Here is a 144,179-nt window from a genome sequence, read left to right as displayed (position 1 = left end):
CGTGTTGCGGTAACTTTTACCGCTCGCTCCAGACAAGACAGCCGCGGGTTACTGAGCGATCCACCCCGTGGAACTGTACTGTAGGGCGGGAGAAGTGAGCTACATTACCAACACTGACATGGTAGTTATTGACAATCCTCAGCATCGCTTATCTGTCAAGTAGAATTAGCTTATTTTTAACCGACTTCAAAAAAAGGAGGAGGTTCTCAATTCGTCGGGATCTTTTTTTTTTATATTTTTTTTTATGTATGTTCACCGATTACTCCGCCGTTTATGGACCGATTTTGAAAATTCTTTTTTTGTTGTATTGCATTGAGCTCCCAGGTGGTCCCATTTTTTTTTCAGAATTTTAGTTCACCCCCAAGGTTGGGTAAAGGGGTAAAAACAGGGTATGAATTTCCATTTTGGGCACCTAGTAACCGATTCTAATGAAATTTAGAACGTAAATATAGTTCTTATAACAAAAAAATATGATGGTGACCTTGAGCTGATCTGATGATGGAAACGGAAGGCAGTCAGGGGAACTCCTCAACGGTATATAGCAACTACTTCGTGTTTAGGCTTGAATGATTCGTATTGATTAGTAGGACTTTTTGGTATCATTTGCACCTTACTTTTGATTGAAAATTATTGCAAATAAACTAAAAACTATAAAATAAAATAATAATTAAAAAATTAAAAAACCGACTTCAAAAAACCACTAAAATGTAAGAAATAATTTAAGGTTTACACAAATTCTACTCGTATGTGACAGTACAAATATACCTAAGCAGGAACTGTTCTTTTTTGAAGTTGGTGCCATATTTCTTTAGATTACTTTGTCACCGCACCAACATCAAAAAAGAACAGTTCCTGCTTAGGTATATTTGTACTGTCACATACGAGTAGAATTTGTGTAAACCTTAAATTATTTCTTACACGGGTGATTCTCAAAAAATGACTCCAAAAGCATAATTTCTTTGGCGCATTTTTTTTTTCATGTTGTTTGAATATTATACCCCACATATTGTAGAGGCTTTAGACCTCTTTAGTTATCTCTTATTGGCCCTGAAATCTATCGAGCCGATTCAAAGTTACAGCGATTTTAAACAATTTTGGGCCAATGAAATTAGATTGGCACCAATGAAATTAGAAAACACACCAAAGAAATTATTAAAGGTCCCAAAGAAGTTAGTTTTAAGAACAAAGAAATTAGAAATTGTTTTAAAGAAATTAGTTTTATACGTAGATTGCAAATAATACACAACAAAACTTAAAATCACGCATATCTTTATTTGTTTTTAACATAATTACCTGATCACGTAAGGGTGCAAGGGTTCTAAACATCCGAATGAACCAATTGCCAACCTCACCTGCCCATGGTGCACTCTGCTAAATAACAGACGAGGCTCTGGCGACCGGATGATGGCGGTATAACCATCCAAAAACAGCTACTCTAAATCCCATAGGCGGGCGATGGGCAGCAGCGTCACCGGTATAAAAAAGTGTAAAGAGGACGAGGACACGAATTGACACGATGTCCCTGGAGTTCGGCCACATGTTCTACCATCAGGAGGGCGACCAACTGTCCCAAGGTGGCGTAGGATTCCTCGTCAACAAGACACTTGTCAACAACGTAGTGGAGATCAGCAGTGTGTCAAATCGGGTAGCGTACCTAGTACTTAAACTAACCGAGAGGTATTCCTTGAAGGTCGTACAGTTATATGCACCAACCTCGGCACACTCTGACACAGAAGTCGAAACAGTTTACGAGGATATCTCTAGGGCATCACGTGTACTGCTAGGACCCAATACACCGTTGTGATGGGGGACTTCAACGCCAAAGTGGGAGTACAAGAATGCGACGAATCGAGGGTAGGACATCATTGCTTCGGTAGCAGAAACCAGAGAGGGCAAATGCTTGTAGACTTCCTCGAAAGGGAGGAGCTATCTTTCTGATGAATTCTTTCTTTGAGAATCTGCCCCAGAGGAAGTGGACATGGGCAAGCCCCGATGGTAGGTCGAAAAACGAAAAAGACTTCATTATGACTAACAAGCTGCACATTTTCAGATCCCAATATGATCAATAGGTTTGAAACTGGGAGTGATCACCGACTTCTCCGAGGCACTCTGAATATCAACTTCAAGCTGGAAAGGAGATGTCTGGTGAAGTCGACCCTTCGTCCCACACTGCACCAAATTGGAGCTGTCAACACCAGCTTCTAGAGAGGACTACAGTTCTTCAGAAGGGTGACCAAACCCTTCTGAAGAACTATAGACCGATCTCGCTTTTAAGCCATGTAAGCTGTTCTCAAGGGTTATCACGAATGGTCTTGCCCAAAAGTTAGACGAGTTTCAGCACCCGGAGCAGGCTAAGTTTCAAAAAGGCTTTAGTACAATAGACCACATCCACACAGTAAGGTTGATTATACAGAAGACCGAAGAGTATAATCAGCCTCTATATCTAGCCTTTGTGGACTATGAAAAAGCCTTCGACTACATAGAGACCTAAGCAGTTTTGGAATCCTTGCAGAGATGCCAAATTGACTGGCGCTATATCGAGGTGTTGAGGTGTCTGTACGATGCCGCTACTATGACTGTCCAAGTACAGGACCACAAGACAAGACCTATCCAACTGAAACGTGGAGTGAGACAGGGGGATGTGATATCTCCGAAACTGTTCACCAATTCACTGGATGTCTTTAAGACGTTGGACTGGAAAGGACATGGCATATGTATAAATGGCGAGTACATGTCACACCTCCGCTTCGCGGACGACATCGTTATTATGGCAGAATCTCTGCAGCAACTTAGCTGGATGCTAAGTGGCCTAAATGCTGCTTCCCGACGTGTAGGCCTCGGTATGAACTAGGACAAGACGAAAGTCATGTACAATGCTCACATGAAACCGGAGCCGGTCGTCGTTGGTGAGGCAACAATCGAAGTTGTGCATGAATACGTCTACCTCGGGCAGACTATTCGGCTAGGCAGAAGCAACTTGGACAAGGAGGCTGCAAGGCGCATTCAACTGGGTTGGGCTGCATTCGGGAAACTTCGTCACATATTCTCGTCGTCCATTCCTCAGAGCCCGAAGACAAAAGTCTTCAACCAGTGCGTCCTGCCAGTGATGACGTATGGTGCTGAGACGTGGACACTGACGGTAGGACTGGTCCACCGATTTAAAGTCGCTCAGCGTGCTATGGCTCTCCATAGAAACCCCAAGCATAACTCTCTAGTTATGCTTGGGGTTTCTCTGATGGATCGTATCAGAAATGAGGTTATCCGTCAGAGGACTAAGGTTACCAACATAGCTGTCAAAATATGCAACCAGAAGTGGCAGTGGGCTGGTCAAATCTGCCGAAGAACCGATAACCGTTGGGGTAGACGAGTTCTCGAGTGGAGACCACGAACAGGCAACCGCAGCGTGGGACGCCCTCCTGCCCGCTGGATGAAGTAGTTGGATGAGTAAGGCCGAGAACCGAGTGTTGTGGCACTTATTGGGTGAGGCCTATGTCCAGTGGATGATTATTGGCTGATGATGATGATGAGAGAATTAACCATAATAGACATTGAATGCATAAAGTTAGCGTTATTAATGGTGTTTCATACTCAATACTAATTTCTTTGTATCAAAACTAATTTCGTTGGCGCAGAATGCCAAAGAAATCCAAAGAAATTATTGCCAACGAAATTAGAAATCATCACTAAAAATTTATTTTTACAGAAAGCTGATGTACAATTGGAACCTCTTATTGACACGTGCATACTGTTTGAATAGACATACGTGGACAAAAATATGTATGCAACAAAAACAAATAATAGCATGAAAGTAACAATCGAAGAAATTAGGCACTTACCTGACCAAAACCCGTTATGGCGCAGAAAAAAAAAATTTTCGTCATACTCCGTAAACTTACGCTCCTCTGCTCCTGGTCGAAGACAGTGGGGGACTGAAGGGTGAGGGACGCATGGTGATTATGTCCGGTGATCGTTTAAACGCAGAGTAGGAAGACGGTATCGTTACGCCAAAGAAGTTAGTTTTTTTTCTCGGACAAAATTGAATGCGTTATATTTTTGAAAACTAAACCTAAGAGTGAATAGAAACCTAATTTACAATTACCATAAGTATCTGTTATAATGATAACATATAAATCATAAGCTTATTTTACTTTAAAAAGTGAGTTTTTCTTGACCTAAAAATAAAATCAAGTAAAGGACGCGCCAAAGAACTTATGATATTGAGTTTTAAAAAATCATTGTCGCTTTCTTTATAAATTTATGCATTACATTACTAATGTATAAAAAGGGTCACAAGATACATTATTTAAAAAAAAATACATCCTGGTATAAAACTATCAATTTCATGTATTTTATGGCTTGGACATACCTAAATCGCGTCATTTGAGAATCACCCACACTTTAGTGGTTTTTTGAAGTCGGTTTTTTATCTTTCTACAATATTCAGTTACAAACAAAAACAGAGACAAAACCTCATTTGTAAGTTAAAAGAAACCTGAGCCATACCAAAGCCAAAAAAACCTGTAAGATGCTGTAAATTTATCCTTTTTGTTTAGAGATGCTTGTAAAGACTGCTTAGTGCTCATTAGCAAATTCGGTGGTTGAACATAGGTACGGTATCCCAACATTAAAGAGTTGGCCCATTGTTCTAAATTTCCGCTACGACATCGATTACCTAGAGTCCGACAGCGCTAACTTTGCAACAGAAACAAGTGCCAACATCACAAAAGTCTATTCTATTCTTCATTAATTTAGTAAAACAAGGCGTAAGTATTTACTCAAATGCCACATCTCACTATCCCCGTGTCCACGGTCACAAACTCATGAAGGCATGAACTCGAGTACTCGTTTCTGAACCGAGGGTTTATCTTTCATTTCGGAACGTGTGCTTGCTTTGTGAACGAGTGTCGAGAATATAGCCGGTTTTTTTGTACGACTTTGGATTTTAACGTTATAACGTAACGTTGCGAAAGTAACCTTCTCAAACTCATGTTTGTTCTCGAACTGGTGATAAGATAAAAGTAATTCAAACATCAATAGTAATTGTTCCTTTTTATATTGTTTATTTAAAAAGTGTATTTTATTGTGTTGTCTTATTCATGTCGGGTTTCACAATGATCAAAGGTAATTCGGTAATTCGGAGCTGACGTAATAAAGGTTAAACCAATCAAATTTTAAGTATTAAATGGACGTAGTTACGCAGAAAGGCCTCAATCCACAACTTTGTCAAAATTGAGTTATATACTAGAACATGCTATTCAATGTAGGGTCTACCTGTCAAGAAAACAAACACAATAAAAAACCAACTACAACATACTTTTTTGATGTGGGGGACCAACCCACATTGTATGAAACACACATTTTTTAGTTTCACATAAAGGACTCAAACTGTTTGAGTCCTTTTACAGAAACGCATTTCCTATGAAACCATGAAAAATTTAGTTTTACATAAAAGACTCAAGCGCTCTGAGTCGTTTTAGAGAAATACGTATTCATTAAAAAAAGACAATTTGTATTTAGCAGAAAGGACTCAACCCGTCTGAGTCGTTTTAGAGGAATACTTATTCATTGAAAAAAGACAATTTGTATTTAGCAGAAAGGACTCAAACCGTCTTGAGTCGTTTTAGCGAAATACTTATTGATTGAAAGAAGTCAATTTTTATTTAGCAGAAAGGACTCAAACTGTCTGAGATGTTTCATATAATATAAGTTTTTAATAAAACAGTTCAAATTTTATTTGGCAGAAAGGATTCAAACTGTTTTTGTTCCGTCTCTTGGCCACTATTCTGTCACCGCATTTTTCCACCTTCCGTCCCCCCACGAGCCAAGTATCCTGCCACTCCCATTTCAGTTCGGCGACCCGCATACCGACGTTGAACACTTTCCTCTTTTGACGGATCACCACGTTGGGAATACGTCTAAGCGAAATACTTAAAATGGCTCGCTCTATAGCTCTTTGTGGAACTCTGATTCAGTGCACAGTTTCGTTGGTCATCGTCCATGTATCGGCACCGTGTGGGCAAGTCACATTAGCAATTAACAATCCATAAGCAGCGTCGCTCGACTCTCAAAAATCTATCAGATTCATACAAGATACGCCCGATTTGATTAGCGAGCGACGATGCCTAAGGATTGTTAATGGCTAATTTTCGGTGGTAGTAACTCCAAGGAATGTCACAAGGTGACTTGGTTCTCACACGACTGTCGGACCGGGAACCAAATCGACCACATTTTGATTATATTGAAGACATTCACTTCTAGATGTTAGAAATGCTTAAGAAGGGTTGCTAAAGTCAAGAGTGATCACCACTTAGTGGTTGGAAAAATCTGTTTGACGATAGCGGGAGCTCAGAAGCAGGCCACAAGATCTGCCAAAGATGTCGCTGTAAATAAGCTGCAGGACCCAGAAGTCAGAAGATAACTTAGTATCCAGATCCACAACAAATACCATCGACCTACTAAGTGTGGGCGACGCGCCTCAATCAAAGATAACTGCACTGGAATTAAAGACATGTTTTAAAAAAGTTGCGAAGAAATAATAAGGCACAAGGAACACTTAAAGAAAGAATGGATGTCTAAAGGAACATGGCATATGATCAACTCTCCAAGGAAGACTTAACATCGAACTAGACCACCATTCTAAAGAAGCACGAGTTGCGTACGAGTATTTTCTTTGTGAACAAAATATCAAACGTAATTTAAAAAAGGACCGACGCTGTTAGTCTGATTCTATATCTTGGAGAAAACAAACAGCGGCTGCCATGAAGGATCTATAGAAAGAATCAAATAAACTTTGCAACAAACCCCAGGATATCTCCTTGTTACTATGGAAGACCGACTTGTAAGATGGTATGACCACATTGCCGAAGTTTTTAAAGATCTAAACCAGTCTGCATCTGAGGAGTTGGATGCAGATTCAATAAACCAGGAGCATCTTGTATATCCAGATCTTGATATATGTCAAGAAGCATAATCGTAATCATTATGATTATAATAAAATCGATAGCAGTCGTTAAGCCTACTCAGAGACCTTCGGGCGGCTTGAAAACATCTGACAGTCGGGTTGCCCAATTACCCGTCAACTCTGTCAGCACAAGCTTGCTTGTGTTGGGGTCCACTAACCCACACTGGGACAGAGTAGTGGACTTGGCCTAATCCCTTCCTTCATTGGAAGGAGACCCATGCCCCGGCAGTGGAGATGTGACGGGTCGTGATGATGGTTAATGATTATGAGATTTATAATTATTCTGCATCTTGACATAAATTTTAATATCCAACCGCAAAGTAAAGTCGAAGTGATACGGACCATACGATCGCTGAAATCCCACTTTTCAGCGATCGTATGGTAAGCACAGGGAACGACTTTATCCTACGGAGGCATAAAAAGGAGGATAGTTGCAATATACCGAGGATGATGAAGTGAAGTTAGAGTAAAAGAGAATTTTATTTATGTCCAACTTTATCCTTTGAGATTTGCTTATGTTCATATTGCTTTATCCTGAAAGTTATGGGATAATATGGGATGGGACACTTACTAAAAAAGTGGGCTTCTATTTCGTAAAAAAATATATCAAAATCGGTTAAGTTGATCCGGAGTTTTGCTCTTGGGAACACATTTCCGGTTAGAATTTTATTCATGTCCAACTTTTTTCTATGAGGTTTGCTTTCCGTCAAAATGCCTTATCCTGAAAATTATGGGATACAAACGGGTCGTAGATACTCACGAAAAAGGTAGGCTTCTATTTTGTAAAAAAAATATCAAAATCGGTTAAGTTGATCCAGAGTTTTGCGCTTGGGAATACAGTTCCGGTTAGATTTTTATATAGATGTGAAATGTTGTTTCCGATTACATTTCAATATAAATTATTTAATAATAGGTTTACTTTTGATATATAATTTTTATTTTGTGTAAAAAAGTAATGTCTTGTGTCTACAATATAAATATTTTACTTTAAAAACCGTATTGTTATTTAAAAAAATATTTTATAAAAATAAATATTTGGTTGGATCCTTTCTGCGAAATGTTGAATTTCCCTGCTTGCATAGAAAAAGCAATTTAGGAGAAAGGATCCAAGTGCATATTTTCATTAATAACTCAATAAATATTCGTTATAGCTACACCATGATTTGCAATAGTAAAATAACAATAAATATGCATAATTTAAGATAATTTCCACATATAAGATGCTTTTCATTGCTGAAGAATACCGATTAGAACTTAAAACGTCTATATCTCAGAACTAGGTTTGTGTGGGTTGAGTCCTTTCTGCGTAACTACGTCCAAATTTGGGCCCATAACCTATTGGGTTTAGGTACCTAAGTATAAGCAAACAGCGGAATTACTTTTCCATTGATTACCGATTACCTAGCTGAAACATTTTCCACATCTTGAAGTCGAAATTGAGTGACAATAAAGGCGGACTTATGCACCGTAGTATTACAAGAGTTTTACTCCGTAGTAGGTATTACAAGATTTTTATTTGATTCTATTACGATCTGTTTGTGGACAAAGTTTTATCCATTATTCATCCATGGCAATCCTTACTCTGATTTAGGCCGCAAGATTGTACAACATCTGTGTAGAAATTTAATTTAATATTACATTCATTTTGCTTCCCTTTAATTTTGTATCATTCGACGTCGCCCATCTATGTTTTATCTCTCCGGTTCAGGTCCTGTGTGAATTTCATTTTACATTTGCGAAGATGTATTTCAAAATTATAGTAAAGGATAATTTTGTTGCTAGAAATGTATTTTATTACACACAAACAGTATTCTATTTAGTATTAATATATTAGAATATGTGAAGTTGGTAAATTTAATATAAGTGCATGAACGAAAATGAAGTATAGAGCTTAATAACAATAATGACAATAACTACACTGTTTACTATACAGGCTGTCTGAAAAAGGGTACTTATTGAAATCAATGCACTTTTGTCCTATACTAAAAGCTGCTTAAAAAAAATATTGGCTATTCGAATGTACGGTCAGCTGCATAAGTAGCTATACACTTCTGTACCTTGTCAAGCTGACGAAACGTCAATGATTCAATGAATGGATATAGGCGGTTTAGTGTGACAAGGAACAAAAGTGTATAGCTACTTATGCAGCTGACTGTATCAATATAGGTTGAAACTCAATGCAACCTGTATGCCTTTATACCATTTTCTTTATAACAATTTTAATATATTTTATTAATAATCTACCTTCATGTATTTCATCGATATCCTTCGTATAATTATTTAAGTAAAGTTTAATTTATGGTTTTATTATCCTATTGTTGTTGGAGGTGTAAGGGTTCTAAACATCCGAAATGAACCAATTGCCAACCTCACCTGCCCGTGGTGCACCCTGCTAAATAACAGACGAGGCTCTGGCGACCGGATGATGGCGGTATAACCATCCAAAAACAGCTACACTAAATCCCATAGGCCGGCGATGGGCAGCAGCGTCACCGGTACGAAAAGTGTAGCCCTGCGATCACCAACCCGCATTGCCAAGCGTGGTGATTATGGCAAAATCCTCCATGAAGTCACACCCAAAGCCCCGGCCCCCAGTTCCCGGCAGCCCTACTATTCCTGACTACGGCAGCGGTCTAGGTAACGGTAGGGCAGGGGGTGCGAAGAATCCCCGGGTTACGAATGTCTGCCATCAACGACTACAACTGGCGACATACAACGCACGGACACTGAGAGAGGACGAGAAGATGGTAGAACTCGAGGTAGAGCTTAGCAAAATAAAATGGGACATCTTAGGGCTATCAGAAGTCCGTAGAGAGGGCGAGGACACGATGACCCTGGAGTCCGGCCATATGCTCTACCATCGCGAGGGCGACCAACTGTCCCAAGGTGGCGTAGGATTCCTCGTCAACAAGACCCTTGTCAACAACGTAGTGGAGATCAGCAGTGTGTCGAATCGGGTAGCGTACCTAGTACTAAAACTAACCGAGAGGTATTCCTTGAAGGTCGTACAGGTATATGCACCAACCTCGGCATACTCTGACACAGAAGTCGAAGCAGTATACGAAGATATCTCTAGAGCTATCAAGTGTACTGCTAAGACCCAATACACCGTTGTGATGGGGGACTTCAACGCCAAAGTGGGAGTACAAGAATGCGACGAATCGAGGGTAGGACCTCATGGCTTTGGCAGCAGAAACCAGAGAGGGCAAATGCTTGTTGACTTCCTCGAAATGGAGGGGCTGTACTTGATGAATTCTATCTTTGAGAAACAGCCCCAGAGGAAGTGGACATGGGCAAGCCCCGATGGTAGGACGAAAAACGAAATCGACTTCATTATGACTGACAAGCGGCACATATTCAGAGATGTCTCAGTGATCAATAGGTTTAAAACTGGGAGTGATCACCGACTTCTCCGAGGTACTCTGACTATTAACTTCAAGCTGGAGAGGAGACGTCTGGTGAAGTCGACCCTTCGTCCCACACTGCACCAAATTAGAGCTGGCAACACCAGCTTCCAGAGAACTGATTCGAATCGCTGGAAACAGCTGGAAACCACTACGGATATTGACGCGGATACAATCCAAATAGTGAAGGCTCTTCGTGAGGTGGGCCACAGACATTTTAGCATGAGAAGCAAAAGCAAGGAGTCTAAACTTTCAAGCGAGACACTCGAGCTTATGAGGCAGAGACGCGAATTTCCGTCGGCAGGTGACACTTCGTCAGAACTACGGGTACTCATCAAGCGTATAAAGAAGCTGATACGAAGAGATCTCCGTCGCTCCAACACACGCGCCATAGAAGCAGCAATTGAGCAAAATCGGGGGTCAAAAGTCTTCGTTCAGCAACTTGGGAGAAGCCACTTGACGAAGTTGAAGTCTGCAGATGTTAATATCGTTGCCTCTAAGCCGGAGGTTCTTGCCGAAATCGAAGGTTTTTACGGACAACTTTATGCTTCACACCGGCAGAAGTCTGTGGCTCAGCTCACCGATTCCAGAGCGCCACTAATACGCCACTACACTGACGACATCCCTGACGTCGACATAGGCGAGATTAGGATAGCCCTTGAGCAGCTTAAAAACAACAAGGCTCCGGGTGAAGACGGAATTACTACAGAGCTTCTGAAAGCTGGAGGTATTGCAATCCTCGAACAGCTCCAGAGGCTCTTCAATTCGGTTCTTCACAATGGCATTACACCGGAGGCATGGTCTGAGAGCGTCGTGGTATTGTTCTTTAAGAAGGGTGACAAAACCCTTCTGAAGAACTATAGACCGATCTCGCTTTTAAGCCATGTATACAAGCTGTTCTCAAGGGTTATCACGAACCGTCTTGCCCAAAAGTTAGACGAGTTCCAGCCCCCAGAGCAGGCTGGGTTTCGAAAAGGCTTTAGTACAATAGACCACATCCACACAGTAAGGCAGATTATACAGAAGACCGAAGAGTATAATCAGCCTCTGTGTCTAGCCTTTGTTGACTATGAAAAAGCCTTCGACTCCATCGAGACCTGGGCAGTTTTGGAATCCTTGCAGAGATGCCAAATCGATTGGCGCTATATCGAGGTGTTGAGATGTCTATACAATGCCGCTACTATGACTGTCCAAGTACAGGACCACAAGACAAGACCTATCCAACTGCAACGTGGAGTGAGACAGGGGAATGTGATATCTCCGAAACTGTTCACCAATGCATTGGAAGATGTCTTTAAGACGTTGGACTGGAAAGGACATGGCATATTTATAAATGGCGAGTACATGTCACACCTCCGCTTCGCGGACGACATCGTTATAATGGCAGAATCTCTGCAGGAACTCAGCTGGATGCTAAGTGGCCTAAATGCTGCTTCCCGACGTGTTGGCCTCGGTATGAACTTGGACAAGACGAAAGTCATGTACAATGCTCACATCAAACCGGAGCCGGTCGCCGTTGGTGAGGCAACAATCGAAGTTGTGCAAGAATATGTCTACCTCGGGCAGACTATTCGGCTAGGCAGAAGCAACTTCGACAAGGAGGCTGCAAGGCGCATCCAACTGGGTTGGGCTGCATTCGGGAAACTTCGTCACATATTCTCCTCGGCCATTCCTCAGAGCCTGAAGACAAAAGTCTTCAACCAGTGCGTCCTGCCAGTGATGACGTATGGTGCAGAGACGTGGACACTGACGGTAGGACTGGTCCACCGATTTAAAGTCGCTCAGCGTGCTATGGAGAGAGCTATGCTTGGGGTTTCTCTGATGGATCGTATCAGAAATGAGGTTATCCGTCAGAGGACTAAGGTTACCGACATAGCTGTCAAAATATGCAAGCTGAAGTGGCAGTGGGCTGGTCATATCTGCCGAAGAACCGATAACCGTTGGGGTAGACGAGTTCTCGAGTGGAGACCACGAACAGGCAAACGCAGCGTGGGACGCCCTCCTGCCCGCTGGACTGACGACCTTAGGCGGGTGGCGGGTAGTGGTTGGATGAGGAAGGCCGAGGACCGAGTGTTGTGGCACTCCTTGGGAGAGGCCTATGTCCAGCAGTGGATGATTATTGGCTGATGATGATGTTGGAAAATTACGGTCTGTTTTTTGTCATTTTGTTTGTTATTTTTGTCAAAATGCCAAGAACGGCTGTTTTAAACTCGGAATGTCGTGAGTTTGTAATTCATTTGAGTTTGGTTGATACAACAAAAACAATTATATTACAGGACTGTGACTATTTGGCTCGGATAGTTTGTTTGCAAGATGAACTGATCATCAATGTCGGTGTTTAATATGACACATACAAATTGACCCGTACACATATCGATAGGTACAAGTCGATAGAATTTTACTCTCGGACATCTCTAAAACTGCCAAACTCAAAACGTCATGAAAACGTCCCCCATATCATTGGTTCTGGAAAATGGTATAGACACTGAATATAATATGTCCCTGTTTCACAATGTCTTGATTAGTGGCTACCTGTGCGATAAAATACATGCTGTCACGATTCACATAACAATTTTACATGGTGTACGATACTTTAAGATTTCACCAAGGGTAAACAATACAATAAACTTTATTTGCACCAAGAGCAAAAACTAATTAAAAAACTAAAGAGAGAGTTTAGAAACGATTGTAAGGTAGTAGGTAAACTAAGAAATAAGCTGCAAAAGTAAATGTCCATTGCAATAAACGCTTACGTAGCGACCACAAACAAAATAATACATACTGTGTCAACAGCGGTGGAAGAGGACGGCAAATATTTGTGTTTCTGAGTCTTACTTATTACTCTCTACTGTGTCTATCTAGAATAATATTGTGCTAAAGTGAGTCAGACCATCATCTGCTACCATACAACCGCCGACACATTAGCAATTAACAATCAAATTACGTCAGATTTGTCAAGTAATCGTCAATATGCAGCGTCACAACGCTGTGCCCTCGGCATTCACTAGCAGTGCAGCGATCACAGGATTCGATACTATTTTCGAATCTACACAAACATATTATGGAAAAATCTCTTTTGGAACTGACAAATTTGCCTTACATTTTGTCAGTGGCAGTTGACGATACTGTTCTTTGTCCTTATGTTTGTGTAGTTCGAAAATCGTATCGAATCCTGTGATCGGCGCTCAGCTCCTGTCTAGGATTAGTTTCTATTGGGTTTTTATTTTGAGGATTATAGCTGGAGGCATAATGAATTCCCATGGTCTCCATTCAGTCTCCATCAGCTAGCCTAGCAGCACAAATGTTTTCCGTTCGCTCGCTCTCGAGGCCGCGCGATGCAAAACTTTTGTCATTTGCACGTCTTGCACCCCGTGCTAACCCTCCAGAATCCGTTATCTCACCAACGTATGCCCTCGATCAGCCTCGCGACGCCTAGAACTGTCAAAGTTCAGCAGATAAAGAAATAATATCAAAATGGCGGGCGGGCAATGGGCAATTGGGCATGTGATATCCGACCCATCTCCGTGGAGTAACCACTTAGGTACATACACTTTGAAATGTATGTATGTCAATCTGTATATTTGTAAATTCTTAGTTAAGTACCTTCATTACATAATTCAACAAAGCGACTATGTGCCAATTTTTCCATAGTCGTTTATCTAACGGACAGGGATTGATTTATAAATTAAAACGTCATCTCCATATAAAATTGATGACAGATATTTCAAAAGTCAACCACTACTCCCTGGTTATGCTCTAACCGACTATGGAGAAATTGGCACTTAATATGTTCAGCTACAAGTAGTACTACTGATCAAAGTTCACCCTATGTACATACATAAAGAGGTGAAGGTGATCTATCAATGAGGTGGGCTGTTAAACATTAAGATGGCTCGTTAGTAGTCCGCAAGCAACACTACGTGATCCGAATGAAGGCCGAATACTCGGAACCCTTTGCCCATTCGAATCGCCTTCGAGACCGCAATTTACTTGACCTTTACACATTAATAAAGGGGAAGTACCTGAAGAACTTTAAGCTATGAGCTACGCACGTAAGCATTTGTAAGTGTGCAGGATGACGTCTTGTAGAAGCGCTTTGATTGGTCGTGTAAAATTTAACCAATCACAGGTTGTGCTGGTAAAAATGGTACAGCTTTTGGTTACTGTTAACTACCTAACTTAGTTTTGGGGGTAGACTAGAAACGCTTCGGCGAATTTTGAGCGTTGCAAATACAAAATTGTGGACACGGATTCATAACACTTAACTAGCAGTATTACTACAAACTTTTATAAATATATTATTTTACTTTTTATAGCCATTTAAAGCTTCCCCTCTCCCTTGTGTTCGAGGTGCTTGGACCTCACACAGCAAATTGTGAAAAATTACGTTAACCTACATCAAAGAAACTGTTACCTTTTCAAGTATTTTATCCCCGTACAGTTTGATGTTTGGACGTTGGCAGTCCTGATGGCGCCTACTTTTAGGAACTGAAACTTGTTTATGTTGTTAGATAAGTATTAAGAATCAGGCAAAGCTAACTTAGCAACGGGTAAAATATAGGACATTATTTTTGTATTTAACTAGTGGCCCTTAATTAATGAAAAACAGTTCGTCACTATCAATCTCTTATGACAAAAAATAATTGCCCCAATAAACTTTTTTTTTGTTGGCACCTGTATCTATATAGTATTATTTAGTTATTTTCTTAGATTTCTCACAGTTATATTAGTTCAGTTATACTAAGGCTCTGTTTCACAATGCCAGGTTAGTGGCTACCTGTGAGATAAAGTACATGCTGTCATTCTCTGTTGTTATTTTTTTCACAGTGACAGCATGTAGTAATTTTATCTCACAGGTAGCCACTAAACAGACATAATGAAACAAGGCCTAAGTAGGGGCGAAATTACAAGGCATGTGTTGCGTTGCGCGGTAAGTATGTATAAATAATAGTACAAAGTACTTACGGTTTGCCAATATCAATTATTGTACTGAGATGGATCAGATGGACTTTAAATTCTACAATAAAAAAAAAATCATGGAAACTTCCTTTCTTATAATTTGCTCAGTAAATTATTTTTTTTACAAATTTTCTAAAGTCCACCACTTTTTCAACACCTTATATACAAACAGAACTAATTACTTAGTTACTCTAAATGTAGGTACGAATATATTCCAGTTACATTTTGCTACGTAGGTGAGTCAGGTTTCCAGAGTAAAAATGTCAGGTGGAGAGCCCCACCCTTTAATTAACGTTAAAAGTGTTTTATTTTTCAGCAGCAACCCGACTAGCAAAAAAAATATTATGTTTTGATTGAAATTGTAGCCGTGGACCAACGACACTACAACAGTGACAGTATTTTTTTGCATATTTGTTATGCTTCTAAAATGTATTTTATTTTATTATTTTTAAGGAAACATACAGATCAGATGGATGTTTTTTTTATCTACTCTAATTACCCTAGAATCGGTATTTATGTACTTTATTCATTTATAGTTATTTATGTAATTTACTACCTGTATAAGTACGTGTAATTAATAAAGAATCCTCCGAAGTTAGATGATAATAAACTGCCTTAACCGAATAAGTTCCAAGGATTTCGATCAAGTAGTAATATGGATTTAGCCCACTGAGAATTATTGTAAGACTTCTCCAACAATGGAACCGGATACTCGGTTTATATTTGGCTAAATTCGATATATCTCCCCGAATCCTTAATGGACGTATCATTTTAAGACATAAGGATAATAATATGTATATTGTTTCATGTCGTATCTATAACTTATTCAGTATATTTATGTGTACTCTTCGCCAAAGTAAAGTTTATACTTATATTTTTTTTATCGTATTTCTGTTGAAATCAGTTTTAAGTTGTCTCTGTCTGCCGTGAATCGGTCATGATGTTATAGTCGTAGTACGGTTCACCATAAGATTTTCAGAGGACATATTAAGGTAAACGTGTACTTTTTACCAAAAGACAAATGAATCTCATTAGAATGTGTTTACCTAAATCTCTACCTTCAGGATTTAACACTCAAAAACGAATTTCACAATCAAGTAAAGTTAATTTCGTTGTTGCCTGCTCCAGTTTCCGGCTATTTCAGACGTCCCACGTGTCTTGAACAGTACTTGATCTCCTTTTAATTTACTCAAAGGTTTCCTTGATTTGTTTGCCAGCTAAGAACTTTTCTTTGTGTTTGTAGGTTTCCTCCTGTCCAGTAACTGTGTGGGTGTGTGTACTGGTCTGGTGATGAAGGTCGAACTAGCATTGGCTTTTAGCGATTATCTGCCCCCGTATTATGTAACTCCGAGTGGGGTTGGTTGGTATAAAATGGCTGACAACTTAGAGCATTATTAATTAATAACTTTTTACTGACTTATCTGATTTCACAAACGTTTATGTTGAATGTAAGGATATATTGGTAGGCTTCTTGCATATTTTTTTCACTAAGATTTTTGGTGTTTTCGTTTAATAAGTCTCTAAGTTGATACCAATTATCACCGGTTGCTAACTCTCAAAAAGTTACAAAATACGGGGGCTGGTAGCGTAGGCGGTAAATAAAAGTTTCGGTGTCATAGTTATACCTCCACGTACCTATGTATAACTTTAGCCGCAACATGTTACTGTTAAACGGCAGGGAATGAGTATTAGCATTAACTTTGCCTTTGCACGAGTTTTATAATGTAGCAGCTTTTCCGGTTTGGTATTCTGAAAAAAAAACATGAATGGTTCAGTAGTTTTTGAGTTTATTCGTAATAAAGACAAATATGTAAATAGATAAGTACACATAGTTCTTCTTAATTATTATTATTTATCGGTATAATACCTTTAGAATGTAGGTAATACCTAAGTATATTATAGTAAATACCTTTTAGGTATTTTTGCATCGCCTCCTTTACGTACCTAAGGATGCACAAATACGGACAACGTCAATAAGGTGTTGGACCTAGGTGACCGAGTAGAGAATCGAACCCGGGACCATTGCTCTTGACTTATCGCGTCCACTGGCTAGCAGTGGGCCGCAGTGGGCCACAGTGGGCCGCAGTGGGCCGCCCCGGGGTCGGGACAGGGCATAGTCAAATTACCAAGAACCCGAGATTCCTTTATAATGACTCGGGGGTCGCCATTTTGAAGGTCTTTAGTTTTTTTTGTCATTCCTTTTTCATTAATTACGCAACCATGCCAGCTTTAAGTATTTTTTCCTGGAATATTTAATAAACAAAATACGCATTTTGTATTTTGTTGATATTGCAGCTTACTTGTTTAGTAGTTGTTAAAATGATTTCAGATGTATTCCTACCTACTTAATTAATTTGCACCGGTACTTAAACTTTATATGCATTTTTACGATTTTGCACTAGATTGTTACAGTAGTTGAGATAGTTCTTATTTAACCTTAAACCTTGTTATAATCTTTTCGCTGTTTTTTTTTCTTATAATCCAAAGACAGGAATCAGTATCATCAGCCAACAACACAACGTTCACAAAGCATACAACGCTCTTTCTCCTAACCATTTAAAAAGTTAGGTACTTACGTAGTTTTATGTAAACTACAGGTTAGATCTGTTATAACAAGGAGGCTATCCAAGGCCGCACATCAAAGCTATCTGTGCATCGCTCCCGCAGAGTACAAAGCTTCATTACTTGTGGCCGGCGCTTGTGGCACACACTCGGTCGCGCAATCGCAAATCAGGAGCATTGTGTCTTACGGCCGAATGCTATCGGCGAAGGAGTAAACTACGGTTCACCGCCATATTTGAATGACAAAGCGCTTGCGGTGCAGCGCTGCGGTTTCAGCGATGGCAGAAGTGACCATTTATACATATAGTACTATATCTACAGGTGCTATAATAATAATTAGCAACCACCGACGGGAAAATTGTCAATATCTTTTATGCCGATCATCGTTCGCAGCAAGAAAATCAACAAAATTTGCTCTGAAAGTAGGTATGAATTCCCTGAAAACAGGCATGAAAGTAGCTCTTGTCTAAGGATTGTGTCTAGTCAAAAATTGCCGAGTGTATATGGCGCTAAAATTCCAAATGCTGCGCGTGGCCTACTCCTCAACCTTGCTATGTTTATCTCGTCAGTAAAAATCCAATTTAGTGTTGAAGAGGATGCAAATTGGTGAAAATTAACAGCACCTCGTTAGTGCATGGTCGTGGCTGAAAAATATTTTTAATTTTCCTTCCTGCCGGCAGCTGTCGCCATTGTGCCTTTTTAGGACTTTTGGTTACTGGCACACCGAATTTTCTAGAACATCCAGGAAAAACGAAAAAAGGCGATAGCGTGCAATGAACGGAAAATTCCAAAGTACTAGAAAGGAGTTTTTTATTGTCTTCACCATGGGTTTTATTGAACTACTAGCTGTACCCGCGAGCTTTGCTTCGCCTTAAAAAAAATCCCGAGGGAATTCCGGGATAAAAAGTAGCCTATGTTCTTTCCCAGGGTCTATACCATATGTATGTATACTAAATTTCATTCAAATCCGTTCAGTAGTTTTGGCGTAAAAGAGTAACAGACAGACAGACAGACACAGTTACTTTCCCATATACATGTATAATATTAATTAGGATGTCTTGCATTTATGCTAAATGTACATTTGAAAAAGACTTTTCATTTTTCAAAGTTATAGTAGCACTGTGTCTGCCTCGCCAGGTGTCACTGACACACTGGCGATTGACTGTAGGGACTCCAGTGGATGGACTGACTGACAGAAATGCATTTTTCTCTGGTTGAGAGGTGTCTTGACCCGTCATATAAGAGGCCGCGATTCAGTCGCGACGATACGCTGGCGGAATTATCGCTTGTCCGTGTAGACTATCCTTCTGTTTTATGCCTGTTTTCAGGTAATTCATACCTACTTTCAGAGCATAAATGATTAAAAAAACTAATTTACTACACGTACGACACCTATTACCTATGCAAACTTACCGCGTAACATGCGCCGATCACAGTGTGTAACAACACGTGTATCACTGCATCGATTAGCCCCATATTAGAGCGGGGACAATAGCCGTGATTTGTGCGCCGCAGTGCGCCGCCCGACCGCAGCCATCCGTTTTTGTAATAAAATAGCCTGATAAATAAGTACCATGATAATACTTTTTGTGCGAGAACGGCTAACACTTGCGGACTGAACCGGTGTGAGTAATTATTTTTAAACATAGGCTTACAAGAAGGGTGTTATAAGTTTAACGTATCTGAGGGTCCGTGTTTGTTTATCTATCTGTGGTATCATAGCTCGCAAACTGGCTGAAGCCATTAAAAAGTTATTCCAATTTTAGTGATGAATGTCAGAGTTTTTAAAGTTAGTTACTTTATTATTGCTGTTTATTTTTTAGGATTATATTCTTTATGTGTAATAGTTAAGTATTTTATTATTTTCCTCATTCACAAAAATCTAAATGTAAAATATTAGTAGCTAATAACGTCTGAGTGCGTTGCAATCGTAAAATCCACGATAAAATTCCATCATTTCAGATGCCAACTGAAGAGGCGCTTACAAAACTAATCTTCTGAATACCACTTATTCATTTCACGCGCGAGATGGCATAGCTCTTCTTCAAAATTAACCGCCATCTAGAAAATTGTGACAAAAAAAAACTGTAATCCCGATGTAAAAAGAAACAATAAGTATCTTTTGTGACATAAATGCTAATGACTCACTTTGCTCGAACACGGTAAAAATGAGAAAAAAACTGTTTTACAGCGTCCATTCTGTGCTTTTTAAAAGCACTTTTCGCCGTACTATCGGACTGGTCGCCATTAGTTGAGGTATCTTGAACTGCTGCGTAAATCCACTACGATGTGATATAAAACCAATAATAGCAGAATAGTCGCCAGGAGCGAACATGAAAGAGTTATAGCTTAAAAACGAAAAAGAAAATTTATTGAGCTGGTAAAATATAGCTGTATTCACCAGGTATATGGGTCACTTAAAGCTTTACTGAAAAAATAGTCCATTTCCTGAAGCAACTGCACTGAAATTATGTACTTATTTTCACTTTATTTTCCAAGTTATTAATTATATTATTTTTATATGCATGATGATTTTAATTTAAAGCATTATCAATATAATTTAGCATTATAATTTAAAGACACCAAATAAAGCTGAAGCAGCTATTGCAGTGGACGTCTTATGGCTGAGATGATGATGATGATAGTCTACAGCTGAAGTTATAAAAATCACTAATAAATTTCGTAGTCAGGAGCAAGACTATGTACCCATGAAAAATTCTGAGGTCAGATCACACGCTGGTTTTGGACCCTGCTTTCCTGCGCTGAATTATCCTGTTTATTATTGTTTAAAATAAATCCCACACGTCTGAAAGGATATTAGAACTCAACATCAGCGTTTGTTTATTGTTTTATTTTATTTCTCTCTTTTAGGATCTTCAATAAATCCCTAAAACACTTTTCCAACAGGGAAGGAATGGAAGCTTTTATTTTGCGTGTACAAAACAAATAAAACTGCTTCGTATTGGAGTAACAGCGTAATTTGTTCAAATGAAAAACACTCAATGGTATAACGCTTTTATTGACATTAGCAAGGTTTATTTCATCATGTTATTTTTTTGTCAATGATGGAAAAATTTATTATGCCGTCATTTGAAAAAAAATACAATATATTCCTCCCACGTGTTCTATAATTATCTCTCACCACAATCAGGTCACACCACTAAATTAATATTCTTGAATAACCCCGCCCACGCAAGACATCCTTACACATACACATTGTACCTAGACAGGTACAAATTTAATGTTAGTAAAGTAACAATGTATATTTGTAAACACTAAGTAAGTATATGTATAAAGAACATTATTTTCGAGGGCATTATTTTTGTCTAATTGACCAGAACCGTAGAGTAACATAATTATAAATAAGACAAAAACAAGTTACTTTTTAACAGATTTCTAAAAAGGGAGAATTTCATTCGTCTCTATGTATTTTATGAAGGTATATGGCACCGATAACTTCGCCATAATTACCATTTGGGCACCTATTAATCGATTCTATTGAAATTAACAACCTAAATATAGCTCTTATAACAAAACAGTATGATATGAAAACAAAAGGCAGTCAAGGGAACTCCAAAACAGTGTACAGCAACTACCTCGTGTTAAAGCCTTAATGATTCGTAAATACAAGTAGAACTTACCTCTATCGATATGATATGCAGCTTCTGATTAAAATTTTACGGTTTTGTATTGCAATAAACTAAAAACAGTAGGTAATACAAAAGTATAAAACCCGTAATAACATAAATCATTAAAAAGTAAGAAATCTGATACGACGAAATTCTAACACAAAATAGACTATCCTTTTAAATAAGACAAAAATATTGTGATTGCTAGACAGAATGAAACATTTTCACAATACAGACTATTCCTGTTTGGCCCACACAGTACTGGTTCCACATTTCACGGCGCTCGGTAACAATCCCCCGACCTAGTTTCAGGGTTCCCGCGGGATTCAACTGGTATTTATTTAATTGGACTGTACCGCATCCTAGCGAATGAGCATGGTGATGCTGAAATGGGAATATTTTTGAGAGCTCAGAAAAAGGTGCGTTCTACAAAAAGGGAAGAACGGAAACCTCATAGGATTAATTTGTTGTCCGTCTGTCTGCCTGTTTCTGTATGTCTGTTTATCAAGTTCCTTTATATCGAGAACGCGGAGAGATCATCATCATCATCAACATCATCTCAGCCATAGGACGTCCACTGCTGAACACAGGGCTCCCCCAATGATTTCCACCTTGCCCGATCGGAGGCGGCCCGCATCCAGTGCTTCCCCGTGGACTTGACTATATCGTCCGTCCATCTCGCGGGGGGCCGCCCTGAGAGAGAGTACGCGGTGAGATAGAGTTGAAATTTAAGACGATGGAATCCCTTGAATCTGCGAAAAAAATTACTTGAAAATCCCCGAGTACACCATCATCCACTCAAAAAGTCGCATAACTTTTGAACGGCTAAGCCGATTTTGGTCAAATATATCTAAGAACACTCGTCCTAACTATATAAGTATACAGGGTGTTGCAAAAAGGGTATACTAAGCCGAAACATACAAGTGCAGCATGCCCTTTTTGCAACCCCCTGTATAACCGATGACTGTAAATAAAGAAAACGAAAATTTGTTCAGTTTATTTCGAAGTCGGTTAAAAATAGCGTCTAGTTTTTTTTTCACTTTTTCGGCCATACTTAGTACTTTGCTAGAGCTGAAATAAACGAATGAATTATTAAAATACTGTGTGAGATTACGCAGCCGGATACGCATATATTAACCAAAAGGCTTTGGAGGGTTACTCTACAAAAAACAAGCGCACGAGAGCTGTCATGCAATCCGTACGCTTACTACAGCGAGATAGAGTGAGCGAGACGGCTGAATGGTGTAGTGGTTAGTGACCCTGAATGCTATGCCGATGGTCCCGGGTTCGATTCCCGGCTGGGGCAGATATTTGTTTAAAAGACAGATATTTGTACTTGGGACTTGGTTGTTGATATTTATATTAAGTATGTACCTATCTATCTATGTATTTGTGTAGATATATCAGCTGTCCGACACCCATAACACAGATTCTGCCTAGCTTGGGGTCGGATGGCCGTGTGTGAGATTTCGCTACATATTTATATTTATTTATTTATTTAGAGCCGCGCTCCGAATCTTCGTTTTTCGTAAGCTAGAGCGAGCTAGGTCCTGTTAGGGCCGGGAGGCGGATGCTCATATTTCACATGATTTCATAAGGGCTCGTCCTATGCATGGAAATATAGGATTTTCCGGACTTGCTTCGGGACAAACATGTATAAGCGTAACTAACTAATCTAAATCGTAGGGCTGCTTACATAAATTTATTATATTAAACTCTACATAGCAATTTAGAATTGGATTCAACACACTGGCAGGTTTGAATCAGTTGTTTGTAGCGGCTCATCAACATTCAATTAACCAATGGACCGTTTCAGGGCTAACATGGTGGGTGGATTGACTGTGAAAGTGAATATAGGTACCGTTACAGACTCCACACTGACATTAGGAACCAAAAACAAAAAATATAGGTAAGTATTGTATGTTTGAAGAAATATCTTACGCGGCTTATTTTCACTATAGCCAGTCTACTTGATCTATGATAAAAACCACCCTTTATACCGGGTGATTGGAAAGTCGATGTATTCCTTTAAATGGGTTATAGACGAAGGCATTTCCAGTCGATTGAACCCCATAATACATTATCCGAAAGTCAACCATTTCTTAGTTATTTAAGTTTCAAGTTTTTTTAGGTTTTTGCCAAAATGTATGTTTTAAAACAATTTTTTTAAAATAATAACCATTTTTTTTAATACTTTTTTGATTGTTTGGGATTAGTGACACCTTAGCCAACTAATTATAATCATTAAATGCGCAAAATTTAACTTAATTTAGACACAGTGCTTCAAAATAGATGAAACATTAAGAAAATGTTACGAAAGGTGAAAACAAAAATGCTGAATTAAAAAAGAATTTTACCTGAAAAAATTTAAGGCACTACAGCTTAAAAACATAGTCAATTTATAAGCTTTAGAATGACATATGCCAATCTAAAATCGATTAAGGTATGACCAAGATATAGCCAAAACAACCACATAGGCGGACAAATCTCAGTAGGGAAACGAACAAGATTTGTTCCAATTTTAAGGTAAAAGCTCTTATAACTGAACTTTGTAGAGCTCTGAACCGTTTACTAATTATTGTTCTCCGATAGCACGGTTCCTCAGAAGTGTCCGTAGTCGAGCTGGCTTCAGTGATCGTAACTGATCACCGAGGTTAAGCTACAACTGGCATGGTCAGCCATTGGATGGGTGACCGATTTCAAGTGTTTTTTCTGGACGCTTCCTTGCTTCGGACGGCACGTTAGGCCGTGGGACCCGGTTGCTGCTTCAGCAGCAGTCGTTAAGTCTAGTCAGAGGCCTTCAGGCGGCTCGAAAACATCTGATAGTCGGGTTGCTTGTGTTGGGGTCCACAAACCCGCACTAGGCCAGCGTGGTGGACTAGGCCTAAACGCTTCCTTCATTGGAAGGAGACCCGTGCCCCAGCAGTGGGTGGTGGGTCGATGATGATGATGATGATGACGGTTCCTTAAAAGCACAGATCGACGATAAGGTTGCTTCACCGAAATAATGCTTGTCCGATAACACGGTTAGCCTAAAGTACTTTTCAGTAGGTTCAGAGCTCTACAAAGTCTAGTTACAGGAGTTTTTACCTTAAAATTGGAACAAATCTTGTTCGTTTCCATACTGAGATTTGTCCGCTTATGTGGTTGTTTTGGCTATATCTTGGTCATACCTTAATCGATTTTAGATTGGTATACGTCATTTTAAAGCTTATAAATTGACAATTTTTTTAAGCTGTAGTGCCTGAAATTTTTTCAGATAAAATTCTTTTTTAATTTAGCATTTTTGTTTTCACCTTTCGTAACATTTTCTTAATGTTTCACCTATTTTGAAGCACTGTGTCTAAATTAAGTTAAATTTTGCACATTTAATGATTATAATTAGTAAGCTAAGGTGTTACTAATCCAAAACAATCAAAAAAGTATAAAAAAAATGGTTATTATTTTAAAAAAATTGTTTTAAAACATAAATTTTGGCAAAAACCAAAAAAAACTTAAAACTTAAATAACTCAGAAATGGTTGACTTTCGGATAATGCATTATGGGGTTCAATCGACTGGAAATGCCTTCGTCTATAACCCATTTAAAGGAATACATCGACTTACCAATCACCCTGTATATTTACTTACACTACAAAAATAAAAAGCTAAAATGCGCTTTACAGCACATATTATCATAGAGACAGCACACGCCAGGTTCGTTCTAAACACTGTATTATTGATGGCCCTTGTTAATTACTCAGTTCAGTCGTTTCTGCACGAGACAGCTACATTATAGCTACTAATGTGGGCGGTCTATCATTCCCGTGACATCACTGTGACTTGCATCGGCAAAGGGCCACAATTCCAACTGAATTGCTGTTCTATCACCAAATGTACCTGAAAATTAGCGTACGTGAGTATAATTTAAAACGATACTTATCTATGACTTTTCCACCGTTACGGAAATGGTTTTATTATGAAACAGACACCTTAACTGGGCTAACCACGATCGAGAATGTGTGGCATTGAGCATGACTACGGCTATATTCTATCAAGATCATCAAGATAATAGCTACTAACTAATGACAGAAAGATGTTTCCAATAGGGGACAGTTCGCATCTAAAATCAATAAATATGATGAATGAATGATACGGAGTACTACAAAAATTAAATTAAAAGCTATCAATTTCACAGCATCTCGAAAATTTAAAGTCCCTTATAGAGTTTTAGCCGCATAAACCTCCGAGAAATATATTTGTGGCGGCAACTATTTGGCGCCTTTAAAAAGAGCTCGCATGCGCCAGACGTGAAAAGTTTGGCCATTTCTCAAGAGCCGCCGCGGCAAATAAAACTCGGAATTTTACTCGGGACGAGAGAAAATTTCCAAAATGGCATCTTGCTTTTACTCATCCAGGCTATTATAGTACAGGAGCCTGGTGGGGACAGGGCCGGATCTGGCTCTCCGATGTTGCTAATGTAAAGGTGGGTACAGACTACTGTAACGTCACATGACAATGAAAGAATTCCCTTCGTGATGACGATGCACCGTGCTCGCTGCGCATATGAACAGAGCATTGGAATTACAGGTATGGGAATTCTTCCATTGCATGTTACGTTACAGCAGTCTGTACCCGGCTTAACTGCAGATGTATCACGAACTTATATTTTTTACGAAAATAATATTTGTACTGATTCGTGAACTTTACAAGTATTTTGACTTTTTTAAAAGGTCAGCTAAAATTTAGTGTGAATTTTCACTATTTGCCTCACATTCGGTACGGCCCTGTCTCTTGTCCTGTATTTTTACTTAATCTACAACCCGATGAAAGTGTTTCGTGAGAGCAAAGGATTTTAGAACCCCAATGTACTTCCTTACATCTAGGTTACTATTGCTCACTTACTTAGGTTAATGCATATATTATGTGTAGGTATATATTTGTGACTGTACCATTTACATTGCACATGTAATGTTCAATGTTACCCTGTACCCCTACTCTTGAATGGCAATGTATTGCGTCTGTTTTGCGTTCCCAACATTTAAAAAAACCATAACTTCTCTTCAGAGGCGTTTTTCCAAAAAGTAAAAATACTGATATGATCAGTTTGAAAACCTAGAAACAATAATATACTTAATGCCTTCAATTTAGAAGTTTCTTTGCAAAAAGGGCAAAAAAGGCTTTTTCGGCCCAAATCCTAACTATCCTAACTAATATTATAAATGCGAAAGTAACTGTGTCTGTCCGTCTGTCTGTCTGTCTGTCTGTTACTCTTTCACGCCAAAACTACTGAACGGATTTGAATGAAATTTGGTATACATACGGTCTAGACCCTGGGAAAGAACATAGGCTACTTTTTATCCCGGAATTCCCACGGGATAACTTTTTATGGCGAAGCGAAGCGCGCGGGAACAGCTATATATAATATTATAAATGCGAAAGTAACTGTGTCTGTCTGTCTGTTACTCTTTCACGCCAAAATTACTGAACGAATTTGAATGAAATTTGGTATACATATGGTATAGACCCTGAGAAAGAACATAGGCTACTTTTTATCCCGGAATTCCCACGGGAAAACTTTTTAAGGCGAAGCGAAGCTCGCGGGTACAGCTAGTATACAATAAATTCTACATTCTGGGTACTTGGTTCTAAAAAAAGGCGTTACCTTGATGAACATTTATGTATTTTTTACTTTTTGTAAAATCGATTTTGATGAGAAGTTATGATTTTTTTAATGTTGAGAACGCAAGACAGAAGCTATACATTGCCTTTCAAGAGTAGGGGGGCTGATCTGTTTAGTAATTGATCTGATCTTCTCACAAATACGTAGCTTTAGCTACCCAGGTAAGTACATGTAGATACGTAACATGTCGTTCCGTTCGTATGCAAATTCCGTAATCACCAAAATAGCTTTCAGTTGTAACTTAAACGGTTTCATCTTACATTAGTATACCGTAGCTTACGTTAGTCTAATTTCGCTGACACAAAGACTAGAACGACCGATTCTACTAATTTAAAATCAGACTTTTAGTGTCGCCGCACACGGGCCACCGGCCACAGCCACAAACGCCGCCACAAGAAGCTTTTGTATGGAAACGATTTAAAGCGTGTGGCCGCCACCGGCGTCATCCGTGTGCGGCGAGTCCATATAAATTTGTACGAAAATTACAGGAAATATGCCAGTGACGGCGTTTTGTGTTTGTGGCCGGTGGCCCGTGTGCGGAAGCCCTTAAAGCTGCCACTGCCACCCCGCCTCATCACAAATGGAATGAAGTGGTCTGCAAGAAATGAATCCCGCTGAATATTTTTAGGATGAATAGGTATAGATCTATAATATAATAAACCTTCTCATCGGCACAAAAAATTGCAACACTGAAAGCGGCTTAGTTTATATTTTTCGATTATTCATAGTATAACTAAATACGACAAACTGCAGTAATGGATAATCTCCCACAAAATACTGTTAGTTACTAGAATCGGTATCTTCTTCGTGACAACATGAATAACGCCAGTTCTCAAAATGTCGGCAGGTGAAGCTCCGACACAGCTGTAATTACGCTACTTACCTGTGTTTTACTTCGTGTTTATGAGAGTTCACATAATATACTACCTACGTAGGGAGCATTTTTAATGGTTTATGTAATGAATGTAAGCTATTCACACTAAATAAATTAAGTACCTACCTATATTTTGAGTATTAGGCTTAGGTTAGTAGGCACTTATGCAGAAGGCTGTATATAACAAACTCACTGGAGTAACATAACTCACATACTCATTCATAAAAATCAAAATAAAAAAAATATTTTTTTTCCAAAAATATACTTAAATGCTAGTTGCTGAAGCCTCCTTGTAGGTACGAGTATTAGAAACACCTGTGCGGAGAATCAGAATAGTTTTTTCATGAATCATTCAACTGAAAATGGGTGACAAGTCGTAAGAATACTAGACCATGGAGTACTAGGATAACTACCACCCATAAAAAAAAACTTTGTTGAGGTCTAAAACACATTTATACGGGTGTTGCAAAATTGGTATACTAAGCCGAAACCTACATGTGCAGAATGGTATATCTAAGCCCGAAACTGAAATCAGAATTTGGAAATTCGCGAAAAAAATAATTCATTTTTCATAGTAAAAAGTCACGTGACCAACAAAGTTTCTATGGAAAATTAATATTTTTTTTCGCGATTTTTTAAATTCTGATTTCAGTTTTGGGCTTAGATATAACATGCTGCACATGTAGGTTTCGGCTTAGTATACCCATTTTGCAACACCAGAAAGTAACAAAGAGTGTACGAAATAAAAGGAACACTCGCACATATCGGTGGTTACAAATCCACCTGCGTATCACAAGCGGCAACGTGTGCAGCAATGAAATGCAAATTCAGGTTTGCATCGCTTACTATAGTATATGTATATCGGATACACGGAATATTTTAGCGAAGCATGGTAGCCGGTCGCTGGCAGCAATGTTAGTGTTATGTCGCAGTAATCGATTACCGACCGTTTGCTAACACCTGACTCTTGATTAGCCCCGATACAGAAACATGGCCGTTAGTTAAGTGGTTTCTGTAATTCGCAATCGCATAGGGAAATTAGCCGAATAATGAAGTGAATATGGTGTAATGAATCGATGTTGTGTTAAAAAAATTAAGGCCTGTGCCGTATGTGAAAAGTAGTAAAGACCAATAAATAATTATAAGTATTAATTTCTTGCCTCTCGCATACCTAATTATTTGGGAGGTCGACTGTTTGCTATTATACAACTAGACAGCCGTAAATTATTGAGAAACCTCATCAAAGGCCTCATCAGCAATACGCTGATAATATGTAATAGTTATGTTTACTTATCTTCAAAAAAGTAGGTATATCAAGGTAGATTCACCTTATAATAGAACGATGCTACACTTTATGATATAAGTTTACCATAATAATTGAACCCTCGCATAGGAAACGAGGCTTCACAATGGGAGATTTGCAACCATAAACAACAACCATAGGCAAAAACCGATTATAGATAGCGCTAGTGAAACTTCATACTCAACAGCACTGCATTTTTTTTATGTCGGCATGGATTCCAGTCCTTTCAGACAATACAAAAACCCAATGGATGTGAATTCAACCATATGCGATAACTAGCTGTTATATTATGCAAAATATTAAGTGTTAACTAGTTTAAGACAGCTTTGTACCATTTATGACATCTTCCAATCCCTCTGAAAAATGCAGCTCATAAAAAACGACAGGCCGGATGCCATCTATCGGACGATTTTGGAACTTTGAAACTGTCAAAGAAAATCTCCTATAGGATGCGCAGATTAGTGCAAGGCGGTTGTCGAACGAAGATGTATCGAACAGGCAGGTGGTCGCTTCCCACACGGTGATTGATTGTTCCGAGCTCTGTGACTTGCATCAGTTATGTTGCACACGGATCCTTCCTTATTCTGGGGAATCCAGTGATAGTTTCACCGGTGGCGGGCATGACGATTGGGGTTTTAGCGGCATTGTGTCATTATCGAAAATAACATACTTATACCTACCTAGTTTCACCATAGTCTGTTAGATTATTGACACCCCTGTTACATTATTTAATTATACGCCATTTCCATCTTAAATTCTTGACAGATGTGTAAAAAGCCATCTAACAGAGTATGGTGAAACTAGGCCGCTTACTTTACTTTCTTATAATTATATGAACGCATGGCAATTAAAATATAATAACTACTCATGTTTATAATAAACTCCAGCAAAGATTCCCAGCTGACGTTGGCGTGAAGCTTGGTTAGAGAGAGAGTATATTTGCAATTAGCATGAGTAGATCCAGAAATCTCTGTCACGCAAAAACCACCACACTCTCGCGACAGCGGCACAATTTCTAATTAACTTCAACATTAATTAAATTAAAACCGCCCACACAAATAACTCAACAATTTTCCCAACTAACAAACTAAAGGGCCTTACATGAGCTCCATAACTTTGTACGCTATTAGAAGTGTCAACATCTATTTAAACCGGAATCCCAGTAGGCTATACCCTTAAGTTGGATGTCCCTTGCTTTACCGATGTGTCACGTTTAAAGCAACTTACTCCCAACTTGGCCGAGTACCCTCGATCTCATAAGTAATGAGGTTACTGCTCTGACGGACTCCCTCAAGGCCTATTCCGATGACGATGGAATAAACTTATAAAATTTTGGTCTGTTTCACGGTCGACTGCCAGATATTACTCTAGATGTACCTATACTGTACTACCACAAAAAAAACTGTTAAACAAAGTGTTTAAAACGAAATTTGACAGATTTCGTAGGAGTTTGACAGCGCTAAAAATCTGTTAAATGCTGTCTAAGTTTTAGTGGTAAGGCCCATGATATTTTTATGTGTAAGTACAAAAAAAATCTAAATATCTTTCATTCGGATACCTGGTACGAATATATATACCTATGTATGTTTGTGATAATTGATAGTCGATTAAATAAGCTATGGGAAAGTAAAAAGTATCTCTCCTTCATACATTCGGATACGTCATTTGTGGCCAGTGGGTTTTGTTATGTGGTTATGACATTGCTCTTGTACTGTACCTGCACTGTAACCAACTTATGTGTACTGACTGCACAATTGGCTATTGGCTGATCACAATGAAATCGGTCGATTGGTTAGTACCTAATCTGCCAGGGGACCATTATTTAATGGTGATTTACTTATTTGGTACTGTTGCCATAGGTGTTGATGGTACCACCTATGTGGAGCATAAAGTTTGAACTTGTGTGACTAAATATTAGTACTCTAGATAAAATAAAGTGGTAATAGCATAAAGCTCAGAAATTTGGGAGTTTTTTTCAATAGTATTTTGCTTAGCTTAAACCCCGCATAATTTACTGAAAGTAAGTATCAAATAGCATATCCGTGAAGCAATCACCTAAAACAAAAGACTAGCTGACAAAGTACTAGGTGCTTTTACAGCCCCAGATATCCGCCAGCTCAATGGCTACATGGCTCCAACACAAAACGGATTACAAATATCCTCACAGAAAGGAGGCTTTGAGGGTTACCAGGATAAATTTTACCAATGTTATAGACCTTTTTCAGCGTGTCCATGACAAACACAAGTATAGATTGGTGTAAGTATTGTCACTATGATGAAGTACGTACGCCCTGGTAGCTTTTTGGTAATTTCTAGAAACTTCGTGCGAATACAAAATTATAAGTGACTGCACAATGCACATTAACGGTTTGACAGTTTTATTAAGTCATCTGACAACGTTACACATCCTGTTTAGAGTAAACTCCATCTACACTCACGGGCAATGAAAAGGTTCCACTGAGAAAAGCACCAAGTTACTTCTAAACGGAAAGGGCTAGCTTAATGCCCTCTTCTGCAACATTGAAGTATATTTAACAGAGCATCAGGATATTACCAACTAAATTAATTAAAATTGGAACTAAATATTACCAATCTTTGTAAAAATTGAGGTCGTTTGTTGTCGGCATTTTGTGAGTGGAACTTTTTCATTGCCCGGCAGTGTATGTTTTTGTAGCAAGGACCTTAATCATTTCAAGGCTTTATTTCGGCAACCCGACTATTTCGCCTGGCAACACTATCTGCCCGCACAATAACATAACCATCCATCGGTTTTGTAATCAATTGAGTACACTCTCGTGGGATGTGATCCCTTTTACACGGACCAAAGGACTCATTACGTACGCTTATTATTGTAGTGCTTTCATTAATTAATCGATGTGTTTTGTTACTGAATGTTAGTTTAGTTGTCGATGAGTTGGTATAGATTAGGTATGTAGGTATTATCTCTGTATTATCTACTACTAGGGAACTATAGGTACAGTTAGAAACATGTACCTACCTACCTCCCCTAGCTGTTTATCATGCTGATTTTTCTATTATTTAATGGCTCATTAGCAAATATAATTTATAATAAACGTTATCGATTGATAGGCCTAATCTTTTTTAAACAAACCCTGGACTTGAACTTTCTCTAAACACAGAGGGTCGTGATGATGTGACAAGTTAATCTGAATACATAGTATCCACTATCATATCTAGTTCAACCTCGATCAAACTAAACTTGATTAGGTTAACCAGAGTTCTCAGACAAGGAATTAATTCTGATTAGCTTGCATACCCAATTGACAGACAATATTGATACAGTGTAAGTACATCTTTACGTATAATGGAATACCTATGAATGACCTTTATGCGAATGATGATGGATTTGGAGCGATGCCACGGGCGATGTGTGTGTTGCGTTAACGCTGCGTTGAATACACACGTTGGTTCCACTCGAGAGAGCCAGGTGCAGGTACTTACACCCCCACAGAGAATAGAATAGAATAGAAACGCTGCGATGAAGTGTCCGTCGATTAAAATCACGGATGGCTACGCATCGTGTGGTCTAGCTCTCAAACTTGTTAAAAAAAAGTTTCAATTGCAAGTCAACGCTTTTAATTTTCGATGTTGATAATTGATTAGACAATCAGGATTTTGTATTAAAGCATCGTTTTGCATCGTAAAAATGTGCGACGGTTTTGACAGTTTTTTAGGGCAACTGCTTGATTACTGTCGCAGTTGTGTTGTGTACAAGCCCTTACTCCGCCATTTATGGATCGATTTTAATGATTCTTTTCAAAATTAAAGTCTAATCATACTCGTATCCATACCATACCCTAATAATACATGGCTAACAAATACTAATAAAACTTTAAAACGGCGGGCGCGCGGGACGCTAAGTATTCATATTTTTCCATTAGGCCAGGAGCTGGTGGCTCCTAATGGGTGTTTCATTGAAATCGCCACGTGTGCGGAATGGAACAAGCCTCTTTTACTATAATGTGCTGCTTGCAAGCCGAGCAGGTAACTGAAACCGAACTTATTTATAGTTTCTATCTTCCAATAGATATTATTGGTAGCAATTAAGTACCTACCTTTGTTAGTTTTTCTACCTCGACGGAGAAGTAGGTTGATATAAGTTTAACGTTTCTGTGTATATGTTTATGTAAATGTATCTGTTTGAGTTAGCGTGGATTACGCATGACAGAACTGATTATCATCATCACGTATATTAGAGGTATCGGTATTCTATTCTATATCTTCTGAAAACTGCATCACAGTAATACAAAACAAAGTACCTTTCAATAATACTGCATTATTGGACACACACACATGTATACGTATTAATACACTGGTACACAAACCTAAGCACCTGTACACCTAAACTACTGCTATTATAAGTAGTCTACAGACAACAGTGCCTCAGTGTGTTCATATCTGAATAATGGCTCTATCAGTGTCTGTAATTCAGCCTGTAGATGAGTTGTATGCAATTAAATTAGATTAGCTCTGCATTCAGATCTGACAAATGAGCTGCATTATTGTGCTTGAGTGAGACATGCCGGAGATACAGGCCGCCGTATTCTGTGCTACTCGGCGTTTGCGAAGAGATAATTATGTATAGGTAGGTAGATCCAGGCCATATTCTTTAGAATACCTTAGGGTCTAGACAGACGGAGCGCATTTCAACTGCAATCCAACTGCAAATTGCAGTGCAGGTGCAGTTTGAATGCAGTTGACACGACTGCAATAGAACTGCAAACCAAACGCGAAGTCCGATTGCAGTTCAATTGCAGTCGGCGTGCAGTCGTGTGAACTAGTACTTAGTAATTGGTCGTGTCAACTGCATTCAAACTGCACCTGAACTGCAATTTGCAGTTGGATTGCAGTTGAAATGCAGTCCGTCTGTCTAGACCCTTAGTACTCTTCTACCGTACCACCACAGACACATTGGCAATTGTCTTTCGCCTGTCAGACATCTGTCAGATCCATAAGTTACAACGTCAGATTGCTGATGTTCAGTGGTGATAGCCCCCCCCACTAGTCACTGAACATACAGATTTGTGATTCTACCTCAATGATCGTAGCAGCTGCCTGAAGCGTCCGTAGTCGTGCGGGCCTCAGTGATCGTAACTGATCGCTGAGGTTAAGCAACAACTGACACGGTCAGCCATTGGATGGGTGACCAATTTCAAGTGGTGCTTTTCTGGACGCTTCCGTGCTTCGGACGGCACGTTAAGCCGTGGGTCCCGGTTGCTGCTTCGGTAGCAGTCGTTAAGCCTAGTCAGAGGCCTTCGGGCGGCTTGAAAACATCTGACAGTCGGGTTGCCCACTTACCCGACAACTCTCTCAGCACAAGCTTGCTTGTGTTGGGGTCCACCAACCCGCACTTGGCCAGCGTGGTGGACTAGGCCTAAACCCTTCCTTCATTGGAAGGAGACCCGTGCCCCAGCAGTGGGGACGTAATGGGTCGTGATGATGATGAATATGGATTCGAAAAAGTCAGACGTCGTCGTAGAGAAGCCGAATTGTTTACTTTTGCGATAAAGAAAATAAATTATACTTACAAAATTTGTAATGATCAAAATATCTTTAAATTCGCCTCTAATACCTAGTTGCACCACTTATTTCAACAGTACCTACTGAAAAAATATAATGTGGATTTGTTCACATTAGGTACTAGACGATACATAAAGTTAAGGTGCGCAACAAACACGTATCTTATTGGCAGTGGAGGTGGAAAATCTAATAATATCTCGTGACAGCATAAGACCTGGTTTCTCATGATTCTGTTAGTTACAGTCTCAATAACGGATTTGCTGACGACGCGGTTAAGGATTATTACCCTTGTTAACTGGATGAGTCCCACGACGAAAATCTAACAGACCATTCATAAATCCAGCATTATGTGTATCATTCACTCATTTCCCTCACACTTCACTCAATATTCTGTCATATTCATTGAAATTTGTTGTCTATGTCTCTGTGATTTCAAACAACCTCAAACAACCAAACTTTTTGGTTTTGAGGTTGCCATGGTTACTATTTCTACCGAGGTTGTTTTTTGACATCCGTCATTGAAAATAATATTATTTTGAAAAACAATACAACGAACAAGATGGAGTGTCAGTGCAAAAGAAACTTCTCGGGAAATAACATATCAATTTCTAAGTAAGGTCTTATTTTAAAATATTTTGTTAGAAGATTTTTCACTTAATTCAATAGTTCTCATTAAGTCATTAGGTTTAACTTTTTGAATCTACCTCTGTGGTCTAGTGGTAGAAGCTCAGCTTCATCACCCAGGGATCCCGGGTTCGATTTCCAGGTAGGGCCATCAATTTGTGTTTCTATATTGCGGTTCCAAGTTAGGTTAGGATATTAAACTTAAACTTTTATCTCGGTTTGACATTATATAAAACCCAGACAGTATTTCGCTTCATTTTTTATGTCACACAACATCTAGTTCGTATATTGTTTATCAAAGGCTCTGTTCATTTTTCCATCTTGAATCTTGACAGAATGAGTGACAAGTAAACAACCCGTTGCCTGGTTACCGGTCTTAACCAAGTCTTAGCGGAACCCCACAGCAGCAATCAAGTTTATCACCCGATCAAGGGTGTTAACCCCGTGATTTAGCATGGTGGGACACTCACTAACCTTAACGGACCAACATGTAACCAAACCGAGGTATTTTTAACCTAACCGAATGGTGTGAAATTAGGCCTAAATATTACAAAGATAGGTTTGTCGCCGGGCGCTAGTGAATAAAATTGCCAAGATCACAAATTCAAATAAGGACCCTTTTCTTGTTGGCAAGAAAAAGTTAGTGCGTCAGATATTTATTCGTACAGTAAGATAGCGATGAGAGAGTTACAATGTTGTAATAAAATAGACCGCGGAGATAATACAATTCTATGTAGTTTTTACACGCACATTTTCTTTTCACATTTACAAAAAAAAACACGTTTCAGTAGCGGCCGTCTCCAAAGGCGAGAGATCGCGACGAGTCCGCTCTTCTATCAGAAGGGCTAACACGGGGCGCATTTAAGACGTGACAAAAGTTTTGCATCGCGCTCACTCACCTCGCGCAGCCTAAAGAGCGAGCGCGACGGAGAACTTTTGCCACGTCTTAATAAAATTGCGCCCCGTGCTAGCCCTACAGAATAGTTTAAGTTCAAGGTCCTCAGTAAATGATTCCTCCGCATTAGCCTCAGATGTTTCATCAAGCGCGTTGTTTGTCCGACACAATGACAAGAAAGGGCTGTTCCGTCGGAATTGTATATTCTTTGTACGGTAATAAAGGAGAGGCGTTTCTATTATTCACAGTGTTGACGCAATAGCGGGTCACTCCCAAGTTACGAATACCTGCAACATAGGAAAGCGTTGCTATGCCACTCTGACCCCTGAGGGGTCACTTTATACGACGAAAACGAAGCGGAGCGTTTCTGCGCGAGCCACGACTCTATCTAGTTGTAGTATACGTGCCGATTGCACGACAGCTCTCGTTCGATCGTTTATCGACAGTATCTAGAGTAACCCTTCCGTAGTCGCAAGGTGGGAGTGCGGGCCCCGCAGCGGTGCTCTAAGGCATGTTACGTGGAGGTTCTTTGTGTAATTGTGTTACAGGTTTCCATTGTGTTTCTTATGTTGAATGCGTATTTGTGACGTTTTTGTGCAAGGAAAACTGCCGTGCGGAAATCTGCATGTTCACAATATCATGTATGATGAAAATGGAAATACATACCCTATTTTTACCTCTTCTCCCGACCTTGGGGGTGAAATTTATTTTTGAAATTAAAATTAGACCAAAATATGCTCAAAATTGGTCCATAACTGGCCTAGAAATCAGTGGACATACTTACATTAAAAAAACATACATACAGGTGAATCGAGAACCTCCTCCTTTTTTCCTCGAAGTCAGTTAAAAATAGCACAAGTCGAATAAGGTGTCACAAAAATACGTGTATCCTTCTTTATGACAATCGGAATGAAATATCGTCTGGTGTCAGAGGTACGCAGGGCAACGGTGTAGTGTGGTGTACTGCGTCAGTGGTTCAACTCCTGAAACGGCCTTCATCAGCTTCCAGTGCATAAAGGGAAAGCTTCCGAGTGACGTATCAACTGTACCTTGTATACGTCTGATGCTCTCTGGTCAGCATACTCTCACCAGGAGACCCTAGTTCAGTCCTAATGTTTGTCAACAACACGGTAGGAAGAGAAGCTGTCTGGAGTAAGGAAATTAGATAATTGCCTTTTGAATGCAGGTGCAGATCCCTTGAATCCGACCTTATGCGTATGGGCGTTGTAATACTTTCATTGCAAGCGGGAAGCGGTAGACTTATCGTAGTGCCTGGATAAATCTAGACACGCGGTAGCGTGTCAAGCCAAGTTCGAAAAACAGAACTGGCGACCCGCACCGTGTGTAATATTACACGAACCATTTTGTGCCACTTTTGACCCCCTCATAAATAAAAAACTATTTAATATAAATAAATGTATGAAATTTGGCTCATATATTGAGACTTGCGAGATACATATGTGTTCAAAATTTCATAAGCGTACCTATCTCAAACGGTTATTTAGATATGAATGTCCAAAAAACCTAATTTTTATCATTGACTGACTCACCTATAGACTAAAACTCTTATGGTACCTACTCATAATATTCAAAAACGAAATGGCTTTGAGATGCATCATTTATTAATTACATCTTAGACTAGTCTAAGATAGCTGTAAATAGAATGGAATGGAATGGGATCGTATCGAATCGGATCAATCGGATGTGATCGAATTAAATCGGATCGGATCGGATCAAATCGGATAGGATAGGATCGGATCGTTTCACATCGGATAAAATCTAATCGGATCGGATCTAATCGGATCTGATCGGACAAAATCGGATCGCATGGGATCAGCTTGGACCAAATCTGATCAAATGGGATCAAATCGGATCAAATCAGGTTAAATATATACAAATCGGGTGAAATCGAATCAAATCGGGTCAAATTGGATCAAATCGGATCTAATCAGATCAAATTAAATTAAATCGTATCAAATCGGAGCGGATTGGACCAAATCGGATCGGATTGGATCAGATCGGATCAAATCGTATCAAATCAGATCAAATCGGTACAAATAAGATAAGATAGGATCAAATCGGGTAAAATTGGATCAAATCGGATCATATCGGATCAAATCGGATGGGATGGAATCGGCTCGGACCAAATCGGATCAAATCGGATCAAATTGGATCAAATCGGATCAAATCGCAAAATTTCAGGACTGACCATTGAACTTGGCACCCATTTAGATCTCACTTCTTTTGTCGTTGAAGTCAACAACCAAGGCATTTATAATAATATCGAACTTGGCTCTCATTTCACATTTATGTTTTTGATATCTAGTTTATCTATAGGATCTCTTTACAGTTAAGTATTCACATAGGTAACTAATATCCCAGCATCGTTAAGCAGGCTGTTGATTCGTTACTCTAAGCTGACTATACCCTTTTTGAAAACCCATTTTAAGATGTAAACTCTTTATTTCTGTTAATTTAATGCATAGGTTTGCTGTTGAAAGGTACTTAAACTTAAAACTGATCATTAGCGCTATCAAATATCTGCCTTATGCGACGGTCAAATACCGAACCACGATTAGCCAGTCACAATAGCGTAAGTACCCCTTTCGAGCACTTTAAGGCCCCGTACATGGTGACGTGCCGCGCCAATTTTGGGTTTTCAATGCTCTTCACACAGCACACGCAGTGACACGCACACATGTAAGTTTGCACAGTGGGTCGATAAACTTTTACTCGCCAACTTTATTGACAATTATGTTCAAGTACATTTTGGGTGATTTTAGGGTAAGTAAGTATAATTCTTACTTACACTGGTAAGCACCAGGAAAGAGTAGAAATTAATAGGGGTCGGAACCCGATTAGATTTCTAAACAAATGTGGTATTTACTTGTAGAAAGGTAACTACAGGTATTAAAGTGTAGATAATAAGTTATACTAAGGGTATACTAAGCCGAAAGGGGATGACTCAAGGGGTCATTCTGAACAACTTTAGTTCTACGAGTTTTGCAAAAACGCGAAAAAAAAAATCGTTTTCCATGGTAAAAAGTCACGTGTCAACAAAGTTTCTATGATAAAGGTTTTTTTGGTTAATTTTTAAAACTCGTAGAACAAAAGTTCAGAATCAGTCTCACTTGTTTTAACCCGACTGCCGAAGGAGGAGAGTAATGTTTTTTGATTGTTGTATGTATGTATGTTTGTAAGTATATTTTTTGGTGGCAGAATAATATTATTTCATATTTTTAGAGTTTCGTACCTCAAAAGGAAAAAAGCAACCGTAATAAGATCTCTTTGTTGTCCGTCTGTCTGACTGACTGTCTGTCACTGCCCTTTTTCTCAGAAACGGGTAAAGATATCAAGCTGATATTTCGCATAGATACGAGTATGAGGAGTACCCAAAAAAAATTGGGGTACTCCCTCTCCCATACAAGTAAATTGGGGCTGATATTTTTTCCGGTTATTTTGATGGTGTAGGTAGGGTATCGTTGAATAGGTCTTTTAATATAATAGGTATAAAAAAAGGTTAAAATATAATTATTTGGCTTTTACCCTTAAATTTGGGGACCACACCATAGACAAATCCTAATTTAAAAAATGATTTCAATAGATGGCGTAATTTTATGTTGGGTAACTCAGAATAAGAAGTGATGATATCTCAGAATAATAATGGTTAATGGTGCTATTCCGCTGAGCATCGAAACCGGTGCGACGCTAATGAAAAGTGGTCATGGAAATGCACCAGGGTAGACCCTGCTCCTAGAACAAGGCATGAGTTTGTGATTTGTGTGCGTGAAAAGCGAGGATGGAAACTTTGAATATTTTCTTGATTTTTTTATTATTGATGCAATAACATATAATTAGTATTATTCTGAGTTACCCACCGAAGTCACCCCGTGGCAGGTTGACTAGATAGGTACTTTTGCAAATCACGCCATATATCGTTGTTTTTATTAGTGGCTACTGTCTATAGAAGAAATTCCGTCATTGACAATTTTACGTTACGAATGAATTTAGTAAACCCAGTAAACCTAACTAATCCAGAGGAAACCTAAAATATCTTTCTCTCTCTCTTTGAAAAACATACTTAATAGCCCAAACTCGATTCTATTCTATTCTCTGTGGGGGTGTAAGTACCTGCACCTGGCTCTCTCGAGTGGAACCTTTGTGCATATCCCCAAGATCTAAACTGCCTTCCTAAGCTTGAACCATTTCCCACCACGCTGGTCCACTGCGGGTTGGTGGGTTCACATATCTAGATGTGCTAAATCTAGATATGCAGGTTTCCTCACGATGCTTTCCTTCACCGTTAGAGCGATGGTATACATTGTACTTAAGTTAAAAGAACTCATTGGTACATGTCAGCGCCGTGATTCGAACCCGCATCTCTTGCGTGAGAAGCGGGCGCTTACCCGACTGAGCTACCACCGCGCCCAAACTCGATGCTTTTAGCTATTAAATCTTTATAATAAAAATCAGTCACCTCCGTGTTACTGACCTCATCAGATCCTCACGAGACCATGCCTCAACCAGCACCATGAGACTGTGTTTTTGAATCCTAACCTAATCTTCCTTCGTATTGTCATCACTTAGATCCATTCACTATATTCCTGCTCCTCATCCCAGGGCCGTGGGGACCGGAGGCACGTCAGCTTTTTAAAGACATCAGCAGCAGACTAATAGAAGTCTCAAGGGACCCTAGGGCTGGCACTTACCTATCACAAAGGCTAAGCATCGCTATATAGCGGGGTAAGGCGGCCAGCGTCTTGGGTACCCTACCCGACAGTGGCAGCGATCTGGCCAGCATCTTCTTTTTGGTTTAATTTTAATTTTATATTAGTTAGTTTTAGTTAGGCATTAATAATTATAATTTAATCAAGAAGTACCATGGACTTAACTAATAAAAAACATTATCATTTAATTTATTGAATATATTATAAGAATTATGCTTCCTCAATTTCAAATCAAATTATGTTGGTGTCATAAAAGTTGAAAAAGTGCAATGACAACCAATGTGCAGTGATTTTGTGTCTGTACACAATTAGATCGCGAGCTGTCAGTGCCGCCTAAACCGACGTGACCCTTCTTTGGAGGCCAGCGGCCGACTGAGTCAAAAGTCGCTTGTGTTTATGATTTTATAACACAGAAAGCCGCCATAGATATTTGTATGAAGATTTGAGGGAAAAAAATTGCTCAAGTTTGGGATTAATTTACACAAAATAGGTGTGTGTTTATTAAAAAACAAGGTATTTAGCGCCTAGTCCAAGCATTTATCTTTATAATTTGATAAGAATCATATGAAAATTCTTGATAATTACGACACAGTTGTTACAATACGGGAGTGTGATTTACTGGTTTTTCGTAATTAATTTACAGTTATCCATAAGCATTTACTTAAATTCGAATGATTCAGCACCTAGCTAGACTCTTCGGCTACCTGTGTGATTTTTTTCAAGGCTGTAGAGCATCATTTACTACATAATTCTATGACAATGCCAACCCTCGATTGCCTATTGCCGACCCTTAAAACTGTTTTGTGACAATACAGAACATCATCTGTCTTTTGTTTTTCATGGCCTAACTTTCAGCAGTACAATAGTTACATCACTGCAACAAACTTCACATGTGCGGGTGACGCTGTCGACGGCAGTTCACACAGGGCGCCGCTGAATTGGGCGCGCCTTTACATCCACTGCGAAAACTTTTTGTGAAAAAAAAACGCATGTTCTGTGTAGTCCCGCTACACCAATATTAGATTTTCTCCGCCTTTGATTGTTGCAGCTAGCCGTGGCAGGGTAAGAGTGCATGGCTTTCGAGTTAAAAGAAAGGTTTTGGGATGAAAAATAAAAAAGGAATACGTGTTTGAATAAAGGATTGTAGATAATGTAGTAGGTATATAGTTTCTCCTTCTGATAGGAGACATTAACTATTTAGGTAATATTACCTACATAAGTAAGCAATGGTAATGACTGAAAACTGTAGTAAATGACTACAACGACATACATTTATATACTTACTTACTTACTCCGCTGGCTCAGCGACCCGAAGTGGATCTTGGCCTCCGACATTAAAGTGCGCCAATCTTCTCTTTTAGTGCATTTATATACCTATGTAAGTTTTTTATAACATGGAAATGAAATCATGCTATCCAAATAGCTTTCTTCAAATTCCATGATCAATTTACAGTAACATTAAATTTCCATTCGGGCTGAAAGGAATTTCTCATAGCTCCGCAGATAAATTGTCTGTATCACTCACAGCACCCAACTAATATACGAATATACGGGTGCGATTAATTACTGAAATCTAGTAAATTAATATGATTACACGGCGTGGCCTCCCAAGATAAGCCTTCATATATTATTGCCGAAGTGTGCAGCTTAGAAAATATATAAATCTGGGAACGGGTAGGTAAATGGTATGAGTATAGTAGCAATTTCTCAAGGTTTCTTTGCTCGTTCGGTGCAGGTGATTTTCTTCTAATAACTGATAATTTGACGATGTCATGTAGGTAATGCAAACTCATAGGACACTCAGGTAAACAAAATAACATAAAAAAATTGTCCTAACAAAAATAAATAAGTAGCTATACTTAAAACAAAATATTTCAAAATCGGTCTATAAATGGCGGAGATATCGGTTATACATATCGAAATATACATTAGAAATAGGAGGTCTTAATGACAAACTGATCTACCCCGTTTTTTAACCGTCGACGAAAAAGACAGGTGTCATAAGTTTAGCGTGTGTGTGTCTCTATAGTTAATCGGTGTCAGATGCACAGTTGGCTGCCATGTCGAATATGAAATTGAATATTTATGTGTGAATGCCTAACAAATCGACCGATTGATATGTAAATTACAATTCCGACCAAATGAACAATTGTTCGAATGTAAGTAGCTATTGATATTTTGTTTTGGTATGTGCAAACAATATTCCGAATCAGAATAGTTTTTTTATAATTAATCACCCAGTAATAATACTATGAAATAAAGGCCGGTAAGGAAATAAGGTACTTACTTATAATGTCTGCCTGTGTGACTGAAAACGTTAATAAGAATATGAAACATTTTCACGATTAAATATCTACATTATATTAGTCCACATCAAGGCTAAAGTCTCTGAAAGTCTCAATAATTTCATTACATTTTGTTCAGCTGTAATAAAGCGTTTGTAGCACATTAAAGATGATCTAAACAACTTCGATAAGGCTCAATGGCTTGTCTGACCTTTTATACGACGAAAAGGTGAAAATAGACGAACTTTAAAAATGATTTTACTTGTATTTACGTGTAAGGTATTACAGAATATATTTTGTTAATGGGAGTATTTATTTATACTTTATTTACACTTACCTAGGTCCCTTGCATGGTGCATTGCAGCACTATTTTGATTCTCATATTAGAAACACACATTTTGGATCGGATTTAGGATCCATTTGATAAGATGCGTTCTATACTTACAATGCCTAAAGCTGAACAGCAGTCAGCAGTGCACTATATTACCTAAATACCTACGAGTATATCCTCTACATCGTTCGCTAGTTATACACATGTATGTAGGTACCTACGAGAATTTACGTTGTGTTCTAAGTAAACAATAGTGTAACGTACTGCGAACGCAGTCGATTAGGGTTATCAGTGGACAGATGTCTACCCTGCAGTCAGGCTTGGGAGGGGAGGGGAGGAGTGAATGTCAAAGATCTCTATCAAATTATCCGGTTCCTAGGAACACGTGTAGTCCAAGAGTGTACAGCTATTTATATTACCTTGGATAGCTTGATATTTCCGGACAGTATGACGGAGGAAAACAAATTATTTCGTTACCGAATTCCTGAAACACAAACAGCACTGCTCTGTTTCCGCTAACACGACATTAAACCTCCTTAAATCTATTGTTTCAACATAATTTCGCTAAGAGCACTTCATCACTTTAAGCCGTCGGTATTTTGTTGTTCCCGTCTCGCCTGCATAATTGACGTGGGATTTAAATATTTTAATATTTATAAGAACTTCATTTTGTTATTGAAGCTGATGCTTCCTCGTGTCAGCGGATTTTGGCCCTCGCCGGAGTTTCTAAAGATGTTATTTGACAGACTTGATCCGTATTTTTTCATCGGGAAAGTTTGTTCATCAATAAATCATGGATGTCACGTTTTGTGGACTTAAATTGAGATTTTTAAGATTGTTACATTACATAACTACCTATGCAAAGTGGAATCAGTCAACGACCCGAGGCCAAACCATTTGCTGGATGCTCCATGTTTGACAAACCAGAGTTTAAATGCAATCAAAACTAAATGAAGAGTAATTGTCAGCAGCACAATAAACATCATCTCGGCAACAGTGGAGACATCAGGGTACAAAATATCTTCACAAACCAGTCCTGCAGCAGCTAGGGCCGCGTAGACTCCGCACTCTGAAGGCAGGAAATTAAAAATGTAATTTCCGCTGCTTGTCCCCAGTAACAGGGACCGTATTCTGCTAATCCAGTTTTTTTCAACCTTTTTCATGATGCGACCCGCCTGGTATAAAAAAATCTTCCGCGACCCCCCTGACCCTTCGTTTTTTTATCATGTCTGTATGTGTATGTTACAATATTATTATTTATGGTCTCCAACTAAGATACCCAGTTTTTTCGACCTGTGGCAACGAATGGCTCTGGCTAATCTAACGAGTTGAAGAACCTTGAATTAGGTAGCTTAGCGACAAGTAGGCTATAAGAGATTGTGCTTAGCGAATATTTAGGCATTGTTTCAGTTCATCAATCAGCCAGGTTAATAGTAACAATGAATTGTTACCCTTGATGTCCCTAACACTTATCTTCAATCAAAAAATATACTTAGGGAAGTATGAACATTGATAATACATACTTACATTGCTATGAATGGTTGAAGCGATTTAACTACTTACCACAAGACTGAGAATACGATGGAACTAGCACACCATAGGTCATTCTACACAGTGATTTTCGTGGTGGACATATCAACCCGTCTTACCTTTATTTATTACCTAGTCCGTGTTGTTCTATGTTCCCATCTTACACAAATCAATAAAAAAAAAACTAGACAGCCGCTGTAAAATACAAAATGTTATTTGAAATTGCAAACAGAATAAATTTGAGGCATGCATATTGCACGAGAATGTTCATGCAGGAAAACCGTTTTTAGCAGAATATGAAGGGTAGAATGGGTAGAATATTCAACTAAGGTCGCGCATTTTTAGTAGAATTAGGCCGCCGAGCTTAGCTCTGCCGCGTGATGGATTAGCTCCAACCTTCCTGCCTCGCCGACTACTGGAGACAAGAACATATAAATTACACATATATACGTATGTACTTTTTAAAAAGATATGTAAGGAACTCAAATACTGAAGCGAGTTGTACATTACAACTTTACTTTGGAATTTATGAATTAACACACACACACACTCACGCCATGTACTAATGTACTCCCTTGCGTGCATTGCTGCACCCACTTTTCGCCAGAGTGTTATGTTAGTCCCAATGTAATAGGGGTTGGGCCTATTGCCATTTTACGGGCACATCCAAGACCCGAGAACAAATATCTGTGTTTAAACAAATATCTGTCCCAGCCGGGAATCGAACCCGGGACCTTCGGCTCAGTAGTCAGGGTCACTAACCACTACGCCATTCGGTCGTCTATTAATTTAGGAATTAATCTTCAACAAACTTTTGATTTCACTGAATCGAATTGAAAACACGGCAATAACCAACCCAGTCCATCAGCATCATCGTTATCGTCAACCAGCATTATCGTCCGAGACCTCTCCTAAAACACCTGTAATATGAAAACTACCAGCTACTTGTGTAAGGACTGTGTATGAATGTCTTCTTAACATTTATAAATTTTGTAGAATTTCAATCAATGATTTTTACGTGCCTTCAACATGGCTATTATTTTACCCTCACAACCGCTACCGCATACCGCTGTCATGTCAATTAAATGTGGCAAGGTGGACCTCTATATACAATGTTTTCATAGATATTTTGAAGACCCTGGACCTTGTACGATAATCGTAGGTAGGTAGGTATGTGTTTTATGCCCCGAAGCCTTTTAATCATGTTGTACTTATGTATACGACCTCCACAGTTCGCTCCTAATCCGAACTTGCTGTACAATTTTGCCGCGAAGGCCAATTTCCCAAAAGCCGGTCTATAAATTCTGCCCAACGACATACAAACAAAAGAGAAGTTTTCCCTATCTCCTTTACATGTGAAGATATAGGGATGTACTTATAAATGCGGATGTCGCGCTATCGGTAAAAAGTACTTATTAACTATGTGTTGTCTTTGATAGATTAAAAGTTTTTTTTTAAAGTCCCGAGTTCAACCCCTTGCAGAGGCTGATATATTTGTTAAAATATATTTGTACTCGGGTCTAGGGTGTTAATAAATGAAGTACTACTACTACTTATATAAATTTGTATCTATCTAGGTACCTCTGTCTGGCTTGGGGTTGGATGGCCGTGTGTGAGATGTCCCCATATATTATTATGATACTCGCGAGCTATTAAAAAGTTCAAGTGACATAAATGTAACGACAATGGCAGGTGGAACTTTACAATAAAATAAGAAATTACAAAAACATATTTCCTAGAGCACCTACTTATACACTGACGGGCAATGAAAACGTTCCAGTAAGAAAATCACAAAATTACTCCTAAGCAGAAAAGACTACCTAGCTTAATGACGCCTTATCTGCAATATATTGAACTAACTAAAAACGTTAACATTTCGTTCAAATTTCTTATTAAATGTTTTAGACATTTAGGACATTTAGTGTCGGAATTTTTTGAGTGGAACTGTTTTTTGCCCGTGAGTGTATTTTCAACTGGTAGACGGATTTATTTACCAGACTTTATCGGTAGTTCCGGAGCTTCGTATTCGTATCTGTATCTCAGTGACGCCACACGGCCACGGCCATGCCTATACTAAGCATGAGGAATATTTTTGGCAGCCCCCAGCTTGTGTTATCTTATTACTGACGCGGTGTGAATACAATCCCTGTCCGTCATACTTCTGAGATATACATCTGTTTTAGGTCAATCTGAATTTAGGTCAGAGTTAAAAGATCTACTGAAATTAACATAGTACACTATAGTATGGGATTTATCACAATGACTTATCTCTGAAACGGATATTCAAAAGGTCGTTTTGAGTTTTATACAAAGCAGTTACTATATGTAATAAGGTGCCTGTATCAGCGAGTCTGTTTGTGTTTATTACGAATTTCAATAGAATTCATTAAGCTCTTTACAATGTTTAGTTATTCCTACGCTGAAAGAAAATTGGTAAGGGGATTAAGGTCTCTGGTAAATTAAGGCTTTATTTGGGTAGTGTAACATTTTATTTATCTTCACCAGAGTTCTTAATGTGAGAGGATTGATTCATATGAGGAACATCTAGATTTAAGTGAGTTTATACTGAAAAAATATGATGGAATTCTTTTCGTTCAACCAAAAACGATGATTTTGGCTTCCAAAAACTGTATTTTTCTGTAGAAAATACAAGAAACAATAAGGTCGACAAGCAATGTGACAGCAACTGGATATGGTCCGTAAAAATGCTATTTTACCTTCCAGGAAATAAATATTAACACAATGCCAGGAGTTCGCGGAAAAAAAGAAAATTAACTTCGCGAGTGCCATATACTTCAGCACATTTTTCTGAATTCCAAAAGTATTTCATATACTTACCTACTGAAAATTGTCGGCTTAATTAAAAAAGGAGAACTTTATCCAAGTAGTGGAGAGTTTCGGAGCGTTGAAGACTCGCTTCGTCAAGAAATTCAAATTTCCGCCGTCACGGATTCATTTTATTTCACTTTTACGTGCAGATGTTGCTCAAATTTTTGTGACACTTTATGAATGTTTAACCGTCTTCGTAAAAAGAGGAGGCTCCCAATTCGTATGTACCTAGTGCTTTTTAGGGTTCCGTAGCCAAAATGGCAAAAACGGAACCCTTATAGTTTCGTCATGTCCGTCTGTCCGTCTGTCCGTCTGTCACAGCCGATTTACTCGGAAACTATAAGTACTACAGTGATGAAATTTGATGGGAATATGTGTTGTATGAACCGCTACAAAAATATGACACTAAATAGTAAAAAAAAGAATTGGGGGTGGGGCCCCCCATACATGTAACTGAGGGATGAAATTTTTTTTTTCGATGTACATACCCGTGTGGGGTATCAATGGAAAGGTCTTTTAAAATGATATAAAGTTTTCTAAAAAACATTTTTCTTAAAGTGAACGGTTTTTGAGATATCAGCTCTCAAAGTCGTAAAAAGTATGTCCCCCCCCCTCTATTTTTATAACTACGGGGTATAAAATTCTAAAAAAAATAGAGGTGATGCATGCTAATTAATTCTTTCAACGATTTTTGGTTTGATCAAAGTATCTCTTATAGTTTTTGAGATAGGTTGATTTAAGCTACGGAACCCTTTGTGCGCGAGCCCGACTCGCACTTGGCCGGTTTTTTTTTGTATACTGTATGTTCTCCAATATCTCCGCCATTTATAGACCGATTTTTTTTAAATATATAATGGGTTTAACCTCCCCGTTTTAATTTCAAAATATCATATTTTATCCAATTTTATTCTATTTTAAGTTTGGAATATCGGTGGATTTAACGTTGGTCAGGTCAATAAAATTAAATTTATTGTGCGTACATATAATATCCTGTTAAATAGGTTAGAGTGTAGCATTCGCGTGCAGGTGCTGGCCGCTCTTGGGGAAAACTATTAATTTCATGCAGGCGGCAAGTTGGCTTCACCTGCTCACTGCAGCTTCGCTACATGGGGGTCACTCTACAGGTTGTTGCAAAATTGGTATACCAAGCCGAAACCTACATGTGCAGCATGTTATATCTAAGCCCGAAACTGAAATAAGAATTTGGAAATTCGCGAAAAAAAAAATTCATTTTCCATAGTAAAAAGTCACGTGACCAACAAAGTTTCTATGGAAAATGAATATTTTTTTTCGCGAATTTTTAAATTCTGATTTCAGTTTCGGGCTTAGATATAACATGCTGCACATGTAGGTTTCGGCTTAGTATACCCTTTTTGCAACATCCTGTATATCAGTGTTTTTCCACCTTTTTCATGATGCGACCCCCTGGTATAAAACAAATAGTCCGCGACCCCCTTGACCTTTCGTTTTTTTTATCATATATGTATGTGTATGTTACAGTATTATTATTTACGGTCTCCAACTAAAGTACCCAGTTTTTCCGGCCATTGGCGACCTCCCTACAGAAGCTTACCCCCCTAGGGGGTCGTGACCCACAGGTTAAAAACACTGCTCTACATAGGTATATGACGAACTTACTTACTTACATACCTATTCTCCTAAAATATTTATTTGAACGTAAGACGCTGTTTTAATTTAGTTTTGTTGTGTCCTACTTATTCATACTAAGGTGAAGTGCGGTAATTGCAACTATCCGGTAATTGCAACAAACTTCAATAACTCCCTCTAGAGTTACTTCATTGTAAAACGACAGACTAAAATCAATTTTACATCATAAAAGTTCTACCCAAAAATGTGGATGGCGCTGATAGCTCAAGAATTGTGGGAGTTATAAAGCTTTTTGTCATCGGCCATTTTGAGTCTGCTGGAGTCGGATGGACATGGCGTGCATTTTTATTTTATAAAATAGTTATTAGTGGTTCCTCGCAAGGTTTTTCCAAAAAAAAGTAAAGACTAATAACGGTAAGTCATTTTGTATGTATTTGTTTTATTCTAACACGATTGTTTTCCGAGTTTTCTGTGTAGTTACATTTACCAGACAAAAAATGCAAAGCAAGTCTGGTAAATGCAACTATTTTGCAGTTTTTAGGGTGGTTACAATTAGCTGCCAATTTTTGTATGAAATTGGAAAAAGCCAGTGATGGGGCAGTGAACATGAATATATCGATACAATCACTAATAATATAACACACAAATAAGAATAAAAGGCTGAATACCAAATTTTAAACATATCTGTTAAGCATACATTTTTTTAGAAAACCTGCAAAATTCCACCCGGCATCCTGACTGCGGTAAATTCCGAAAACTTTCCAAAAAAAATGTAAAAAGGCTGTTTGATTAAACATAAGTAAAATGTTTAATGTTGATTAATAAAAATATAGCTATTAATTTTTATCCCCGAGTTTTATTCTGCTACCATGGTCTTCTTGGCTTGTCGATGGCAGACACTACATGACTGTCGATAAAATTACGATAAAGTTCCCATCACTATTTTTGAGAAATTAGTTGCAATTACCAGACCCACGGCTAAACAGTAGTTTCATGCGAAATTGGTCGTAGTTACAAGGAGATAAGTGTCACAATCCTATGAATATTCTCTTACCCCCTTATTCATAGAGAAGTTACAAAACGTTTTAACTAATAAACTGTTTTGTCCCTCTCCAACAAAGAACAATTTGTTCTTTGACAGAGAGGGACAAAACAGTTTATTAGTTAAAACGTATTGTAACTTTTCTATGAATAAGGGGGTTAGTCTTTGTGTTTCAAATACACAATATACACCACACATAGAAAAATATGGAGATAAAACGATTAGTTGCAATTACCCGCCAGGAGGAGTAATTGCAACTATTTCTGCCTTTGCCGGAACTTTTGGCAATAGCTCTTTATTCTTCAGAGTTTTTCTTTGTCATGATAGTAGAATAAAATCTACATAAAATTTTGACTTTGGCATGATTTTAAAGTAATACTATTTCCTTATATATAAAGAATTATCAGATGATGAAGTTACGACTTCAATATTTTTAGTTGCAATTATCGCACTTCACCTTATCTGGTACAGTTTATCTGGTTGACATCACACATACTTACGTAGCAACTGCTAAGTACACTCGTCCAAAATTAATAATGCACATGCAGATCTTCACACCCGAATCATAAAATCGTAAGAGCCTTAAAAAAACACTTGCATTTTGCACCTTGTTCGAAAGATATAGGAGTCAATATCATGTGTCACATAATCGAAAACCACCGATCTGTCAAAGATTTCTATGCGCATTATCAATTTTGGAGCACTGTATCTATTTTGAGTTGTGGTCGAAAATCGAATCCTCTTGCTACGTCTGGGTCAATAAATCATGCACTATACTTATACGTAAGTTATACTTACTTAGGAACTTATTTACATTAATCACCACGATATAGTGTATGTACAGTAGAACAAATCGTCGCAGTCGTAGAACAATGACGGATCTGCAAAACAGCAACTTTACAGGAGAGCCAGTTAAAGTTTTTAAACAACGTTTTGTTCGATAAAATGAAAACGGCTGAAGCAATTCATTTGAAATTTGGTCACATTATTATATGAATGGACTTTTGCAATATAGGCTGTATAATGAGTCTGTAATAAGTTTAGGTTTCCTGAAAAATCAGATATGTCATTTTTCTATGGATCCTACTATGTCGCATTATATGATACGTCGTTTTTTTACGGACTATCTTTGCGTATCTAATGGCGTATTATACTTTTCGTCGTTGTTTTGGGGAATATATGGAAAAATTAAAAGGCGGATCTTGAAATAACCTATTTAGGAGGGTGCTGATTGCGCTATATTATTTTTTGTTTAGGTCCTAAAGATTAAAATTATTTTATAAAATGTTTTTTAAGACCCTATTGTGTCCCATCATCAGCCAATAATCATCCAATACTGAATATAGGCCTCTCCCAAGGAGCGCCACAACACTCTGTCCTCGACCTTCCTCATCCAGCTACTACCGGGTACCTGCCTAAGGTTGTCCTTGTTTGTGGCCCAAGAATTCGTCCACTCCAACGGTTATCGGTTCTTCGGCAGATATGGCCAGCCCACTACCACTTCAGCTTGCACATTTTGAGAGCCATGTCGGTAACCTAAGTCCTCAGACGGATACCCTCATTTTTTTATGATCCATCAGAGAAACCCAGCATTGCCCTCTCCATAGCACGCTGAGCGACTTTATGTCGGTGGACCAGTACTACCGTGTCCACATAGTCTGCTCCATACGTCATCACTGGCAAGATGCACAGGTTGAAGAAGACTTTTGTCTTCAGGCTCTGAGGTGTGGCCGAGGAGAATATGTGACGGAGTTTCCCAACTCAATTTTGACCCACTGCTGGGCAAGAGTCTCTCCCTGGGTCTTCCAGCTATCCCTGTCCATGGCCTCCTCATTCTAGTTCCTACTAAAAATCTCTAGGTCATCCCGCCATCTTCTTTTAGGTCTGCCCTTGTGCCGACGGCCGTTATCGGCTATCCATTCGGTGGCATTTTTTCCCCACCTATCCAGCTGCATACGACAGACGTGCGCCGCCCAGTCCCACTTCATTTTGGCGTCAACCACGTCGAAGGACACTTATCTCGCCCAAGTAAATTACTCATTGACATATTGTAATTCCTGCCCATCTACCTCAACCCTACGTTTCGTGCTGTTGGTCATGACTTTTGTCTTCGACCGGTTCATCTTTAGTCCAACTTCAAGGCTTGCGTGGAAAGCTCTCGCAAAATTTGTTGAAGCTCGGGCGCTGAGTGGGGGAATAGGACAATATTGTCAGCAAAACGGAGGTTTGACAATTTTTTACTTCCAACATTGATGTCCTTGTCTTCCCAGGACTGTGTCAACTTCTTGAAGACCTCTTCGAGGCAACTTGTAAAGCGGTACAGGGGGTCGCCTTGCATGTCGCACTTTTCAACGGAAACGTCGGACCAGGTTGATCCACTCTCACGTTGGCTGAGCTGTTTATGTAGATAGTAGCAACGAGTTCGATTTAGGTTAGATGAATTTTGTGGTTTAAGGGCGGAAAGTATTGCTTGGTGGTGGATACTGTCGAAACCTTTGGTATAGTCAATAAATGCAAGGTAAAGTGGTGTGTTAAACTCATTGAACTTTTCAATAATCTGGTTCGTGGTTGAATAACTAGGTCGGAAACCGGCTTGTTCTGGTAGTTGATGTTAGTCCAGCAGAAAACGGATGCGATTGTGAATTAATTTTATGGATTATTTATACATGTGTGATGTCAAGCTAACGGGTCTATAGTTTCCGAGGTCTGATTTCTCACCCTTTTTATGGAGAATTAAGTATTAGAATTACAGAATTTACGGGGAAATTTTCCTGAAACTAATCCACTAAGTGGGCTCACCTATTTTAAGAGGGAAAGCCGCAGTATCAATCGAATGCTGGTTATTGTGAAACAGCTAAGTAAAATTATCATCGCCAAGCAGTTTGAGATGATCTTTACATAGCTACGCATAAGATGATACCAATTTCCTTAATTATTTACTGCCCGCAATAAGTAAATTCACTGCTGTCCCCGGCAATGACATTCACCCCTAGAAACAGAGAATTTACTGATTGTAAGCAGTCAATGAACGAAATTGCTGTCATCTTATCCGTAGCCATATAAGGATCCTCTCAAACTGCTTCGCGATGATCATTATCCTCAGCTGTTTGACAATTACCAGCATCTGGTTGATGCTAGGACTTTCCCTTTGCAGTTGATTTAACGGTAGCTGGCTGTTATTACATAAATGTAATGTTTGATGTAAATTCTGAGACTGACTGGTTTGGTAACTCATGAAACTCGCTGAAAAAACATAATTCCAAACATCTCACATGATACCGTGCTCCCATAATTCATCACCTGCCTCTGACGGTAGAAGTGATGAACATGGCTCCACAAAAAATTTAGTTACATAATTTTACATTGTTTTTCAGACATAGTTTTAGAAACATAATAAATTAGCAAAAATGTACTCAAAAATCATAAATTTATTTATTTTCCATTGAAAATACGCAACATTATTAAAGAACAACGACGTATCTAAAAATAATCCCAAAGAATAACGACGGTTATCTACACACGTCTACCACTTATCCATAGAACAATGTCGGTTTATACAAAACACCACTGGTCCTAACCAGTTAGGACATAGAACATCGTCGCATTTTAAATACCGTCACTAAATATAACAAACAAACAATATTACTTTTTTTAAACACCGTACGTAATTATAACTAACTTCTCAATGATTTTAGCCAAAACCAGGGCTTTCATTTTATTAAAACACAGTCCCAAGAATAACGACGGATTTGAGAGACCGTCTTTCTTCCATGGGAGAGGTATGAAAAAAAAATACTTAGAAAACAGAACTTTTTAAATAATAAATATAGCGAAAAAAACATTTTATGTACTCATTACGTGTTCCATGTGCTTCTACATAGAACACTGACAGAACAAACAAACCGTCGCGCGGGAGCGGGTCGCGGGGGGTGAGGTTCATCGCGGAACATCGACGGAATATCACAAGCGCCCATGTACTACGCGAAAAAATCAAAACCGTCAGTGTTCGACTCTGTATTTCACTTATTATAAAAGATTTTTGAAAAAACTTTTGTTGTATTGGTAGACAATGCAATTTTAAAGAAGAATCTGCAATAATCCGAAAATCGAAAAAAATCAGATCCGTCACTGTTCTACGACTGCGACGAAATACCTGGTACTGCTACAATAACTCTATCAGCTAAACCACATACCTAACTTACGCTGAGATGCATCTAGAATGCACAAGCAGCAACTTACAATTCACCGAACTAAACAAATGCCTTAGCAGCCAATAATATACACAACTCACTACTAAGTAAAACCAGCCCTTATTCCGTAAGCCAACAGTTTGTAACTGAATAAAAACTTGCGTAACACAAGTGGGTGTATTAGGCTCATGCATGATACACACAACTTTCGGGCTAGTGCAGTCGACACCTATCAAAAGTTCGGGCGTTCGCTTCCCTAGGGTTGTCATGGCAATGTGTAATGTATGCTGAATATGAAATGTTTTGCAGAATGGTGTGTTCCAGCTCAGAGATGCGGAACTTCGCAGCTTGGCCGCTTCGCGTACAGCTTTGTCGTTTGTTGTAGATTTATGCGGTTGTAGGTTGCAGTGGCAATTTGACTTTTTACCGATTGTAAATAGGTTAATTACAACAATAGGTACAATGGTTGACTTCTCTACGCATTCTTCATTAAATGAAGCTGGTGATGATGTACAGTAGGTTCGGTATTCGGCCGAATAGTGCGTACTATTCGGGCCGAATACCGAATAGTAAATCATGTAAAAAATGACTTGTTATTTTAATAAAAAATGTGTATTTATTTCCAAATCACAACATTTTAGTACTTAAAATTAATCAGTAGTAAGTTGTGCTGGATAAAAACGAGCATTTCAGCATTTTTACCCGACTGCCGAAGGAGGAGGGTAATGTTTTTCGATTGTATGTTTGTATGTATGTATGTTTGTCTGTTTCTTTGTTCCCTCCTGTAGATTAAACGGCTTGATAGATTTTAATGTATGAGCGCGTATATCGTTAGAAGCGTCTTAATTGCGCGATGGTTATAGGCTATGTGACGTTACATTAAAATGTATATAGCGCCCTCTAGAGGACATAAAGTGATGATCGAAAAAATAATACTTTTCCAACAATGCTGTGTGGGGTATCAAATGAAAGCGCTTGATTAGCACATTACAAAAATATGCATATTGTAGGTAAGTATTTAAATCACAACACCGAAATTATTGAAATAAAAAATGTTCATAAACTAAAACCCGACTGACATAATATTTCATAAAATATGAAACAACGAAAAAGTTACAAATAAAAAAATATAATTATAAACAAACAAAAAACCCGACTGCGCGCTAAAAAGATGAAAACAAGCCTCAATGTTAATGGAAAGTATCGCAGGCGGGGACCAACTTGACCGCCACACAAGGTCTACCTATCTAAGTAACATTCAACTAAATGGTGAACCCTCTGCTGGCCCCCGCCCGCGATACTTAAACTTAAACGCTACTTCCAGGTGAAGAAAGATAAGTTTTTCCAAATTTCAAAAGGTTCGGGTATTGTTTTTTGTTTGCTGACCACCACTTGTAAGGATCGGCCATCCGATCTAGGCGAACTATTACTAAATAAAAATTCAACTCGTTTGCCACAGCATTCTGCCTCCTAATAATTAGCATTTCTCATATAACCTGTAGCGACTTCTTCAAAGCAGTTCCAGGAACAAAAAAAACAGGTTGTAGCGCCGAATATTCGGCGGCCGAATATTCGGCGCTTCGGCCGGCAGCGTCGCCGAATATTCGGTATTCGGTATTCGGCCAATTCACTATTCGTAGCAACACTAGTAGATACTAGTTAAGTACCTGAATATTCCAACAACATCCACTAAACATTTCGGAAGCTACGCTAATTTAATGTGACATTAACATTAACATCCCTTGTCATTAAGTTCGATATGAGAAGGTTACCAAACTGTTTACTCATAATACCCGCTGTATAACAAAGTAGGTGATTCTAGTTACATACAGGGTGTTGTAAGTTAGTGCTGGAAGTTTGAAACGCTAAGCTTAGTCGAAGTTGGAAGTTTGATAGGTAAGTGAGCAGCGATCGATAAACTGAGCGTACGCGAGCATATGGGAACGAAAACATTTGCAGAGTTTCAGCTAATCGATTGTATGCGAAACTATGTTGACTTTTAAAACACACCAAAATAGAGGAATTTTATGGTAAGATATTTCTTCTTGTACTATACCTAAGATTTACCTCGTTGTCACACTTAAAAAAATAAAAGCGCGGGACATTAAATAATAATTAAAGGAGTGATGAAAAAGGCAGTTAAAATAATCAGGTAGTTAACGAGTTCATCTACGTCGGTATAGATAGTCGTGCAACGCGATCTGTGACTCTTTCACCATCCTGTAACTGTAACCTACCTACCATCTATTCTATTCTATTCTCTGTGGGGGTGTCAGTACCTGCACCTGGCTCTCTCGAATGGAACCTTTGTGCATATCCCCAAGGTCTAAACTGCCTTCCTAAGCTTGGACCATTTCCCACCACGCTGGTCCACTGCGGGTTGGTGGGTTCACATATCTAGATGTGCTAAATCTAGATATGCAGGTTTCCTCACGATGTTTTCGTTCACCGTAAGAGCGATGGTATACATTGTATACTTAAATTCAGAAAAGAACTCATTGGTACATGTCAGCGCCGGGATTCTACCTACCATCAGCTTCATACTAAAAATCACATTAGTTATTCTTTGAATTTATTTTAATCATAGCAATGGCAAATTATAGAATTGGAGCAGAATCCGTGGTTGTAGCCGAGAGCCTCACAGACGGTGTCGCAGGCGTCGCCGGAGCAGGCCACTCGGCTGAATGGAACTATGGTGGGCACGGGTACCGCTGGAGGAGGGATATATGGGGAGCCTGAAAAAGTTTAGTGTTTCTTAGTGGCCAGTGAGGTATTATAGAGGTTGCAAACTTTTTGGGGTGGTAGTTTGTGGCAGTTTATGGTATAAAAGTTTATGGTTTATGTAAATTAATAGGGATTCTAATTTAACTCCAATCATAAAAGATCTAAATGTTGTTGCAAACATAGTGTTCATTGCAAAAAAAGTATCTGATCGCTCACTGCGTTCCTGATAGGTAGGTACGAGGCGATGCATAGTTCAGATGCAGTAACATAACTATTTATAAAAAATACTTATTGGTCCGATTGTTCGATATTTAGTGTGTTGTCAGTTCCTATCCAGTTATGTGGTAGCAAGAAGGAAAATGAACTTTAACCCACTAAAATTCCATTGAGATAAGTAATTTATTAACTAACAAATAAACTATTTAACGACAAACACTTTTTACGTTAGTATTTTATATTTTAGTTACTATGTCTCTGAAACTTGTTATCCAAATATGGATCACAGGAAACAAAAAAAGTTAGTCAGTATATTTATAGGCACAATGTACCTAATATACTTACTGTGTACCTATATACACTATAAGTAGATCTATCTCATATATATTTGAAGCATGCAGTTAATTCAATAAGTACTTACCAATATCAGTAGACTCCCACTTATTAATCGGAGTAAACAAATAGGCGGCATTGGCCCCCACCGCAACCACCAACAACAAAAAGAGAAGCAATTTCATTTTATTTTAATGAAATGAGGTCGCACTTCGGAGTTCAAATTAATTAATGAGATAGGACTAGGACCTCTTTACTTGGCGCCCGCAATCGATATGACTGGCTGGCTAAATAGTAAACACAGATTTATTTGTTGTTTGTTTTTATAAGCGAGATAAAACTTAGGACGGATAGTAAAATTAATAAATTTGTGTCGGTTACGCATATAGGCTAAGGGTTCCGTGCATAACGGAGCTAAGCTTCACTGTTTCATTTTATATGGCTTCCATCCTCGTGTAAAATCATCTTCATCTTTTATTGTAACTAAGTATGTATTTTGTATACAATAAAGTGTTAAATAAATAAAATGTATGTGTGGGTACCTACTATGCCATACACCTGTATCCTCACACATAAGTACATATATGTATAGGTATATTTTATGAAAGGTTCTTGGAGCACATCAGCATATTCCAGATTTCCTCGCAGCGGAAGAGTATATAGCACATATGTGGGTAGAAATTCACAAATCATACACAAGAAAATAGCGAGATACTGGATATTGTGGGATCTGCGGAGCTAGTTTCGTATTCAACTCGTGAATATCTGTAGATTTGGCACATGGCAAAAGCCCAACACTGTCGCTTCAAATCGTAGGTCTGTATCGTATTTCGATAGCTATAAAAATATTATTTTGGTATGTACCGAAATAAATGTTAAAATAGTTAGATAAGTACCAGTTGTAAGATGCAGTCACAATCACAAATTCGCAAAATAGTCTCATAAATCTTAGTTAGTAGATATTAGCTTAGAATGTGCTCTCCTTTTGATGTTCGTTCGCATTATCACCGACAAAATATAGCCACAAATAGATTCTATATGTAACATAGAACTTACATAACTATTATGTAAGAGTCGGATTTTAAAATTGTTTTTCTAGGAAAAAAAATCACTTCGCGCAAAAAATATTTTGAGGTCGTCAATTCCCGCTGGGCTTCAACCAAGCCGTAAATCAGAGCCCAACATTTCCATCATAGTTTACTTTGTCACATAAAAACCTGCCTCTCGGATGTCCCTTGCTAATTCGCCAGCGAAAAAAATAATGGCCATCTCTGAATATTCTTTTTAGTGCCCTAGGCTAGGCTACTAAGATGTCTGCGTGATAGTCGCTTCTTACACGTATAAATGTTGTTCCTGAGTGGTTGGTTGCTCTTGGACTGAAGCTGAAAGGATTGGCCAGTTGGATTAGCCCAGGGATAATTGTGTCGATTAGCCTCAGTCGTAGTCGTCATCATAGTGTGCGCTGGACGGACGGACCTATATTATGAGTTATGAGGACGAGATGATTCACTCGCAGATACTCATTTAGTGCATCCGGTGCATCCCCCAATAATGGTGGAGTGGAATGTGGAATACATCATAATTATCTAGGTATATATAGCAATCACTATCAAACACCTCCCGATAATATTTTTAGGTATCAAATACCAAATTCGTGAAATTTCACTCTCTTGTTTCCTCGCGACACAGAATGAAATCGATCGATGGTTTTGAATATCACAATAAGTTCGCTAATTAGATCTGAATATTAACTTGGGAAGTTTTGTACGGCGCGTCGGGACGGCAACAATCGCGAATAAATCTGAATAATAAAATGTCCTAATTTTATTCTAATTTAATTTGCTTTAACTTTTTCATCGGAAATTCGAAGACACTGGCTAATTAAACGGATAATATTATAGATATTTGTAGTTATTGTTCTGCCAATATAGATTGATCTATATCTATCTACGACCTAACTACTTGTTCTAAAATGGCGTGATTGGTTGGATTGTGGTTGAGTAGGTAATTAAGATTCATGCTTTCTAGAGAAGTTTTTACGTTTCGGGACCTATCAGTTCTTTGTTGTTCGCCTATAATATAATAACTAATAACTCAAGGTTTGTCATACAAACAAATGAAACAAACATAATACAGTATAAGTCAATAGCATTAATTTTTAATCTTCTTCTTACTAACAGTAGGTTCGGTTTCGTATTCAATTTCAACGCGGGGCTTCTTGCTGACGACCTTCTCTGCGATATCCTGAAATAATTATTTTAAAACATATAAATATTGTTGATACATAAGGTACGTAATAGTTATAATGCTGATTGATGTTTTTTTTTAATTCGTATTCATTAAGAATAATTACGGTTTAATTATAACAATATTACAGACGGCTTAAGCATACGAGTTTCATTTCAATTCGTGGCCCAATAACTATACGGATGCTGTAATATTTACATGAAATGTGTAAACTACCCGCACTAGGCTAACATGTTGGACTAGGCCGAAAACCCTTCCTTCATTGGAAGGAGACCCGTACCCCAGCAGTGGGGACGTGATGGGTCGTCGGTCGTGATGTGATGATGTTTAAACAACGATAGCCAATCAGCGGATAGCAATATCGAATCAAGCTCTATTTTCATACGAGGGATCGGACGGAGCCTACTCTTATCCTGATATTATGTAAAGAAAGGATTGTGTTTTGATAATTAAGTACCTCAATATCAGATGTCTCAGATTCGAAGTCGCTACCAACGTCGGCGTCTTCTTTCTTTCCTGAATCACTTTCCTGTAAATAACACATAGGAGTTATAATAATTTAAGTAACAAATTACCAAAACTACCTAATATAAAAATTGTTAAAGTTTTCGGTTTGTTATATTGCACGGAAAAAATCTGAACGGATATTGTTTGTTTCTTGGACGCCTTCACAAATAGGCTTTAATCCCAGAATTCCCACGGGTTTTTTAAGCACAGGCGAAGATCGCGTGCAAAAAAAACTGCAGCGCTAACCACGTCTCTCTTTCATTTAGGGTGAGGCCACACGAGCGTAATTTTGTGAGTTGTTCGCGGGGACGAGGGGAGCGAGTAACTTCCCCGCCCCCCTCGTTTCCGTGCAACTTTTCTGCCGCGCACAACTCACAAAATTACGCTCATGTGGCCTCACCCGGGAGTGACGGGAAGTCAGATACGCCAATCCTCGAAATGCGCTGTCGTTCTTCGAGCGTATATAGCTACAAGTATAGATCAATGGTATAAAATAAAACGACAATCAAAAGCTAATTAAATAAATACTGGGTGAAGGCGCCTCATCAGCCCTATCAATTAGGTAAAGTTCAAGTTGTATAAGTCGCTTATGGCCGATTTCAACAAATTTAGAAGACAGTATTATGTATGTATGGACCACATTTGACGCAAATAAATGTCTTTGAGAAAAAAATATATAAATTACCTCATCCGACTCCATTTCACTATCGGCCTCCACAAACTCATCAACTGTGTCCACGGTCCGCTCCAGCTCTCTCTCGAGCTCGGGCTCCATCTCTCTGTCCCTCTCTGTCTCGTCGTCCTCCTCGTCTTCCCTCTCGCTCTCGTCGGACACCTCCTCGGCCTTGAGGGCGGCGTCGAACGCCATTTGCGGGAAGTTGTAGATGTCGTTGTACTGCGAATTGGAGGGGAATTTATAATAGTTAGTCAGATAAAAGTATGATCTAGGAAAAAAATCTGTATAATTATTTTTTAGAAGCAAGAAAATCTTATTTAAATAGGTATATAGTTGCAGAAAGAACATTCACCTAATGTCGGCATAAATCTATGTCTGTTTCTTTCTGTCCGTATACTGTCATACCCGATTTACACTCGCGCCTCGCGGCTCGTCTCGTGGCTCGGCTCCGGGCTCACGCGAGTCGGCCATTTGACGAGCTTGTGTTTACACATTGACATTGCTTAGAGCCCTTTGATTCGTGCCCAAAAAACCGCTCCGGACGCGAGCGCCGCGAGGGACGAGGCAAGGGCCGAGGCGAGCCGCGAGGCGAAATATAAACACCCAAGATGAGTACAAATATCTGTCTGTAAACAAATATCTACCCCATCTGTCAGGGCCACTAACCACTACTTCATTCGACCGTCAAAGGGAATGCCAGCATTAATTTAATTAGATAAATACATTTTATTTATGAGATTGAGCCTTGTCACATAGTTAACAGTGAAGAATAAATAAAGCTTTCTGCATCTTTTAACTTTGAGTAGCCATTTCACATTATTTCAAGCTTAGTTATGTAATGTACTTTCTGATGAATGTTAAAATACGTAATACATACAGTTCCCTTCTTCAGTCTATCCAGCAGTTGCTTCTCAATGGCGTTGTCTATCCGGGCTGCCACTAAAGCCTTCTCCTCTCGTCTCCTCTCACGCCTTTCTATTTTGCGTTGTATGGGAACAAGCTCTTTCCTGAAATCAAAATAATGATGGCATTAAATAATTAGAGCCAATGAACTGCTTATTAGAAGCTTAGAAAAAATATATTATGGGAAACAATGGTGCTTTTCTGCTGAATGTTAGCACAAATACAATGTGGCATTTGACACTGCAACTTGCATGACCAGAAGGGCTAGCACGGGGCGCATTTAAGACGTGACACAGAGTTCTTCGTCGCGCTCGCTCTTGAGGCTGGGGTGCTGTGAGTGAGCGCAATGCAAAACTTTGCTGGGATCCAACTTATGCTTTACTACCTACATAGTATTAAACAAAGTCACTTTCTCCTGTCCCTTTGTTTAAATCTTTAAAACTACAAAATTGCTAGTAAAGCATAAGCCAAGTTAGAGACATGGTGGTGATGTCCTATCATAAATTTTAGATGTTCAGACACTAACAACCTTACAGACAGAAGAATAGAATAGCTATACTTACACTCTTCTAAGTTTCAGTTTTCTCATTCGTATCAGATATTGGGTAATTTTTACAAATCTTTGTTTGCATTTTGCTTTGATAAACCCGGGCCAGTATAGTAGGTTCTCATTTATCTGGTGTATGGCCTTTTCAAAATTCCTTGAGAGCTTCACCTTTTCCCATTGTTTTGAAGGGAACATAACCCTGTAAGAAAAAAAATGATTATGAATGCAGGCATACATTATTATTATTATGTTGTTGTATTACCATCACGGGACCATGGGGTCCATGGGGGCATTTGAAAGGCGTGCATGGGGCCGAAGCCAACATGTAGAGGCCCCTTTCACAACATTAATCTAAATGAAATGTGACACCAACCAACAATTTTCCCTGTGTAAACTATAGAAGTAAACCCAAGGAAAACCCCCGGTTAGTGCAGGACTATTGTAGGATATGGAGAAAACTAATACAGGGTTATGGAAGGGGGTGGGTAACTGGGACTATGGAAGGACTATGGCCCCTGCCAGACCTATATGTTTCACACACGGTTCTCCTCGCCACAAGCTGCCCTGCCGCATTATTATTATTATTATTATGGAGGTCTTTAAGCCCCATTTATTAACAATGGAATTCACTTTAAATGACTTGAACCCTACTTTAACGCTTACCCTTGTTACACTTACCAAGTTAAGTGGCGAGGCAGTATCCTCAGCTGAGTACTCAGTCATTTGCTAACTGTTCATTAGTTGAAGATTCTGTCTCGCCGTTCTACTCAGTAGGTGTATAAAGGTAGGTGCCATCTTAAAAAGACGAGTCATCTCTTTAGGTCTGCTTAGTATCTTAATAAACTACTAGTGTACCCAACATCTTACATTATTCTCCCTGAACTGATATTTTATAAAATAATAAGCATTCTACAAACCTTTCAGCTGTCTTCATAAACAAGTAGATAATACCATTCTCTTCTCTAACCGTCGCATACTTGCTGTTGGCGAGCGGGCACGAAGCGCGGCTACACAAACCAGTAAGGTTAAACTCATTTCGACAAAATTGTTGCGTTTTTGTGCTGAAAGTATAAGATAGACATTTAAGCTTACTCTATGTATTACATATCAACTGTATTTGAGTCAAAATATGCGATAATACTTACGAAACTTTGTGTGAGCAATGAGTTTTGTTGATGATCGCCCAAACAACCTAAAAACAAGTAATAGAAATGTAAATGGATATTAATGTTAAGTGGAAATACTACTTTATTATTTACATAGCTAAACTTACGTCGTCGTGCTGCATTGTAGGTAATTATATTTATTTCATTTACTAAATAAATAACGCTAAATTAAAATACACGTGAACTTTGTTGGTTATATTTTTAGCACACAACATAAGTAAAGAATGATATTGACGGCAAGGATTAAAGACTGTCAGTGTCACAACATAGAGTAGCAACGGTGCGTTTCCATTACACTACCCTTTTCATAGGCTCATCATAAGTACTTCTCTAACGAGAAGATTTTACCTTTACAAGATTTATGGCTATTATTATTATTTTTGGAACTCATATAACGCACTGAGTCCACCCTCCAAGTGTTCCTACTTTATTACTATTTTTTATCAATCAAGCAAGTCCTCCTTATTCCCGATTCGTCAAACTTGCGTAGTGTAGGGGCTGCTAAAATTCACAGAACAAATATTTTTTTATACATGGCAACTTTTATTCTCTTTTTGTTTGAATTTTTCCTTGAGTTGTGTCGGTTATTTTCGTGCCATTCCCGTTGTATTTTATTATTTTAAAGTAAATTTCCACTCCTAAAATCCAATAATACAGATCCTTATTTGAATATCAATATGGTGTGGTTTGAAATCTGATAAATATAATGCTTAAACATGAGTGACAATATAAAAGTTGTTGTCAAAGTTAGACCGCTAATATCTCGCGAAATAGAAGACAAACTTTCTTACCAATGGCGCGTTAAAAACAATACGTTATACCAACTAGATCAGAGCGGCAGAGAGTACGGATCCTCATTCACATTTGGTAAGTAATTTAGGTTATGTTTCATTTTTCTTGGCATCAGCAAAAAAATCTAAACATACCTTCCTGTCAGCTTATAAACGTCATAACAAGAATATTACTGATGCATTTACTTTTCAGATAAAGTGTATGATGAGAAAACAAGAACTAATGATGTTTACAATGACATTGCAAAGCCGATTGTGGAGGCTGCCACAGCCGGGATCAACGGTACCATATTTGCCTATGGACAGACGTCTTCTGGCAAGACTTACACCATGAGCGGCACTGAGCGGGCTCCTGGAATCATCCCTCTTGCTGTACTGAATTTATTTGATATAATTAAGAATAAAGAAGACCGGGACTTCTTGTTGAGGTAAATACTTGTTTAAAGAGAGTGTGCGACCTCCTTTTCTGTTTGCGCTTAGTCTGACCTGCTTTTGATTCTACACTTGTGTAGTGTGAAATTGGCATTGTTGAAGCAAGTGCACAATACAACAGAATCAACAGCAACAACAGATTATTATTGGTGGAGTCTAGTTTGGTTTTGAGAAGTAAGTATTTCAATTTTGTAATAATATATTTTCATGTAATAGGTGGTATATGGTTTATATGGTGGTATATGCCAGTATCCTAATGATTTTTACTGTGTCTTATGTTGTGTCACCTATTGTTTATTATATTTAGTATTCAATGATGAGTATGATGACACTGCATCTTTATTCATTAGCTCTCTGTACATGCAACAAATAATGGATAGGGGACATAATTCCAGTTAGTCAGAGTTAAATGCAAATTAAAATTTGATTGGCTTGCAAATCAAATTTTAATTTGCATGTAGGTATTTCATGAATGAAAAAAGAATTCTAGATTTACTGCTCAATCTGAAATATAAACAGATTTGGTTGAAAGATGGCACATATTTTTTCATAGTCCATGGTGTAAATAACCATACAGAATTCCATTAACCCCTTGAAAACTAATTTTAGTACAGCATTTTCTTTAATCACCTCATCACTCCTCATTCCAGAGTGTCCTACATAGAGATCTACAATGAGACTATCAAAGACCTCTTGGATGTGGACAATAAGGAGAAGATCAAGATCCACGAGACATACCAGGGAGGGGTGAAGGTGGATGCCACCGAGAAGGTCACATCCAGCCCTGAAGAAGTACTGGAAGTTATGAGACAGGTAATGTTAATGTTTATATGAAATGTAATTACTTTTGTGCTTGGACAAACTAACAAACTGCCTATTAATTATTTCAAAGATTGCCAGTTGGTTAGGTTAGCACAAAAGTGTAATCGCAGCCAACAACAGGAATATTCAAGATGTTTGGACTGAATTGAGTACAGTATAAAATATTAATTCTCCTTGTTAAAGTAGGCTCTAACTTAATAAAGATTGAGTTTGCAATTAATTTTGATACCTACCTATGGATATTTGGGAAGTCGTTATCTGAGTAGTAATGCAATAATGGGTATGTTATAAAATGTGAAAGTTATTGTGTGATCCCATTTGTTTTTGTATTTCTGTGTCTTTCAGTCATGTTCATTTCCCAGCACACAATTTCTAGTAGGCCAGTGTAATTAAATATTTATATATTTTTTGTTATAGGGAGAGGCAAACCGACAGATAGGCACCACCAACATGAACGAAAAAAGCAGCAGATCACATTCAATATTTCAAATTGTAAGTACATTATGTGCAATGATGGGTGTTAGTATGTATCTATCAATGTATATGTGTAGATATATCAGCTGTCTGAAACCTATATTACTCTATTAATCTGAGGATATACGAAGTTTTACAGATAAGCTATGCTGTTTAATATTATGTGTTGACATAAACTTTCTCACCCCACCCTCCTCACCCCACAGACCATAGAATCCCGCGAACACACATCCGGCAGCGGCGAGGGCGGCTGCGTGAACGTGTCCACCCTCAATCTCGTGGACCTGGCGGGGTCCGAGCGCGCGGGGCAGACCGGAGCCACAGGGCTGAGGTTCAAGGAGGGCACGCATATCAATAAGAGTCTGTCGGCCCTCGCGCTGGTGATTAAGCAGCTGTCTGAGGATCCTAATAAGTGAGTTGGTGCTTTGTTTGTTGGGTTTAGCGGGGTGTTCTACTACAGGTATACGATACATCAAGCATGCAACTTCTTCGCAACGAAAATGTCAAAATTATACCTATTTGCAGTAGTTCCAAAATATATACCTAAGTTAGAAAATCGGTATGCTAATAAAAAATGATCAGTAGAGCGATCCGGAAAAAACGCAGCACATTCTATTCGATAGTCTATTCGAAAGTGCTGTCAACCTGTCAACAACAAAATGGCGGTGTATCATTGACAAAAGAATAAAGAGGACTTGGCATAAAAATCGGTACTTAAAAATATATCGTCGTCTCTTTTTAACTTATTGGTGTTATCGTACGTAAAAAAGGACAACAGTAGTTTTGTCTTTGCCTAAAATTACAACATTGCGATCGGTCGCCATGTTGATTGACCAAGATTGACATCCAAACACAAGGTACTTCAGCTGTCAAACAATTTGTTTGTTTACATTTTTCAAGAAAAAAGCCGCCATTTTAATTGCGAACCAAAGTTTAGGTAAGCGCATTTTTTTCGTTGATATGGCATGTCCTCTCTTTATTCTTTTGTCAATGCGGTGTATAGATTTGCGAAAGTTTGACAGCTATCATTCCATAGGTCATTGTCAGAATAATATTATGTACTCTGTGGTCATTCTTTTCGAAACTCATTCGAAAGGTAAAAAGTGTTCGAAAGTGCTGTCAAGTTGACAATAGTCGCACTCGCATTCGATTCTATTCGTTAGCTCGAATTTTCGTGATACGGGTACAGAGTCGTGAGCACAGGATTCGAAACCTCCGTTTACGTTGCGTATTGCTTGCGTATCGTCAAATGTCACTGTCAAAATGTAAGGTAAATTTGTTATTTCCAAAAGTGGCATTTGTTTTTTCCATGTTAGGTGGAATTTCACCAAACGCTAAACGTATTTAGTAGCCTGTCATACGTCTGTCAGTTAGTACAAAATGTATTTAAAATTTGATTTAAATACGTTTATCGTTTGGTAAAAGTGACCCTTCGTGTAGATTCGAAAATAGTATCGAATCCTATGCTCGCTACACTGGAAACAAGTTTATTCTGACACTGATCTATACGATATTGCCTTTAATGTCCATTGCATTTTCTGAGATGCATTTTTAAGAATAGAAACCGTTTCTTTTATTCTATATAAGTATAGTACACATACTACATAGTACCTTTGTCTGTATAAATATAAAACAATGTTATTAGTAGTTCAAATAAATGTTTTTCTCCATATTAATCCAACATTTGTTTCGCTATCGTTTCCAGATTCGCCAACTACCGGGACAGCAAGCTAACGCGCATCCTGCAGAACTCGCTCGGGGGGAACGCCAAGACGAGCATCATCTGCGCCGTCACGCCCGCCGCCATCGAGGAGACCATCTCCACTTTACAGTACGTCTGCGTTTAATAATAATAATATCATTCACTTGCTTTTCAAGCCAGCTTCGCTTCGCCCTGTTGCCGCGGCACGGGTCTGTTATCGACAAAAGCGACTTTTGCTAACGTTTGTCTACGTCTATAACGAACCCGTATAGCGGCACCTGTGTAGTGACTCATTTTTCAATAACTCACATTTGACGGCACCGTAGCTAAGGCGGTAGTGGAACTGCTTCCGAAGGTGGGGGCCGCGGGTTCAAATCCCGCCAAGGGCCAACATTTGTGTGATGAGCATTTGTGTTTGCCTTGTGTCTAGTTTTATTATATATATTCAATATGTATCTATCTATGTATTTCAGTAGATATATCAGCTGTCCCATAGCACAGGTTCTGCCTAGCTTGGGATCGGATGGTCGTGTGTGAGATGTCCCCACATATTTATATTTATTAAATTGCAGGTTCGCGAACCGCGCCAAGGCCATAAAGAACAAGCCGGAGGTGAACGCCGTCACCACCAACGCCACCATGATCCAGCGCCTCACCAAGAAGCTGTCCAAGCTGCAGTACCAGCTCGAGTCTAAGAAGAGCTTGGAGGTTAGTAGTATTTACAATATCAGGGTGAGTCCGCATTGGTGCGTTGCGTTGCGTTTCGCTCTAAACATAGTCATAAAAAATATACCTATGGCTGCGGAGACGTAACTTATTAATGGAGGCTCGCCCTTACTATAGCAAAACAACGCATTGCAAAATTGCAATTAAGTTTTTATATGTAGAATCTTCTCTGAAACACTGGAAAACGCTATTATATCCCAGTTCAGAGCAGTATTTCACCTATCTTTTAGAAAGAAAATACATTTATTTCACACACACACGGAAACAACACAAAAATAAATAAGTAATAAAACAAAATAATAAAGAGGTTTAAAAGTAAACGAAAATGAGCAAGGGTGTTTCTTCTAGCTCAGCTTGGTGCTATGATAAACCATAGCGCTGGTTTTCAGCTAGAACCCTGGGTGAAGTCACGGACTGACTTGACATAAAATATTTTATTATATTTATTTTATTTTTATTAGCATTAAAAGTTGACTTATTGTTAAAATACTAGCTATATTTTTCTGAATTATAATAATTAATTTACTTAAACCGTCCCACAGCAAGACAACAGACTACTGCAGCAAAAGATCGAGTCCCTCCAACGCCAGATCCTCAACGGGTTCGGCGCGGGTATAAGCGTGGACGTATCGCGCTCCGACCGTCGCAAGACGTGGTGCGCTCCAAGACGCGCCACCATCGACACGCTGCCGTCTATAGAGGAGGATATCGCCCCCACTGTACACCGGTTCGCTACGCCCGCGCTCAAGTATAAGTGAGTTTTTGTTTGATCCTTTTTATACTTATATTGGGAATACTGGGATGCTAGATACCCTAACCAAAGTCAGAAACCTCTTACATTCAACACTGCTGCGCCACCATCGACACTCAACACACTGCCCTCCATAGAGGAGGATATACGCCCGCGCTCAAATATAAGTGAGTTTTTGTCGCCCGTATTCGGATGCTAGATGACCTATTGTGTGTGTGTTTTTACCTGTATTGGGAACTCGATGGTATGGTATAACCTAACCAACATTGGAAACCGCCTACATTCGTCGTCGATTCGTCGTCGACTGTCTAAAATTTTAGCCAGAAGTACTAGGTTCGAAGTTCTGGTTACACTATTGCTTTTCATCATAATATCACGCTATATTACACCTACAGAGAGAGCCTCAATACTGATAAACCGATTGCGCCCGCTTTCCCAGCTGAAAACCAGCGTTGTAGCCTTATTGTCCACAGCACATGATAAGCTGGTGCTGGAAGAAGAGGTTCTCAATTCGTCTTCATGATTTTTTTATTTTTATATAATGTTTGCTGATTATTTTGCCATTTATGGTCCGATTTAGATAATTTTTTTTTTTGATGTAGTTGGTTATTCTCATGTTGTTGCTTGGTATCATTTTCCGTATTATTTTTAACCCCAATTTTAAAACTGAGCATTACCCACAGCCCAGCCATGCTGTCAGACTTCCGCCCAGTACAGGCGACGAGCCAGCTGCCGCTGCCGCGAGTCTCCGAGGAAGGCCACATCACGCCGCCGCCCAGAGAGAAGAAATCCGTCAACTTTAGCGATGAGATTATTGAACTGGGTATGTTGGGTTGTGCGGGAGGGTTGCGAAACTTATGTTTTCCGATTTAGCGCTTTATGTTATAGGATAGGTAAATTGACTTTGAAACACAAAAGTTTCAACTCTTTAGGAATTGGGTCAAAAAATGAGAAAAACAACCTCACGTGATTAATGGATGGCCCCTTACGTCATTCAAAAGTTGAAATTCGTATCACAACGTAAATTTTACAGTGTCAAAAATTCTATGAATTTGGGGGTCTGTCTTTTTAAAAATCATGAAATGTGTTGTTCAATGCTTTCAACGCGCTAGCCCAGCCCGTGATCAGATTACTTCATGATCAAACTACTTTTTTATGATGCTTGTTTGTTCTACATGCCATTGCAGATGTGTGTTACTAACTCCAGGGAAACTTTGGAAATGTCAATGGTGCATGTTCTTTTCAGAAAATACATTACTAAATTCTTCACACCATTCATTGCACTATCCGCTTACTCATCATGAAACTAACCCACTGTCACCGCTTCACAGATAGCGACGACGATGAGTCTTCGAGAGCGCATTGCTCTCCCTATCACAAATGCTATGGTGAGTCGCTTAGCCCACTTCACTTCTTCTGTCCTTGGTTTGGTTTATGTTGTATTGGTGGTCTAAAGTCATAGTTTCAAAATTATTATTTTTTCCCATTCATTTCATTTTGTAGGATCAAAAACAGTTTAAAGATAACTCACAATAACATAATATCTATACGTTACAGTTGTAATATATGTGTGTAGATTATATTCAGAAAAAACGCATTGTTATTATACTATGTATTTGACCATATACCATTGTTATTTATTAAAACATTGCAGAATCCTCGAAGACGCCGCCCTGTGTGCTTCGTGAAAAGGCGAAGGAAGCGGAAAAGAACTTGCAAGACATTGTAGAACTGACAGAAAGGGAAAGGATTTATACACCTTCTGTGGTAAGTTAGATGCCATCCAAAACAGAACTGTAAACTTGTATGTAACATGTTTTTAATGTTCATATTAGCGGTTAGTGACCCTGACTGCTAAGCCGAAGGTCCCGGGTTCGATTCCCGGCTGGAGCATATATTTTTTTTTAAACAGATTTTTGTAGGTATACTGCGGTCTTACGTGTTGATATTTATTATTAATATGTATCTATCTATGTATTTGTGTAATACTAACTAAAAAACTGGATAAATCACACAAATGTCTAACGATTTTTCTCGATTTGGCTAAGGCCTTTGATACGGTCTCTGTCCCACTACTCATAAAGAAACTTGAAGCAATCGGTATAAGAGGCACCCAACTAGATCTCCTCACAGATTACTTGACTGATCGATACCAACATGTGCGAATTGGCTCCCACATTAGTGATGATCGTATAGTGACACACGGAGTTCCACAAGGAAGTATTTTAGGACCTACCCTATTTCTCGTTTATATAAATGACCTTCTCTGTCTTGAAAACTTCCAAGGTAAAATAGTATCTTACGCAGATGATACTGCTATGCTATTCTCTGCTAAAACGTGGAATGAGGTCTTTAATATGGCACAGATGGGATATAATAGGGTAAGGCAGTGGTTACGTTCAAACATACTGACCTTAAATGAAGATAAAACTAAATACATAGCTTTTGGTATCCGCAACGTTAATATTGGTAACAACTATAAACTAGTCTCACACGAATGTTTCAACCACGCAGATTGCACTTGTCAGACACTACAACGTGTTCACACTATAAAATATTTAGGGATCATCATAGACTCGAATCTAAGTTTCAAACAGCAAATTGATGCAGTATGTAGCAAAACCCGTAAGTTAATATACTTTTTTAAACACGTTAGACATATAGTAGAACCTAAAATACTTAAGCAAATATATTTGGCAATTTGCCAATCCATTATAGTATACTGTATTTTATCATGGGGAGGTGCACCTAAAACTACACTGAAAAGCCTTGAGGTAGCACAAAGGGCTGTACTAAAGGTTTGCACCTTTCGACCATATTATTTTCCCACAAATGAACTGTACAAATCATGTGAGGTGCTTACCGTACGGCAGCTATTTCTTGTACGTATCCTAACTAAACAACATAGTAGTCTAATCTTTGACGAAACCATATTAGCTAACAGAAGAAATTATATGGTCTGTAAGAAAACACAAAGATGCTTAACTTCCTTTGCGCAAAGATTCTTTGGCTTTTTAGGTCCATATATATATAATAAAGTAAATAAAATAATACATATTTATTCCTTAGATTTAGTAAGATGCAAAAAAGAAGTAATAACTTGGCTACAAAGTCTAAATTATGAGGAAACGGAGGAGCTACTTGTTATACCTACATAAGTAACCACATATAAATTATTTATGCACAACACACCCTCTCACACACACACCCATACACTTTTTCACACCACTCACAGAGAGGACACTTTTACTCACCCACCAAAATATTAATTTTACTATTTAATAAGAAATATCACTACTGTTATTGTTAAAATTACTCAAACGAGATAAGAACAATACTTTTATTAGAAGCTAGATATATTTTTATACCACTATTCTAAGGGGGCGCTGTATGCTGAAATACAGGTTATTTGACCTAGTTCAGCAACAGATGAACCTGTAAGTTTTTGCTGTTATATAACTAGCGTAACTTAGTCATAAGGAACAATTGTAAACTGTTTTTTGAAATAAATTATTATTATTATATTATTATTATTATTATCAGCTGTCCGATACCCATATTACAGGCTCTGCCTAGTTTGGGGTCGGATGGCCGTGTGTGAGATGTCCCCACATATTTATTATTATATTTTTTATGTTGGGGGTTTTTTATGAAAAAAAAAATATATATAAAAAAAATAGCTTTATTTCATCTGCTATCTCTGATTAAAAGGGGAAGTCATAAGTTTGAGTCGCTTCAATAGTGCTCATGGTTTATGGTATCATCGAAATTCATGAAACTATTGAAACTTATTATTGTCATTGTAGGCCGTTTCTTAGTTTGGCAATGACGAGTATAAAATTTAAAGGTACTTGTTTCTTAAAAAGCAAATATTCATGTGAAATTTTTATTCAGGTCGAGGTCATGGAGAAGTTAGAAGCAAACACGCTTGTGATAGTGAAGCTACAGGAAGAAGTGAACTCTTTGAACACAAAATGCCAGGACCGAGACACGGAAATCAAACATTTGAAAGACAAAATCATAAAAGCGGAAGATGACATCAAGACTGTCAATGCACAAAAGGTATTTATATAGTTTTTTCTTGCTATACTTTACCACTGAACCTATCACAAACGAAAACAGAGCGGGTTTCACGACATCTTCATCGACATAGAGAAACCTACTTCCCTTTTCACCTATCATCTTGTTGCGAATTGCGAGTGACGTTTATCTTCTTTCTCGATAAAGGTGCTGTGCAGCTGGGACAGCAAGAATCAATAAATAATTGCTATGTATTGATTAACTTATGTCTAATTAGGTAAAAGATAACACTTATGTTATCACTTCCTTATTATTAGTTGATAACATAATCATATTTATAAATTATGTGTTTTTGACCATATGGAACCACTATAAACTTGATTTAGTAGTTAATCTACATTAATTATATGTTTTAAAAACTTGCAGGAAGACTTAGAAAAAATCTATAAAGAGGCCGAGACAAAGCTGACGGATATAGAGTTTAGCTTTGAAACCCTCAGACAGAAGGCGAAGTGCAGGGAGGAAGAACTGTTGTCACTCCTCGAAGAGAAAAGGAATGATGTACCCAAGAACAATAATAGTGAGTAATGATAAGTACATTACAGATTTAGTGTGCACGATAAGTGTCTGCGAATGACGTATCCACAGTCCAGCTACCGTGGATACGTCAGCCGGGCGCTGTCTGTTTTCTATTGTTTTTGAGAAGGCATGCTATGGAGATTATGTTAAAAACCTTGAAGTCTTGGAGAAGGTCCATGTCATACAGTGGTCAACAACAGGCTGTGTGTGTTGCCTGCAAGGCTCTTGTAAGTAAAAAGCTATCACTAACCACCAAGTAGGCTTCATACTGGGTACTTCATTACGGGTGGATTTTGGAATGCTCTTTCTCCATTTGAACGTGCTTGTACATAATCTGGGTGGCCTTAAGCCACGCAAGTTCTGTCAAAATTATCACCCAACATCACCTCATAGTAAAATACTTGTTTCTCCTCACAGGTAAACAACTGAAAGCAGCAGATAAAGAGATAAACTTTATGGACTTATCCAAAGACATATCCTTAGTGAATAGTGATAATGAAAACAGTATTATTAATCCCAATTGTGATGAAACCTCACATTTACATGAATTAGTAGGTGAACTTCAAAATCAATTATCGACCAAATCCAATTTGGCCATCGAACTAGAGAATAAAATATGTGCCCAAGATCGAAAAATCAAACAATTAGAAAGTGAAACCACTAAAATACAGGAAATGTTTGATAATATTAAGCAGAAACTGTCTGCTGTCGAATCTGAGAATACTTCTCTGAAAACCACAATCGACCATTTAAACTCAACTATCAAAAACCAGAAAGATAATTTTGATGCTGTGAATAAAGATATAGAATCCTACACAACCTTAATCCAAGAGCTACAATCAAAACTAAATAATGTAAATTCCGTTCCGCTTAATCTGGATGACCATATCATTGAGAACATGATACTCAGTGAAGAGAATATAATTGCTAATAATGACAACTTGAGAAATATTATTCACTCACTGAAAAGTGCTATAGATGCTCGGGACCAAGAAATATCCAGCTTGAAATCTGAAAGTAGGGGGAATGAATGTGATAATTCTGAAGGTTTAGAAAAAGAAACCCAACTTAAAGAATTGCTTAAGGAAGTTGAAGATCTAAAACAAAAGATAGATGAAGATAGCAAGAAAATAGTCATTCTTACAGAAGAAATTTGCAATTTAACTGAGAATAAAACGACTATTTCTCAAGAGCTTACAGATTTAAAGGCAGAATATAACAAACTAGAACAAAAATACCAAGATAGTCTCAATGAAGTTAGTGAATTCAATAGTTATAAACAGCAACAATCAAAATCACTAGAAATTCTTCAAAAAGAAACAGCACAAAAAACTGAACAACTTGAATGTTTGTCAGAAACAATCAACACGCTGAATAATGATTTACTCAAGAAGGACAATCTACTTTCAAGTATTGAACAAGATAAAGCTCAATTTGAAAACAACGTTTCTAAACTCCAATTAGTTATTGAAAAACTATACAATATTTTAACATCGTTGAACGGACAAACTATCAGTGCAAGTGTACCCAGTGAATTAGGATCACTAGCCACGCAGTTGATTGACGGTGTTAGCAGTTTAGAAGTATGTGTATTAGAATTAAATACGGCAAAAGAATCAGCAATAGCCAATACTTCCGATCTTAACATCAAAATGGAGGAGAAAGAAAATAAAATATTGGAATACAAAACTAAGATTGAATCTCTTTTATTGGACATCAAAAACATTACTGAATCGCACCAAGAACTTGATGCACAAAACCAAAAATTGATTAATGAAAATACAAATATTCAGAAAAAAATACAAGAGAAAGAAGGACAAATCAATGAATTAGAAGAGTATAAATCAGAAATTGAAACCCTAAAAACAAAAAATCAGGCTTTGAGTGAAACAATATGTGATATAAGAGGGGAATTGAGTAATAAACAAATTGAAATGGATACCCTCCAAGCAGAATATACTGCAAGGTTTGAAACCATAAAACAAGATATTGACATCGTTCGTGATTCATACGAGAAATTAGAAGAAAAAAATATAGGACTGACTACTAATATGGAAACTTTAACATTTGAATTAGAAAATAAACAAAAAGAATGCGAAGATTTGCAGGAAAAGGTACTTAAATATTCTAGTCAGTTAGATATGTTCAACCAAAATCTTGCAGAAAAAGACAGTGGATTCGTGTCATTGCAACAAAAAGAATCAATGTTAGTTGCGGAAGTGGAAAGACTAAATGCACTTTTGAACGAAAGTGAACACTCTTTTGAATCTTTAAAAAAAGAGCTTGAATCCCAGAACGCTTTGTACGTTAGTAACACTGAAAAAATCCATAAGATCCTAGCTAATAAAAATAAGGAAATAGGTGATCAACTTTTGTTCAATAGTGAGATGACTCTCCAAGAAAAATATACAGAAATTATCCGACATGCTGTTATTGTGGCTGAAAACTATGTCCGAAATGAAGAAATGCTTCGAATAATTCTAGATAAAGCCACAAAACTCACTGATTCATTCGGTATCGATAGCAGCTTCATAGATGAAGAAGAAGAACACTTTGAAAGCTTTAATGATATTCCACATCTACTGGACAAAATAGCCGTTCATTTTGACGTATTAACTCAAAAATTATCGGAAAGTGTCGACATCCAAAATAAACAACTGGAAGATGCTTTGGCCGAAGCCAAAACTCAAATACAAGATCTGACGACCAATAACCTCAAACTTACTACTGATTTATCTCAACTGCAAGTAAAATCCGAGCTAGAAATAGTCGAAATTAATGAGTTCAAAAATGAAAACAGTTCTTTGAAGAAAAACCTGTACGAGTGTAATGCTTTGTTAAAAACCCTTCAGCAAGAAGTAGCCCAAAAAGCAGGTGAAATAAATGAAATGGAAATAAATATGCGGAAGTTCAAAGAAGAATTTATAAACCTGGACAAAGAACTTAGGCAACGTATTATTAAATTAGAATCGGAAAATTCGGATCTAAATAGACAAATACTAGAATTCAAAGAAGGAAATGGAATCACAGTCAATGACTCGGTGCCAAGCTTTACAGAATTGCAAAACATTACTAGTTCTATTCGCAAATCTATTTCAAATGTACTAGAGGAGCCAGCTAAAAACAAACCACCAAGTTTAATAACTTTATGTTGTAGCCAAATCATAGATGTTCTAACGTTAAACCAAAAGGAAAATGGTTTAACGCCAATTACTAGTTCTGAAAGTCTAATGAATTCTTCAAAAGAAGCACTCGTTTTTACTGACAAAGAATTCAAGATAGTACAAGACGAAAATAATAAGCTAAAGCACAATCTAGAAGTTTTAAAACACGCTAATCTAAGACTTATTCAAGAACAAGAAGAGATCCGCCGTGAAATTAAATTGCTTATTGAGCCGTCAATAAATTTGCAAAAAAAAATAGCTAAACACAAAACTAATTTGTCAACACTAACAGCTACAACTTATGCCGAAAACAAAGCTTTGCAATCTCAAGTAAAAGTTCTCCAGCATCACCATACAAGATTCCATAATGTGTGCCAAAAAGACATCCCGCAGTTTAAAAAACAGCTCATGGAACTTTATAGTGTACTCAAAAATGAATCTCAATTCAAAAGATACTCTTTACCAGACGTCCTTGACAAAAACACCACGACTTCTACGTTCAAGAATGATTCGACTTTAGATGGAGACTTGTTGATGTTGGATACGAACGTTACTTTAGCAACTTGTAATGATAATACTCTAGTCGGCCATGATCAAACATGCTTCGAAATGACACAAATTGATCTAAGTACAAACAATGTAACTGTGATGGACATAGAACCCAGCGTACAAAATCATATTGACATTCTTGTTCGAGATAATCAAAAAATGAATGATAATATTGCTATATTGGAAGAAGAAAATGAAAAACTAAAGGAAATCATTGATCAATTGAAAATTGAATCAGCTTATAGTATTCCGAAACATGTTAATGAAAATTTGGTGCAGGAGTCCAAATCAGAAAGTGAAAGTTCACATGAAATGATGAGAAAAATAGACAAATTAGCAGAAGAATTATCTACAATTAAGAAGCAGAAAGAGGAAATCGTAGAAAAATACAATAATCTTTTACTCGAAATCCCCTCAGCCGAAACGCTTGTGCGGAAGCTTAGTACTTTAGAAAAAGAACATAACACAAAATTAGCTGAAATAACTAACTTAACCAACGTGATCAGTAAGAAAAATCGAGATCTTAAGCAGTTGCAAGAAGAAAACGATACACTTTCTACACAAGTTATGGAAAATATATCTGAAGCTGACGACTTGAAAAAAGAACTTGACGTATTGAAAGAAAAGCTAGCAGATAAGTGCCATCAATTAGAACAGGAAAGTGAGGTGAAAATAAACGCTGAATCTTGTCCACAGTGCTTAGCTAAAGAGAAACTTTTGAATAAACTAGTCACCGAAACAGAAACTGCAAATACTCAAAATGATTCGGATACATCGGTAAGATATAATAAGATTTGCACGCTTCAAAATGAGCTTCTCGCTAGTAAGGAACAATGTAAGAAAATTACAGAAGAATTTGCCACCATCAAAAACCATTTAGAACGTAGCAACCTATCAATCACCCATGACATGGACGATAGTATGGGTGAATCAAACATATTCACCTTCACCAAAGACTTTGAAGTTGTCAACACATCGACAAGTAACTACGGAACAAATATGCCAAAAATTCTTGAAGAAAAGTCGTCGGATATTTATGCTTTAGACAAAGCGGACTGCTTAAATTATTACGTCGAATTAACTGGTGCTGAAAAAGAGAATCTTAATCATGACATTAAGATCATAGATGTTATGAAAAAACTGTATCATGATCTCATAGTCAAGCATGGAAATGAAGTAGATAACTTGCTAAACAAGTTAAAAGATTACGAAGAGTTACAACAAAATTTGCACTCACAGATCCACCAAATATCCACTGAGTATAATGATAAAAGAAGAGAAATTGAGACAGTTACGAATACAATATCCACGATAAAACATAGCATAAGTACTATCAATGATTCTCTAAATAGCAATTTAGAACCAGACAGTAACACTGAATTTGTTGTAAAATTCAAAGAAGACATACTCAAAGTTTTAGATGATCAATTCGATCTTAAATCTATGAATGTTTTTGAGACACTCATAGAGAATATGGTTTCAAAACATCAGAATGATCTCGACAAAAGTATGGACCAATATAACGAATTAAAAAAGCACATGGAAAGCCTAATGTCTGAGCTGGCTACTTTGAATGAAAGCCTCAAAGAAATGAAGACTCACTTGACAGTAACAGAAAATGATTACAACTTGCTAAAAGCACAGAAAGAAAGAGTTCACGAAATAAGTAACGCTGTAACACTAGATATTATAAAGAAGGAAAAGGAACTGAATGATACAATCTCTAAAGGATGTCAGTTGCTTCTCGAAAATAACATAATGGAACACAACGACATTGATTTGACTGAACCTGCTATTAAAAATATCACTATTCTTTTCGAAAAACTTGTACCGCAACATAAGGCACAAAGCAGCACCCAGACTGCAGAATTAAACAAGGAAATTGAGAATCTCACCTTGGAAATTAAAAACAGCAAAGTGTTATTAGACGACAAAGAACTAGAACTTAATATGACGAAACAAAAGTATGAAAATGAACATAAAATTAACGAAAGTGTTACTCTTGATCTGATACACAAAGACAAGGAGCTGAAGAAGCTAGAATCCGTTAACGATGAACAGAATAAGGCATTGGAAAAGCTGAGGAACGATCATGACAATAATATAGTCCTAATGAATAATTTGAAACAAGAAATAGAAATATTAAAAGAAGTCATTGCCAAAAAAGAAATCGCTACGAAGAATTTAGAAAACGAGCTATCTAGTATTAAATCATCGAAAAGTCCAGTTGATGCGTTGTCCGAAAAAGCTCATAATCTAGAAATAGAAGTGAAATCTCTAAAAGCCGCCAATGATATAATTCTTAAAGAAAAGCATGATTTGGATACTAACCTTAAAACCGCAGCTGAAACTATTCTGGTCAACAATTTGGAGTTAGATAACCTAAAACAGGAAGTGCATGAACTTAAAAACTCCATTAAAGAAAGTAAATTTATATTTGACGACATGAAATCCGAAATGGATGAAATGACAAAACGATTGAAAGGCACAGAAGGGAAACAAAATATGGAAATTATTGACAAATACAAGGATTTAGAAAAGAAGTATGAAGACAAATGCAAAGATTGTTCTAGACTAGAAATGAATATAAAGACTCATGAGAAAACTGTTGAGATTCAAAGTAGTATGGTCAAAAGGTAATTATAATAATAGCACAGGTTTATTTACTTTATATTTATTTTTACATAATAGAATGTTGTCATTTAATTTTCTCTAATTTATAGGTTACAAAAACAAAAAGAAGAAGATTGCAAGAAAATTGAAGAGCTATCAAATAAATGCACTACCTTGCTACAAGGCTATGATACTCTTCAAGCAACTTTGATATCTACTAAAGAAGAACTGACCAGTTTACAGCAAATTAAAGATACTTTGGAGGTAAGAACATGTTTATAGTATATGCAAGTATCAAACGGCTTTATAAATTCGTGGGTAAAAATATTAAGTGAATTACAAGAAATATTTTATTCAGTTAAATATGAGAGTAATTTTCAACATACCAGGTTCGCATAAGTATACTGGAGGGCGAGCCAGAGGCAGACAAGGGCCGGGGGTCGCTGGAGAAGGGGCAGTTAGCACGGAGACGAAGGCAGAGCTTGCACGACTCACAACGGACCTTCAGTGAGGATAGAGGCGATGGTAAGTGTACAATCCATGACTATACTTGCCAAGTATTACTTGGTAACAACACGCATTGAAACAATTCCTATAGTGTTAACGCCTCGCGCGCACTTACCATGCATAGTACAGGCATGAACAAAGTACTTCAACTATGGGAATTCCTTTCATTACGTGTTACATTCCATGCTACGTTACAGCGGAGTGTATCCTTAAGGTGGGTACTGACCAACGTTACGAGGTGTAATGTAATAAGTTACACAGCGAGCTTTCGTGCAGTCAGTACGTATTGTTACGGGGAAACCAGCGAGCAATGAGCAGCCCGTCATTGCTCCACCCGGCTGTCACATGCTCGCTGGGAATGTTACAGTACAGTCCGTAACGTTGGTCGGTACCCACCTTAACACCCTAGCTCTCCCACTCATCCCTGTCTGTAACTAAAAGCGTCTACAAACATTTCAGAACACACTAAGCTGGAACAGCTGTTCGCGGCGCGCGCTGCGCCAGACGATCTGTTCATGGAGGTGGACAGCGCGGGCAGCACGCCGGCGCGGAACAGCAGCGCGAGTAGCCGGAAGTACGTACAGTATGGGGCAAAAACCTGACCCCTCTCAGAAGCATTGTTACTATGGCAGGGGGGTCAGGTTTATCTGCACCTGACCGTATTACAATGTTTCCGCCACCGGAAACTGGAATACCAGCGCTGTGATTATTTTATAATAATGACGGCTTTATGCTGAGTCAGAACCATTTTGCTAATATAATAAATACACATTTTGCTTGTGTATATCTCAACGTGTTTCTGTCTGTCTGCTATAATTATTATAGTGGACTATTTGATAATTTATCTAACTGCCTTAGATAATCTAGTAGCTTTATACACGGTGTGTTTTGTTGTATATTTCATTACGTAATATTTTTAAAGCCCCATTCTGATACCGTGCTGAAGTCTACATAATAGCGTTTCGCAGTTCTGCTTATCAAAATATCGGTTATAATACCACATTTTCTTTTTTCACAGACACGACAGTTTCGGCACTCGGTTAGAACACGTAAGTAAACCAAATTATTTTACTGAATTTCTGAACCCGGGACTCTAGGCACAGCAGTCAGAGTTCGCTTTGTAAGACGACAGGACGCGTTACCATGCAATCGTCCAAGCACTACCTTGACTGTGTTTGACGGTATTTTACCTTAGCATCATAGCGCGGCGTCAAGTTATTGATTTGTTTAACGCGTCCTGTTTGACAAAGCCTTTAGTATGAGGTCCATTTGGTATACGTTACGCAACGCAACGTAGCGCAGCTGTTGTATATTTTTAACAGACTGCGAATAATCACGATTCTATATTCGTCAGTATATATATTTTTCTGTATCTTCACCGCTTACTCCACCATTCATAGACCGCTTTGTCCCACAGAGTGACAAGGAGGACGAGGGCCGGCCCAGCAGCGTGCTGGCGGCGCGGCGGCGGCGGCAGAGCGCGCACGACCTGCGCCGCAGCGTGCTGCCCACTCCGACAGGTCAGTTGAACACAGAGTGACACTCCGACAGGTCAGTTGAACACAGAGTGACACTCCGACAGGTCAGTTGAACACAGAGTGACACTCCGACAGGTCAGTTGAACACAGAGTGACACTCCGACAGGTCAGTTGAACACAGAGTGACACTCCGACAGGTCAGTTGAACGAAACCATAGACATAATATACAGGGTGCTTGTTTATTACTCAATCAGGATGTATAGAGCATGGAGCTGTTTTATTTTTCCACAATTCAGAGTTGGTCCCATAATGAGAGTTATACAGTATGACGAGTATATTTACCTAACGGGATAGCCAGTAATTAACAAGCACTCTTTATATCACAAGATGCCACAAATGCACAAATTTCTATGAGTACCGGGCGTTCCAATTTTGTATAGTACGCAGTGTTGCCGGAAGGAACTTAATATATTTTATGAACTAAAAGTTGATCATATGATCATCCTTTTGACACGCCAGTATGTACACTTGGGGAATCTAGAGTCAAATATTGTGAAAGAAAAACACTTTTATGTGACACTCAGACAACAACAACAAACCCATAAATCCAAATTGTTTCTTCCAGGTTCTCCTTCTGCTAGACAACTGCTTGACGAACTGAACAGCTCACCGCAAGGGGATCACCTCGATGTAAAGTAAGCATAAATGAAGCATAGGAACTTTAGTCCATATTTACCTAATATTTTTTGTTAGTAAGTTATGGAAAAAATGCATAAATGTCGGTTTTTATATACCTAATTGGTATATGATCCTTCAGAATGATCAACCACGGCATCTTTCAGTAAATGAAATATACATTCGAGTATCTGATCTCTAATCGTTAGTTATCCACTAAAAGTTATCCATGTTATTATTACGGGCCTTTAAAAACTTCCGTTTCAAACCATTTTCTTGTATTTACAGTGAAATGTCCAAGCTGAAATCGACTCTACAGTCCTGCCAACAAGAGCTAGAAGAGCTTAAAGAGCGCTACAAGGAGCTAGATGAGGAATGCGAGACGTGCGCAGAGTATTTGCAAGAAAGAGACAAACAATGCACACAGTTGATGAAAGAGAAGAGGGCACTTGAGGTGAGAGGGAGATAGATATAAATTTAATATGTTAAACGCCCTTTTCGGTATTCAATAGTTTTCTTCGGTCCTATGTGTATTTGTTACCAATAATTTATAGGGTTTTCGTGTGTATGTATTCTCTGACGCAGCTATGGAGCTATGGCATGATTTGGATGTTAACTAATATATAGCCATTTTCTCCCATCACATTGGGACTAACCTAACTGGTGAAAAGTGTGTAGAGAAATCCACCTCTGTATATTCACATCCATATAGCATCAGCAGGGCGATCACGTAAAACAGAGCTAACGTATAGAATCGAATGCGAGTGCGACAACTGTAAATTCGATAGGTAAAAAGAGTTCGACAGTGTTGTCAAGTTGACAATAGTCGCTCTCGCATTCGATTCTATATTTTTCGTGATCGCCCTGCTGTATGCATGCATATGTTTCAGTTTCCACAGTAACTTTGAGAAATTGTTCACAGACTACAGTTAAAGAGCTGACGAAATCTCTAGAGAAGTTTGATCCTAACGCGACTCGCAACGCGCGGACGTACGCCAGCGTCGCGGTGAACACAGATGAAGGTAAATACTTACATACATAAATATGCTCACGGCTGTAATCCCCGACAGGGTAGTAGGAGTTGACTCGCACTCTGGAAAGCCAAATCCAGAGTATTGTGTGGCTCTTTTATCAAAGCAGTTGATGATTCTTGGCATGGATAATAACTAATAACTGACATAATGTTGAATCACGAAGTTATACACATCTCACACACGGCCATTTGACCCCATACTAGACAGAGCCTGTAATATTATTATGTGTATTGGACAGCTGATATTATCTACACAGATAGATACAATATTATGCTTATACACACCCAAGACCCGAGAGCAAATATCTGTCTTTAAACAAATATCTACCTCGGCCGTGAGTCAAACGCGGGACCTTCGGCATAGCAGGCAGGGTCACTAAACACAACACCATTCTGTAAACTCCATGTCTCCTTCCCAGACTGGACAAACCTCCACTCCGTAGTGGTAGACCGCATGTCCTTCGACGCCGAAGTAGAGAAGAACAAGCGTCTGACGCGAGCCATCGAGGAGTTACGGCTCAAGAACCGCGAGCTGAAGGCTGCCCTAGCCTCCGCGCAGCGGGCAATGGATAAACGAGCCAACAGGGATGAGGATAGTGTTGCCAGGTAAATGTCACAGCGCACAGTTTTTCAAAAACTGCTTTAAAATACCGGTTTTCAGGCTCAAATGAGGGAAACCGGTTTTGGTAAAAAAACCGTTGAAATCCAGTTTTCAGTTTCCAATTTTGGGGTCTCAAAGCCGGTTTTGGAAAACCGTGAAATATCGTCCGGATAACCGGTTTTCCAGCTCCAATAGCATCACGCCATTTATTAGCTCGCAACCGGTAAATATCTTAGCGAGTCAGTAATAAACACTAGAGACAAGAACAAGCGACTGGAGGGGTTCCGGCTCAAGAACCGCGAGCTGAAGGCCGCGGTCGCCGCCGCGCAGCGGGCAATGGAGAAACGAGCCAATAGGGATGAGGATAGTGTTGCCAGGTAAATGAACTATTCACCGACACCCAGGCTTGCTGATCCAGTTTACTCGGGAGATAGGCTGGCTGAGCTGAAATCAAGGGGATATGTATAAAGGTTCCACCGCGCAGCGGGCGCTGGAGAAACTAGCCCATAGGGACGACGACGGTGTTGCTAGGTAAGGAAGAACTTTTGGGTTTTTAATTCGCCAGTGATAATAAAAATATGAGGAATGCTGCCTCTGACATTTGGTATTGGCAAAAGACTACTATGTCAGTAGTGAAAATGTCATATTACCAGCGCCATCGAGGAGTTACGGCTCAAGAACCGCGAGCTGAAGGCTACACTCGCCGCCGCGCAGCGGGCAATGGAGAAACGAGCCAACAGGGACGAGGATAGTGTTGCCAGGTAAATGAAGAACTATTCACCGACACCCAGGCTTGCTGCTCTAGTTTACTGGGGAACTAGGCTGGCTGAGCTGAAATCAGGGGATATGTACAAAGGTTCCACTCGAGAGAGCCACGCACAGGAACACTAGAGAGAAGAACAAGCGACTTATGCGCGCCATCGAGGAGCTCCGGCTCAAGAACCGCGTTGCCAGGTAAATTAAGAACTATTCACCGACGCCTCCATCGTCACTCCATTAGCTCCATTACCTTGCAGCCGGTAAATGTCTTAGCGAGTCAGTGATAAACACTAGAGAGAAAAATAAGCGACTGGAGGAGTTCCGGCTCAAGAACCGCGAGCTGAAGGCCACGCTCGCCGCCGCGCAGCGGGCAATGGAGAAACGAGCCAATAGGGATGAGGATAGCGTTGCCAGGTAAATGAAGAACTATTCACCAACACCCAGGCTTGCAAGGGGATATGTATAAAGGTTCCACTCGAGAGAGCCACGTACAGGAACTTCGCCCCCTCTTAGAATAGAATAGCCCTCATCGTCGCTCATAGAATAGAATAGAATAGCCCCCATCGTCACTCTCGTCATCAGACAGCGATCGCTGTGTGTAAATATATTATTAGCGAGTCAGTGATAAACACTATAGTCGTCGAAATATAATAGGCGCGGTTGGACAGCTACACAAATTTGCTATTTACTCTTGATTTACTTGATGTAATACATAAAAATACACATAAATAAACACGAAAAACAAGTGACTCGAGGAGCTCCGGCTCAAGAACCGCGAGCTGAAGGCCACACTCGCCGCCGCGCAGCGGGCAATGGAGAAACGAGCCAATAGGGACGAGGATAGTGTTGCCAGGTAAATGAAGAACTATTCACCGACACCCAGGCTGGCTGCTCCAGTTTACTCGGGTGCTAGGCTGGCAGTTGCCAGGTAAAGAAGAACAGACGCTCCATCGACCCCGCGGCCCCCACGCCCGCCCCCGCGCGGCGCCACCACCTGTACCTCCAGGCAGCCCATCAACACGCCGCTTATTAGATCGAAAAACAAAGTCCGACACCAAACGACCCCAATTTTTCAAGAATTTCATTTAAAATTTGAGCAATAAGTTACCGTTTTTAGTTGGTAATATCTTGTTTGGGTTAATTCGCCAGTAGATTCCTATTGTCATCTATGACACCGGTGTTGTCAGGTAGAGCATAACTTTTGGGATAAATTCACCAGCAGATCCCTATTATTATCTACGTCATTAATATAAACGGCTAGTTTTTACTGCCAACATTTGTACGGATCCTTGGCCATGCAGTTTATTATGTTATGTTTGTATAAGAAGATCGAAGCAAGTGATTATAATATTTATTATTACAACTCATATTTTCAGAGAGCTGGAACAAACTCGCCAGCAGCTGCGCGCCACTCGACACTCTCTTGAAGAGCTGCAGCACAAGTACCAGACACTGGACGACGAGTGCGAGACCTGCTCCGAGTACCTCAAGGAGCGCGACGAGCAGTGCCGCCGGCTGCAGGTGATATAAATGGCGTCTAAACTGTGCCGCAATAGCATTTTAAGCCAATAAGAAGCTATTTATCTCAACCTTTTTTTAATTAGTTTCTCTATAGGTTCCTCAAACAGATATGGCCATGGTCAACACGCATTTATTATATACATAGAACAATTCTCAAATTAGTATGTAAATAACTGGTCTTTAAAATTTCAGGAAAAACTAGAAGAGCTGGTCTCAAGCAAACAAAAACTTGGACCGCACACCGCGCCGCGCACGGCCGGTGTAGACGTCTCCACAGAAACATGCGAAGGTACCTAAACGCTTACATAACTACCTTAGCATTTCTTTCACAACCCATCACGTTCTTACTGCTGGGGCTCGGGTCTCCCTCCAATAAAGGAAGGGTTTTAGGCCTAGTCCAACAAGCTGGCGTAGTGTGGGCTGGTGGACCTTAGCACTTCCAGTCATAATACTCATTATTAATAACACCTCGTTGTACATTTATTACAAACATGTAAACGAATAAATTTCTTTCAGATCTGCTAAGCTACCAAGTAGAACGGGATGGGAGCTCCAAGAAGCCCGCAGAAGACGTTCAAAGACTATCAAAAGTAAGTTTGTACTTCTACATTATTGTCCACTGCTGGACAGCCCATTTCAGGCTTAAGGTCACAGTTCAATTATTTAATTAATATTCAAGGGATCGTGATCATATCAACTCGAGCCGTTCAGTATCTTTGTATGAAACTATCTACTGGGAACACACTAATGGGAATCGTAACGGAAACGCCCCGCCTCGGGATAAGGGCGACGTCGAACGTCGCGAAATACGTTTATGTATGTTGTAATCTTTATATTTCTGTGGCCTACTTATTTATTTAAAACATACATTTTACTAATCAGATTGTGGAGAAGCTATCCCGTGAGAAGATTGCACTACAGCAGCAGCTGCAGGCCCCGGCGGCCCCGACCTACGTGGCCACGGGCAGCGCCATCGTGCAGGCAAGTTGTTTAGTACTTTTGTGACTTCAAGTCAGGGCAGGTTGTTAGGCCGCGTTCACAACACCAGCGGGCGAAGTATGCCGCTGATCCGCCCGCTGACGTCGTGGACGCGGTAGTTCGTTGTGTCGCATACAAAGCGGCGCCTCTAGTGGAAACTGTATGAACTTTTGAAATAAATTATATGCAGAATAAATTGTAATGGTAAACCTGTAGTGTAGATGAACGGTTCCTGTCACTTTTTTGTCCGGCGGAACACTAGCTTAGCTGTAGCCACGTTGCGGCACGAGCCGGTTTATTGAGTAAGGTAGTCACTGTGTACTAAAACTAAAGGTATCTGGCAACAACAGGCGATTTCAATGTTGTTTTTATATTAAATAGTTCATTTTGTTCTGCAGAACCAACAACTGACGGACATAATGAAAGAGAACCAGAAGCTGAAGAAAATAAACGCTAAACTCATCGCCATCTGCAAGAAGCGCGGCAAGGACCAGACTGAATCGAGAGAAAATGTCGACTTCAATGTACAAGGCTGATGTGATTTTAGCTCTATGTTCGGTGTAGTAATCTTCATTATTAGCCATGACTAAGTAGATCTAGGTTGTATGTACAAAGTTATCAAAATGTCTGTAAAAGCTGGTCTTTAGATCCATTTTGACGCCACTTTGAAGGTTCAAAGTTTTAGCATCGAGTCAGGGCGATGTGCAAACCAGAAAGTACCGAATTTTGTATGATATAACATAAAACCCTTGCGTTATTATTTTTTATACTTCTATATTTCATGAACGCACAAATAGACGTGATTGTTAAAGATGCTTTCTTGTTCAATGAAAATTCTTTGTGCCTTCTTTTTAAAGTATTGTTCACACAAAGACAAGTTATACGCACACCCGAGGTGTATAAGACTGAGTGTTTCGGAAACATTCCTTACAAGGATTGACTGATATTGTATGTGATTGAACGGATTACGTCTGAGGTTGGTGCCATTCTGGAAAAGTACTTACTACTTAGTTTAAAAAAATTTAGCGCCGGAAGAGTTAACTTTAAAGAGACTTTCAAAAAGTGTTGTCAGGTTATTGTTTCAATTTAGCAGATATACATAAGTACAATTATTGCGCAAATTATAAAGTAATGTAACTATAGACTGTAGCTTTTTTTTAGAAAAAACACTATCCATAAAAGTAAACGAATTAGATGAATGTCTGTTAAATTGGAAACTAACAACATAGTTGAATGTTATTTGGTACAATATTTTAGTATTATTATAATAATTTTAAATAGTAATTTCAATATATTTTATGGTGCCTATGCATAATTTAATTACTTAATGTAGACAATACAATATTATAGAATAGAAGCGCTTGACCATGTAGCAAGCTGTTTAATTATTATATTTTAATCAATTTTGCTTCACTCTCAATTCTTCAATCCAAAATTTCATTGACATAACATTAATTTACTATACTTTTTCGTTATTTAGAATTTCCCCTGATTTGATAGAAATTATAAGAATCTGTTGAGAAGTGATAAAAATTATATACGATTGTAAAAATATTTAAAATGGTACCTGTTTTGTACATTAAATTGATTGCATGTGTACAAATTTTAAGTTTTATTTAAATTCAAACAACACATTCTATGATACAAACTTTTTATTAAAAAAAACTAACCAGCTGATGTTGGAATTAAGATCACTTATCCCATATAAAATGATATAAAAGAAAGATACAATTTGTGATTTAAAAGAATACTGCACATCAGAATAAAATGTTGGGTAACTATTTAGCCATCTCTTACAGTAATCCAGATTTGAGCTAACTGAAAATACATTTTGCTATTCGAGTAAAGCCATTCCATTCCGAGATCCTGAGATTGATGAGATTTAACTCTTCTAAACTACGACCCTTCCACTGCCTCACTCCTCTCACTCTTCTCCTTCATAATAAGGCACTCCAGCCGAGACGGCAGCTCTGCCAACTCATCCACAGAGGGCGCTGCGGTCGCGTTCATCTTCACCTTCTCTATAATGTGGTTGGAGAGAGTGGTCTGTCCGGAGGTCTTGGCGATCTCTGCTGCAAGGCTCAGTTGCTCCTCGTCGGTGCAGCGGCTGAGCGTCGACGCGGCCAAGTCCAGGTCGCCTAGGGCTAGGTAGCTGGAATAATGATGCAGAGGTAGGTATTAGGATAATGAAACGGACTTACGGTTGCTATTAGTAGACACTCGCTGGAAGGTAATTAACCGTGGGTGTTAAACATAAAGTGAAAGCCAGCGGCCGTTAAACGGGATATAAACGGGTTCGGTACGGGATATAAACGTCACTATATCGCGATTCGCCATAAATACTGTGCTGTGATTGGTGGAACGCGCATTAGACAAGTTTATGGACGTCGATAACGAACCCGTGTAGCGTCCGCAGGCATAAATAGAAAGAATATAAGTAAGTACATTTCAACTACCTTAAAATAATGCATATATGAAAACTGAAACGATTGTTTCAGTTTTTGTTGTAGAGCTAAAAATATGTAAAAAAAATATGAACTTACAGTAAAGCGGCGGTGCTGGACACGCCATTTTGTCTCATGCACTGCGCCCACTCTTGCAGCGTCTCCTCAGCTATACTGTCCATGTACCTGCACAATAAAAACAAATAAAATGTATAGAGTGTGTCGACAGATATGTTTCAAAGACAATTTCAACCTTGTATAAATTTACAATATCGATCTATGAATTTCAGGGTAAGAACTAAGAATATAATCATGTATGTATGTATGTATGTTCATAGGTGAGTAAAGCACGGTCGCAAAAGCATAGCGAAAAATGGGAGTCGCCTTTATATTTGTCTCCGTCGCACGCGCACAGTAATAGAGCTCCCACGCTCGCACAGTAACCTTGATGGCCGGCGGCAGACTGTAGTTGGTTGTAGATGCAATGGTCAACGTCCGATTTTCTCTGTGCTTAGCGAACGTGCGTTAGTACACACCTGCTGGTCCGGGCGTGAACATCCCGCCACCGCCACCTTGTATGTAGTATGTACAGTATCTACGTACATAGCTGTCGCAGGCAACTGGTTTAATCTCCTGTTTGATTGAACCACTAGCCCGTTCATTGGATGGCGCTATTCAGTTGTATGACTAAAGGACAACTCGTCAAGTCGTTGATTGTAACGTTCGACGTCTTGACTGAACGTCATTCAGCGAAGTCGTTGAATGGGATATATTATAGCAACTTTGTAATGTCTGGTTAGGGTGAACATCACCAGACAAGAGTCAACAAAAATACTATGTTACAAAGCTCTTATCTCACAAATTAACTAAACAATAACAATAAACGTTCCTTCATATTGTTGTTCATAATTATCCAGTTTCGCCACTTTTTTTCTTTGAAACTATCCGCCCGCGGCGTAATAATAGGTAAATCCATGTTGGCACACTATTTTAACACAAATAACGTGCTTTAAAGCTAATTTATTTGCAAAAAACTAACAATATTGGTGCTTTTTGTGTCAGCTGTTAGCTGTTAGACGCCATATTTGTTTTATTCACCACCTGACTGATTTTAAGTCAGCTAACTAGTTGGACGTTTTGTGACGCTTGTACAATCAACGTTCGGCCTAGTCATACAACTGAACAGCGCCATCCAATGAACGGGCTAGTGGTTCAATCAAACAGGAGATTAAACCAGTTGCCTGCGACATAGCTAGTACATACTGTTAGAAGGAATTATTCACAACAGCTTTGTGGCCGCACTCTTATCTCGAGGAATAACAGAATAGAAGAAAGTTGTCTATGACATGTCTTGTCTATGGACTGAGCGTTTTCTGCACGTTTCCGGCACCTTGTTCTCAAGCATAAATGGCGCATGGCTACATTATTTGAACTTCATAGAATCCTAGAAATATTAATACAGTAAGAGATTATTTTAAATTTAAAAATACCTAGTCCGGGCCAGCAAGTAGGCCTCGGTGTACATCCCGCGCATGCGCAGCTCGGCCACGGCGGCGCGCGCGTCGTGCACGGCTAGAAGCACCGCCACCTTGCGGTAGATCGCGCCGCCGTAGGATTTCTGAGCTGAAATGTCGGAAAGATATTGAACACCATTTGAATTTTAGTAATATGAGATTCAGGCAGAGAGAAAGGAACTTTAAGCTATTGTCGACTTTAAATGTATGGCTGCCTTGCTTTGACAGTATACGGACAGAAAGAGACAGACCTAAATTTAATGCCGTTCTGCAACTCGGCGTCAGGGAATATTAGTCAGACTAGACTATACGGGGGTGTTAGGTGACACAACTGGTTCGAGTCAATACAGAGCCAATATGCCCGGTTAAGACTGTCTTGTTTTTTGAAGCGCGCACGTAAGCAACGGCCACGGAATTCGAAACGACGAAAAATTCAATATAAGAAAATCAATCATTGCATCAAAAAGATAATAATGCAATCTAATAATACATACCATTCAATTTAGAATCATCTCCTTTGGCTATAAGTCTATCTAATTGTGCTAGGTAAAGTTGAGTAGTGTCTTTCCAGTATCTGAAATCAATAAGATACGAAATTATATAACGTTTTGGTAGGCAGCAAACACAGCAAACAGAATTAGCGAAATCACAGTGTGACAAATATAGCTACCTATATAAAAATAAAAACAGTTACAATACCAACTTACTTGAACGACACACACGGCGCTATGCTCAGTAGGAAAGGGCAGATCATGTCCTTCTCACTGGCATACTCGAACACCTTGTCCATGTTGCCTCGGAATATGGACAGCATTATCCACGACTCGTGGTTTTTGAATGAGATGTGGCGTTCCGCTGAAATTTATATAAAAAAGTTTTAGTTCTGCAGACTAAACAGGGTGTTGCGAAGCTGGTATTTTAAAGTTTGATAGTATTTATTGTGTCCCTTTTTCCGTGCGCGCATGTAAAGAAAGTTCATAAAGCTGCGTACAGACCGGCCCAACGAACGCCCAACGATGGATATTTATCATACATAATACAGGGCAGATTGCAGTAACAAAGGTCAACGAAACCCGTTCGTTGGCGTTCGTTTGGCCGGTCTTTACGCAGCTTAAGTGCAAGTAGGAGAGAGTGCTGACCTACATACGAATGGAACAAGATAACATGAGTCACCCACCATATTCTTAATGAATTATTTATCTGCAGGGAGTGTGAACCTAAGCGTAATACTTAATAATAACTAAATAAAAACCCACCTTCTTCATCCAGCAACTCGTTAACTTCATTGGTGCTGCCGAACATTTTCACGAACTTAATTTCGCAGTCGTCCGTATCGTTAACTTTCTCGTCTTTATTTTTTATTCTGCTGAGCAGTTTTCGACAAGCTTGCAGGCTGTGCGTGCTGTACTTATTTTGATATGAGACGAGGAACTTCGAGGACGGTTTGGATTTTTTATCTTTACTGGCATTTGCTACTATTGCTACCTCCTCTTCGTCGTGACTTGTATGGTCGTCATCTTTTTGACTAGTTTCTTTGACAATAACTTTGGCAGTATCTTCTGGTGAGTTTTCGTCCTCGAGTGTAGCAGCTTTCGGGGCGTCGGTGGCTTTTTTGTTCTTCTTGGTTTTGATTTTGGCGAGCGCTATTGCGCCTTCGTGTTTACTTTCTGCAAAAGGATTAATTTGTATAAAGCACTGGTAAAAGTCACATGCCATTATTGTAACGTCAAGTGTTTTATCTTCCAGGTTAAAACCGTAAGCATTATTTGTTAACCGACTGTGGGCTTGTACACAACACTGTGGTGCGACGTCGCATCGCAAAAAAACCGCGATACTAATCAAGTATTTGCCCTGAAAAACTGTCAAAACCTTCGCAGTTTTTTGCGATGCGTCGCCGCATCGCTGTTTTCGTTGAAGCCCTAACACCGGTATAAGAAAGGCTTACACCAGTGTTACCAGTATCTACACGTGACAATCGTGACCTACCGTCATACGTATCCGTGGGGTGATCACTAGTGCGGAAGACTCTCAGACAGCAGTCGCCGCCGCCGGACAGCGCCGCGGCCGCCAGCGCCGGCGCCGCCAGCCACGCCGCGCTTAGCGCTGTGACCGCCAAATGTTGATGTGCACACGCCTATAGATACGACCCATGCCGACGCGTTGTAAATACGGAATGTAGATGTGCATGCGCCTATAGATACATCCCATACCCACGTGTAACCAGTAAACTTGACCTATCATCTCAGTGCGCTTAGCACCGACCCGTTGTGACCGCCGAATAATACTAAGGCTTATTTATCTTGAAAACAGGATGTTTCAAAAAGCGCGTTTCGCGAATTTTGAAATTCTGACTTCATTTTCGGCTTAGATACATCATGCTGCACATGTAGTTTTTGGCTTAGTAAGCTTTTTTTGCAACACCCTGTATATCTAGTATCTACCTGTGTTACCAGTAGTAAGGGCTTATACACAAAACTGCGAATTGGCGCTATATGGAACACCTGGGAGTTAAAGAGAGACGTTTTTCCGATGCGCATTCGCATTTAGGTATGTGTGGCAAGCCTTAAGCACAGTTGACATACCATCATACATATCCGCGGGGTGGTCACTAGTACGGAAGACTCTCAGACAGCAGTCGCCGCCGCCGGACAGCGCCGCGGCCGCCAGCGCCGGCGCCGCCAGCCACGCCGCGCTCAGCGCACTAGCGCTGTGGCCGCCGAATGTTGATGTGCACACGCCTTGAACCGCGTCCCATACCTGAGAAAGATAAAAAGAAAGAATACACATTTGTTGCCAGCCAGAATACGGACCGCAGAATATGGATGTGCATATACTGAGGGATGCGTCCCATACCTGAATATAAGAATATGGGTTTATTTAAAATATTCTTATTAACTCCCTACGGGATAAGAGGGTTATAAGTTAGACGTGTCTGTGTATCCGTGTACCGGTCTGTGGTAGCGTAGCTCCCAAACCACTAAACCGTTTTTTTTAATGTAATGTTACCCCGAGTATCCATTATTATATTACAACACAACATTCTCTCACCCTGACAGTGCAATCCTGTGAGGAAGACAGCAGGATTCCATCTCTATGAGGGTTCCACGCCACGCGTAGTACCGCCCCCTTGTGTCCCGACAGCTTCTTCCAACTCGACAGGCCTATGTTGCCATCTGTAATGGTTGGAAATAACATCTGTCAATGCACAGAGAATACCTCTAAATTGCCGAGGAATACGAATGACTAATATTGTGGTAGTTAATTTAATCTTAATGGACAACATTTCAAAAAACTAAAGCTGCTATAAATCGAAAACCATTTCGAGATTTAGCTCTGAAGGACACAAAAAAAATGTTTTTTTATTTTTTGGATGTATCATTTTCGAGAAAATCATAAAATAGTAAAAAAGTGCTGATGACGTCATGCATCAGGTGCGATGCATTTTGATGATCAAAGCCTATAGATTTAAAAACAAAGTAACTGTCACTTTCATTTTTGATTGAATTTGACGTTTTATCGTGACGTTGTTGTTTATTTGGGTCATTTTCATTAATTCTGTTCTGACACTTTCTGACTATTTTTTTATTTATTATTAACAGATGACCTCTATATAATATGTCCCAGAGCATGCCACCGCCTACACAGCTGAAACAATGCTTCTGCTTATTTTTTACATGTTAAGTACCTACTTTCCATCATCAGAAATATCAATGTCATTTGAAAATGACCCATTTGTTGGTTGGCATGTAAACAAAGTTTAAATGTCACTTGTCAGTGTCATTTATGTTTTTTTTCGAGACTCAGGCAATAGACAAAAATAAAAATTGAGCCTAATATGTGACTTCACTTCCGGTTTTAAAATAATAAACTTTAAAGTTAAAAATAACATGCAAAAATTAATGTATATACAAAATAAAAAAATACGGGTCCACTAATTTTCTATAATCTTTCCGAATAGCTAATAAAAATATAGGGTAAAGAAAATGAAATGTTGTCCATTATAATGACGTGTAATGTTTTTTTTTTAACAATAAATGAATATGAATATGACTACAAGCTTCATTAGAGATATTGATACAACAAATATTGATAACATGGTTTCACGAAGACAATAGGCTCGCTATTTATAGCATCGGGCCATCAGGATATAATTAATTATAGGAGAACCCTTTAGAAGAGTCAAGTTGCGAGACTTAGTGCCAATTTCGCCATAGTCAGTTAAAGCATAACCAGGTATTAATGGTTCTGTCAAGAATTTTATATGGAGATGACGTATAATTAATCAACCTTTCCCTGATTACGATTTAACCGACTATTGTGAAATTGGAGCTTAGGTATATTTTTTTTATGGCATCATTTTTCTTACAGTCCCGTACCATAGTAAGCTTTACGACAAAGCGTTGTTTTTACAACTCACCCTCTTTCTCGCTAAGCTCTAAGATGGCGATGGCGTTCTGTTTGTCCAGAGACGAGACGGCGATCAGGTTCTTGAGGGGAGACTCTTCATTGCTCTCTGATACTTGCTGCGGGTGCCAGTCGATGCAGTGGATCAGTTTACTGCAGACAACATATGGAGAAGATTAGTGGTCGATCATAATAGTGGTGGTGTAGTTTCTAAGGATACCAACAGTGCTCAAAAATGATTTGAAATCGATGTTTTTCAAATCAATCGGCCAGCCAGACGGATGGCTCACAGATACTCCCGGTAGTAATTAGGTGAGGATGGCTGAGGACAGAGCGTCGTGGCGTGGCTCCTTGGGAGAGACCTACGTCCGTTTCTACATAGGAACATACATAGGTAAACGTCACTATATCGCGATTCGCCTAAAATACGCTGTGATTGGTGGAGCGCGCAATAAACGAGTTTATGCGCAGATGATGATTAGATAAACATGCAGTGTTCAGTTTATAAGTTTATAGTTGCGAAGTCTGCTCATAGATGGCGTTGTAGATAGTCGTGTACATCGCGGTATGGTTTCGTTTTAGCTTATGTATTTATATTTTGTATGAATTTGTAGATGGCTCCCTGAAAAACAACTAAAATAAACGGTTATTCTTAATATTACGAGGTTTCATTGTGAATTGTGATTATGGTCAATAAGTGCTAGAAAATAGAGTTTACATTATGGTGCCGAAACCCGGGAGTATTTGAGTGTACAGCGTGCTATGAAGTGACAGTGACAGCGAAAAAGAAGATTGTGACAACGACAATAGTGACATTGACAAATTTCAAGAAATAACAAAGTCTCTGGTTTTTTCAATTACAATTTCGATAATCAGCTCAAAATTCAATAAAATGGAGGAGTTATTGAGAAGGCAAGACGATAGGTTAGAGTCGATAGCGAAGGCCGAAAGCAACTACAAAAAATCGCCAAAGGAGAGAGTCAATTCATCATACATCGAGAGTAGACTCGAAGCGCTGGAGAGGCTGTACGAGAAATTTGAAGAAGATCATGCCATCGTCGCCTCCTCCACGAGCAACTCCATGAGAGAAACAATGGAATACTTCCAAGGTGACTACCATTCTACATTCGAGGAAAAGTATATAATGTATAAGGCGAGATTAAAGGAAGATCTTAAGAGCCATATTAAAACCACAAGCATGTCTAAGGCCCAAGCTTCCGAGTCATCGGTGGAGGTTAAGTTGCCACAAATCAAGCTACCCATATTCTGTGGGAGATACGAAGAATGGCAGACTTTCCATGATATGTTTGTCTCGCTAATTCATGATAACAGTACACTGGCTGAAGTTCAGAAGCTACACTATCTAAAGAGTAGTTTGTCCGGAGAACCTGAGATTTTATTGAGAAACTTACCTATCACCGAAGCAAATTACTCTGAGGCATGGAACCAACTGAAGCGCCGCTATAATAACAAGCGGTTCAATGCGAATGAGTTTCTGAAAACACTGTTCAATCAAGAGACCATCAAGTATGAATCTGCTAGTGACATTAAACATTTGCTGGATACAACATCGTCTTGTTTGAAGTCACTGACTAACATGGGGATCGATACAACATCATGGGATGTCATAATAATCCACCTGGTGACATCTAAACTTGACAGTGAGACACGCAAAATGTGGGAACATAGAGTGGGGCTACAAGCAGAAAAATCTAATGATGACCTGCCTACTTGGCCACAATTGACAGAGTTTTTAGAGACTCGATTTAGAGCGCTCGAGATGATGAACCAGTCAGCACCCAACATCAATAGAAGCCAGCATATGGAGAAAACACAACACTCTTATCAACCTACTAAACCTAAATCATTTCATTCGGCTGTACAACAAAACAAGTGCACGATGTGCTCAGGATCACACAATTTATATCAATGTAAACAATTTAACCATTTAAATCCGCAGGAGAGGTCAAGCTACGTTCAAGAACAAAGACTTTGTTTTAACTGTCTCTCTCCTGCCCATTCTGTGAGAGGTTGTCATCAAGCAACGTGTTGCCGCCGATGTGGGCGAAGGCACCACACGTTGCTCCATTTTGAGCGTCAGGGACTTACATCAGACCATCAAGAACCGAATATTGAGAATGAGGTTAAAAGGGCAACAGGGAGTTTACCTGCGTCAGATTCAGAGACCAGAATGGTTGCCAACTTTGCTAGGGAAAAACTTCCAGAACACCAAGTGTTACTAGCTACAGCCTCAGTAAACGTGAAGTCCAACAACGGAAGCAAGCATATCATTCGGGCTTTACTAGATCAAGGTTCGATGGCCTCATTCGTGACAGAGGCAACAGTCCAATTACTTGGATTAAAGAGAGTTCCTGCCAGTGGCATAGTATCAGGTTTAGGTGAGGGCGAGACGAGAATCAAATCGATGGTGTCTATAAACCTTGAGTCACGCCACAATCCGGAAAAAACCGTACAGGTGAATGCATTTGTGTTGTAGTCATTAACATCTTTACTCCCAACCACCCAACTCACGGAGATCGCTTGGCTAAAGGGGGAGAGAATACCGCTAGCAGACCCGCAGTATAACGCACCTGGCCGAATTAATATCCTTCTAGGAGCGGAAGTTTACGGAGACATAGTGCTGCCCGGTATAATCAAGAAATCTGACGGGCCAATTGCACAAAACACAATGTTCGGTTGGATATTGTCTGGAAGAGTTCGGGACACTAAAGAAGGGGCTAAATTAGTGAACATGCATATTGGTGCAAAGGAAGATACGTTGCTAAAACAATTTTGGGAGATGGAGAATGAGCCCGACTCTGTCAAAAAGCAATTAACCAGAGAAGAAGAACTTTGTGAAGAAAGATTTAAATCTACAACTGAAAGAGATCAAAATGGCCGGTACGTAGTGCGATTACCTTTTAAAATCGAAGACCCAGAATGCCAATATGGTGGTTCGAGAGAAATAGCTCAAAGAAGGTTCTGTCATCTGGAGAGGAAGCTAATAAGTAATCCTTTGTTATATGATGAATACAAAAGAGTCATAAACGAATATGTAGAGCTTAATCATATGGCACAGATAGTAAAGGAGGAAGAGATAAATAATCCAAGAGCAGTGTACTTACCGCACCATGCTGTCGTTAGAAACGATAAGAAAACGACGAAGGTCCGAGTGGTATTTGACGCAAGTTGCCAGGGATACAATAAAGTGTCATTAAATGATGAATTATTAATAGGCCCTAAACTTCAACAAGACCTACGCCATATACTTCTGAGATGGAGACGTCATCGTATATGCTTGGTGGCTGATATAGTCAAAATGTATCGACAAGTGAGAGTAAATGATAAAGACACAGACTTTCAAAGGATTGTATGGAGATCTAACCCAAATGAACCGATAAAACACTATAGATTATTGACCGTAACATTTGGAACCGCAGCTGCTCCATACCTTGCAGTTAAGTCACTCCAGCAACTTGCAAAAGACGAACAGACCAAATGGCCGTTGGCAGCTGATATAACCCTCAGAGACTTTTATATGGACGATCTGATGACAGGTTGCCAGACAGAAGACGAAGCTAAGGACATTTATCACCAAATGGATGAACTCATGAAGGCTGGTGGATTTGAGTTGCAAAAATGGACTAGCAACAATGACCAAGTTTTAAAGGTCATCGAAGAAGAAAAAAGGACAGCAGATCAATCGATACCTGTAGAATTGAGTAACCTTGTTAAGGTTTTAGGAATCAGCTGGAACAGAATGATCGATCAGTTTGAGTACTCAGTACGGCTACCAGAAGAGAATCAGCAACCTATCACCAAGAGGAGAGTGTTGTCAGATATTTCAAGGTTGTATGATCCTATGGGGTGGATAGCCCCAGTAGTGGCAGTAGCAAAGGTATTTATCCAAGAGCTATGGAAATCAGGATTGGAGTGGGATGAGCAATTGACTGAAGATCTGAGGAACAAGTGGTTACAATTCAGAAGTGAACTGGTTACAGTAAAACGATGTGTGATACCAAGATGGTTAAATACGACAAACGACTGCCATATTGAACTACACGCATTTGCTGATGCATCACGTACGGCCTATGCAGCAGCGGTATACATGAGAGTTATCAGTCCAAGTGGCCAAATATACGTACATCTAATGACTGCTAAAACCAAGGTATCGCCAGTGGAGAAGGAAATATCAATTCCTAGGCTTGAATTGTGTGCGGCAGTACTGGCAGCCAAATTAATATTCGAAGTGTCTGAAGTTATGGAGAAGGTATACGATTTATTATTATTATTATTATATTTATTATTATTATTATTTACCATGAAAAGGCTTGGTAGCCTTATGCTCGGATCGCTGGTAGTAGAAGCAGTGTTTATTGGTATATTACAAAGGGTTACTGACATACGAGATAACTTAATACCGCGATGTAGTTTGCGGGATAGTGACATCTATGTAAATACGTAAATACTACTTGATAACTGAACATACCGCCCACCAAGAACGTACGTTCTTCATTACCACCCTCACCATGAGGTCAAGGGGGTAACTCCACAAGATGCATGGACTTGACAACAAGCTGATAAGGACCTACATGCATCCTGTGTGCTTTAAGATGTGGCTGGTATATACAGTTATTTACATAAATTATTAAGAATGGTTGAGAGAAGATATACCCCCTGCCACTGAGAAGGAGTTTCTAACACATGAGGAAGAGAGGACAGTCAAGGTCTTAGCAGTAGCTGTTGAAGAAGAAAGTTTTGTATGGACGAGGTTTTCAGCACTAGCCAAAATGTTAACCATTCTGGCATATTGTCGGAGGTTTCTCAGAATAAAAAAGACGAAAGAGACAAGAGAGACAATACCCAAATTTGTCACAGCAAAGGAAAGAGAGGAAGTACTCAAAATAAGCATAAAACAAACACAAGAGTTTCACTTCCGCGAAGAAATAGGAAGATGCGTACCGAAGGAAAGGTTGCAAAGAAAAGTTCACTGTACACGTTAAATCCTATCATGGATAAGGATGGAATAATCAGAGTCGGTGGACGCATTCATTTGGCTCAAGTAACATATGAAAAACGACATCCAGTAATATTGCCCGCCAAGTCACACCTTACATCATTAATTGTTGTGGAAGCCCATAAGATAACTCTACATGGAGGTCCGCAAGTAATGCATAACTATTTGAGGTCAAGGTATTGGATTATTCGAGGCAAGGATCAAGTCAAAAAATGCTACAGAGAGTGTGTCACATGCTTACGGTACTCCAGGCAAAATAATAATCAATTGATGGGTCAGTTACCAGAAGTACGACTTAAACCGAGCAAACCATTCCAAGCTTCAGGAGTTGATTATGCTGGCCCTATCAACATTAAGTTTTCACCTGGAAGAGGAGCCAAGTCATACAAAGGATACACTTGGAAGCGGTCTCAGACTTGTCCACACAAGGATTTATCGCGGCGTACAGAAGATTTACAGCAAGAAGAGGTCATTGCCAAGATTTGTATAGTGATAATGGAACGAATTTCGTCGGCGCTGACAGACAACTAAAAGAGATGTTAACGAGTGCTAAATCACAATTACATCAAGACATTGCGAGTCTGCTAACTCTAGAAGGAACCTCTTGGCACTTTATACCGCCAGGCGCACCAAACTTTGGTGGACTATGGGAGGCAGGAGTGAGCTCTACAAAGTCACATATGAAAAGAGTTATTGGTGATTCGATCCTCACCTTCGAAGAACTGACAACAGTGTTAACCCAAATCGAGGCATGCCTCAATTCGCGTCCTTTAACAAAGCTAAGCGATAATCCAGATGACCCATTGCCTCTGACGCCTGGGCATTTTTTGGTAGGTGAGCCGTTATTAAACATTCCTGATGAAGACGCTACTTATACGCATGTTACAGGATTGCAACGTTGGAGACTTGTACAAAAAATCGTTAATGATTTTTGGAAAAGATGGTCTGATGAATACCTTGTTACGCTTAATCAGAGACATAAATGGAACAATGTGTTACCTGAACCCCAGATAGACGACGTAGTTATTATTAAGGATAACAATTTACCACCAGCCAAATGGCTTTTAGGTAGAATTGTAGAGAAACATACCGGTAAGGATAACATTACTCGTGTTGTTACTGTTAAATGCAAAAATTCTTTGGTAAAGAGGCCATGTAACAAACTATGTTTTTTACCTAAGACTACGTAGGATAACTATGCTCATCATTATTAAGTATCGTTTAATCTACAACAGCATGCTAGCCACATATTGTTTAAGAAGTTGTTTGTTTTTATGTTTCATTAGTCATGAGGGAGGTCAAAGGGTGTAAGTTTGTGTATTTTTAGAAATTATTTGGTTTAGTTGCTTGTTGCCATTGTGTATAAGATATGTTTATTTTAAGGCGGAGTTGTCACGGTGGGCGGTAGGGTAGCTTTGAGACGTAAGGTGCTTGTTATAATGGTTAGATTTTCTAAGCCCACCCAACATAACTATGTTGTTTATTTTTTATTTCGATAAGTTTAAACTCTTAATTTGTATTGTTTTCTTATAGGTTGAATCGGACATGGTCCTCGGTGGGCGGAATGTTCAGTTTATAAGTTTATAGTTGCGAAGTCTGCTCATAGATGGCGTTGTAGATAGTCGTGTACATCGCGGTATGGTTTCGTTTTAGCTTATGTATTTATATTTTGTATGAATTTGTAGATGGCTCCCTGAAAAACAACTAAAATAAACGGTTATTCTTAATATTACGAGGTTTCATTGTGAATTGTGATTATGGTCAATAAGTGCTAGAAAATAGAGTTTACATTATGGTGCCGAAACCCGGGAGTATTTGAGTGTACAGCGTGCTATGAAGTGACAGTGACAGCGAAAAAGAAGATTGTGACAACGACAATAGTGACATTGACAAATTTCAAGAAATAACAAAGTCTCTGGTTTTTTCAATTACAATTTCGATAATCAGCTCAAAATTCAATAAAATGGAGGAGTTATTGAGAAGGCAAGACGATAGGTTAGAGTCGATAGCGAAGGCCGAAAGCAACTACAAAAAATCGCCAAAGGAGAGAGTCAATTCATCATACATCGAGAGTAGACTCGAAGCGCTGGAGAGGCTGTACGAGAAATTTGAAGAAGATCATGCCATCGTCGCCTCCTCCACGAGCAACTCCATGAAAGAAACAATGGAATACTTCCAAGGTGACTACCATTCTACATTCGAGGAAAAGTATATAATGTATAAGGCGAGATTAAAGGAAGATCTTAAGAGCCATATTAAAACCACAAGCATGTCTAAGGCCCAAGCTTCCGAGTCATCGGTGGAGGTTAAGTTGCCACAAATCAAGCTACCCATATTCTGTGGGAGATACGAAGAATGGCAGACTTTCCATGATATGTTTGTCTCGCTAATTCATGATAACAGTACACTGGCTGAAGTTCAGAAGCTACACTATCTAAAGAGTAGTTTGTCCGGAGAACCTGAGATTTTATTGAGAAACTTACCTATCACCGAAGCAAATTACTCTGAGGCATGGAACCAACTGAAGCGCCGCTATAATAACAAGCGGTTCAATGCGAATGAGTTTCTGAAAACACTGTTCAATCAAGAGACCATCAAGTATGAATCTGCTAGTGACATTAAACATTTGCTGGATACAACATCGTCTTGTTTGAAGTCACTGACTAACATGGGGATCGATACAACATCATGGGATGTCATAATAATCCACCTGGTGACATCTAAACTTGACAGTGAGACACGCAAAATGTGGGAACATAGAGTGGGGCTACAAGCAGAAAAATCTAATGATGACCTGCCTACTTGGCCACAATTGACAGAGTTTTTAGAGACTCGATTTAGAGCGCTCGAGATGATGAACCAGTCAGCACCCAACATCAATAGAAGCCAGCATATGGAGAAAACACAACACTCTTATCAACCTACTAAACCTAAATCATTTCATTCGGCTGTACAACAAAACAAGTGCACGATGTGCTCAGGATCACACAATTTATATCAATGTAAACAATTTAACCATTTAAATCCGCAGGAGAGGTCAAGCTACGTTCAAGAACAAAGACTTTGTTTTAACTGTCTCTCTCCTGCCCATTCTGTGAGAGGTTGTCATCAAGCAACGTGTTGCCGCCGATGTGGGCGAAGGCACCACACGTTGCTCCATTTTGAGCGTCAGGGACTTACATCAGACCATCAAGAACCGAATATTGAGAATGAGGTTAAAAGGGCAACAGGGAGTTTACCTGCGTCAGATTCAGAGACCAGAATGGTTGCCAACTTTGCTAGGGAAAAACTTCCAGAACACCAAGTGTTACTAGCTACAGCCTCAGTAAACGTGAAGTCCAACAACGGAAGCAAGCATATCATTCGGGCTTTACTAGATCAAGGTTCGATGGCCTCATTCGTGACAGAGGCAACAGTCCAATTACTTGGATTAAAGAGAGTTCCTGCCAGTGGCATAGTATCAGGTTTAGGTGAGGGCGAGACGAGAATCAAATCGATGGTGTCTATAAACCTTGAGTCACGCCACAATCCGGAAAAAACCGTACAGGTGAATGCATTTGTGTTGTAGTCATTAACATCTTTACTCCCAACCACCCAACTCACGGAGATCGCTTGGCTAAAGGGGGAGAGAATACCGCTAGCAGACCCGCAGTATAACGCACCTGGCCGAATTAATATCCTTCTAGGAGCGGAAGTTTACGGAGACATAGTGCTGCCCGGTATAATCAAGAAATCTGACGGGCCAATTGCACAAAACACAATGTTCGGTTGGATATTGTCTGGAAGAGTTCGGGACACTAAAGAAGGGGCTAAATTAGTGAACATGCATATTGGTGCAAAGGAAGATACGTTGCTAAAACAATTTTGGGAGATGGAGAATGAGCCCGACTCTGTCAAAAAGCAATTAACCAGAGAAGAAGAACTTTGTGAAGAAAGATTTAAATCTACAACTGAAAGAGATCAAAATGGCCGGTACGTAGTGCGATTACCTTTTAAAATCGAAGACCCAGAATGCCAATATGGTGGTTCGAGAGAAATAGCTCAAAGAAGGTTCTGTCATCTGGAGAGGAAGCTAATAAGTAATCCTTTGTTATATGATGAATACAAAAGAGTCATAAACGAATATGTAGAGCTTAATCATATGGCACAGATAGTAAAGGAGGAAGAGATAAATAATCCAAGAGCAGTGTACTTACCGCACCATGCTGTCGTTAGAAACGATAAGAAAACGACGAAGGTCCGAGTGGTATTTGACGCAAGTTGCCAGGGATACAATAAAGTGTCATTAAATGATGAATTATTAATAGGCCCTAAACTTCAACAAGACCTACGCCATATACTTCTGAGATGGAGACGTCATCGTATATGCTTGGTGGCTGATATAGTCAAAATGTATCGACAAGTGAGAGTAAATGATAAAGACACAGACTTTCAAAGGATTGTATGGAGATCTAATCCAGATGAACCGATAAAACACTATAGATTATTGACCGTAACATTTGGAACCGCAGCTGCTCCATACCTTGCAGTTAAGTCACTCCAGCAACTTGCAAAAGACGAACAGACCAAATGGCCGTTGGCAGCTGATATAACCCTCAGAGACTTTTATATGGACGATCTGATGACAGGTTGCCAGACAGAAGACGAAGCTAAGGACATTTATCACCAAATGGATGAACTCATGAAGGCTGGTGGATTTGAGTTGCAAAAATGGACTAGCAACAATGACCAAGTTTTAAAGGTCATCGAAGAAGAAAAAAGGACAGCAGATCAATCGATACCTGTAGAATTGAGTAACCTTGTTAAGGTTTTAGGAATCAGCTGGAACAGAATGATCGATCAGTTTGAGTACTCAGTACGGCTACCAGAAGAGAATCAGCAACCTATCACCAAGAGGAGAGTGTTGTCAGATATTTCAAGGTTGTATGATCCTATGGGGTGGATAGCCCCAGTAGTGGCAGTAGCAAAGGTATTTATCCAAGAGCTATGGAAATCAGGATTGGAGTGGGATGAGCAATTGACTGAAGATCTGAGGAACAAGTGGTTACAATTCAGAAGTGAACTGGTTACAGTAAAACGATGTGTGATACCAAGATGGTTAAATACGACAAACGACTGCCATATTGAACTACACGCATTTGCTGATGCATCACGTACGGCCTATGCAGCAGCGGTATACATGAGAGTTATCAGTCCAAGTGGCCAAATATACGTACATCTAATGACTGCTAAAACCAAGGTATCGCCAGTGGAGAAGGAAATATCAATTCCTAGGCTTGAATTGTGTGCGGCAGTACTGGCAGCCAAATTAATATTCGAAGTGTCTGAAGTTATGGAGAAGGTATACGATTTATTATTATTATTATTATATTTATTATTATTATTATTTACCATGAAAAGGCTTGGTAGCCTTATGCTCGGATCGCTGGTAGTAGAAGCAGTGTTTATTGGTATATTACAAAGGGTTACTGACATACGAGATAACTTAATACCGCGATGTAGTTTGCGGGATAGTGACATCTATGTAAATACGTAAATACTACTTGATAACTGAACATACCGCCCACCAAGAACGTACGTTCTTCATTACCACCCTCACCATGAGGTCAAGGGGGTAACTCCACAAGATGCATGGACTTGACAACAAGCTGATAAGGACCTACATGCATCCTGTGTGCTTTAAGATGTGGCTGGTATATACAGTTATTTACATAAATTATTAAGAATGGTTGAGAGAAGATATACCCCCTGCCACTGAGAAGGAGTTTCTAACACATGAGGAAGAGAGGACAGTCAAGGTCTTAGCAGTAGCTGTTGAAGAAGAAAGTTTTGTATGGACGAGGTTTTCAGCACTAGCCAAAATGTTAACCATTCTGGCATATTGTCGGAGGTTTCTCAGAATAAAAAAGACGAAAGAGACAAGAGAGACAATACCCAAATTTGTCACAGCAAAGGAAAGAGAGGAAGTACTCAAAATAAGCATAAAACAAACACAAGAGTTTCACTTCCGCGAAGAAATAGGAAGATGCGTACCGAAGGAAAGGTTGCAAAGAAAAGTTCACTGTACACGTTAAATCCTATCATGGATAAGGATGGAATAATCAGAGTCGGTGGACGCATTCATTTGGCTCAAGTAACATATGAAAAACGACATCCAGTAATATTGCCCGCCAAGTCACACCTTACATCATTAATTGTTGTGGAAGCCCATAAGATAACTCTACATGGAGGTCCGCAAGTAATGCATAACTATTTGAGGTCAAGGTATTGGATTATTCGAGGCAAGGATCAAGTCAAAAAATGCTACAGAGAGTGTGTCACATGCTTACGGTACTCCAGGCAAAATAATAATCAATTGATGGGTCAGTTACCAGAAGTACGACTTAAACCGAGCAAACCATTCCAAGCTTCAGGAGTTGATTATGCTGGCCCTATCAACATTAAGTTTTCACCTGGAAGAGGAGCCAAGTCATACAAAGGATACACTTGGAAGCGGTCTCAGACTTGTCCACACAAGGATTTATCGCGGCGTACAGAAGATTTACAGCAAGAAGAGGTCATTGCCAAGATTTGTATAGTGATAATGGAACGAATTTCGTCGGCGCTGACAGACAACTAAAAGAGATGTTAACGAGTGCTAAATCACAATTACATCAAGACATTGCGAGTCTGCTAACTCTAGAAGGAACCTCTTGGCACTTTATACCGCCAGGCGCACCAAACTTTGGTGGACTATGGGAGGCAGGAGTGCGCTCTACAAAGTCACATATGAAAAGAGTTATTGGTGATTCGATCCTCACCTTCGAAGAACTGACAACAGTGTTAACCCAAATCGAGGCATGCCTCAATTCGCGTCCTTTAACAAAGCTAAGCGATAATCCAGATGACCCATTGCCTCTGACGCCTGGGCATTTTTTGGTAGGTGAGCCGTTATTAAACATTCCTGATGAAGACGCTACTTATACGCATGTTACAGGATTGCAACGTTGGAGACTTGTACAAAAAATCGTTAATGATTTTTGGAAAAGATGGTCTGATGAATACCTTGTTACGCTTAATCAGAGACATAAATGGAACAATGTGTTACCTGAACCCCAGATAGACGACGTAGTTATTATTAAGGATAACAATTTACCACCAGCCAAATGGCTTTTAGGTAGAATTGTAGAGAAACATACCGGTAAGGATAACATTACTCGTGTTGTTACTGTTAAATGCAAAAATTCTTTGGTAAAGAGGCCATGTAACAAACTATGTTTTTTACCTAAGACTACGTAGGATAACTATGCTCATCATTATTAAGTATCGTTTAATCTACAACAGCATGCTAGCCACATATTGTTTAAGAAGTTGTTTGTTTTTATGTTTCATTAGTCATGAGGGAGGTCAAAGGGTGTAAGTTTGTGTATTTTTAGAAATTATTTGGTTTAGTTGCTTGTTGCCATTGTGTATAAGATATGTTTATTTTAAGGCGGAGTTGTCACGGTGGGCGGTAGGGTAGCTTTGAGACGTAAGGTGCTTGTTATAATGGTTAGATTTTCTAAGCCCACCCAACATAACTATGTTGTTTATTTTTTATTTCGATAAGTTTAAACTCTTAATTTGTATTGTTTTCTTATAGGTTGAATCGGACATGGTCCTCGGTGGGCGGAATGTTCAGTTTATAAGTTTATAGTTGCGAAGTCTGCTCATAGATGGCGTTGTAGATAGTCGTGTACATCGCGGTATGGTTTCGTTTTAGCTTATGTATTTATATTTTGTATGAATTTGTAGATGGCTCCCTGAAAAACAACTAAAATAAACGGTTATTCTTAATATTACGAGGTTTCATTGTGAATTGTGATTATGGTCAATAAGTGCTAGAAAATAGAGTTTACATGCAGGGACACCCAAAAATTATATTTGATAGAAAGAAAGACATCCTCTGATTCCGCCACGTCTAATAATCAGACCCACGATCAACTGCAACAATCATCTATGTGTGGCCAATGATGTTGATGGTATCAATAATCTGACCAATAGCAACTCACTTGAACGGAAACGCGGCGGCGACGGCCACATGCGGCGCGCGTGACGTCACCGCGGCCACGCCCCTGTCCTCGCTGCCGACCAATAGCGCGCGCTCGCTCCAGTACACCTCGCACACCTTCCACTTGGCATCTTCTACTACGATACGTGGAATTTCCAAGTATACCAACAGTGCTCAAAAATCTGTCATAAACATCCTTTATGACTGATAATGGAAGTTTGTCAAATCAAAGAATATCCGTCAGGCTCATAGATATTTATACCCGGTAGTAATTATAGGTGACAGAGCGTCGTGGCGCTCCTTGGGAGAGACCTACGTCCGTTCCTACACAGGTTCGTTATCAACGACGTAGGTAAACGTCACTATATCGTAATTCGCCATCAATACAGCGCTGTTATTGGTGGTACGTGTAATAAACTAGTTTAGTCGAGAATGAATCCGTGTAGCGATTGCTGATGATGATTAGATAAACAAGAAGAACCAAAAAATATATTTGAAAGAAAGAAAGGAATCCTCTTGACTCCGCCAACTCTATTAATCTAACACACAATCGCTGCAACAATCATCTATGTGTGGCCAATGATGTTGATGGTAACAATAATCCAACCAATAGCAACTCACTTGAACGGGAAAGCGGCGGCGACAGCCACATGCGGCGCGCGTGACGTCACCGCGGCCACGCCCCCGTCCTCGCTGCCGACCAATAGCGCGCGCTCGCTCCAGTACACCTCGCACACCTTCCACTTGGCACCTTCGACTACGATGTCTATTATCTCGGGCGCTGGAATGAGAAAAAAATATATTTACATACATAATAATGGCATTTAGACATTGACACAATCTAATTATCAAATTAGCATTTTTTAACCGGCATTTTTAACAGGGATCGGATCCGCATAGTTCTTTCCTAGTGACAGAGTTGGAATATTTATAGCTGAAAACCGCGGCACGGTGCCCATTCCATAAGTCTTTCATTCAGCCAAATGTTGCCTGGAAGAGAGCGCTTTTAGCGATAAGGCCGCCTATTCAACTTACTCTTACTTTAGTACCTAATAATAATATGTTGTGTGTGTTTTTTTTCAATAGTTTACTAATAAAAGTGTCAATGTGACTGAGTATCCGGCTCGAAGGACCATGAAAGGCTTGGAAGCTTCTGATCGCTGGTCTTGGCTTGGCGATGTACATACGGTTAAGAGTGATATCTATGGATACCTATCTATCATGGCGGTAGAAGCTTCGCTTCATGACCCAGAGGTCCCGGGTTCGATTCCCGGGTGGGACCATCAATTTGTGTTTCTAAATTGTGGTTCTAAGTTTGGTTAGGACACAGAAGGCTGATCACCTGATGTCCGAAACAGTGAAACGATCCATGCTGTCGGATGGGCATGTAAAGCAGTCGGTCCTGCGCCTAGCTCTCTCCAGTCGTGTCGGTCAATCCGTCCCATTGGGTTATGAGAGTGATGGAACAGAGAGTGCTCCTGTGTACTGCGCACACACTTGGGCACTATAATCTACTCCTGCGTAGATGGCTGATCTCAAATGAGATTGGCCGCCGTGGTCGAAATTCGGCTAGGAGGACATTATTATTATCATGGCGAGCTGATTTTCCGCATGTAGCCTCTAAGGTGGGCCATTATGCCGTGGCCATTATGGATACCTATTTACAACTGAACAGTGACTGACCCGCGTCGCTCTTGTCCAGCGTCTATTATACCCATCTGTATAGTTTACTAATGATAGTGTCAATGGCGGCACCGTAGCGTAGCGTGGCGGTAGTGAAGCTGCTTCCGAAGCTTGAGGCCGCAGGTTCGAATCCCGCCCAGGGCCAACACTCGTGTGATGAGCACAAGTGTCTGGTTGACGTTTATCTATTTAAAATGTATTTATCTACGTATTTGTGTAGATATATCAGCTATCCGACACCCATAACACAGGCTCTGCCTAGCTTGGGGTCGGATGGCCGTGTGTGACATGTCCCCACATATTTATTTACTGACCCTGGTCACTCTTGTCCGTGTACTTGGCCAGCTGGCCTCCAGCGCTGGCCAGCAGCGCGCCGCCGCCCCAGCACAGAGAGTACACGCCGCCGCTCAGCGCGCCCGGCAGCGTCTTGGCGGGACGCTCCTGTCTGCCGGACGTGTCTATTATGCCCACCTGGATGGGAGGGAGTGGTGTTAGAAATGTATGCATACAAAATACAAAATGAAATCTATTGCTGCCTTGCTCTAAAAATATACTGTCTAAGCTTGCGAGGAATAGATTTAAATATGTTTAATTGTATTGTATAAGTCAACCTTACGTGCTCGTAGTATGTGTTTTTGAAATGAGTAAAATATATTTCGGAATGTTTCTGTCACCGCTAGAGGCGCCATTTTGTATGGATTGATAGTAACTAAAGAACACCGTTACTTACTTCTTCACTAAATTACTTTTTAAATTTATTATGACGCACTTAATGTTTATTGCATTATTTACCAGTTAATAAACTTCGGGTGTTGCGCAGAAAGAAACCAAATATAATACTGAGACTTGCACCACAGTTATCTCAAAATATCTTCTTTTTTTGATGCAAATAAAGTGTACCTAATTGTAATTGTACTCAACTGACCCTAGACTCAGCAGTGCCGAAAGCCAGTCTATTCTCCTTCATCGGATGCCAGGCGACGGTCAGCACCTTCCCCTGCACGTGTTGCCAGTAGGTGGTGACGTGCTGGCTGGACAGGCGAGCGTCGTCGGCTGTGGTGTCGAGCTCCCAGACGCGGACCGCGCCGTCGCCGACGCTTATTGCTATTCTGTGGGTTTGTTAGGTTTTTTTATACTACAGGGGTGGGCTTGGGTATTTGTATTTGCCACAGATTTACCACAAATATTTTCGTATTTGTGAAAATCGCCGCCATGTGTGGTCAGTATATTCCGTTAATCGCCAATTATTGCCGAATTTGCCTACATTTTTGATAGATGATATTTGGCAAATACAGCCAACATCCAATAACAAATACGAATAGTCAAGTGAGGTGCCAGCATTAGGATTAAAGGCGTGTTGCGTCAGTGGCATGCAAAAAATAGTAAGTCCTAACGCATTTATCCAATCAGAAAATTGTATTCATGAAATAGACTAAGGGACAACCAATTACAAGACAGCTTTAACTGATATCGAAACCGCATTCTATGCCAAATTTAAAAGCTTGCTATAACTTACTTCTTAGGGTCATACGGGCAAGTAGCAATGCTGTACACAAAGCCGCCACAGGTAGCATGACTCCGGACAATCTTCTTCTCTTTCAATGAGTATTGGATGACTGCCCGGTCCTGAGCCACGGTGAATATTGGCCAGTCCTCCACCTCCGTGGTTGAAGTCTGCACTCTTGGAGCGGTGGACGCTATGCCATAGAGGTTGCGCTTGTGTGCTGAGTGTAAGACGCTCCATTCTAGCTTCAGTTTGCTGGTGGGATCAAAAATAATATTTTTTATTCAGTAAATGTAACTAAAATTCTGAACTAAACTAGGAAATAACAGTTTTTTTAAGTTATATTGGGTGTTGAAATACAAAATATTATGGTTTGTAAGGCACAGTATCCTAACTACCTGTAAAAATGTATCAGTGTAAGCTTGTATAATATAAAAAATGTATAAAAAATGTATCAGTGTAAGCTATGTAGTAAAAATATAGTACATATTAATATTATTAGACTTATTAGCCTAGGCAGTTAATATTATTCATAGATAATTTTCAAATGGGTACTTACCAATCCATATTCAATGGATTACAGACCAACAGTTGGCTCTTCAGATCAGATATCAGTAAAGCGTCAGGTCGGTACCAGAGCAGAGACAGCCAGAATCCGGAGCCTTTCGGTTTATTTTGCAACTTATTTGAAACCTGGGAGACTTGGCAACTTGAGATTTGCTTTCCAGTCTTAGACCAGATGCGTACAGTCCTGTAATGGGAAAGGGAATGACATTGAAAGAGCTATGCTATTTTTCTTCTAGTATTACTGCCAACAACCAGTCTATTGCATTGCAAGTCAAAAACTCCTATTGATAGTGTGACAAAACGCGACGCAACCATGAGTGTCTTTTTTTTACATTTATTCATAGATAGAAGAAGTTACGGATGACTCTGAGATCTTAGGTTTTCATTAAAGTATAAATCTGAGTTTTGTAAATTTGATATTAATATATTTACCCGTGTTTGCTTATAGTCGCTAATAGATGTCTATGAACATGTGAGCTACTATGACCACTTTCTTCAGTCACATCAGCTTCATTATCTTTAGCTGAATCTCCTGAACCATTTTCTGAAGGACCATTTTTCGCAACTTTTTCATCCACATGAGTTTCATCAAGTTTCTGGACTAAAGACTCTATTGATGGTTCCGGTTCACTTTTCCGTTTCAAAATCTCCGATTTCAATTTTAAACACTCAGCTAAGAAGTCATTTTCTTTTGTTTGAGCTTTTACCTTTACATAGACATCTGTTGCCTGAAACTTTTTGTGGCCAAATTCATTATCTTCATGGTCTTTGTACATGTCAAACATGTCTTCCTCTTCTACTTCTTCTTCCGAATGTTCAGCTTTTTCTGTTTTTGGCGTCTGTTTATCTGTTTTCTTCATACATGTGCTTTCATTTGTTTTAAATGAAAGTACTTCATCTTTGTTTTCAATTTCGGCCTCAGCATCTAGGGCTTTCCTTAGCTTTGACATGCGGCTCTGTGCAACATCCATCAGCTGTTTCTTGACGACAACCTCATACTGTGGGCACCAGCTTAGATGCAGCATCTCATCGTCATGTGCCCGCACTTTGTATAACACCTTCCCTTTACCTGGAAATGGCATTGTAAATGATTACTGATTAGTGACCCTGAATGCTCTGCCAAAGGTCAAATTTCTAGTGTTCCTTATTTAATAAATAAATAAATCTCCAGACTAGGGGATTGTAAAATTTGTTACATTGTGGCACACAAAAAGTTTTACCATAGACTGTCACATAGATGGGCTAATTTACAGTTTTATCAAAATACTCTCAAAACCAAAATCAAATCAATTCAAAACGATATTCAAAGCTTAGTCAAATAAGCTATTATGAAATAAAAGCCGCTTAATAAATGTTTCTTCTTACCATTCAAGTCCAGTAGGAACAGCAACCCCTGCTTCGTCCCGACCGCCACTTGCAGAGGAGCATGTCTTGAGCAACTCATACAAGATGGCCGAAACTTCTTCAAGAACTGGCTGTGGTTTGTCACAACATTCGTGTTCAAGTTCCACTTGACAAGGTTACCGTAACAACCAACTGAAATGGCATATTCTTCAGTGCTGTATCCCACTCCTGCTATTTCCTGAAATTTTGTACATAAGTAAGTTCAGTACAGCTTGTAACTCCCCTTCGTAGATTGTTATTCCTTGGGCAGTGAAGTGATACTGACATCATAGTATGCTGTTTTATGTTACTTAGACCTAATAAGTGGCAGCAGGGTAAACTTGAAATCGGGAAGAACTTTGTGTCCAGTGGTTTATATGTGTATGTTCTTATGTTTTATATGAATTTAATTAATTCAAGACATATTTAGTATACAACAAAATAGTAAATAACGAAATGTTGCTACACCTCACCTCATTGTCTTTAGTGTGAACATCATGCACTTGCACAGTCTTCACGCGGAGAACATTGTCCTCATCATGAGCAAGACTCCACAGCCGGACGGCTCCATCCGCTGAACCTGTTATTATGAGGCGCTTCTTCGGCCATTCTGGTGATATGTCTACACTTACTATCCTGCAATTTGGTTTATAAATATGCATTGGAATGGATATTTCAATAAAATTTAGGAATTGAATGTTGAATTATATTGTTATGGATAATGAACATTGCTTTTTAAATGTTTGATTTTATAAGATATATTAAGTATAAGCTACTGTCATGAATATGATAATGTGTCCAGTAGGGAGAAAGGACGGTATTTCAGGATACATTGTAAGTTGTAAGACTGGTTAAAGAAAAAACTTTGTTACTTACTTCTGCGATGTAGCAGTAGCTTTGTTTATCACGTGGGCTTTATAGTTCTTCTCTGCTATAATCGTTTCGTAGCTATCAGGTAGAGGCTCCAAAACACAAAGGGTCTTAGTCGGCCCGCCATAAATGATCCAGCCATCAGTGGTGACAGCCATGCAGGTCTGGTGGAACCAGTTGGGCGATGGGAAAAGCTCTGTCTCGTCCATTCTTACTGTTCAAATCAGTTCAATGTGGTTTTTCCGAATCCGAACAGACACCGAATCCGAACAATCATGAACAATGAAAATCAATCTTTGTTTGTGGCTGTATGCCGTGTGTGACTAACACAGCAAATTCGGCCAAAAACGATTGTGGTAAGGTACACACTATGTTAATTGCTGTTTTTACGGTGGGGATTTAAAAATATTTACAAGGTTAACACCTGAAACAAACAGACGAACACAATTTATACAGGGACATCACAAACAGAGGGTTAGTAGGTGTATTATAATGAACACAAACAAATTTATAGTTTAATATTGTTAGTTTTGAAGAATTTATACAGGATGTTAGCGATTGGGGTATGTACAAGTGTTAGTAGGTAATTGATATTTACAGGTCTTGAGATAGAGGGAGGGAGGAAATCATAGAGGGAGGTTTGAAGATTAGGACACTCAAAGAAAAGGTGGTCGACAGATCCTTCGCTGGTGCCGCAGTCACAAACCGAACTATCACGCACCCGAATCCTAGCCAGGTGCACAGGCGTGCACGCATGACCAAGACGGAGTCTGCAGATTGTCGAGGTGGAGGTTTTATCTAGGAGTCTTGCTCTAAAAAACCATGGCCTTTTGGGAATATGTGGTTGGATTAAGGAGTAATACTTACCTTTAATGTTCCTGGAAGCTTCCCAGGACTCCTTCCAGGAATTATCAAGCCTCGGTCCTGCGAGCGAGGCAAGGTCGTGGGCAAAATTATGGTAATGAGTATCCAGGCCCAAGCTAACGGCATCCTTAGCGAAGGAATCTGCACACTCATTACCAATGATGCCACTGTGGCCAGGTATCCAGGCAATAGCCACCTCAATACCCTGAGTCTTGCAACGGAAGAGAGTTTGTCTAATTTGAAGAATGATAGGGAATTTAGATTTAGATTTAAAAGGGAATGAAATAATTGAATGTAAGCAGCTAGAAGAGTCTGATAGAATAATAGTTTTGTTGAGTTTGTGAGACTCAGTGTACTGAAGTGCCTCCAGAATAGCGGTAGCCTCGCCCGTGAAGACCGAGGATTCAGGGGGGAGTTTAAAATTAAGAGTAATTTTGTACTTAGGAAGCCAGACAGCTAGACCGACATTGCTCTTATCTGAAAATTTGGAGGCATCTGTGAAGACTGGAAGCCAACCAGGCCACTCTGTCTGGAGCTTATGAGTCAATGTTTTCTCGGCCCCCGGGGCGTTTTTCACAATGCCCATGTCCATAACAACATTGGGCTGAAAAACCAGGGCATCACAAGGGACACTAAACAGAGGGTTCATTTTAAATTTAATTGAAGGATGAGGAAGGTTGGAAGCAAAAATGAATGATTTGAGAAGGAAGGAAAGGCCATGGGTTTCTTGAGCAAGACATAACCGCTTAAGGGTATCGAGCTTGGACAATAGCGGGTGAGACTCTGATTGCCAGATCCTGAGGAAAAACCTGTCACACAAGTACTGTCTCCGCAGCGAGAGAGGGGGGTCGACACACTCAACCTGAAGGGCATTGGTGGGGGTAGATTTCATTGCACCGGACACTATTCGAAGACACTTGTACTGAACCTTATCAATTTTTTCTAATGCAGCCTTATTACAGGGGTCCAGGATAAATGAGGCATAGTCAAAGTGACTTCGAACAATGGCGTTGTACAGTAGCTTCTGAGAGTATGGATGTGCGCCCCACCAGACACCTGACAGTGACCTGAGGACGTTGACACCCCTCTCGCACTTCTGAGCCACGTAGTTCATGTGATGGCTACCCGACAGCCTGGAATCCAGAATCACACCCAAAAATTTAACTTTATTTGACACAGTGATTGAATGCTCTCCGATAACAACATCCAGATCTGGGATGTTTCTTTTTCTAGTGAAAATCACTGCTGTGCATTTAGTGGGAGAAAGAGATAACCCATGTCTATCCAGCCAATCCGTGAGGTACCTCACCTAAGAGCCAGGTTCAGCTGGACATTTGTCTCCGCTAACGAAGGAGAAGCATAATAGAGGGCCAAGTCGTCAGCGTACTGTAGAATGTCGCAAAAGCAGTCAACGGATTTATCTAGATCGTGAGTGTACAGACTGTAAAGGAGGGGGCTTAAGACCGATCCCTGGGGGAGGCCTTTCCAAACAAATTTTGGGGAGTCAAGGGAAGTGGTAGGGGATTTTATGAAGATGGATCTCTCCATGAATAGGCTGCAAACCAGACGGGTAAGCTTCACTGGAATGCTCAGCTGGCGCATTTTCTGCCTGAGCACAGGAAGAAGTACATTATCATAGGCAGACGCTATGTCAAGGAAGACACCCACAAGATATTCTTTCCTCTTAAATGCGATGTGAATATCTGTTGTAAGTATTGCAAGGCTGTCTAGAGTGCTCATCCCTTTCCTAAACCCAAATTGAGTTTTGGCTAGGATTCCTCTATTTTCAATTAGCCATTCGAGCCTGCATTTAATTAAGTGCTCTAAGATTTTCGCCAAAGCAGAGGAGAGGGCGATCGGACGTCGGGAGTTAGGATCACGGGGGTCTTTTCCGGCCTTCAATATGGGAACAACTATTTGCTTACTCCATGAGCATGGAGTAACTCCGTACTCAAGGAAGTAGTTTATCAGCTCCAAGTAGGCCTGCTTGACCTTGAGGCTTGATTTTGAAAGGAAAGAGTATGGGATGCCATCAATACCTGGAGATGAATCAGTTAAACCGGATAAAGCAGATTGGAGTTCATCCATAGAAAATGGAGAATCCAATCTGTCTGAAGATGGTAAGAGAGCTGGTGGGGGGCGGAGAGCACTGGAGTGTGGGACATATGGAGGAGCCAGTTTATCGCTGAACCCTTCTAGCCATAGAGAGGGGTCATTGCTCAAAATATCTTCGACGTTAAGGGAACCGCGATATCGGCGAATGTATCTCCACACCAGAGAAGGAGGGGACCTAGGCGAAAGATTTTCACAAAATCTGATCCAGCCCTGTTTCTTTTTCTTCTTAAGGAGCCGTTTGGTGCGTGCAGCTATCCTTTTGTAGTTTATAAAATTTTCCATGCTCATATTAGCAATATAAACATCCTCTGCATTTTTGCGCTCGTCAACAGCCAAGGAGCAGTCGGAGTCCCACCAAGGAGGTGAGACTCTTTGGCCTTTTCGCGATTTTCTATTTTTGGCAGAGGATGTTAGAGCTTTTTCAAAAAGGTCGTAGTTGTATAAAAAGTTGTCACTAGTACAGGGTTGGATCAGACTGAGCTTATCTTCAACCGAGGTGATGAAGTTAGACCACTCATTCCTGCCTATCACGTACCTTGGGAAGGCACATGTATCAGCAAGAATGGTGGATCTGGTAGGGAGTGTAATAGAAATGGGAAAATGATCACTCCCAAAGGTATTTGGGAGGACCCTCCAGAATATTGATGTTGAAAGAAGAGGAGACGAGAAAGTGAGATCGACAGCACTTTTTGGGTTCTGACGGGGTAGGACTCGACGGGTAGGAGAGCCGTCATTTAAAATACAAACATCTAAGGTATCAAGCATGTCTAAGAGGGCGATTGCAAAAGCGTCAGTGTGGTAAGAACCCCATGAGGTATGGTGGGCATTAAAGTCCCCCATGATCAGAAGAGGTTGCGGGAGAGAAGAAATTATATTATAAAAAGATGGGAGGTGAGAAGGGTGGGGATCAGGGAAATACACGGACACGAAAGTAATGTCTAAAGCCCTAAGGGCCACAACATTAAATTCCTGTCCGTGGGGAGGGGTAGGGATAGAGGAGAAGGTAAGGGTACGCTTCACAAGTAAAGCGCACCCAGCAAACCCGTCATCCCTGTCATCCCGCAGACACGAGTAGCCCGGAACTCGGAAACGAGAACCCGGCGCCAGCCATGACTCCGAGATGGCAACAATGACGGGCTTGATGTCATCTATTAAGTTGAGTACTTCATGTTTTTTACTTTTAAGGCTCTGAGCATTCCACTGAAGGACCCGGGTCGGGTTCAGAGCCATTCTGGCTGAAGGAGGAGAGTTCTCTAATCTTAAGTGCAACGTGGGGCGGTATTGTGTCACTGAATTTAGACAGCAGACTGACAACTAATGAAAGTAAGTTATCCAATAAGTTGTCATTGGGAGTAATCACATTCAGGGCACTTCCATTAGGAAGTGAGGAAGATGGTGATGAGATAATGGCCTGATGGGCAAGTCTGTCATAGCCAGGAGAAAGTGGAGACCTAGGCCTGCGTTGAGTGGTCACAGTCTTTTTGTAGGATTTATTAGGAGATGGGCCATTAGGTTGTGTAGATGCTACTTCAGCAAATGATTTTTTGCTCTTAGGAAGTCGAGCATCAGCTTCAGCGAACGAAATGCTGTCCTGAGACATAATGACTTTTATGGATTTTTGTCTAGCTTGTTCTGGACAGTTCTTATCCGTGGAAGCATGGCTTCCTGAGCAGTAAATGCAAGTGGGAGGGTCTGCATCGCATGTCTCACCCAAGTGTGGTTGGGCACACTTGAAGCAGCAAGGCTTTGATCGGCAATTAGCCTTCACATGGCCAAACCTGCAGCAAGCGTGGCACTGGATGGTTGGGTAGGTGTATCTGTCAACTTCTACAGCAGCACGGAAAGAGTAAATTTTTTCTGGGAGGTATTGTCCCCTGAAAGTGATTACTACGCTTTGAGTAGGGACATATGAAACGTTTCCATTGTTGATCACTTTACGACTAAATCTGCGTGCTTTAAGAACAATACCGCATCCATGGGGGAGGTCCAAAGAACCCACAAACTCATCCATGGAGAGATCCACTGGGACTCTCCTAGCAACACCCATACGGGTGATGTGGTAAGTTGGGATAACTGCCTTAAACTTGTTTGGGGACAGAGCTGGGTGGTTGATAAATTCGTTGGCCGCTCCCGCAGACTTAAATTCCACAGTAACACGGTTACGACCTGTCATTTTGACACCACCTCTGGTGATGTCAGTCACTTTGTGGTTGTACAAAAATTGTCCAAACTTAATAGCCCTCAGCGGGGTCCCAGAAGCTGGACTTCCTGAAGAGCTATCCTGAGAAACGTGGACGATAAATGGTCCAGGGTCACTGTCATCGTACACCTTAGTGGCGTCGAGACTCGGGTGCGTATAAATGGTCTGTATGCTAGCAGACGCGAGATCGGGGTTTAGGATTACTCTCTTACCTTGTTGAGAAGGTTGTATATCATCCCTAGGGCGCTTTCGCGTCTCCTGGGGAGTATCCGTCAGCATTATATCCGGCGAAAGATCTGGCGGGTCGGGATCTGGAGGACGATCTGAATGGTACTCCATTTCAGAAAGGGAAAGAGGGTTTACTGACAATCACAACACTCACCAGTTACCACCACCACAATAACAACAAATAACAGGTATTAACTATGTAAATTGGCACAGAAAAAGGTCCGAAATCGCGATGATTGTTAGGAACACGTGGGTACCCCAGTCACGCACGAAACCGAATCCGAACAATGAAAAACTAAAGCAACGTTTTTGCCGGTAGAATTTCTACTTTAGTTTGTGACAACTGACAACTGACTGACTGACAGTCTGACACTGACAGCATAATATTATTCTACGACTGACAGCTGACAAGCTTCGCAAAGAAAAGAAAGACATGACAGTGACAGTCCAGTCACAGACCTACTTAGTTCAACTTTGTAATGCTACCACCCCACTTAGGCTGCCTAAGTCCTTGGGCTCTGTACGCAGTACGCACAGGTAGGAGGTGTGCTTAGCAGTAAAACGAACCTTCGTGATCGGCCGCATTGATAAGCGACTAGCTTGGCGCCTAGCACGCAATGCGGCCATCGCTAGATTCGCTAGGCGCTAAGCAAACCTCCTGCCTGTGCTTAGGCAGCCTTAGCGCCTAGCGAGTCACGAAGTGAGTAGCTCAGTAAAACGAACGTAGTTACTAGAATCTTTGTGAACGGCCGCACTGATATGTGCCTACACGCCAAGCGACCAGACCATCCAGGCGCTAAGCGCTCAATGCGGCTGGCCGTAAAGATTTGAGAACGTTTGTTTTATTAAGCTACTCGCTAAGTGAGTATAGTCGTTTGCAATAGAATCCAACAATAATGTAAACAAATATGGCGGACTGACATTGACAGCTTATTGTTTATGCCCATAGTGATGTCATAGTGTTCTAATTAGATTAAATATATAAGCCATAGACTATAAAATAAAACTGTTTATACAAGGTGTTGCAAAATTGGTATACTAAGCCGAAACCTACATGTGCAGCATGGTATATCTAAGCCCGAAACTGAAATCAGAATTTGGAAATTCGCGAAAAATTTTTTTTATTTTCCATAGTAAAAAGTCACGTGACCAACAAAGTTTCTATGGAAAATGAATATTTTTTTTCGCGAATTTTTAAATTCTGATTTCAGTTTCGGGCTTAGATATAACATGCTGCACATGTAGGTTTCGGCTTAGTATACCCTTTTTGCAACACCCTGTATATAAAAAGTGTTTATTAAAACAAATTTAAATCTTCGTCTTCGTCATCATCACTAGCAGAAGTGTCACCGGTGACCGTAATTATAAATGGAACCACTGTGTCATCGCTTGCCGTGTCTAAAATGCCGTCGACCTTTTTCATTTCTTCCTCTTCCTTTTTTCGTTTTGGTTAATTATATTAAGCTCTTGAAAAAATTTTTTTATTGTGTTCAAATAATATTAAATTCAAATATTTTATTAAATTAAAAATAAAAGATAACTTCAGATTACGAACAACACTAACTTTTCAATGACTTATAGAGTTCGATGAGTAAAAAACTAAGATGACAGCTTGTCAAATACTTCGAAATTTTTACGTTGAAAATGTTTTAACAAATTTAACTTATAAATACAAGTTAAATCGTGTTGAAGATAATGTGAAAACAATGGTGCGTTCGTTGAAATCAGACTATGTTCATAATTGATCGTCAAATGTATGTGATTACGGAGTAATCGTGACAATTTGGTTTGTTTACATGATTGTTGGATTCTATTGCAAACGACTATAGTTAGTACCTAATGCCGTATTTTGGCGAATATAGCTAATAATAATAATTTACCTTTCTTTAGATATTATTTTCAAAGCCTCAAGGGATCATTATAATAAAAAAAAGTTTATTGCTAGTTATAAAATATTTTATCCTCTTTAACTAAATTGATTAACTTGTAGTTGGTAAAGTTCACTCCGTTGTTGGTTTATCTGCCACTTTGTTGTTGCCACCTGGAATAAACGAAAATAATGATTATTTAGTACCTACTTAGTTATAAAGGTTTCTTAGCATTAATAAATTAATCAAACATGTAAGTAGAGTAAAGACTTCAGTGGTGACGCGGATTCTAACTAGTCTATATTTTTAAAGTCACCAACTACTTGTTACTTAACTACCTAGTCAAATAAGGACTACAAATAAACAGGCAGGACACATCCAAGCATAGACTACTTGATCGTGCAGCTCGCTTCAACTGACCTTTCAGCGCCCTCAACAGATGGCTGGCCGGCAGCTCGACGGCCACGGTGAGGGCGAAGGCCAGCGCTGTCGATACCGTAAATATGAAGAAAAAGTTTTTAACCTGAAAGAAGAAAATATGTACTTATATTTAAGTATAGTTATAGGTAGGTACTACTCAAAAATATTTTTTGCAACTGTTCTAGAATCTTCGTGAACGGCCGTATTGATACTCGCTAAGCGACTAGCTAGGCGCCAAGCGCGCAATAAGGCCATTCACGAAGATTCTAGAACGTTCGTTTTTCTGAGCTACTCGCTTGGTGACTCGCTAGGCGCTAAGCAAACCTCCTGCCTGTGCGAACGTGCCACGCCTTTGCCTTAGGTATGCCTTTTCTGTGTGTTTCGCGCCCAACATGGGGCGACTGGCCTCTAGACACCTAGATGTAACACTATACTGACGGCTCGGAAGTCGTCCCGGACGGACACAGTATCGGCGGCAGCCAGCGCGGCGCTCAGCTTCAGCACCGGCACGTGGAGGAGGTACACTGCGTACGACAGCCGCGACAGCGGGCGCCACGCCGCCAGCGACAGGAACCAGGAGACTACGCCTGCAACATGGGGAGACCAACTTTAACGTGAAGTTATTTAGGGTTTTGGGCGGAAATATAGTAAGTACTTTTGGAACTGTTTTTGGCTTTTAAATTATGCGTAGCAAGTGCACACAAGGGGTAAAACTACTTTTTTAGTCCCCGAGGCGCGCCTATATCAACAAAGAGACTTCAACTTCAATACATGGTAAATATGATCAGGTGCTTGGTTTAAGAATGCTTTAACTTGAAAAAGGAATTTTCATCGGACATAATAAAAATAAATAATATTATTTCGAAAATGACATACTTATTTTTTGAGGGTACACTCGAGTCCGCGTTGTTCTATGGCTTTCACAGTCATTATGTAGTAAAATGAGTACCTCCATAGTTATGATGGCAGGCGACCACGATCCAGGCGACAGCAGAGGCCCACACGGAGCGCGCGGCGGCGTTGCACGCGTTGTGCAGCCACGGCCTCTGCCAGCGCAGACACAGCAGCGGCGCCGCGCCCGCCAGCGCCAGCAGTAAGCCGCAAGTAAGCCAGAGGGTGATGCGGCATTTCTACACACAACGGCAACATTTGTTTGTCAATAACACAAGTGTAACACAATAATATGGATACTAGATATATAGGGTGAGGCCCCATTGGTGCGTTGCGCGCAAAGGAATGAAAAATACATGCAGGAACGTAATGATGCTGCACTGACGCCACACATCAGTGGGGCTTCACTTCACCCTATAGCCTATGTTCTGTTGCTAACTCTTTTACTGGGTGTGTAAAGAAAAAGGCAGGCTATTTACATAAATATTACTTTACAACCTTATTATGGTACAAAAGGCGGTCTCTTCCAGACAACGTTTGGTCAAAGTAATGTAGGTATTTATTAGTATTGTAAATGGTGCGACTTACCTTGCTTATTACCAGAGGTTCTTTCCGCGAACGATGTAGCACATATCCCAAGATCATACCGATGAAATACGGCGGAGACCGCAGTAGTGTATGAAAGTAGTATTGACTATAATAATCAAATGACAGGGGATCTCTGAAAAACAAAATGTTAAGACAATTTAAATTAAAAAACTATTAATTATATTAGATTTTTTATATTTTCAGCAATATCTATCATAAGTAATACTTACCATAAGTGTCAACACAATAAAATGTACCTAGTAAAAGCAACTCACACGATATCAATAGACAAGACGAAGGGCAAGTTGAGATAGAAGCTGATAGTAGACGCGAGTGCGAGCGAGCCGGCGAGCGCAGCGAACAGCGCGGCCCACGCCCCCCGCGCGCCCCTCGAGTCCCCCGCGCCTTCCACCAAACACACCAGCACCAGAGGAGACAGGAAGAACAGCTGCGTGTCTATCGCCAGGTAGTACGACAAGTCCAGGCACTGGAAATATACCGAGTCTTTATAATCATCATATATAGATTAACGAAGTAAGTAGTTAATAGTTTTAACGAAGTAAGTAGTTAGTTAATAGTTTTATAGCGTTTTCCTTTTTTAGGGTCGGTGGGATAGGCTTTGTGCGTCATAATTATCATGCATTATTACGTTGCGTAAGGACGATGCAACGCAACGCAGCGCAACGCAGCAATGCAGCCTCACCCTTACCCTATTCTCTGTACTCTATCACATTTTCTTTCAGGTAATCCAGCTTTGCATCAAAATTAACCAGATATTTCATTTTGCCATGTACGACTAACGCCAGAGACAACCAACTTACCAAGCTGTAGGTGTCGGCTCCGGGGCTGCACGTGTAGACGAGGTTCTGCACAAACAGCAGCACGGGCCACCAGCCGCGCCGGCAGCCCGCCACGTACTGCGCAAATACGGGTCCACGCGCACCCCCCGCCCCCGTCCCCGCCGCGCCCCCCGGCGTTACTTGCAGCGCCAGGGCCTGCAGCGCCAGCGCGCCTATCAGCACGGGGTATAGCCGTACCAGCCGCCCCAGGTATAGCCGGGGCACGCTCCTCAACAAACTACCTCCTGGAAACATATTCAACTTTAAGGCTCCCTATGCACAGGCAGGAGGTTTTATTAGCGCCTAACAAGTCTCAGTAAAATTAAAGGTCTAGCTAGAATCTTCGTGAACAGCCGCATTTATCACGCTAAGCGACTACCTAGGCGCCAAGCGAGCAATGCGGCCGTTCACGAAGATTGTGGAACGTTCGTTTTACTGAGCTACTCGCTTGGTGACTCGCTAGGCGCTAAGCAAACCTCCTGCCTGTGCAGTTTTAGCCTAACTGATATATCTAAGAAGAAGTTTACTAGGTACTTAGTACCTACTTACTTGTGTGATTTTTTTGAAGAGTAGAATATACAACGAATGTCCCACTCAGCAAAAGGAAAGTGTCCACAACGTATGGAAGCCCGTAAATAATGACGGTTTTGAAGTTAGACCACTGAAAATAGCACACATAAGGTCAACCATGGCATAGAGGCAAGTGTGTCACGGGGGCTAGTGTAAAAAAATCGCCGGATTAGGTTCCTGGTTAGGGTCTCGTTGTCAATCTGTCTGGCCCACCAATGAAAACAAGCCAGGGGAGATGAACCGTACGTTTAAGTCTTAAAAAACCAAAAGTAATCGTACCTGGTCATGAATGACGAAGTTCTCAACTACGACGTCATCGAGCAGCGTGTGGCACAGAACCACGCCGATCACAGACAGCGCTCGAACGCCGTGCACGCAACGCACGCCGCCGTCAGCCGTCGCCTCCGCCGCCAGCTGATTCCCATTGCGCAGCGCGGACCACGCTCCCAGCGCGCACTCCCCGCCCCCCGACCTCACCGACTCACTCCCCGCCGCGCCTCGTCGCCGCTGCCGTATGTCCAGCGCAGTGCCGGACGCGACCAGTATAACTACCACACATACTGCCACCCTGCAAGTTTACATTTATCAGTCCACGCTGCGTTGGATCTTGAAAACATAAAGTATTGACTAACTATTTATGTCTCTTTTATTCCATCCATCCAAAGGTTGTGTGGAAGAGATCGCTATAAGCGATAAGACCGCCTTTTGTAAGTGTTTATGTAAAATTGATAATTATTTCTTGGTCAATAAATAACAAGTAAGTACTCTATCTATCTATCTATTGAACTTACAGTGCAACGCTGTCGGTGTAATGCCAGGTTAAATCATTAGGCAGACGGCAATAAACCTCATTAGAAGGATCTTCTAGCGGGTGCCCCCTCGCGCGCAGCACGGGCCCGGTCTCGCCCGCGTACGCTCGCTGCACGTCACGCCACACGCGCGTGGCGCGACACGCGTGCGGGACGCACACGCCTACGCCCACGCGCAGGCTCGGCTTCCACGTCCAGGCGCTGGAATAACTCAGCTGTGTCACGTTTACGGCCATTATCAAGAATATGAAACATGCTGTAAGTAAAAAAAAAGATCCCGACGAATTGAGAACCTCCTTTTTTTGAAGTCGGTTAATAAAGACAGGCCACAATTATTTATCTGGTAGGTCTGGTGTGTTCACGATCAAACTGGGTTAAAATAAGCACAATACCCATCATAACAGGAGTACATACTTACAGAAAATGAAACGGTTACTGGCTACGTGAATCTCCAGATCCAGATTCAACTCGACTAGCAACAACAGTTTTTGTGACTAGAATTTCATATAAGTAGGTAGTTATACAGGTTTATTTAGTTGATTAACTCACTCAAGAGACTCGGTTTTCGCTATAGCTGCCTCGCATCCAATGTAGTACACCAATCTGAGTTTGTGTCGTTGCGCGGCGAACATCACCTGCTGCCGTAGCGTCTGGTTACTTGGCGGCGCGGGGGCTGCAGGGGCTTCGGGGGGCGGGGGCGCTCGCGGTACCTCCACCACCACTTGACAGTACTTGCCCTGTATGCGAGTGCCGTTCACTACTGAGTTTATTGAGAGGCATTCCTGATAGTTCCCAGAATAAAAGAAAACGTCGTGGTAGTTGAGGTCGCGCGGAACGGCATCGTTGGTTTCTTTAACTGAAACAAGAGATTTAGATTGATCTTACTACCGTAAGCATACCACAAAGTCTAGAGACAAAAGTCTTCGATCAGTGGGTCCTACCAGTTAATGACCTCCGGGGCTCAAACGTGGACACTTGCAGACAGCACTTGCACTGGTTGACCTGAATGCCACTCAGCGAGCGAAAGAGCTATGCTTGGAGTCTCTCTAAAATGATCCAACAGAGATCTAAAGTCACCGACGTGGGTTGGTCACATCTGTCGAAGAACCGATAACCTATGGGGTAAACGTGTTCTGGAGTGGAGACCGCGACTAGGCTAATGTAGTGAAGGACGCCCTCCGGCTAGTTGGGGTGACGACTTGCGAAAGGTGGCTGGTAATTATTGGATACGGACGGAAAGCTACATATTATTATACATACCTATATCGCATCAAGTAGCCTGCTTTGGTAGACGCCTACGTCCAGCAGTGGACTGCTATAGGCTGATGATGATGATGGTAAACTGCACACGAGGTAGGTGGATGCTACTTACACAGGGTTCCAATCGAAGGTGTTTGCATCAGTTCAATTTGCCTCTTACATTTTTCTTCATCAAGAACTCTATCATATAATTCGTAATCAAAAACACTCTCCATACTGCATTTTTCGGCAAAAAAATAAATAAGAAATAAAATTATTGTTAAAAATCTCATTATTGTTTTATTTTATGAAGGCATGTAATTAACTATTGAAGGCTCTAGTGGCTTCACACAATCAGTAGAAGACTCTTTGAAGTTGAGAAGGTACTTGTACATCTAGTACACCCTGGCAAAGACTGACTGCTTGTAGGTTGTAGGTAAGTAAGTAGGTACCTTCATTGCTAATAGGTTGATATCAGGTCTACACAAAGCATGTTAATGACTAAATTTAGCTAATGGATTATGCTATTATCATAGGGCAGGTGCCGCCGCCAGCCGAAGGTGTTTAAAAATAACAAAAGTAAATAAAAACACGAGTGCTTCGGATGGAGTACGGGAAGTGAGCGTGCCATCAACAGCTCCGGGACCTGTCAGGACATCAGGGAGAGGTCTCACCACCCCGAGGCGACTCTCCTAGTGAGTACTGTGGCTATACGCTGCAGCGGCTAGATCCACTGCTCCATGGATCCCTGTGTTATAGTGCCTGTAGTTTATGACCGAGTCGTCGAGGGCTACAGGTCACTATAATTATATCAAGTAGTTTAGAAAACGGGTTAACTAGTCATGTCCTAATAGGTAGGTAACTAAGTAGGTACTTATCAAAATTTTAAAGTGAGTTGTGTAATTTTTTCTCCCAGTGAGCGTTGCCCAATTTCATAGGTTTTGATAGTTTTGGTGGTTTTTAATATTGGTAATATTATAACTATTATAAGTAAGTTAAGTTAGGTAAGTACATTATTTTATACTTAATGGATTCGTCAATTTATGATTAGACATAGGTAGGTAGTAGTAGTACTTACCTATTAGGTAACATCAGATAATGGATTAATAAATAAACATTAGTTTTTAACCGGTTTATTAGTAACTAGGTACCTTTGATTATTTAAAAGTAGGTAGGTAGGAAGCGTAGGAACATTATTGAGGTACTTATGAAGAAATTTTATAAAACATAAGGGTAACTAGTTCAGTACCTAAGTACTTAACGACGACTTAGTACCTACATGCCGAAAGCACTGTTTGACGACGCATGGTTCAACGAAAAAATTCTTCTCCGATGAAATGGTTTCCAGAAAGCACTCTTCGACTATGGTGGCTTTAACGAAGAAAGCATTGCTGTATACTTGGAAGTATTAAAGTCTGTTTTTAACCGACTTCGAAAAAAGGAGGAGGTTCTCAATTCGTGGGTAAGTATGTATTTTTTTAATCTCGTATAATAAATTGACTCATTCTGAACGGTTCATCAACTGTCGATAGTCCCTCGATTAAAAACAGACTTTAGTTGATTACCTATTAACCTATTAATTAAAATGATTTCCATTATTCCGAGTTTGACATCTGACCCCTTAGCATGAATTTTCATCGTGAACGTGAAGTAGAATTCATCGAGTGATTTTGTATGAAAATATGAACAGCGCCCCTGGCGATCTTTAGCAGAACTAAAATTTCCCTACAAAATTCATCGAGTAATTTCACGTCACGTTCATGATGAAAATTCATGCTAAGGGGTCTGTTCTATGTCTCACTTTTCACAGAGTATAGACAGAGTGTCAGTGTCTGACAGTCAATTAATAATTATTAATAAAAATCTTTTTTGCGCAAAAGAAATGTTACATATTTACTATATACTAAACAAGGTATTATACTTAAACTATATCTATGCACACGTCTGAATTGGACATTAATCACAAGGAGCAGGGGTCCCCAAACTAGGCTCAGCCCGTATCTTGGGGTACCAAAAATGACTTGACTAAATTCACTTTAGTCAAGTCATTTTTGGTACTAAATTCACTTTAGTCAAGTCATTTTTGGTACCCCAAGATACGGGCTGAGCCTAGTTTGGGGACCCCTGCTCCTTGTGATTAATGTCCAATTCAGACGTGTGCATAGATATAGTTTAAGTATAATACCTTGTTTAGTATATAGTAAATATGTAACATTTCTTTTGCGCAATAAAGATTTTTATTAATAATTATTAATAATTATTAATAATTAATATTAATTAATAATAGTGTCACTGCCACTGTCATTCACGTCATTCAGTATTGCTACCTTAACCTTTTTGGGGCTAGATCTAGCTTTTTTTTACTGAAGGTGAATATGGCCCCTTTTAGAAGCAACTTTATTTACTCTGACTAGGCTTAACGACTGCTGCGTGCTGCAGAAACAGCAACCTTAAACTACCTACTACATCAACATTAAAATCCACGAATTAAAGTATCTAAGTATTTTTTTGGTTCGTATAGTGACATTATTTGCTGAAATTATTAAAACTAAGATGGCAACACTGCTGACTGCTGTCATTTCGTTTCGGTTTACTTTCGAAAATAAATAAATAAACAATGATGTTTTGCTCAATATTTGCCGACCCCGATTATACCCGATAAACTAAACTGGCAGCCACCCCGACAAAAGAGGTTATCAAAAAAAGAATAATTTATAATTTTGACATAGAATGCCATTCCATCAAATTGACTGGACTTTTGAAGTGTCAATTAAAAGTGGATAAATATTTTCAACATTTAATTTTACCAGCTTTTAACTCTATTTATAATTAACATAGTAATTTACAAAACGTGCCGGAATTAGTGTTATAGTGTCTGTGTGAGTTCCGCCATGTATGCGACTAGTGTAGCGATATTTATTGTATGTTTCCTGACCGGGACCGCCCGCTCCGACCCGCGGAATGTGCCCATGGCAATCACTACATGGACTTTCAAAAATGCTACTTTAAGAGGTAAGTACTCTGTAACCTGCTGCAAACCTTTAATGCATATTTTGGGTGTAGAGTACTCATACAGTCATATGCCGGTGCTCTAATCCCTTTGTTTACAAGTATCGGTACTACCTACGCCCCCTTATATACCTACCAAGTTGATGGCGTACTTCGTTAAATTTAAATTTCTAGTAGTACTCACTTAGTGTTCGGCCGAAAATACTATCTCAGGAGTGAGGAGAAGAGGAGTGTAATCAGGGTATTAACAATACTGATGTAGGAGTAGGAGCTTATACTAATTTAAATATTGTGTGAAAATCTACTTGAATAATTAACTAACCCAAGATCACCCACCATAACCAATACCAAAGTGAAAGTTTACCAGAGCCTTAATATAGAAGCCCTATGAGCTATATGATTGTTGACAGATAAGGGAATCAGAATTTAAAATTACACAAACTAAACTTCACTCATTTCAGCTTATTGCAATACCCAAAACTTTGCTCTTACTTACAGTTAATTAGCAGAGAATGCCATTATTACAGCATTAGGTTTAACTTTCTACAATAATGTTTCATATGCCTTCAAAATCTAATAATAATATTTGTTGATTGCAGCATGGGATGTGCTGTCCAACAATGGCTCAGCACTGGATGCCATTGAGCAGGGAGTGGCTGTGTGTGAGTGTGAGCAGTGCGACGGCACAGTTGGCTACGGGGGCAGTCCTGATGAGGATGGAGAGACCACACTTGATGCCCTCATCATGAATGGGTAACTACACTTCTAGTAATTTGTCTGTTGACATTTTTACCTTTATACATAATGTAGCTTTTTGTCAAATCAATCAAAATGGCACAGCCACACTTGGTGACTTATCAAATTTAAAGATACATTACAATCCAATTTGAATGCTATTAGGATTATGATGAAAAATTTGACTTCTACAGCGTGAGCTGTTGTGCAATCTGCACATATAATACAGCAAGATAGAGTTGTGGCTTGTGCAGCAGTGCTCCAAAACTTAGTTTTTCATCATATAGAGTATTTAACCAGCCAGTTTCAATACTCTATCTATAGGGCCCTACTCACAAGCCATAGAGATACACCCGATATTGCCACAATCGCCGTGCACCCTAGATTGCCCTTTCGGCAGGTGTGTGAGTAGGGCTCTGCCTATCCATAGCTGATAGTTATTTGCATTTTGACACATAAAAAGTTGCATTCTTTCAAATTCGTATGAAAGTAACTGTCAGTTATTTATTGCACAAAGTAAATTGGTACAAAGGCGAACTTAATTACGAATTAAGCTTTGGTGATGTTGAAAAAGTGTTCTTTAACATGTATTATGTTGTTGCAGCAAGACAATGAACGTGGGCGCAGTCGGCGGGCTGCGGCGGGTGAAGAACGCCATATCCGTGGCGCGGCACGTGTTAGAACACACGCGGCACTCGTTCCTAGTCGGCGACCAGGCCACGGAGTTCGCGGTGCAGATGGGCTTCCACGAGGAGTCGCTCACGACGCCCGACTCGAAGAAGATGTGGATGGAGTGGCACAATGCCAAGAATTGTCAGCCCAACTTCTGGTTTGTAAGTTGTCTTTTTTTTTGCTTAAACTGTAGCGAGACAAGTTCACCAACCTGCACTAGGCCAGTGTGGTGGACTAGGCCTAAAACACCTTACCTTCATTGAAAGGGAGAGACATGCCCCAGCAGTGGGGTTGTGATGAAGCCAGGCGAATAGTCGACAACCTCATGCGTTTTAAAGCCACAGTAGCACTCTCAAATATAGCCTGGCTCTGGACATGATCAATCCTTTGCTTTGTGAAATGATTGTATGTTATCAAGTTTAATAACTTTCTATGTGTATCTCAGAACGTGCTGCCTGACCCGCTGAAGCACTGCGGGCCGTACTCCATCCCGCCGAAGGGGGGCCCCGTGTGTCCCTCCACGACCTGCATGCCCGACACCACCACCTCCACGTGCCAGCCGCCCAAGGTATACACACACACACACACACACACATATACACATACATGCTAATAATTTTACAGAGTTTTCACAAATTAAAGAGCGTGAAAACCTAAGGAGTGTCACTGTTAAGTCCTTTTATAAATATGTACCCTTATTTTTGGCCAGACGCCAGCCTAATCGGAGCACAGTCTATGTATAGTAGTTAGTAGGTATAGCTTACTTACTCATTGTATTCCGATCTATGTGAGGGGCATCCTCGAAGCCACGGGTCAGAGATCTATTTGTGACGTTTATTGACTATTGCGTATAGCTATCGTAGCACCACCGACAAAGCAGCGCCGCTCGCTTGTCAAATCTGACGAAACTTCTATGGATCTGATAGATGTTTGACTAATGTTCGGTGGCGGTAACCCCACAGGTGCCCGTACCGCCGCCGTGTCCCGCCAAAAAGGGGTTCCCGTGCCGCGCGCGCCGCCGCGCCGCCCCCCGCCCCCGCGCGCCCCGCTCCGCCTCGCTGCCCATTGACCGCTTCAACCACGACACCATCGGCATGATCGCCATCGACCGCAAGGGCAACATGGCCGCCGGAACGTCTACTAATGGCGTCAAGTTTAAAATACCAGGGTCAGTACCTTTATATTATGATCAAATTTTAGCCGTAATCAATGTTACAATGAATCATTAAACCCTTGGTACACCTACCGAGTAGATTGGCGAGAAAATAGCTTTTGACCGAGTGCTCGGCCGTGGATATTGTCTCGGCTACTCTACTCGGTAGGTGTAATCAGGGTAATTAGGTGTATGCAAGTATTTGTATTATTTCATTATTTTTTAACGTTCCCGCGTTAAAATCTCATCACAACTTGGTCAACCGCCTATCGTCATGAAACCCCATAAAATCGACAAAAGAACGAACGAAATTTACCCAAGACCCTCTCTTTCAGGCGCATCGGCGACTCTCCCATCCCCGGCTCTGGAGCGTACGTGGACAACGAAGTGGGCGGCGCCACCGCCACCGGCGACGGGGACATAATGCTGCGCTTCTTACCCAGGTCAGTGACCCCCCGTCTCAGGCCTAGCGCGCACTGCGACGAAGAACCGCCAGTCATTGAGCGAGAGAGAATCGCAGCGGTTAATGCCGCAGTGCGCGCTATCCCTCACTGTCGACGACGCCGGAACTATTGGACCTAGGAAGTCGAAATTTGGCTTAGTGGACCGAAAGGGCTGAAAGTTTCTGAACGTAACCCGCCAGTGTCAGGCTTGTGTAGTAGCTTATGTAAATACCTACTCACACATATGATTATTTTTATGGATAGGTAGGTAGGTAGGTTTTTTTTGTAATTAGGTACTTTACAGATTTTTTATAAATGATGCCTACTATAAATTTATTATGAAGAAATGTGGCATTATAACACCAAAAATGTATGCACTGGAACATACTATAAGTGAGTGCTTTATTTTTTATTTTTTTAGCCTTTCAACTGAGTAGCAATGTTTGTTAAAATTGTATTGTTTATGAGTTGTAGTAGTTACAGTAGAGTAGTAATGATCATGTTGAAACTAATATAATAATAACATGACGAATCTATACGGGTTCTGGTTTTTGCAATTCTGCATACCTAGACCCCATTTTATTCATAAAGTACAATTATTAATTAGGCGTTGTTGTGTCGTTCCTTCATACATAATTATTGTAGGTAAACACTTGGAATACACTGTAGGTTATAGTAGTAGTGTACATGAACGTCTAGTACAGGTTTATAAGCGAAAACTGAAAGTTAACGTTTTCTCGCATACTAAGTGGCGCCTCTAGCGGAAACTATCATGAAACTTTTGACAGATCATATATGACAGAAGGAAACGTAAACTTTTTTCGTTTTCGTAAATCGCAAACCCGTGTACTAGACGTCATATTGTTTCCCGTGTACTGAGTGCGTATGGCTCGATTTCCAGCTTCGTGGCCGTCGAAGAAATGCGGCGCGGCGCCGCCCCGGGCGCGGCGGCGGCGACGGCCGTGGCCCGCGTGGCCCGCTACCACCCTACCTTCATGGGCGCCGTGGTGGCCATGGACCGCCACGGTAACGCCGGCGCCGCCTGCCACGGCATCCCCGCCTTCCCCTACGTCATCAGCGACCCAGGTAACCTACAAGAACCTGTGCAGATGCGCACGGCTAAGTGTACGCTCTAATGTTGTACACGCACCCTTGGAATGAAAGGGGCTCTTAAAATTTAACGGTCTTATTCATAAAAAAACCTTAAAGTAGGTTTACTGAGCTCAATAGTTACGGAACACATTAAGCCTATTTGAGGTTTCGTAAAAATCTCTATTCATAATAGTTCCGTAAACCTTCAGTAACTATAGTGATGCTAATAGATTTCACAGACCAAACATTTTGACATTTACCCTATTAAGTTGCCGGTCCGACGAAACCATAAACAAAAATAGCGAAAACTTTCATTCATTTATCAATCTCTATTATCTATGTTAGCCACGGCGCGGCACTTAAAAAAGTTTACGTTGGCTTAAAGGCGCAGTTGGCCAAGCCAAAACCCACAAAAAAAATAATTAAATTTTTACGTTACCATGGCAACTTATTTTCAGCAAATATTAACTCACAACAAATGTCAAATCGTCAATAAAGCAGAACAGCTGTTGACCGGCCGCCATGTTTTTGTACAAGAGGAGGCTTACGGAAGGTGTATAGTAGGGTCCAGCCAACTTTAGCATATCAAGGTTTTACGAATCAGTTGGAGAGTTCTTTAGCGCTATTGATCGTTTATGAATAAAGTTTTTTTGACATTTGCTTATAGCAGGCCTATAGGTCTCCCGTAACTTTTTATGAATAAGACCGTAAGTTCGTGCGTTATGTTGGAGCTGATTGTGAAGCTCAGACGGACAGACAACAGATGGTGCTACTGATAAAAAAACTTTTAGGGCGTCTTGCACAACAAAGTTAAATAAAATTAAATAGTTTGTCTCTTGCTCTGACAGTATAATGTCAGAGCAAGAGGTCATAGATTTAATTTTATTTAACTTTGTTGTGCAAGACGCCCTTAATACTGTTTCTATTAAGTATAAGTAATAGTTTATAAGTGCGTTATCTTAAATATTAGCTATATTTAAGCATGATTGGTGTCTATGTAAAAGATATTTGTGTAAGTATTTGTTTCTATGAGCATTATCTATTATGTTCCTACATTGTAATAAATTACTTGTCTAGTTTCTTCAGGTGGCTTATTATAAGCCTTTGCTCCAAGATTAATTAAGTTAGTGAACCAAACCTAAGATTTTGTGATAATCATATTATATACCGGGTTGCGTGACTTCAATCATCTGCTACCTACGAAAGAAAAATGAAATGTTGTTCATGTTTTACGATGCCTAAACAAAAGTTATCTGTGTGATATGATATAATATAAAATATCACATTGGTATATAAATGACACAGTATACATGTAAATTATTGAGGTTGTCTATTATCTCACAAACAAGCCTTGTTCAGACATTGTGAAACAGACCATCGGTCTAACTTGAAGTAGGTAGGTAAACCTTCAAACATAATTATGAATATATTAAGTTATAACTAGATCAAGTAAGTGAATCCTGTTGTATCATAAAATTTATTTAAAAAATAAATAAAACTACTAATAAAATATGTTTTAAAAAAATCAAAAGGATAAAGTTTTTTTCCCTTTATTATATACAGTACAGTAAATTAACTAATCCCTACTCTACACAGTATTCCCAAATAAAAATAAAATAAATCGTAGTCATAGACATACCGAAAGCCCATGACAGTTTACCTGATTTCGCAGGTAAATATATCTATATGATAATTATCATCATCATCATCATCAGCCTATAGCAGTCCAATGCTGGACGTAGGCCTCTCCCAAAGCACGCCACTAGATGCGATCTTTAGCTTTCCGAATCCAATCATAGCCACCTTTCGCAAGTCGTCACCCAATCTAGCCGGAGGGCGTCCCACACTACGTACGTTTGCCGAGTCGCGGCCTCCACTCCAGAACACGTTTACCCCATCAGTCATCGTTTCTTCGACAGATGTGACCAGCTCACTGCCACTTAAGCTTACTAACTCGGTGAGCTATGTCGGTGACTTTAGTTCTCTGTCGGATTACTTCGTTCCGGATGCGATCTTTCAGAGAGACTCCAAGCATAGCTCTTTCCATAGCTCGCTGCATGTAGGCTGAAAAACAATACCACCACACTCTTGTTCCACGCTTTCGGAGTTCTCCCTTCGTGAATAGCTTAATTAAATAGCCCCCGTAGCTTCAGTAGGGGTCTACCGCCTGCTTTAAGGAGTTCGGAGGTTATGCTATCCTCGCCAAGGGCTTTTCCATTATTAAGCTGTTTAAAGGTGGGTCTACGCTAGACGAACCGAGCACGAGCGGAGCCATTCAGGTTTCGTCGGCTTGATATATGATAATTATATGATGACCTAATGAGCAAATACACTCAAAGCTCACTATAAGAATACCGAATTGCACAAGTCTACTGCGAAGTCAATTCCAGCTCAAGGAGAGCTGAAGCATACGCCCTATCTGACCAGCTCCCTGATCCCCACTCAACAAAAGGTGGACTCATTTTGTGCTACCTAGATTACTCTATACTGGAACAGTAAGTACATTATTAATTAATTATAAATTTATATTGTAACATGTGATAAAATATACTTTACATATTTTTGTTTATTCATGTTTTTACTTTGTATTCAATTATTGTATCTATAGACGGTAGTCATTCAATAGACGTTAGCCGACTTTGCCAAATTTCTACTTTCTAAGTCTAACGGATAGTTGGCATTTAAAACACCTACGAATCACTACAGAAGTGTTATCGAAACATTTACTTGTTAATACCGTCGCATCACATACCTAAAGATATAAAAGCTATTCTATTAGTTTTTTCGCCTCTTCTCTGAGAAACGTAGCTAATTTTACTCGATATAGCTTCTTCTAAGCTTACAACATCGGTGTAGCAGTCTGAGTGGGAATGTTGGTGTTGCAGCTTCGTCGCCGTGGACGAGATGCGGCGCGGGATGCACCCCATCGACGCGGCGCGGCACGCGATCAAGCGCGTGATCCCATACCACCCGGACATTAAGGCCGCGGTGCTCGCCGTCAACAAATGCGGGATATTCGGCGCGGCGTGCCGCGGCATGAAGCGCTTCGACTACCTCGTGGCGGATAGGCCAGAGTCTGGGGGAGTCTACTCGCACAAATATGTGCACTGCTATTAAACTATGAAGAACTCTATTGCTGTTTAAGAATTAAATCGAACGATATATTTCTGGTTTCTAAAATTATTGCAATATTTTTTCCCCCGTTCTACCCGTCCTCACCGTCAACAAGTGCGGCATATTCGGCGCGGCGTGCCGCGGCATCGCTTCGACTACCTCGTGGCGGATAGGCCAGAGTCTGGGGGAGTTTACTCGCACAAATACGTGCATTGTTACTAAACTATGAAGAAGTCTCTTGCTGTTTAAGAATTAAATCGTACGATATATTTCTGGTTTCTTGAGATTATTGCAATATTTTTTCCCCTGTTCTACCCGCGCGTGCTCGCCGTCAACAAGTGCGGCATATTGGGCGCGGCGTGCCGGGGCATGAAGCGCTTCGACTACCTCGTGGCGGATAGGCCGGAGTCGGGGGGAGTCTACTCGCATAAATATGTGCACTGTTATTAAACTATGAAGAAGTCTATTGCTGTTTAAGAATTAAATCGTACGATATATTTCTGGTTGCTTAAAATTATTGCAATATTTTTTCCGCTTGAATCAATGTCCGATTTGGATAAGTACTTTTCGGTAATAAACAAATGTCGCATATAGTTCGATTCGCAGTAAAACCGGGCATTTTACACAGATATGAGTATGTGTAGGTAAACCTATTCCGAGCTACTTAATTAACGGGGTAAGTTTGTTTCTCGCATTTGTAACTAATTTGTTTTACGCCACACTAAAATTAAAGCCCAATATTCACGCTTCCGGCTTCAATAGTTTCGGTGACGTATGACATGTGACACCACGTTGTTAGTTCGGAGTACGTTGGGTGTAGCGGCGCTCGTGTTGCAGCCTGATTGCGGTCGAGGACCTCAGGCGCGGGCGCTCGCCGGACGAGGCGGCGGCGGCGACGGTGCGGCGCGTGCTGCGGCGCTACCCCCGCTACTCGGGCGCGGTGCTGGTGATGGACCTCCGCGGGCGCGTGGCGGCGGCGTGCGCCGGCATGCCGCACTTCCCCTACACGGTCACCAACTGCGGCGACCCGGACCGCCCCCTGCTGTATCTCAACTCGACGTGCATCACCGACCTTGTTCCTGTCAACACCAACTTCCGATAATCTCTCACTGGGGCAGTCTGCCTGACTAGGAGTAATAAATGTGTTAATGAACGTCGTATACCGTCATAGTTTAATTTGTCGACTAGTTCTTAATTATTTATATCGCGATGTTATGCAGTAAAATTTATGCACATGATAAGTATGATGTTGAACTATCGAATTATTGAAAAAAATATGTACTTACTTAATTTAAATGACTACCAATGAATAAAGGACTAATATTTTATTACAGTTTTTTTTCAGATTTAACAACTTAATAAAACACGTCCTTTTAAACTTTTGGGTACATACTTAAAAAGAAAAACTAATTTATCTAATTGAAATAGCGATATTATATAATATTGCGTATCACAAGGAAACATAGGGGATGTGGACGAATGGCTCGGTGCGGTATGTATAGACTCAATGTTTATCACAACTTCGTATTATTAAATTCTTATTCATATTCTTTTCAATACTTACTCCCTGCCTTTTGTCCTTGTAATGTTTTCTTTAAATCCGGGGTCCAGTCGTTCTAGCTCGTCGAAGGGCATCGTTCTGTTTAGTTTTTAATAAAGTATTGTTTATAAGTACTGTCCTTACATATTATAGTAGCAAACATACATTAAATCAGTCGTAGGAGAGCTTTGCTGCCCAATCCAGACGTATTTTATTTCCGTACGAACTAGCGTGTGTTGTCTGTGTGTGACCGGCGCGGTTGTTGTAGCCTGACGGCGGTGGAGGCGATGCGACGCGGCGCGCACCCGGCGGACGCGGCGCGCGCGGCCGTGCACCGCGTGACACGTCGCGAGCCACAGTTCCGCGGCGCAGTGGTCGCCGTCGACATCCACGGGACAGAGGGCGCCGCGTGCCACGGCTGGGACAAGTTCTCCTACACGATGACCACGGGCAAGGACTGCGAGGGCCCGCTCATAGCCAAGTGGATCTACTGCCGCTGACGCGCCGACGCGCGATTTGAATTTTACTTTTTAAGCTTTTGTATGTGTGATGTTGTTGTGTTTTTGAATAATGTAAGATCGTCGTAAGCAATAGCTGGTTTGTAAGATTTGCCTCAGTTTATTGTTAAAAATATATATTTTGTCCATTCGAATTTTACTTTCTACTTTAAAATTGGCTCCTTATTTTACTGAGTTTAACCGTTAGTGACCTGAATCAAACTAAACAAGTTGTTACTAAAAAACGTGGTTTTTATAAAAAAAAAATATTCAGATAGAGGAATTAATATTAAGTTATTCATAAATTTTAAGTGCGAATGTGAATGGCATGGAACGCTGTGGATAGCATGAAGTAAGTATTTTTAATGAAGTCGTTTTGTAAAATCAACATATTTTTTCTATTTAGTGAATGACTTTCTTTTAATTGACCAAAATGCCCTGCCACTTAAAGCCGGTTACGTTGACGAACTTCGCCTTTTCGGTTCAATTAAAATTTGTTTGTTTTATAATTACATTCGTAGATGTGTCTAACCATGTTTAAAAGTGTTTTCCGTTCCTGTGTCCTAGTAGTGGTAGTTGTGAGCGTGTAGCTTGATCTTTATGCCGCTCTAGCCGGGCATGCATTGTTGCACCATGCTCAATAAGTGCTAACCATCTTGAAAGTGTTTTCCCCTTGGGTTTGTTGTCGCGTAGTGGTAGTAGTGAGCGTGTAGCGTGACGCCGCTAGCGTGCGTTGTTGCAGCTACCTGGCGGTGGAGGCGATGCGGCGCGGCGCGCACCCGGCGACGGCGGCGGCGGCGGCCGTGGCCCGCGTGGCGGAACACTACCCGCAGTTCCGCGGCGCCGTGGTCGCGGCCAACAAGTGTGGCCAGTTCGGCGCCGCCTGCCACGGCTTCAAGTCCTTCCCCTACGTTGTGATGAACACCAACAGCGTGAAGAAAGAGCTCGAGAATAAATGTGTCACCTGCTCCTAGAGTAACGGTGTGTCACCTGCTGCTAGAGCAACGGTGTGTCACCTGCTACTAGAGCAACATTGTGTCACCTGCTGCTAGGTACTTTAAAATGAATGGTCTCGTGATAAAATTAAATATATATAGGTTTTCTGGTAAGGAATCCAAGTATAAGAGCACTTTTGAATGTATTCATGTTTAAGTGTCATTAGTTTGTTCCTGAAGATATCCGATAATCTTGGTAACTGATGCATAGAGTTGACAAATATCCAAATAGTTGCGGGGACGAGATCTGATCTCTTCTCCTCGGTAGACCTTAGTCATCGGGCCACAGGTTAGAAGGCGTCCTTTATCTAAAATGAAAGGAAAAACAAATTTATCGCAATTTGCAAAGTGTAGTATTTGTATCCCGCTACTGCTGCCCTGGCACGCTAGGCGTCTTTCTTTTAAACTTTTCGATGTCTTAGTTGCGTTTATTTTTATTTTGTAATAGGTGTTGTAAGTTGTTATGTATCATTATTATGTGAGTTGTAAAGTTTTCTAAAAGAGTTGTAAAATATTTTAGAAATAAACATTGTACCTAACTGAATAAGATTTTTATATTAGCTCCTGTTTTAATAACCCACTTCAGATAGGTTCCTAGTTGCTAGTATGAACAAAGACATAGGTAAGTTACCACTTTTATTATGCTATAGTCGCTACTATTCTTATTTAAAATTTAATTACTTAATGATGTCGATTCTGAAGACACAAATTCTAATTTTAATGCTGTCAAAATTCCATGTCTAAAATTTCACTCAATTAGTGTTTCCGTAAATCTCATTTTCCACTAACAAAATGTATATTATGACATAGTTAAAATTTAATTTTGTGCCTTTACATACAATTTAAATATAGACGTTAGGTACCCACGCAAAAATAATTCTACTTTCATGCCCGATTCAGCCAATTTACTGTACATGTAACAAGTTCGTTGTTTTTATTTTATTTAATCTAAGTATAAAGTTGTGAATCGCACTTAAATGACGATGGAATAATTGAAAAGTAAGTATTTCGCCTTTTATTGAATTTTTAGTTTTTGCGTAACATTTTATTCATAGATAAATTTTATTTAAAAGCAATAGTATAAATAAATGAGGGACGGTCCTTTATCCAAGTTACGACATACCTGGGTCCAACAGTAGCTTAGCTCTTGTAATCATAACATAGCATTAAACTTTACATTAACAAAGTTTTACATTCTACGGAAAAGTATTACATATACCTACTTAACTATTTATCGTGTATCCTCTTGACGCACAATATTCGGGAAACGCAGAATTTCCGACTCGCGAATCGAAAGTCGTCGCGATTTCCTCGCCTGTGGAGACGGGGCCTAAGCCTCCGTTCCGACTACACAAAACTGTCGGGCCGATTAAAAAAAAATATATGTAAATCGGTGTCGGACAAGTGTGAATAGCTTCATATAAAATGTTCTGCCACTACGACACAATGTAAAAAATCGGCCTGACAGTGTCGTCTAGTGCGAAACGGAGTTTGTGCGAATCGGACTATTTGCGAAACGTATTAAATCCAAATAAGAACTTAAAGAACCTGACATTATTTTCATGATGACCTTATTTGGATCGGACATTCTGCTTCAAGAGGTTTAAATACTCGTATTTTATTAAAATTTTAAATAGTACCTACTATTACTGAGGTCCGTGTTGTTGTAGCCTGACGGCGGTGGAGGAGATGCGGCGCGGCGCGCACCCAGTGGACGCGGCGCGGCTGGCCATATACCGCATCGCGAAGCGCTTCCCCGCCTTCAGGGGCGCCGTGGTGGCGGCGGACCGCTGCGGCCACGTGGGCGCCGCGTGCCACCGCCTCGGCACCTTCCACTTCCTGGTGGGCAACCACCGCGACGAGGCCGATGACCCTGTGTCTGAAAGATGGGTCAAGTGCTAGCTACAAACACGTTTAGGCTTTTTTTCACAGCATGCGGATTTGATAACGCACGCGGGATTGCCCCGTACGTTTCCTACTAGTATTTATTATAACGCGTGGCATATGCTCGAGAGATGCGCGAAAATGGCGTGCCATCCCGCGTGCGTGATGGAATCCGCATGCTGTTAAAAACAGCCTTAACTCTTTATCTGTAAGCGGCTGAATTGCGGCGAAATCGGCGCCCGTCAGACCAAGGGTTATTCGTAAAAGTTTACCGATTTATTGAATAGGATGGTATACATAGTTTTGCGATCTTAATTGTTAGTTTGTTTAGTGTGTTTTAAGGTGTGAATTTGTTATTCATAAGACTATTTTGATACATGTTTTTTGTACAATATACGTGTGATTGCTCTAGTGATTTGATTGTTTTGTTTCGCGTCACTCACAGTCTGCGGGTACGAAACTTGCGACAAGCGAAGTGACGGGGCGGTATGGTTTCTGACATAACGCTATATTTTTTAATGCATTTGATTACATCGCCGTCGCACCGTC

General features: G+C 39.9%; 7 protein-coding genes across 15 annotated transcripts; 2 read left to right on the top strand and 5 right to left on the bottom strand.

Annotated features, from left to right (window-relative positions):
• Positions 1-57,510: 57,510 nt before the first annotated feature.
• Positions 57,511-58,535, bottom strand: LOC105384443. The gene is made up of 2 exons (XM_038112268.2): positions 58,317-58,535; positions 57,511-57,690 (listed from the first exon to the last, which is right to left on the bottom strand). The coding sequence occupies exons 1-2, from the start codon at positions 58,411-58,413 to the stop codon at positions 57,533-57,535; spliced, it is 255 nt and encodes an 84-aa protein (XP_037968196.2). The 5' UTR covers positions 58,414-58,535; the 3' UTR covers positions 57,511-57,532.
• Positions 58,536-60,359: 1,824 nt separating this feature from the next.
• LOC105397167 (protein MAK16 homolog) lies at positions 60,360-64,512 on the bottom strand. The gene is made up of 8 exons (XM_038112248.2): positions 64,382-64,512; positions 64,254-64,300; positions 64,026-64,169; positions 63,125-63,307; positions 62,536-62,665; positions 61,668-61,877; positions 60,933-61,004; positions 60,360-60,472 (listed from the first exon to the last, which is right to left on the bottom strand). Exons 1-8 carry the CDS (start codon positions 64,394-64,396, stop codon positions 60,380-60,382), a joined length of 894 nt encoding a protein of 297 aa, XP_037968176.2. The 5' UTR covers positions 64,397-64,512; the 3' UTR covers positions 60,360-60,379.
• A 293-nt stretch (positions 64,513-64,805) lies between these two features.
• On the top strand, positions 64,806-90,053 carry LOC105381841 (kinesin-related protein 4). The gene is made up of 31 exons (XM_048625017.1): positions 64,806-65,141; positions 65,259-65,493; positions 66,148-66,310; positions 66,737-66,811; positions 67,000-67,205; positions 68,499-68,624; positions 69,068-69,203; positions 69,764-69,975; positions 70,656-70,795; positions 71,304-71,360; positions 71,627-71,739; positions 73,867-74,034; positions 74,419-74,572; positions 74,989-80,920; positions 81,008-81,161; positions 81,287-81,422; positions 81,864-81,978; positions 82,423-82,453; positions 82,822-82,924; positions 83,509-83,578; positions 83,847-84,012; positions 84,481-84,580; positions 85,011-85,197; positions 85,450-85,569; positions 85,846-85,953; positions 86,225-86,365; positions 87,328-87,472; positions 87,665-87,761; positions 87,989-88,062; positions 88,355-88,453; positions 88,849-90,053. Exons 1-31 carry the CDS (start codon positions 64,991-64,993, stop codon positions 88,984-88,986), a joined length of 9,852 nt encoding a protein of 3,283 aa, XP_048480974.1. The 5' UTR covers positions 64,806-64,990; the 3' UTR covers positions 88,987-90,053.
• A 67-nt stretch (positions 90,054-90,120) lies between these two features.
• LOC105394843 (gem-associated protein 5) lies at positions 90,121-116,148 on the bottom strand. The gene is made up of 18 exons (XM_048625016.1): positions 115,872-116,148; positions 115,469-115,631; positions 114,978-115,194; positions 114,045-114,681; positions 113,605-113,796; positions 113,058-113,300; positions 112,467-112,650; positions 111,856-112,012; positions 110,480-110,639; positions 96,826-96,965; positions 95,457-95,581; positions 94,991-95,165; positions 93,665-94,075; positions 93,116-93,263; positions 92,903-92,982; positions 92,385-92,517; positions 90,994-91,080; positions 90,121-90,602 (listed from the first exon to the last, which is right to left on the bottom strand). The coding sequence occupies exons 1-18, from the start codon at positions 116,072-116,074 to the stop codon at positions 90,347-90,349; spliced, it is 3,711 nt and encodes a 1,236-aa protein (XP_048480973.1). The 5' UTR covers positions 116,075-116,148; the 3' UTR covers positions 90,121-90,346.
• A 6-nt stretch (positions 116,149-116,154) lies between these two features.
• LOC125489377 lies at positions 116,155-121,561 on the bottom strand. 4 transcript variants are annotated; one of them, XR_007266933.1, is made up of 2 exons: positions 121,469-121,561; positions 116,155-116,289 (listed from the first exon to the last, which is right to left on the bottom strand). XR_007266933.1 is itself a non-coding variant. In XM_048625185.1 (2 exons), the coding sequence occupies exons 1-2, from the start codon at positions 117,841-117,843 to the stop codon at positions 116,252-116,254; spliced, it is 1,149 nt and encodes a 382-aa protein (XP_048481142.1). In that variant the 5' UTR covers positions 117,844-118,031; the 3' UTR covers positions 116,155-116,251. The 4 variants fall into 4 exon arrangements, 1 of the variants encoding a protein (XP_048481142.1); XR_007266932.1 differs by having other exon boundaries at positions 121,257-121,556; XR_007266931.1 differs by having other exon boundaries at positions 121,427-121,556.
• A 1,651-nt stretch (positions 121,562-123,212) lies between these two features.
• LOC105394844 (nose resistant to fluoxetine protein 6) lies at positions 123,213-128,732 on the bottom strand. The gene is made up of 11 exons (XM_048625014.1): positions 128,678-128,732; positions 127,807-128,113; positions 127,240-127,458; positions 126,728-127,016; positions 125,861-126,151; positions 125,315-125,526; positions 125,040-125,172; positions 124,510-124,690; positions 123,999-124,147; positions 123,561-123,663; positions 123,213-123,313 (listed from the first exon to the last, which is right to left on the bottom strand). Exons 1-11 carry the CDS (start codon positions 128,730-128,732, stop codon positions 123,273-123,275), a joined length of 1,980 nt encoding a protein of 659 aa, XP_048480971.1. The 3' UTR covers positions 123,213-123,272.
• Positions 128,733-131,059: 2,327 nt separating this feature from the next.
• LOC119692245 (N(4)-(Beta-N-acetylglucosaminyl)-L-asparaginase) lies at positions 131,060-143,707 on the top strand. Of its 6 annotated transcripts, none has more exons than XM_048625097.1 (7): positions 131,060-131,508; positions 132,105-132,258; positions 132,845-133,073; positions 133,358-133,480; positions 133,875-134,080; positions 134,401-134,508; positions 139,552-139,957. In XM_048625097.1, exons 1-7 carry the CDS (start codon positions 131,388-131,390, stop codon positions 139,814-139,816), a joined length of 1,206 nt encoding a protein of 401 aa, XP_048481054.1. In that variant the 5' UTR covers positions 131,060-131,387; the 3' UTR covers positions 139,817-139,957. The 6 variants fall into 6 exon arrangements, with proteins under 6 accessions (XP_048481054.1, XP_048481058.1, XP_048481059.1 ...); XM_048625101.1 differs by lacking the exon at positions 139,552-139,957 and adding an exon at positions 141,494-142,290 and having other exon boundaries at positions 131,061-131,508; XM_048625102.1 differs by lacking the exon at positions 139,552-139,957 and adding an exon at positions 140,523-140,911 and having other exon boundaries at positions 131,061-131,508.
• Positions 143,708-144,179: the final 472 nt, after the last annotated feature.

The sequence above is a fragment of the Plutella xylostella genome, chromosome 13, assembly GCF_932276165.1.
Source record: "Plutella xylostella chromosome 13, ilPluXylo3.1, whole genome shotgun sequence".
NCBI classification, from domain to species: domain Eukaryota; kingdom Metazoa; phylum Arthropoda; class Insecta; order Lepidoptera; family Plutellidae; genus Plutella; species Plutella xylostella.
This window is presented reverse-complemented; position numbering and strand designations above follow the sequence as displayed.

Excerpts from the sequence above, each read along its gene's own strand:
- LOC105397167 (XM_038112248.2), bottom strand. Across the intron at positions 63,308-64,025 it reads TTTATGAAGACAGCTGAAAG|GGTTATGTTCCCTTCAAAAC; the intron begins GTTTGTAGAATG and ends TTTTTCTTACAG. Across the intron at positions 61,005-61,667 it reads GTGAAATGGAGTCGGATGAG|GAAAGTGATTCAGGAAAGAA; the intron begins GTAATTTATATA and ends TGTTATTTACAG.
- LOC119692245 (XM_048625097.1), top strand. The coding sequence starts at position 131,388 with ATGTATGCGACTAGTGTAGCGATATTTATTGTATGTTTCCTGACCGGG. Across the intron at positions 134,081-134,400 it reads GTCAAGTTTAAAATACCAGG|GCGCATCGGCGACTCTCCCA; the intron begins GTCAGTACCTTT and ends CCTCTCTTTCAG. Across the intron at positions 134,509-139,551 it reads ATGCTGCGCTTCTTACCCAG|CCTGATTGCGGTCGAGGACC; the intron begins GTCAGTGACCCC and ends CTCGTGTTGCAG.
- LOC125489377 (XM_048625185.1), bottom strand. The coding sequence starts at position 117,843 with ATGAACTACGTGGCTCAGAAGTGCGAGAGGGGTGTCAACGTCCTCAGG. Across the intron at positions 116,290-116,732 it reads AGCTTCCAGGAACATTAAAG|GTGTTAACCTTGTAAATATT; the intron begins GTAAGTATTACT and ends TGTTTGTTTCAG.
- LOC105394844 (XM_048625014.1), bottom strand. The coding sequence starts at position 128,732 with ATGGAGAGTGTTTTTGATTACGAATTATATGATAGAGTTCTTGATGAA. Across the intron at positions 127,017-127,239 it reads TACACCGACAGCGTTGCACT|GGTGGCAGTATGTGTGGTAG; the intron begins GTAAGTTCAATA and ends GTAAACTTGCAG. Across the intron at positions 126,152-126,727 it reads ACTTCGTCATTCATGACCAG|GGAGCCTTAAAGTTGAATAT; the intron begins GTACGATTACTT and ends GCCTGTGCATAG.
- LOC105394843 (XM_048625016.1), bottom strand. The coding sequence starts at position 116,074 with ATGGACGAGACAGAGCTTTTCCCATCGCCCAACTGGTTCCACCAGACC. Across the intron at positions 112,013-112,466 it reads TCGGCACTGCTGAGTCTAGG|GTGGGCATAATAGACACGTC; the intron begins GTCAGTTGAGTA and ends CCTCCCATCCAG. Across the intron at positions 93,264-93,664 it reads CGAGTTGCTGGATGAAGAAG|CGGAACGCCACATCTCATTC; the intron begins GTGGGTTTTTAT and ends TATAAATTTCAG.
- LOC105381841 (XM_048625017.1), top strand. The coding sequence starts at position 64,991 with ATGAGTGACAATATAAAAGTTGTTGTCAAAGTTAGACCGCTAATATCT. Across the intron at positions 74,035-74,418 it reads AGACTGTCAATGCACAAAAG|GAAGACTTAGAAAAAATCTA; the intron begins GTATTTATATAG and ends AAAAACTTGCAG. Across the intron at positions 84,013-84,480 it reads AAGAGAAGAGGGCACTTGAG|ACTACAGTTAAAGAGCTGAC; the intron begins GTGAGAGGGAGA and ends AATTGTTCACAG.
- LOC105384443 (XM_038112268.2), bottom strand. The coding sequence starts at position 58,413 with ATGAAATTGCTTCTCTTTTTGTTGTTGGTGGTTGCGGTGGGGGCCAAT. Across the intron at positions 57,691-58,316 it reads GTGGGAGTCTACTGATATTG|GCTCCCCATATATCCCTCCT; the intron begins GTAAGTACTTAT and ends AAACTTTTTCAG.